The sequence below is a fragment of the Opisthocomus hoazin genome, chromosome 27, assembly GCF_030867145.1.
Source record: "Opisthocomus hoazin isolate bOpiHoa1 chromosome 27, bOpiHoa1.hap1, whole genome shotgun sequence".
Lineage (NCBI taxonomy): Eukaryota > Metazoa > Chordata > Aves > Opisthocomiformes > Opisthocomidae > Opisthocomus > Opisthocomus hoazin.
In genome coordinates, this window is record NC_134440.1 from 1,876,850 (window position 1) to 2,014,942 (window position 138,093).

Sequence of the window (138,093 nt, forward strand, 5' to 3'; positions counted from 1 at the left end):
GAGCAGGGCTGCCGGATGCGTCCGGCACGGACCCCAAAATTTACGATTGAAGTTTGAGGTGGTGAGACAAGCAAGCAGCCCCAGTCTCTGTGCCTCTGTGTGAGCAGTGCCATGGGCAGATGAGGCTGAGCAACAGCTTTCCAGGCTAGCTCTTTCTGGCTGTGAGCTATCTGCAGACGTTCGCAATTTGGGAGCAAGGCTGCCGGGGGCGCCCAGTACAAATCCCGAAAGCTACGTTTGAAGTTTGAGGTGGCAAGAGAAGCAAGCAGCCCCAGTCTCTGTGCCTCTGTGCGAGCAGTGCCATGGGCAGATGAGGCTGAGCAACAGCTTTCCAGGCTAGCTCTTTCTGGCTGCGAACTATCTGCAAACGTTCGCATTTTGGGAGTAGGGCTGCCGGAGGCGCCCAGCACGGATCCCCAAATATACGTTTGAAGTTTTAAGTAGCAAGAGAAGCAACCAGCCCCAGTCTCTGTACCTCTGTGCGAGCAGTGCCATGGGCAGATGAGGCTGAGCAACAACTTTCGAGGCTAGCTCTTTCTGGCTGCGAGCTATCTGCAGACATTCGCATTTTGGGAGCAGGGCTGCCGAAGGCGCCCGGCACGGACACCCAGAGATATATTTGAAATTTGAGGTGGCAAGACAAGCAAGCAGCTCCAGTCTCTGTGCCTCTGTGCGAGCAGTGCCATGGGCAGATGAGGCTGAGCAACAGCTTTCCAGGCTAGCTCTTTCTGGCTGCGAGCTATCTGCAGACGTTCGCATTTTGGGAGCAGGGCTGCCGGAGACGCCCGGCACGGATCCCCAAAGCTACTTTTGAAGTTTTAAGTGGCAAGAGAAGCGACCAGCCCCAGTCTCTGTACCTCTGTGCGAGCAGTGCCATGGGCAGATGAGGCTGAGCAACAACTTTCGAGGCTAGCTCTTTCTGGCTGCGAGCTATCTGCAGACGTTCGCATTTTGGGAGCAGGGCTGCCGGATGCGTCCGGCACGGACCCCAAAATCTACGATTGAAGTTTGAGGTGGTGAGACAAGCAAGCAGCCCCAGTCTCTGTGCCTCTGTGCGAGCAGTGCCATGGGCAGATGAGGCTGAGCAACAACTTTCGAGACTAGCTCTTTCTGGCTGCGAGCTATCTGCAGACGTTCGCATTTTGGGAGCAGGGCTGCCGGGGGCGCCCAGTACAAATCCCGAAAGCTATGTTTGACGTTTGAGGTGTCAAGACAAGCAAGCAGCCCCAGTCTCTGTGCCTCTGTGCGAGCAGTGCCATGGGCAGATGAGGCTGAGCAACAGCTTTCCAGGCTAGCTCTTTCTGGCTGCGAGCTATCTGCAGACGTTCGCATTTTGGGAGCAGGGCTGCCGGAGACGCCCGGCACGGACACCCAGAGATACATTTGAAGTTTGAGGTGGGAAAACAAGCAAGCAGCCCCAGTCTCTGTGCCTCTGTGCGAGCAGTGCCATGGGCAGATGAGGCTGAGCAACAGCTTTCCAGGTTAGCTCTTTCTGGCTGCGAGCTATCTGCAGACGTTCGCATTTTGGGAGCAGGGCTGCCCCAGACGCCCGGCACGGATCCCCAAAGATACGTTTGAAGTTTTAAGTGGCAAGAGAAGCAACCAGCCCCAGTTTCTGTACCTCTGTGCGAGCAGTGCCATGGGCAGATGAGGCTGAGCAACAGCTTTCCAGGCTAGCTCTTTCTGGCTGCGAGTTATCTGCAGACGTTCGCATTTTGGGAGTAGGGCTGCCGGAGGCGCCCGGCACGGACCACCAGAGATACATTTGAAGTTTGAGGTGGCAAGAGAAGCAAGCAGCCCCAGTCTCTGTGCCTCTGTGCGAGCAGTGCCATGGGCAGATGAGGCTGAGCAACAGCTTTCCAGGCTAGCTCTTTCTGGCTGCGAGCTATCTGCAGACGTTCGCATTTTGGGAGCAGGGCTGCCGGATGCGCCCGGCACGGATCCCCAAAGATACGTTTGAAGTTTTAAGTGGCAAGAGAAGCAACCAGCCCCAGTCTCTGTACCTCTGTGCGAGCAGTGCCATGGGCAGACGAGGCTGAGCAACAACTTTCGAGACTAGCTCTTTCTGGCTGCGAGCTATCTGCAGATGTTCGCAATTTGGGAGCAGGGCTGCCGGGGGCGCCCAGTACAAATCCCGAAAGCTATGTTTGACGTTTGAGGTGTCAAGAGAAGCAAGCAGCCCCAGTCTCTGTGCCTCTGTGCGAGCAGTGCCATGGGCAGATGAGGCTGAGCAACAGCTTTCCAGGCTAGCTCTTTCTGGCTGCGAGCTATCTGCAGACGTTCGCATTTTGGGAGCAGGGCTGCCGGAGGCGCCAGGCATGGACACCCAAAGAGACGTTTGACGTTTGAGGTGGCAAGACAAGCAAGCAGCCCCAGTCTCTGTGCCTCTGTGCGAGCAGTGCCATGGGCAGATGAGGCTGAGCAACAGCTTTCCAGGCTAGCTCTTTCTGGCTGCGAGCTATCTGCAGACGTTCGCATTTTGGGAGCAGGGCTGCCGGAGACGCCCGGCACGGATCCCGAAAGATACGTTTGAAGTTTTAAGTGGCAAGAGAAGCAACCAGCCCCAGTCTCTGTACCTCTGTGCGAGCAGTGCCATGGGCAGATGAGGCTGAGCAACAGCTTTCCAGGCTAGCTCTTTCTGGCTGCGAACTATCTGCAAACGTTCGCATTTTGGGAGTAGGGCTGCCGGAGGCGCCCGGCACGGATCCCCAAATATACGTTTGAAGTTTTAAGTAGCAAGAGAAGCAAGCAGCCCCAGTCTCTGTGCCTCTGTGCGAGCAGTGCCATGGGCAGATGAGGCTGAGGAACAGCTTTCCAGGCTAGCTCTTTCTGGCTGCGAGCTATCTGCAGACGTTCGCATTTTGGGAGCAGGGCTGCCGGAGACGCCCGGCACGGATCCCGAAAGATACGTTTGAAGTTTTAAGTGGCAAGAGAAGCAACCAGCCCCAGTCTCTGTACCTCTGTGCGAGCAGTGCCATGGGCAGATGAGGCTGAGCAACAACTTTCGAGGCTAGCTCTTTCTGGCTGCGAGCTATCTGCAGACGTTCGCATTTTGGGAGCAGGGCTGCCGAAGGCGCCCGGCACGGACACCCAGAGATATATTTGAAATTTGAGGTGGCAAGACAAGCAAGCAGCTCCAGTCTGTGTGCCTCTGTGCGAGCAGTGCCATGGGCAGATGAGGCTGAGCAACAGCTTTCCAGGCTAGCTCTTTCTGGCTGCGAGCTATCTGCAGACGTTCGCATTTTGGGAGCAGGGCTGCCGGAGACGCCCGGCACGGATCCCCAAAGCTACGTTTGAAGTTTTAAGTGGCAAGAGAAGCGACCAGCCCCAGTCTCTGTACCTCTGTGCGAGCAGTGCCATGGGCAGATGAGGCTGAGCAACAACTTTCCAGGCTAGCTCTTTCTGGCTGCGAGCTATCTGCAGACGTTCGCATTTTGGGAGCAGGGCTGCCGGATGCGTCCGGCACGGACCCCAAAATCTACGATTGAAGTTTGAGGTGGTGAGACAAGCAAGCAGCCCCAGTCTCTGTGCCTCTGTGCGAGCAGTGCCATGGGCAGATGAGGCTGAGCAACAGCTTTCCAGGCTAGCTCTTTCTGGCTGCGAGCTATCTGCAAACGTTCGCATTTTGGGAGTAGGGCTGCCGGAGGCGCCCGCACGGATCCCCAAATATACGTTTGAAGTTTTAAGTGGCAAGAGAAGCAAGCAGCCCCAGTCTCTGTGCCTCTGTGCGAGCAGTGCCATGGGCAGATGAGGCTGAGCAACAGCTTTCCAGGCTAGCTCTTTCTGGCTGCGAGCTATCTGCAGACGTTCGCACTTTGGGAGCAGGGCTGCCGGAGACGCGCGGCACGGATCCCCAAATATACGTTTGAAGTTTTAAGTAGCAAGAGAAGCAAGCAGCCCCAGTCTCTGTGCCTCTGTGCGAGCAGTGCCATGGGCAGATGAGGCTGAGCAACAGCTTTCCAGGCTAGCTCTTTCTGGCTGCGAGCTATCTGCAGACGTTCGCAATTTGGGAGCAGGGCTGCCGGGGGCGCCCAGTACAAATCCCGAAAGCTATGTTTGACGTTTGAGGTGTCAAGAGAAGCAAGCAGCCCCAGTCTCTGTGCCTCTGTGCGAGCAGTGCCATGGGCAGATGAGGCTGAGCAACAGCTTTCCAGGCTAGCTCTTTCTGGCTGCGAGCTATCTGCAGACGTTCGCATTTTGGGAGCAGGGCTGCCGGAGGCGCCAGGCACGGACACCCAAAGCTACGTTTGACGTTTGAGGTGGCAAGAGAAGCAAGCAGCCCCAGTCTCTGTGCCTCTGTGCGAGCAGTGCCATGGGCAGATGAGGCTGAGCAACAGCTTTCCAGGCTAGCTCTTTCTGGCTGCGAGCTATCTGCAGACGTTCGCATTTTGGGAGCAGGGCTGCCAGAGACGCCCGGCACGGATCCCGAAAGATACGTTTGAAGTTTTAAGTGGCAAGAGAAGCAACCAGCCCCAGTCTCTGTACCTCTGTGCGAGCAGTGCCATGGGCAGATGAGGCTGAGCAACAGCTTTCCAGGCTAGCTCTTTCTGGCTGCGAACTATCTGCAGACGTTCGCATTTTGGGAGTAGGGCTGCCGGAGGCGCCCGGCACGGATCCCCAAATATACGTTTGAAGTTTTAAGTAGCAAGAGAAGCAAGCAGCCCCAGTCTCTGTGCCTCTGTGCGAGCAGTGCCATGGGCAGATGAGGCTGAGCAACAGCTTTCCAGGCTAGCTCTTTCTGGCTGCGAGCTATCTGCAGACGTTCGCATTTTGGGAGTAGGGCTGCCGGAGGCGCCCGGCACGGACCACCAGAGATACATTTGAAGTTTGAGGTGACAAGAGAAGCAAGCAGCCCCAGTCTCTGTGCCTCTGTGCGAGCAGTGCCATGGGCAGATGAGGCTGAGCAACAGCTTTCCAGGCTAGCTCTTTCTGGCTGCGAGCTATCTGCAGACGTTCGCATTTTGGGAGCAGGGCTGCCGGAGGCGCCCGGCACGGACCACCAGAGATACATTTGAAGTTTGAGGTGGCAAGAGAAGCAAGCAGCCCCAGTCTCTGTGCCTCTGTGCGAGCAGTGCCATGGGCAGATGAGGCTGAGCAACAGCTTTCCAGGCTAGCTCTTTCTGGCTGCGAGCTATCTGCAGACGTTCGCATTTTGGGAGCAGGGCTGCCGGAGACGCCCGGCACGGATCCCCAAAGATACGTTTGAAGTTTTAAGTGGCAAGAGAAGCAACCAGCCCCAGTCTCTGTACCTCTGTGCGAGCAGTGCCATGGGCAGATGAGGCTGAGCAACAACTTTCGAGACTAGCTCTTTCTGGCTGCGAGCTATCTGCAGACGTTCGCAATTTGGGAGCAGGGCTGCCGGGGGTGCCCAGTACAAATCCCGAAAGCTATGTTTGACGTTTGAGGTGGCAAGAGAAGCAAGCAGCCCCAGTCTCTGTGCCTCTGTGCGAGCAGTGCCATGGGCAGATGAGGCTGAGCAACAGCTTTCCAGGCTAGCTCTTTCTGGCTGCGAGCTATCTGCAGACGTTCGCATTTTGGGAGCAGGGATGCCGGAGGCGCCAGGCACGGATCCCGAAATATACGTTTGAAGTTTTAAGTGGCAAGAGAAGCAACCAGCCCCAGTCTCTGTACCTCTGTGCGAGCAGTGCCATGGGCAGATGAGGCTGAGCAACAGCTTTCCAGGCTAGCTCTTTCTGGCTGCGAACTATCTGCAAACGTTCGCATTTTGGGAGTAGGGCTGCCGGAGGCGCCCGGCACGGATCCCCAAATATACGTTTGAAGTTTTAAGTAGCAAGAGAAGCAAGCAGCCCCAGTCTCTGTGCCTCTGTGCGAGCAGTGCCATGGGCAGATGAGGCTGAGCAACAGCTTTCCAGGCTAGCTCTTTCTGGCTGCGAGCTATCTGCAGACGTTCGCATTTTGGGAGCAGGGCTGCCGGAGATGCCCGGTACGGATCCCGAAAGATACGTTTGAAGTTTTAAGTAGCAAGAGAAGCAAGCAGCCCCAGTCTCTGTACCTCTGTGCGAGCAGTGCCATGGGCAGATGAGGCTGAGCAACAACTTTCGAGGCTAGCTCTTTCTGACTGCGAGCTATCTGCAGACGTTCGCATTTTGGGAGCAGGGCTGCCGAAGGCGCCCGGCACGGACACCCAGAGATATATTTGAAATTTGAGGTGGCAAGACAAGCAAGCAGCTCCAGTCTCTGTGCCTCTGTGCGAGCAGTGCCATGGGCAGATGAGGCTGAGCAACAGCTTTCCAGGCTAGCTCTTTCTGGCTGCGAGCTATCTGCAGACGTTCGCATTTTGGGAGCAGGGCTGTTGGAGACGCCCGGCACGGATCCCCAAAGATACGTTTGAAGTTTTAAGTGGCAAGAGAAGCGACCAGCCCCAGTCTCTGTACCTCTGTGCGAGCAGTGCCATGGGCAGATGAGGCTGAGCAACAACTTTCCAGGCTAGCTCTTTCTGGCTGCGAGCTATCTGCAGACGTTCGCATTTTGGGAGCAGGGCTGCCGGATGCGTCCGGCACAGACCCCCAAAGCTACGATTGAAGTTTGAGGTGGTGAGACAAGCAAGCAGCCCCAGTCTCTGTGCCTCTGTGGGAGCAGTGCCATGGGCAGATGAGGCTGAGCAACAGCTTTCCAGGCTAGCTCTTTCTGGCTGTGAGCTATCTGCAGACGTTCGCAATTTGGGAGCAAGGCTGCCGGGGGCGCCCAGTACAAATCCCGAAAGCTACGTTTGAAGTTTGAGGTGGCAAGAGAAGCAAGGAGCCCCAGTCTCTGTGCCTCTGTGCGAGCAGTGCCATGGGCAGATGAGGCTGAGCAACAGCTTTCCAGGCTAGCTCTTTCTGGCTGCGAACTATCTGCAAACGTTCGCATTTTGGGAGTAGGGCTGCCGGAGGCGCCCAGCACGGATCCCCAAATATACGTTTGAAGTTTTAAGTAGCAAGAGAAGCAACCAGCCCCAGTCTCTGTACCTCTGTGCGAGCAGTGCCATGGGCAGATGAGGCTGAGCAACAACTTTCGAGGCTAGCTCTTTCTGGCTGCGAGCTATCTGCAGACATTCGCATTTTGGGAGCAGGGCTGCCGAAGGCGCCCGGCACGGACACCCAGAGATATATTTGAAATTTGAGGTGGCAAGACAAGCAAGCAGCTCCAGTCTCTGTGCCTCTGTGCGAGCAGTGCCATGGGCAGATGAGGCTGAGCAACAGCTTTCCAGGCTAGCTCTTTCTGGCTGCGAGCTATCTGCAGACGTTCGCATTTTGGGAGCAGGGCTGCCGGAGACGCCCGGCACGGATCCCCAAAGCTACGTTTGAAGTTTTAAGTGGCAAGAGAAGCGACCAGCCCCAGTCTCTGTACCTCTGTGCGAGCAGTGCCATGGGCAGATGAGGCTGAGCAACAACTTTCGAGGCTAGCTCTTTCTGGCTGCGAGCTATCTGCAGACGTTCGCATTTTGGGAGCAGGGCTGGCGGATGCGTCCGGCACGGACCCCAAAATCTACGGTTGAAGTTTGAGGTGGTGAGACAAGCAAGCAGCCCCAGTCTCTGTGCCTCTGTGCGAGCAGTGCCATGGGCAGATGAGGCTGAGCAACAGCTTTCCAGGCTAGCTCTTTCTGGCTGCGAGCTATCTGCAGACGTTCGCATTTTGGGAGCAGGGCTGCCGGAGACGCCCGGCACGGACACCCAGAGATACATTTGAAGTTTGAGGTGGGAAAACAAGCAAGCAGCCCCAGTCTCTGTGCCTCTGTGCGAGCAGTGCCATGGGCAGATGAGGCTGAGCAACAGCTTTCCAGGTTAGCTCTTTCTGGCTGCGAGCTATCTGCAGACGTTCGCATTTTGGGAGTAGGGCTGCCCCAGACGCCCGGCACGGATCCCCAAAGATACGTTTGAAGTTTTAAGTGGCAAGAGAAGCAACCAGCCCCAGTTTCTGTACCTCTGTGCGAGCAGTGCCATGGGCAGATGAGGCTGAGCAACAGCTTTCCAGGCTAGCTCTTTCTGGCTGCGAGCTATCTGCAGACGTTCGCATTTTGGGAGTAGGGCTGCCGGAGGCGCCCGGCACGGACCACCAGAGATACATTTGAAGTTTGAGGTGGCAAGAGAAGCAAGCAGCCCCAGTCTCTGTACCTCTGTGCGAGCAGTGCCATGGGCAGATGAGGCTGAGCAACAACTTTCGAGACTAGCTCTTTCTGGCTGCGAGCTATCTGCAGACGTTCGCAATTTGGGAGCAGGGCTGCCGGGGGTGCCCAGTACAAATCCCGAAAGCTATGTTTGACGTTTGAGGTGGCAAGAGAAGCAAGCAGCCCCAGTCTCTGTGCCTCTGTGCGAGCAGTGCCATGGGCAGATGAGGCTGAGCAACAGCTTTCCAGGCTAGCTCTTTCTGGCTGCGAGCTATCTGCAGACGTTCGCATTTTGGGAGCAGGGCTGCCGGAGATGCCCGGCACGGATCCCGAAAGATACGTTTGAAGTTTTAAGTGGCAAGAGAAACAACCAGCCCCAGTCTCTGTACCTCTGTGCGAGCAGTGCCATGGGCAGATGAGGCTGAGCAACAACTTTCGAGGCTAGCTCTTTCTGGCTGCGAGCTATCTGCAGACGTTCGCATTTTGGGAGCAGGGCTGCCGAAGGCGCCCGGCACGGACACCCAGAGATATATTTGAAATTTGAGGTGGCAAGACAAGCAAGCAGCTCCAGTCTCTGTGCCTCTGTGCGAGCAGTGCCATGGGCAGATGAGGCTGAGCAACAGCTTTCCAGGCTAGCTCTTTCTGGCTGCGAGCTATCTGCAGACGTTCACATTTTGGGAGCAGGGCTGCCGGAGACGCCCGGCACGGATCCCCAAAGATACGTTTGAAGTTTTAAGTGGCAAGAGAAGCGACCAGCCCCAGTCTCTGTACCTCTGTGCGAGCAGTGCCATGGGCAGATGAGGCTGAGCAACAACTTTCCAGGCTAGCTCTTTCTGGCTGCGAGCTATCTGCAGACGTTCGCATTTTGGGAGCAGGGCTGCCGGATGCGTCCGGCACGGACCCCAAAATTTACGATTGAAGTTTGAGGTGGTGAGACAAGCAAGCAGCCCCAGTCTCTGTGCCTCTGTGGGAGCAGTGCCATGGGCAGATGAGGCTGAGCAACAGCTTTCCAGGCTAGCTCTTTCTGGCTGTGAGCTATCTGCAGACGTTCGCAATTTGGGAGCAAGGCTGCCGGGGGCGCCCAGTACAAATCCCGAAAGCTACGTTTGAAGTTTGAGGTGGCAAGAGAAGCAAGCAGCCCCAGTCTCTGTGCCTCTGTGCGAGCAGTGCCATGGGCAGATGAGGCTGAGCAACAGCTTTCCAGGCTAGCTCTTTCTGGCTGCGAACTATCTGCAAACGTTCGCATTTTGGGAGTAGGGCTGCCGGAGGCGCCCAGCACGGATCCCCAAATATACGTTTGAAGTTTTAAGTAGCAAGAGAAGCAACCAGCCCCAGTCTCTGTACCTCTGTGCGAGCAGTGCCATGGGCAGATGAGGCTGAGCAACAACTTTCGAGGCTAGCTCTTTCTGGCTGCGAGCTATCTGCAGACATTCGCATTTTGGGAGCAGGGCTGCCGAAGGCGCCCGGCACGGACACCCAGAGATATATTTGAAATTTGAGGTGGCAAGACAAGCAAGCAGCTCCAGTCTCTGTGCCTCTGTGCGAGCAGTGCCATGGGCAGATGAGGCTGAGCAACAGCTTTCCAGGCTAGCTCTTTCTGGCTGCGAGCTATCTGCAGACGTTCGCATTTTGGGAGCAGGGCTGCCGGAGACGCCCGGCACGGATCCCCAAAGCTACTTTTGAAGTTTTAAGTGGCAAGAGAAGCGACCAGCCCCAGTCTCTGTACCTCTGTGCGAGCAGTGCCATGGGCAGATGAGGCTGAGCAACAACTTTCCAGGCTAGCTCTTTCTGGCTGCGAGCTATCTGCAGACGTTCGCATTTTGGGAGCAGGGCTGCCGGATGCGTCCGGCACGGACCCCAAAATCTACGATTGAAGTTTGAGGTGGTGAGACAAGCAAGCAGCCCCAGTCTCTGTGCCTCTGTGCGAGCAGTGCCATGGGCAGATGAGGCTGAGCAACAACTTTCGAGACTAGCTCTTTCTGGCTGCGAGCTATCTGCAGACGTTCGCATTTTGGGAGCAGGGCTGCCGGGGGCGCCCAGTACAAATCCCGAAAGCTATGTTTGACGTTTGAGGTGTCAAGACAAGCAAGCAGCCCCAGTCTCTGTGCCTCTGTGCGAGCAGTGCCATGGGCAGATGAGGCTGAGCAACAGCTTTCCAGGCTAGCTCTTTCTGGCTGCGAGCTATCTGCAGACGTTCGCATTTTGGGAGCAGGGCTGCCGGAGACGCCCGGCACGGACACCCAGAGATACATTTGAAGTTTGAGGTGGGAAAACAAGCAAGCAGCCCCAGTCTCTGTGCCTCTGTGCGAGCAGTGCCATGGGCAGATGAGGCTGAGCAACAGCTTTCCAGGTTAGCTCTTTCTGGCTGCGAGCTATCTGCAGACGTTCGCATTTTGGGAGCAGGGCTGCCCCAGACGCCCGGCACGGATCCCCAAAGATACGTTTGAAGTTTTAAGTGGCAAGAGAAGCAACCAGCCCCAGTTTCTGTACCTCTGTGCGAGCAGTGCCATGGGCAGATGAGGCTGAGCAACAGCTTTCCAGGCTAGCTCTTTCTGGCTGCGAGCTATCTGCAGACGTTCGCATTTTGGGAGTAGGGCTGCCGGAGGCGCCCGGCACGGACCACCAGAGATACATTTGAAGTTTGAGGTGGCAAGAGAAGCAAGCAGCCCCAGTCTCTGTGCCTCTGTGCGAGCAGTGCCATGGGCAGATGAGGCTGAGCAACAGCTTTCCAGGCTAGCTCTTTCTGGCTGCGAGCTATCTGCAGACGTTCGCATTTTGGGAGCAGGGCTGCCGGATGCGCCCGGCACGGATCCCCAAAGATACGTTTGAAGTTTTAAGTGGCAAGAGAAGCAACCAGCCCCAGTCTCTGTACCTCTGTGCGAGCAGTGCCATGGGCAGACGAGGCTGAGCAACAACTTTCGAGACTAGCTCTTTCTGGCTGCGAGCTATCTGCAGATGTTCGCAATTTGGGAGCAGGGCTGCCGGGGGCGCCCAGTACAAATCCCGAAAGCTATGTTTGACGTTTGAGGTGTCAAGAGAAGCAAGCAGCCCCAGTGTCTGTGCCTCTGTGCGAGCAGTGCCATGGGCAGATGAGGCTGAGCAACAGCTTTCCAGGCTAGCTCTTTCTGGCTGCGAGCTATCTGCAGACGTTCGCATTTTGGGAGCAGGGCTGCCGGAGGCGCCAGGCATGGACACCCAAAGCGACGTTTGACGTTTGAGGTGGCAAGACAAGCAAGCAGCCCCAGTCTCTGTGCCTCTGTGCGAGCAGTGCCATGGGCAGATGAGGCTGAGCAACAGCTTTCCAGGCTAGCTCTTTCTGGCTGCGAGCTATCTGCAGACGTTCGCATTTTGGGAGCAGGGCTGCCAGAGACGCCCGGCACGGATCCCGAAATATACGTTTGAAGTTTTAAGTGGCAAGAGAAGCAACCAGCCCCAGTCTCTGTACCTCTGTGCGAGCAGTGCCATGGGCAGATGAGGCTGAGCAACAGCTTTCCAGGCTAGCTCTTTCTGGCTGCGAACTATCTGCAAACGTTCGCATTTTGGGAGTAGGGCTGCCGGAGGCGCCCGGCACGGATCCCCAAATATACGTTTGAAGTTTTAAGTAGCAAGAGAAGCAAGCAGCCCCAGTCTCTGTGCCTCTGTGCGAGCAGTGCCATGGGCAGATGAGGCTGAGGAACAGCTTTCCAGGCTAGCTCTTTCTGGCTGCGAGCTATCTGCAGACGTTCGCATTTTGGGAGCAGGGCTGCCGGAGACGCCCGGCACGGATCCCGAAAGATACGTTTGAAGTTTTAAGTGGCAAGAGAAGCAACCAGCCCCAGTCTCTGTACCTCTGTGCGAGCAGTGCCATGGGCAGATGAGGCTGAGCAACAACTTTCGAGGCTAGCTCTTTCTGGCTGCGAGCTATCTGCAGACGTTCGCATTTTGGGAGCAGGGCTGCCGAAGGCGCCCGGCACGGACACCCAGAGATATATTTGAAATTTGAGGTGGCAAGACAAGCAAGCAGCTCCAGTCTCTGTGCCTCTGTGCGAGCAGTGCCATGGGCAGATGAGGCTGAGCAACAGCTTTCCAGGCTAGCTCTTTCTGGCTGCGAGCTATCTGCAAACGTTCGCATTTTGGGAGTAGGGCTGCCGGAGGCGCCCAGCACGGATCCCCAAATATACGTTTGAAGTTTTAAGTGGCAAGAGAAGCAAGCAGCCCCAGTCTCTGTGCCTCTGTGCGAGCAGTGCCATGGGCAGATGAGGCTGAGCAACAGCTTTCCAGGCTAGCTCTTTCTGGCTGCGAGCTATCTGCAGACGTTCGCACTTTGGGAGCAGGGCTGCCGAAGGCGCCCGGCACGGACACCCAGAGATATATTTGAAATTTGAGGTGGCAAGACAAGGAAGCAGCTCCAGTCTCTGTGCCTCTGTGCGAGCAGTGCCATGGGCAGATGAGGCTGAGCAACAGCTTTCCAGGCTAGCTCTTTCTGGCTGCGAGCTATCTGCAGACGTTCGCAATTTGGGAGCAGGGCTGCCGGGGGCGCCCAGTACAAATCCCGAAAGCTATGTTTGACGTTTGAGGTGTCAAGAGAAGCAAGCAGCCCCAGTCTCTGTGCCTCTGTGCGAGCAGTGCCATGGGCAGATGAGGCTGAGCAACAGCTTTCCAGGCTAGCTCTTTCTGGCTGCGAGCTATCTGCAGACGTTCGCATTTTGGGAGCAGGGCTGCCGGAGGCGCCAGGCACGGACACCCAAAGCTACGTTTGACGTTTGAGGTGGCAAGAGAAGCAAGCAGCCCCAGTCTCTGTGCCTCTGTGCGAGCAGTGCCATGGGCAGATGAGGCTGAGCAACAGCTTTCCAGGCTAGCTCTTTCTGGCTGCGAGCTATCTGCAGACGTTCGCATTTTGGGAGCAGGGCTGCCAGAGACGCCCGGCACGGATCCCGAAAGATACGTTTGAAGTTTTAAGTGGCAAGAGAAGCAACCAGCCCCAGTCTCTGTACCTCTGTGCGAGCAGTGCCATGGGCAGATGAGGCTGAGCAACAGCTTTCCAGGCTAGCTCTTTCTGGCTGCGAACTATCTGCAGACGTTCGCATTTTGGGAGTAGGGCTGCCGGAGGCGCCCGGCACGGATCCCCAAATATACGTTTGAAGTTTTAAGTAGCAAGAGAAGCAAGCAGCCCCAGTCTCTGTGCCTCTGTGCGAGCAGTGCCATGGGCAGATGAGGCTGAGCAACAGCTTTCCAGGCTAGCTCTTTCTGGCTGCGAGCTATCTGCAGACGTTCGCATTTTGGGAGTAGGGCTGCCGGAGGCGCCCGGCACGGACCACCAGAGATACATTTGAAGTTTGAGGTGACAAGAGAAGCAAGCAGCCCCAGTCTCTGTGCCTCTGTGCGAGCAGTGCCATGGGCAGATGAGGCTGAGCAACAGCTTTCCAGGCTAGCTCTTTCTGGCTGCGAGCTATCTGCAGACGTTCGCATTTTGGGAGTAGGGCTGCCGGAGGCGCCCGGCACGGACCACCAGAGATACATTTGAAGTTTGAGGTGGCAAGAGAAGCAAGCAGCCCCAGTCTCTGTGCCTCTGTGCGAGCAGTGCCATGGGCAGATGAGGCTGAGCAACAGCTTTCCAGGCTAGCTCTTTCTGGCTGCGAGCTATCTGCAGACGTTCGCATTTTGGGAGCAGGGCTGCCGGAGACGCCCGGCACGGATCCCCAAAGATACGTTTGAAGTTTTAAGTGGCAAGAGAAGCAACCAGCCCCAGTCTCTGTACCTCTGTGCGAGCAGTGCCATGGGCAGATGAGGCTGAGCAACAACTTTCGAGACTAGCTCTTTCTGGCTGCGAGCTATCTGCAGACGTTCGCATTTTGGGAGCAGGGCTGCCGGATGCGTCCGGCACGGACCCCAAAATCTACGATTGAAGTTTGAGGTGGTGAGACAAGCAAGCAGCCCCAGTCTCTGTGTTTCTGTGCGAGCAGTGCCATGGGCAGATGAGGCTGAGCAACAGCTTTCCAGGCTAGCTCTTTCTGGCTGCGAGCTATCTGCAAACGTTCGCATTTTGGGAGTAGGGCTGCCGGAGGCGCCCAGCACGGATCCCCAAATATACGTTTGAAGTTTTAAGTGGCAAGAGAAGCAAGCAGCCCCAGTCTCTGTGCCTCTGTGCGAGCAGTGCCATGGGCAGATGAGGCTGAGCAACAGCTTTCCAGGCTAGCTCTTTCTGGCTGCGAGCTATCTGCAGACGTTCGCACTTTGGGAGCAGGGCTGCCGAAGGCGCCCGGCACGGACACCCAGAGATATATTTGAAATTTGAGGTGGCAAGACAAGGAAGCAGCTCCAGTCTCTGTGCCTTTGTGCGAGCAGTGCCATGGGCAGATGAGGCTGAGCAACAGCTTTCCAGGCTAGCTCTTTCTGGCTGCGAGCTATCTGCAGACGTTCGCAATTTGGGAGCAGGGCTGCCGGGGGCGCCCAGTACAAATCCCGAAAGCTATGTTTGACGTTTGAGGTGTAAAGAGAAGCAAGCAGCCCCAGTCTCTGTGCCTCTGTGCGAGCACTGCCATGGGCAGATGAGGCTGAGCAACAGCTTTCCAGGCTAGCTCTTTCTGGCTGCGAGCTATCTGCAGACGTTCGCATTTTGGGAGCAGGGCTGCCGGAGGCGCCAGGCACGGACACCCAAAGCTACGTTTGACGTTTGAGGTGGCAAGAGAAGCAAGCAGCCCCAGTCTCTGTGCCTCTGTGCGAGCAGTGCCATGGGCAGATGAGGCTGAGCAACAGCTTTCCAGGCTAGCTCTTTCTGGCTGCGAGCTATCTGCAGACGTTCGCATTTTGGGAGCAGGGCTGCCAGAGACGCCCGGCACGGATCCCGAAAGATACGTTTGAAGTTTTAAGTGGCAAGAGAAGCAACCAGCCCCAGTCTCTGTACCTCTGTGCGAGCAGTGCCATGGGCAGATGAGGCTGAGCAACAGCTTTCCAGGCTAGCTCTTTCTGGCTGCGAACTATCTGCAGACGTTCGCATTTTGGGAGTAGGGCTGCCGGAGGCGCCCGGCACGGATCCCCAAATATACGTTTGAAGTTTTAAGTAGCAAGAGAAGCAAGCAGCCCCAGTCTCTGTGCCTCTGTGCGAGCAGTGCCATGGGCAGATGAGGCTGAGCAACAGCTTTCCAGGCTAGCTCTTTCTGGCTGCGAGCTATCTGCAGACGTTCGCATTTTGGGAGTAGGGCTGCCGGAGGTGCCCGGCACGACCACCAGAGATACATTTGAAGTTTGAGGTGACAAGAGAAGCAAGCAGCCCCAGTCTCTGTGCCTCTGTGCGAGCAGTGCCATGGGCAGATGAGGCTGAGCAACAGCTTTCCAGGCTAGCTCTTTCTGGCTGCGAGCTATCTGCAGACGTTCGCATTTTGGGAGTAGGGCTGCCGGAGGCACCCGGCACGGACCACCAGAGATACATTTGAAGTTTGAGGTGGCAAGAGAAGCAAGCAGCCCCAGTCTCTGTGCCTCTGTGCGAGCAGTGCCATGGGCAGATGAGGCTGAGCAACAGCTTTCCAGGCTAGCTCTTTCTGGCTGCGAGCTATCTGCAGACGTTCGCATTTTGGGAGCAGGGCTGCCGGAGACGCCCGGCACGGATCCCCAAAGATACGTTTGAAGTTTTAAGTGGCAAGAGAAGCAACCAGCCCCAGTCTCTGTACCTCTGTGCGAGCAGTGCCATGGGCAGATGAGGCTGAGCAACAACTTTCGAGACTAGCTCTTTCTGGCTGCGAGCTATCTGCAGACGTTCACAATTTGGGAGCAGGGCTGCCGGGGGTGCCCAGTACAAATCCCGAAAGCTATGTTTGACGTTTGAGGTGGCAAGAGAAGCAAGCAGCCCCAGTCTCTGTGCCTCTGTGCGAGCAGTGCCATGGGCAGATGAGGCTGAGCAACAGCTTTCCAGGCTAGCTCTTTCTGGCTGCGAGCTATCTGCAGACGTTCGCATTTTGGGAGCAGGGATGCTGGAGGCGCCAGGCACGGACACCCAAAGCTACGTTTGACGTTTGAGGTGGCAAGAGAAGCAAGCAGCCACAGTCTCTGTGCCTCTGTGCGAGCAGTGCCATGGGCAGATGAGGCTGAGCAACAGCTTTCCAGGCTAGCTCTTTCTGGCTGCGAGCTATCTGCAGACGTTCGCATTTTGGGAGCAGGGCTGCCAGACACGCCCGGCACGGATCCCCAAAGATACGTTTGAAGTTTTAAGTGGCAAGAGAAGCAACCAGCCCCAGTCTCTGTACCTCTGTGCGAGCAGTGCCATGGGCAGATGAGGCTGAGCAACAGCTTTCCAGGCTAGCTCTTTCTGGCTGCGAACTACCTGCAAACGTTCGCATTTTGGGAGTAGGGCTGCCGGAGGCGCCCGGCACGGATCCCCAAATATACGTTTGAAGTTTTAAGTGGCAAGAGAAGCAAGCAGCCCCAGTCTCTGTGCCTCTGTGCGAGCAGTGCCATGGGCAGATGAGGCTGAGCAACAGCTTTCCAGGCTAGCTCTTTCTGGCTGCGAGCTATCTGCAGACGTTCGCATTTTGGGAGCAGGGCTGCCGGAGATGCCCGGCACGGATCCCGAAAGATACGTTTGAAGTTTTAAGTAGCAAGAGAAGCAAGCAGCCCCAGTCTCTGTACCTCTGTGCGAGCAGTGCCATGGGCAGATGAGGCTGAGCAACAACTTTCGAGGCTAGCTCTTTCTGACTGCGAGCTATCTGCAGACGTTCGCATTTTGGGAGCAGGGCTGCCGAAGGCGCCCGGCACGGACACCCAGAGATATATTTGAAATTTGAGGTGGCAAGACAAGCAAGCAGCTCCAGTCTCTGTGCCTCTGTGCGAGCAGTGCCATGGGCAGATGAGGCTGAGCAACAGCTTTCCAGGCTAGCTCTTTCTGGCTGCGAGCTATCTGCAGACGTTCGCATTTTGGGAGCAGGGCTGTTGGAGACGCCCGGCACGGATCCCCAAAGATACGTTTGAAGTTTTAAGTGGCAAGAGAAGCGACCAGCCCCAGTCTCTGTACCTCTGTGCGAGCAGTGCCATGGGCAGATGAGGCTGAGCAACAACTTTCCAGGCTAGCGCTTTCTGGCTGCGAGCTATCTGCAGACGTTCGCATTTTGGGAGCAGGGCTGCCGGATGCGTCCGGCACGGACCCCAAAATCTACGATTGAAGTTTGAGGTGGTGAGACAAGCAAGCAGCCCCAGTCTCTGTGCCTCTGTGGGAGCAGTGCCATGGGCAGATGAGGCTGAGCAACAGCTTTCCAGGCTAGCTCTTTCTGGCTGTGAGCTATCTGCAGACGTTCGCAATTTGGGAGCAAGGCTGCCGGGGGCGCCCAGTACAAATCCCGAAAGCTATGTTTGAAGTTTGAGGTGGCAAGAGAAGCAAGGAGCCCCAGTCTCTGTGCCTCTGTGCGAGCAGTGCCATGGGCAGATGAGGCTGAGCAACAGCTTTCCAGGCTAGCTCTTTCTGGCTGCGAACTATCTGCAAACGTTCGCATTTTGGGAGTAGGGCTGCCGGAGGCGCCCAGCACGGATCCCCAAATATACGTTTGAAGTTTTAAGTAGCAAGAGAAGCAACCAGCCCCAGTCTCTGTACCTCTGTGCGAGCAGTGCCATGGGCAGATGAGGCTGAGCAACAACTTTCGAGGCTAGCTCTTTCTGGCTGCGAGCTATCTGCAGACATTCGCATTTTGGGAGCAGGGCTGCCGAAGGCGCCCGGCACGGACACCCAGAGATATATTTGAAATTTGAGGTGGCAAGACAAGCAAGCAGCTCCAGTCTCTGTGCCTCTGTGCGAGCAGTGCCATGGGCAGATGAGGCTGAGCAACAGCTTTCCAGGCTAGCTCTTTCTGGCTGCGAGCTATCTGCAGACGTTCGCATTTTGGGAGCAGGGCTGCCGGAGACGCCCGGCACGGATCCCCAAAGTTACGTTTGAAGTTTTAAGTGGCAAGAGAAGCGACCAGCCCCAGTCTCTGTACCTCTGTGCGAGCAGTGCCATGGGCAGATGAGGCTGAGCAACAACTTTCGAGGCTAGCTCTTTCTGGCTGCGAGCTATCTGCAGACGTTCGCATTTTGGGAGCAGGGCTGGCGGATGCGTCCGGCACGGACCCCAAAATCTACGGTTGAAGTTTGAGGTGGTGAGACAAGCAAGCAGCCCCAGTCTCTGTGCCTCTGTGCGAGCAGTGCCATGGGCAGATGAGGCTGAGCAACAGCTTTCCAGGCTAGCTCTTTCTGGCTGTGAGCTATCTGCAGACGTTCGCATTTTGGGAGCAGGGCTGCCGGAGACGCCCGGCACGGATCCCCAAAGATACGTTTGAAGTTTTAAGTGGCAAGAGAAGCAAGCAGCCCCAGTCTCTGTACCTCTGTGCGAGCAGTGCCATGGGCAGATGAGGCTGAGCAACAACTTTCGAGGCTAGCTCTTTCTGGCTGCGAGCTATCTGCAGATGTTCGCAATTTGGGAGCAGGGCTGCCGGGGGCGCCCAGTACAAATCCCGAAAGCTATGTTTGACGTTTGAGGTGTCAAGAGAAGCAAGCAGCTCCAGTCTCTGTGCCTCTGTGCGAGCAGTGCCATGGGCAGATGAGGCTGAGCAACAGCTTTCGAGGCTAGCTCTTTCTGGCTGCGAGCTATCTGCAGACGTTCGCATTTTGGGAGCAGGGCTGCCGGAGGCGCCAGGCACGGACACCCAAAGCGACGTTTGACGTTTGAGGTGGCAAGACAAGCAAGCAGCCCCAGTCTCTGTGCCTCTGTGCGAGCAGTGCCATGGGCAGATGAGGCTGAGCAACAGCTTTCCAGGCTAGCTCTTTCTGGCTGCGAGCTATCTGCAGACGTTCGCATTTTGGGAGCAGGGCTGCCAGAGACGCCCGGCACGGATCCCGAAAGATACGTTTGAAGTTTTAAGTGGCAAGAGAAGCAACCAGCCCCAGTCTCTGTACCTCTGTGCGAGCAGTGCCATGGGCAGATGAGGCTGAGCAACAGCTTTCCAGGCTAGCTCTTTCTGGCTGCGAACTATCTGCAAACGTTCGCATTTTGGGAGTAGGGCTGCCGGAGGCGCCCGGCACGGATCCCCAAATATACGTTTGAAGTTTTAAGTAGCAAGAGAAGCAAGCAGCCCCAGTCTCTGTGCCTCTGTGCGAGCAGTGCCATGGGCAGATGAGGCTGAGGAACAGCTTTCCAGGCTAGCTCTTTCTGGCTGCGAGCTATCTGCAGACGTTCGCATTTTGGGAGCAGGGCTGCCGGAGACGCCCGGCACGGATCCCGAAAGATACGTTTGAAGTTTTAAGTGGCAAGAGAAGCAACCAGCCCCAGTCTCTGTGCCTCTGTGCGAGCAGTGCCATGGGCAGATGAGGCTGAGCAACAACTTTCGAGGCTAGCTCTTTCTGGCTGCGAGCTATCTGCAGACGTTCGCATTTTGGGAGCAGGGCTGCCGAAGGCGCCCGGCACGGACACCCAGAGATATATTTGAAATTTGAGGTGGCAAGACAAGCAAGCAGCTCCAGTCTCTGTGCCTCTGTGCGAGCAGTGCCATGGGCAGATGAGGCTGAGCAACAGCTTTCCAGGCTAGCTCTTTCTGGCTGCGAGCTATCTGCAGACGTTCGCATTTTGGGAGCAGGGCTGCCGGAGACGCCCGGCACGGATCCCCAAAGCTACGTTTGAAGTTTTAAGTGGCAAGAGAAGCGACCAGCCCCAGTCTCTGTACCTCTGTGCGAGCAGTGCCATGGGCAGATGAGACTGAGCAACAACTTTCCAGGCTAGCTCTTTCTGGCTGCGAGCTATCTGCAGACGTTCGCATTTTGGGAGCAGGGCTGCCGGATGCGTCTGGCACGGACCCCAAAATCTACGATTGAAGTTTGAGGTGGTGAGACAAGCAAGCAGCCCCAGTCTCTGTGCCTCTGTGCGAGCAGTGCCATGGGCAGATGAGGCTGAGCAACAGCTTTCCAGGCTAGCTCTTTCTGGCTGCGAACTATCTGCAAACGTTCGCATTTTGGGAGTAGGGCTGCCGGAGGCACCCAGCACGGATCCCCAAATATACGTTTGAAGTTTTAAGTGGCAAGAGAAGCAAGCAGCCCCAGTCTCTGTACCTCTGTGCGAGCAGTGCCATGGGCAGATGAGGCTGAGCAACAGCTTTCCAGGCTAGCTCTTTCTGGCTGCGAGCTATCTGCAGACGTTCGCATTTTGGGAGCAGGGCTGCCGGAGACGCGCGGCACAGATCCCGAAAGATACGTTTGAAGTTTTAAGTGGCAAGAGAAGCAACCAGCCCCAGTCTCTGTACCTCTGTGCGAGCAGTGCCATGGGCAGATGAGGCTGAGCAACAACTTTCCAGGCTAGCTCTTTCTGGCTGCGAGCTATCTGCAGACGTTCGCATTTTGGGAGTAGGGCTGCCGAAGGCGCCCGGCACGGACACCCAGAGATATATTTGAAATTTGAGGTGGCAAGAGAAGCAAGCAGCTCCAGTCTCTGTGCCTCTGTGCGAGCAGTGCCATGGGCAGATGAGGCTGAGCAACAGCTTTCCAGGCTAGCTCTTTCTGGCTGCGAGCTATCTGCAGACGTTCGCAATTTGGGAGCAGGGCTGCCGGGGGCGCCCAGTACAAATCCCGAAAGCTATGTTTGACGTTTGAGGTGTCAAGAGAAGCAAGCAGCCCCAGTCTCTGTGCCTCTGTGCGAGCAGTGCCATGGGCAGATGAGGCTGAGCAACAGCTTTCCAGGCTAGCTCTTTCTGGCTGCGAGCTATCTGCAGACGTTCGCATTTTGGGAGCAGGGCTGCCGAATGCGTCCGGCACGGACACCCAAAGCTACGTTTGACGTTTGAGGTGGCAAGAGAAGCAAGCAGCCCCAGTCTCTGTGCCTCTGTGCGAGCAGTGCCATGGGCAGATGAGGCTGAGCAACAGCTTTCCAGGCTAGCTCTTTCTGGCTGCGAGCTATCTGCAGACGTTCGCATTTTGGGAGCAGGGCTGCCAGAGACGCCCGGCACGGATCCCGAAAGCTACGTTTGAAGTTTTAAGTGGCAAGAGAAGCAACCAGCCCCAGTCTCTGTACCTCTGTGCGAGCAGTGCCATGGGCAGATGAGGCTGAGGAACAGCTTTCCAGGCTAGCTCTTTCTGGCTGCGAACTATCTGCAGACGTTCGCATTTTGGGAGTAGGGCTGCCGGAGGCGCCCGGCACGGATCCCCAAATATACGTTTGAAGTTTTAAGTAGCAAGAGAAGCAAGCAGCCCCAGTCTCTGTGCCTCTGTGCGAGCAGTGCCATGGGCAGATGAGGCTGAGCAACAGCTTTCCAGGCTAGCTCTTTCTGGCTGCGAGCTATCTGCAGACGTTCGCAATTTGGGAGCAGGGCTGCCGGGGGCGCCCAGTACAAATCCCGAAAGCTACGTTTGACGTTTGAGGTGGCAAGAGAAGCAAGCAGCCCCAGTCTCTGTGCCTCTGTGCGAGCAGTGCCATGGGCAGATGAGGCTGAGCAACAGCTTTCCAGGCTAGCTCTTTCTGGCTGCGAGCTATCTGCAGACGTTCGCATTTTGGGAGCAGGGCTGCCGGAGACGCCCGGCACGGACACCCAGAGATACATTTGACGTTTGAGGTGGGAAAACAAGCAAGCAGCCCCAGTCTCTGTGCCTCTGTGCGAGCAGTGCCATGGGCAGATGAGGCTGAGCAACAGCTTTCCAGGCTAGCTCTTTCTGGCTGCGAGCTATCTGCAGACGTTCGCATTTTGGGAGCAGGGCTGCCGGATGCGCCCGGCACGGATCCCCAAAGATACGTTTGAAGTTTTAAGTGGCAAGAGAAGCAAGCAGCCCCAGTCTCTGTACCTCTGTGCGAGCAGTGCCATGGGCAGATGAGGCTGAGCAACAACTTTCGAGACTAGCTCTTTCTGGCTGCGAGCTATCTGCAGACGTTCGCAATTTGGGAGCAGGGCTGCCGGGGGCGCCCAGTACAAATCCCGAAAGCTACGTTTGACGTTTGAGGTGTCAAGAGAAGCAAGCAGCCCCAGTCTCTGTGCCTCTGTGCGAGCAGTGCCATGGGCAGATGAGGCTGAGCAACAGCTTTCCAGGCTAGCTCTTTCTGGCTGCGAGCTATCTGCAGACGTTCGCATTTTGGGAGCAGGGCTGCCGGAGGTGCCAGGCACGGACACCCAAAGCGACGTTTGACGTTTGAGGTGGCAAGAGAAGCAAGCAGCCCCAGTCTCTGTGCCTCTGTGGGAGCAGTGCCATGGGCAGATGAGGCTGAGCAACAGCTTTCCAGGCTAGCTCTTTCTGGCTGCGAGCTATCTGCAGACGTTCGCATTTTGGGAGCAGGGCTGCCAGAGACACCCGGCACGGATCCCCAAAGATACGTTTGAAGTTTTAAGTGGCAAGAGAAGCAACCAGCCCCAGTCTCTGTACCTCTGTGCGAGCAGTGCCATGGGCAGATGAGGCTGAGCAACAGCTTTCCAGGCTAGCTCTTTCTGGCTGCGAACTATCTGCAAACGTTCGCATTTTGGGAGTAGGGCTGCCGGAGGCGCCCAGCACGGATCCCCAAATATACGTTTGAAGTTTTAAGTAGCAAGAGAAGCAAGCAGCCCCAGTCTCTGTGCCTCTGTGCGAGCAGTGCCATGGGCAGATGAGGCTGAGCAACAGCTTTCCAGGCTAGCTCTTTCTGGCTGCGAGCTATCTGCAGACGTTCGCATTTTGGGAGCAGGGCTGCCGGAGACGCCCGGCACGGATCCCGAAAGCTACGTTTGAAGTTTTAAGTGGCAAGAGAAGCAACCAGCCCCAGTCTCTGTACCTCTGTGCGAGCAGTGCCATGGGCAGATGAGGCTGAGCAACAGCTTTCCAGGCTAGCTCTTTCTGGCTGCGAGCTATCTGCAGACGTTCGCATTTTGGGAGCAGGGCTGCCGAAGGCGCCCGGCACGGACACCCAGAGATATATTTGAAATTTGAGGTGGCAAGACAAGCAAACAGCTCCAGTCTCTGTGCCTCTGTGCGAGCAGTGCCATGGGCAGATGAGGCTGAGCAACAGCTTTCCAGGCTAGCTCTTTCTGGCTGCGAGCTATCTGTAGACGTTCGCAATTTGGGAGCAGGGCTGCCGGGGGCGCCCAGTACAAATCCCGAAAGCTACGTTTGACGTTTGAGGTGGCAAGAGAAGCAAGCAGCCCCAGTCTCTGTGCCTCTGTGCGAGCAGTGCCATGGGCAGATGAGGCTGAGCAACAGCTTTCCAGGCTAGCTCTTTCTGGCTGCGAGCTATCTGCAGACGTTCGCATTTTGGGAGCAGGGCTGCCGGAGACGCCCGGCACGGACACCCAGAGATACATTTGAAGTTTGAGGTGGGAAAACAAGCAAGCAGCCCCAGTCTCTGTGCCTCTGTGCGAGCAGTGCCATGGGCAGATGAGGCTGAGCAACAGCTTTCCAGGCTAGCTCTTTCTGGCTGCGAGCTATCTGCAGACGTTCGCATTTTGGGAGCAGGGCTGCCGGATGCGCCCGGCACGGATCCCGAAAGATACGTTTGAAGTTTTAAGTGGCAAGAGAAGCAAGCAGCCCCAGTCTCTGTACCTCTGTGCGAGCAGTGCCATGGGCAGATGAGGCTGAGCAACAACTTTCGAGACTAGCTCTTTCTGGCTGCGAGCTATCTGCAGACGTTCGCAATTTGGGAGCAGGGCTGCCGGGGGCGCCCAGTACAAATCCCGAAAGCTATGTTTGACGTTTGAGGTGTCAAGAGAAGCAAGCAGCCCCAGTCTCTGTGCCTCTGTGCGAGCAGTGCCATGGGCAGATGAGGCTGAGCAACAGCTTTCCAGGCTAGCTCTTTCTGGCTGCGAGCTATCTGCAGACGTTCGCATTTTGGGAGCAGGGCTGCCGGAGGCGCCAGGCACGGACACCCAAAGCGACGTTTGACGTTTGAGGTGGCAAGAGAAGCAAGCAGCCCCAGTCTCTGTGCCTCTGTGGGAGCAGTGCCATGGGCAGATGAGGCTGAGCAACAGCTTTCCAGGCTAGCTCTTTCTGGCTGCGAGCTATCTGCAGACGTTCGCATTTTGGGAGCAGGGCTGCCAGAGACACCCGGCACGGATCCCGAAAGATACGTTTGAAGTTTTAAGTGGCAAGAGAAGCAAGCAGCCCCAGTCTCTGTACCTCTGTGCGAGCAGTGCCATGGGCAGATGAGGCTGAGCAACAGCTTTCCAGGCTAGCTCTTTCTGGCTGCGAACTATCTGCAAACGTTCGCATTTTGGGAGTAGGGCTGCCGGAGGCGCCCAGCACGGATCCCCAAATATACGTTTGAAGTTTGAGGTGGCAAGACAAGCAAGCAGCCCCAGTCTCTGTGCCTCTGTGCGAGCAGTGCCATGGGCAGATGAGGCTGAGCAACAGCTTTCCAGGCTAGCTCTTTCTGGCTGCGAGCTATCTGCAGACGTTCGCATTTTGGGAGCAGGGCTGCCGGAGACGCCCGGCACGGACACCCAGAGATATATTTGAAATTTGAGGTGGCAAGACAAGCAAGCAGCTCCAGTCTCTGTGCCTCTGTGCGAGCAGTGCCATGGGCAGATGAGGCTGAGCAACAGCTTTCCAGGCTAGCTCTTTCTGGCTGCGAGCTATCTGCAGACGTTCGCATTTTGGGAGCAGGGCTGCCGGAGGTGCCAGGCACGGACACCCAAAGCGACGTTTGACGTTTGAGGTGGCAAGAGAAGCAAGCAGCCCCAGTCTCTGTGCCTCTGTGGGAGCAGTGCCATGGGCAGATGAGGCTGAGCAACAGCTTTCCAGGCTAGCTCTTTCTGGCTGCGAGCTATCTGCAGACGTTCGCATTTTGGGAGCAGGGCTGCCAGAGACACCCGGCACGGATCCCCAAAGATACGTTTGAAGTTTTAAGTGGCAAGAGAAGCAACCAGCCCCAGTCTCTGTACCTCTGTGCGAGCAGTGCCATGGGCAGATGAGGCTGAGCAACAGCTTTCCAGGCTAGCTCTTTCTGGCTGCGAACTATCTGCAAACGTTCGCATTTTGGGAGTAGGGCTGCCGGAGGCGCCCAGCACGGATCCCCAAATATACGTTTGAAGTTTTAAGTAGCAAGAGAAGCAAGCAGCCCCAGTCTCTGTGCCTCTGTGCGAGCAGTGCCATGGGCAGATGAGGCTGAGCAACAGCTTTCCAGGCTAGCTCTTTCTGGCTGCGAGCTATCTGCAGACGTTCGCATTTTGGGAGCAGGGCTGCCGGAGACGCCCGGCACGGATCCCGAAAGCTACGTTTGAAGTTTTAAGTGGCAAGAGAAGCAACCAGCCCCAGTCTCTGTACCTCTGTGCGAGCAGTGCCATGGGCAGATGAGGCTGAGCAACAACTTTCGAGGCTAGCGGTTTCTGGCTGCGAGCTATCTGCAGACGTTCGCATTTTGGGAGCAGGGCTGCCGAAGGCGCCCGGCACGGACACCCAGAGATATATTTGAAATTTGAGGTGGCAAGACAAGCAAGCAGCTCCAGTCTCTGTGCCTCTGTGCGAGCAGTGCCATGGGCAGATGAGGCTGAGCAACAGCTTTCCAGGCTAGCTCTTTCTGGCTGCGAGCTATCTGTAGACGTTCGCAATTTGGGAGCAGGGCTGCCGGGGGCGCCCAGTACAAATCCCGAAAGCTACGTTTGACGTTTGAGGTGTCAAGAGAAGCAAGCAGCCCCAGTCTCTGTGCCTCTGTGCGAGCAGTGCCATGGGCAGATGAGGCTGAGCAACAGCTTTCCAGGCTAGCTCTTTCTGGCTGCGAGCTATCTGCAGACGTTCGCATTTTGGGAGCAGGGCTGCCGGATGCGCCCGGCACTGATCCCCAAAGATACGTTTGAAGTTTTAAGTGGCAAGAGAAGCAAGCAGCCCCAGTCTCTGTACCTCTGTGCGAGCAGTGCCATGGGCAGATGAGGCTGAGCAACAACTTTCGAGACTAGCTCTTTCTGGCTGCGAGCTATCTGCAGACGTTCGCAATTTGGGAGCAGGGCTGCCGGGGGCGCCCAGTACAAATCCCGAAAGCTATGTTTGACGTTTGAGGTGTCAAGAGAAGCAAGCAGCCCCAGTCTCTGTGCCTCTGTGCGAGCAGTGCCATGGGCAGATGAGGCTGAGCAACAGCTTTCCAGGCTAGCTCTTTCTGGCTGCGAGCTATCTGCAGACGTTCGCATTTTGGGAGCAGGGCTGCCGGAGGCGCCAGGCACGGACACCCAAAGCGACGTTTGACGTTTGAGGTGGCAAGAGAAGCAAGCAGCCCCAGTCTCTGTGCCTCTGTGGGAGCAGTGCCATGGGCAGATGAGGCTGAGCAACAGCTTTCCAGGCTAGCTCTTTCTGGCTGCGAGCTATCTGCAGACGTTCGCATTTTGGGAGCAGGGCTGCCAGAGACACCCGGCACGGATCCCGAAAGATACGTTTGAAGTTTTAAGTGGCAAGAGAAGCAACCAGCCCCAGTCTCTGTACCTCTGTGCGAGCAGTGCCATGGGCAGATGAGGCTGAGCAACAGCTTTCCAGGCTAGCTCTTTCTGGCTGCGAACTATCTGCAAACGTTCGCATTTTGGGAGTAGGGCTGCCGGAGGCGCCCAGCACGGATCCCCAAATATACGTTTGAAGTTTGAGGTGGCAAGACAAGCAAGCAGCCCCAGTCTCTGTGCCTCTGTGCGAGCAGTGCCATGGGCAGATGAGGCTGAGCAACAGCTTTCCAGGCTAGCTCTTTCTGGCTGCGAGCTATCTGCAGACGTTCGCATTTTGGGAGCAGGGCTGCCGGAGACGCCCGGCACGGACACCCAGAGATATATTTGAAATTTGAGGTGGCAAGACAAGCAAGCAGCTCCAGTCTCTGTGCCTCTGTGCGAGCAGTGCCATGGGCAGATGAGGCTGAGCAACAGCTTTCCAGGCTAGCTCTTTCTGGCTGCGAGCTATCTGCAGACGTTCGCATTTTGGGAGCAGGGCTGCCGGAGGTGCCAGGCACGGACACCCAAAGCGACGTTTGACGTTTGAGGTGGCAAGAGAAGCAAGCAGCCCCAGTCTCTGTGCCTCTGTGGGAGCAGTGCCATGGGCAGATGAGGCTGAGCAACAGCTTTCCAGGCTAGCTCTTTCTGGCTGCGAGCTATCTGCAGACGTTCGCATTTTGGGAGCAGGGCTGCCAGAGACACCCGGCACGGATCCCCAAAGATACGTTTGAAGTTTTAAGTGGCAAGAGAAGCAACCAGCCCCAGTCTCTGTACCTCTGTGCGAGCAGTGCCATGGGCAGATGAGGCTGAGCAACAGCTTTCCAGGCTAGCTCTTTCTGGCTGCGAACTATCTGCAAACGTTCGCATTTTGGGAGTAGGGCTGCCGGAGGCGCCCGGCACGGATCCCCAAATATACGTTTGAAGTTTTAAGTAGCAAGAGAAGCAAGCAGCCCCAGTCTCTGTGCCTCTGTGCGAGCAGTGCCATGGGCAGATGAGGCTGAGCAACAGCTTTCCAGGCTAGCTCTTTCTGGCTGCGAGCTATCTGCAGACGTTCGCATTTTGGGAGCAGGGCTGCCGGAGACGCCCGGCACGGATCCCGAAAGCTACGTTTGAAGTTTTAAGTGGCAAGAGAAGCAACCAGCCCCAGTCTCTGTACCTCTGTGCGAGCAGTGCCATGGGCAGATGAGGCTGAGCAACAACTTTCGAGGCTAGCGCTTTCTGGCTGCGAGCTATCTGCAGACGTTCGCATTTTGGGAGCAGGGCTGCCGAAGGCGCCCGGCACGGACACCCAGAGATATATTTGAAATTTGAGGTGGCAAGACAAGCAAGCAGCTCCAGTCTCTGTGCCTCTGTGCGAGCAGTGCCATGGGCAGATGAGGCTGAGCAACAGCTTTCCAGGCTAGCTCTTTCTGGCTGCGAGCTATCTGTAGACGTTCGCAATTTGGGAGCAGGGCTGCCGGGGGCGCCCAGTACAAATCCCGAAAGCTACGTTTGACGTTTGAGGTGTCAAGAGAAGCAAGCAGCCCCAGTCTCTGTGCCTCTGTGCGAGCAGTGCCATGGGCAGATGAGGCTGAGCAACAGCTTTCCAGGCTAGCTCTTTCTGGCTGCGAGCTATCTGCAGACGTTCGCATTTTGGGAGCAGGGCTGCCGGAGGCGCCAGGCACGGACACCCAAAGCGACGTTTGACGTTTGAGGTGGCAAGAGAAGCAAGCAGCCCCAGTCTCTGTGCCTCTGTGGGAGCAGTGCCATGGGCAGATGAGGCTGAGCAACAGCTTTCCAGGCTAGCTCTTTCTGGCTGCGAGCTATCTGCAGACGTTCGCATTTTGGGAGCAGGGCTGCCAGAGACACCCGGCACGGATCCCGAAAGATACGTTTGAAGTTTTAAGTGGCAAGAGAAGCAACCAGCCCCAGTCTCTGTACCTCTGTGCGAGCAGTGCCATGGGCAGATGAGGCTGAGCAACAGCTTTCCAGGCTAGCTCTTTCTGGCTGCGAACTATCTGCAAACGTTCGCATTTTGGGAGTAGGGCTGCCGGGGGCGCCCAGCACGGATCCCCAAATATACGTTTGAAGTTTGAGGTGGCAAGACAAGCAAGCAGCCCCAGTCTCTGTGCCTCTGTGCGAGCAGTGCCATGGGCAGATGAGGCTGAGCAACAGCTTTCCAGGCTAGCTCTTTCTGGCTGCGAGCTATCTGCAGACGTTCGCATTTTGGGAGCAGGGCTGCCGGAGACGCCCGGCACGGACACCCAGAGATATATTTGAAATTTGAGGTGGCAAGACAAGCAAGCAGCTCCAGTCTCTGTGCCTCTGTGCGAGCAGTGCCATGGGCAGATGAGGCTGAGCAACAGCTTTCCAGGCTAGCTCTTTCTGGCTGCGAGCTATCTGCAGACGTTCGCATTTTGGGAGCAGGGCTGCCGGAGACGCCCGGCACGGATCCTCAAAGCTACGTTTGAAGTTTTAAGTGGCAAGAGAAGCAACCAGCCCCAGTCTCTGTACCTCTGTGCGAGCAGTGCCATGGGCAGATGAGGCTGAGCAACAACTTTCCAGGCTAGCTCTTTCTGGCTGCGAGCTATCTGCAGACGTTCGCATTTTGGGAGCAGGGCTGCCGGATGCGTCCGGCACGGACCCCAAAATCTACGATTGAAGTTTCAGGTGGTGAGACAAGCAAGCAGCCCCAGTCTCTGTGCCTCTGTGCGAGCAGTGCCATGGGCAGATGAGGCTGAGCAACAGCTTTCCAGGCTAGCTCTTTCTGGCTGTGAGCTATCTGCAGACGTTCGCAATTTGGGAGCAAGGCTGCCGGGGGCGCCCAGTACAAATCCCGAAAGCTACGTTTGAAGTTTGAGGTGTCAAGAGAAGCAAGCAGCCCCAGTCTCTGTGCCTCTGTGCGAGCAGTGCCATGGGCAGATGAGGCTGAGCAACAGCTTTCCAGGCTAGCTCTTTCTGGCTGCGAGCTATCTGCAGACGTTCGCATTTTGGGAGCAGGGCTGCCGGAGACGCGCGGCACAGATCCCGAAAGATACGTTTGAAGTTTTAAGTGGCAAGAGAAGCAACCAGCCCCAGTCTCTGTACCTCTGTGCGAGCAGTGCCATGGGCAGATGAGGCTGAGCAACAACTTTCGAGGCTAGCTCTTTCTGGCTGCGAGCTATCTGCAGACGTTCGCATTTTGGGAGTAGGGCTGCCGAAGGCGCCCGGCACGGACACCCAGAGATATATTTGAAATTTGAGGTGGCAAGACAAGGAAGCAGCTCTAGTCTCTGTGCCTCTGTGCGAGCAGTGCCATGGGCAGATGAGGCTGAGCAACAGCTTTCCAGGCTAGCTCTTTCTGGCTGCGAGCTATCTGCAGACGTTCGCAATTTGGGAGCAGGGCTGCCGGGGGCGCCCAGTACAAATCCTGAAAGCTATGTTTGACGTTTGAGGTGTCAAGAGAAGCAAGCAGCCCCAGTCTCTGTGCCTCTGTGCGAGCAGTGCCATGGGCAGATGAGGCTGAGCAACAGCTTTCCAGGCTAGCTCTTTCTGGCTGCGAGCTATCTGCAGACGTTCGCATTTTGGGAGCAGGGCTGCCGGAGGCGCCAGGCACGGACACCCAAAGCTACGTTTGACGTTTGAGGTGGCAAGAGAAGCAAGCAGCCCCAGTCTCTGTGCCTCTGTGCGAGCAGTGCCATGGGCAGATGAGGCTGAGCAACAGCTTTCCAGGCTAGCTCTTTCTGGCTGCGAGCTATCTGCAGACGTTCGCATTTTGGGAGCAGGGCTGCCAGAGACGCCCGGCACGGATCCCGAAAGATACGTTTGAAGTTTTAAGTGGCAAGAGAAGCAACCAGCCCCAGTCTCTGTACCTCTGTGCGAGCAGTGCCATGGGCAGATGAGGCTGAGCAACAGCTTTCCAGGCTAGCTCTTTCTGGCTGCGAACTATCTGCAGACGTTCGCATTTTGGGAGTAGGGCTGCCGGAGGCGCCCGGCACGGATCCCCAAATATACGTTTGAAGTTTTAAGTAGCAAGAGAAGCAAGCAGCCCCAGTCTCTGTGCCTCTGTGCGAGCAGTGCCATGGGCAGATGAGGCTGAGCAACAGCTTTCCAGGCTAGCTCTTTCTGGCTGCGAGCTATCTGCAGACGTTCGCATTTTGGGAGCAGGGCTGCCGGAGGCGCCCGGCACGGACCACCAGAGATACATTTGAAGTTTGAGGTGACAAGAGAAGCAAGCAGCCCCAGTCTCTGTGCCTCTGTGCGAGCAGTGCCATGGGCAGATGAGGCTGAGCAACAGCTTTCCAGGCTAGCTCTTTCTGGCTGCGAGCTATCTGCAGACGTTCGCATTTTGGGAGTAGGGCTGCCGGAGGCGCCCGGCACGGACCACCAGAGATACATTTGAAGTTTGAGGTGGCAAGAGAAGCAAGCAGCCCCAGTCTCTGTGCCTCTGTGCGAGCAGTGCCATGGGCAGATGAGGCTGAGCAACAGCTTTCCAGGCTAGCTCTTTCTGGCTGCGAGCTATCTGCAGACGTTCGCATTTTGGGAGCAGTGCTGCCGGATACGCCCGGTATGTAAACCCAAAGCTACGTTTGACGTTTGAGGTGGCAAGAGAAGCAAGCAGCCCCAGTCTCTGTGCCTCTGTGCGAGCAGTGCCATGGGCAGATGAGGCTGAGCAACAGCTTTCCAGGCTAGCTCTTTCTGGCTGCGAGCTATCTGCAGACGTTCGCATTTTGGGAGCAGGGCTGCCAGAGACGCCCGGCACGGATCCCGAAAGATACGTTTGAAGTTTTAAGTGGCAAGAGAAGCAAGCAGCCCCAGTCTCTGTACCTCTGTGCGAGCAGTGCCATGGGCAGATGAGGCTGAGCAACAGCTTTCCAGGCTAGCTCTTTCTGGCTGCGAACTATCTGCAAACGTTCGCATTTTGGGAGTAGGGCTGCCGGAGGCGCCCGGCACGGATCCCCAAATATACGTTTGAAGTTTTAAGTAGCAAGAGAAGCAAGCAGCCCCAGTCTCTGTGCCTCTGTGCGAGCAGTGCCATGGGCAGATGAGGCTGAGCAACAGCTTTCCAGGCTAGCTCTTTCTGGCTGCGAGCTATCTGCAGACGTTCGCAATTTGGGAGCAGGGCTGCCGGGGGCGCCCAGTACAAATCCCGAAAGCTACGTTTGACGTTTGAGGTGGCAAGAGAAGCAAGCAGCCCCAGTCTCTGTGCCTCTGTGCGAGCAGTGCCATGGGCAGATGAGGCTGAGCAACAGCTTTCCAGGCTAGCTCTTTCTGGCTGCGAGCTATCTGCAGACGTTCGCATTTTGGGAGCAGGGCTGCCGGAGACGCCCGGCACGGACACCCAGAGATACATTTGAAGTTTGAGGTGGGAAAACAAGCAAGCAGCCCCAGTCTCTGTGCCTCTGTGCGAGCAGTGCCATGGGCAGATGAGGCTGAGCAACAGCTTTCCAGGCTAGCTCTTTCTGGCTGCGAGCTATCTGCAGACGTTCGCATTTTGGGAGCAGGGCTGCCGGATGCGCCCGGCACGGATCCCCAAAGATACGTTTGAAGTTTTAAGTGGCAAGAGAAGCAAGCAGCCCCAGTCTCTGTACCTCTGTGCGAGCAGTGCCATGGGCAGATGAGGCTGAGCAACAACTTTCGAGACTAGCTCTTTCTGGCTGCGAGCTATCTGCAGACGTTCGCAATTTGGGAGCAGGGCTGCCGGGGGCGCCCAGTACAAATCCCGAAAGCTATGTTTGACGTTTGAGGTGTCAAGAGAAGCAAGCAGCCCCAGTCTCTGTGCCTCTGTGCGAGCAGTGCCATGGGCAGATGAGGCTGAGCAACAGCTTTCCAGGCTAGCTCTTTCTGGCTGCGAGCTATCTGCAGACGTTCGCATTTTGGGAGCAGGGCTGCCGGAGGCGCCAGGCACGGACACCCAAAGCGACGTTTGACGTTTGAGGTGGCAAGAGAAGCAAGCAGCCCCAGTCTCTGTGCCTCTGTGCGAGCAGTGCCATGGGCAGATGAGGCTGAGCAACAGCTTTCCAGGCTAGCTCTTTCTGGCTGCGAGCTATCTGCAGACGTTCGCATTTTGGGAGCAGGGCTTCCAGAGACACCCGGCACGGATTCCGAAAGATACGTTTGAAGTTTTAAGTGGCAAGAGAAGCAAGCAGCCCCAGTCTCTGTACCTCTGTGCGAGCAGTGCCATGGGCAGATGAGGCTGAGCAACAGCTTTCCAGGCTAGCTCTTTCTGGCTGCGAACTATCTGCAAACGTTCGCATTTTGGGAGTAGGGCTGCCGGAGGCGCCCAGCACGGATCCCCAAATATACGTTTGAAGTTTTAAGTAGCAAGAGAAGCAAGCAGCCCCAGTCTCTGTGCCTCTGTGCGAGCAGTGCCATGGGCAGATGAGGCTGAGCAACAGCTTTCCAGGCTAGCTCTTTCTGGCTGCGAGCTATCTGCAGACGTTCGCATTTTGGGAGCAGGGCTACCGGAGACGCCCGGCACGGATCCCGAAAGCTACGTTTGAAGTTTTAAGTGGCAAGAGAAGCAACCAGCCCCAGTCTCTGTACCTCTGTGCGAGCAGTGCCATGGGCAGATGAGGCTGAGCAACAACTTTCGAGGCTAGCTCTTTCTGGCTGCGAGCTATCTGCAGACGTTCGCATTTTGGGAGCAGGGCTGCCGAAGGCGCCCGGCACGGACACCCAGAGATATATTTGAAATTTGAGGTGTCAAGACAAGCAAGCAGCTCCAGTCTCTGTGCCTCTGTGCGAGCAGTGCCATGGGCAGATGAGGCTGAGCAACAGCTTTCCAGGCTAGCTCTTTCTGGCTGCGAGCTATCTGCAGACGTTCGCATTTTGGGAGCAGGGCTGCCGGAGACGCCCGGCACGGATCGTCAAAGCTACGTTTGAAGTTTTAAGTGGCAAGAGAAGCGACCAGCCCCAGTTTCTGTACCTCTGTGCGAGCAGTGCCATGGGCAGATGAGGCTGAGCAACAACTTTCCAGGCTAGCTCTTTCTGGCTGCGAGCTATCTGCAGACGTTCGCATTTTGGGAGCAGGGCTGCCGGATGCGTCCGGCACGGACCCCAAAATCTACGATTGAAGTTTGAGGTGGTGAGACAAGCAAGCAGCCCCAGTCTCTGTGCCTCTGTGCGAGCAGTGCCATGGGCAGATGAGGCTGAGCAACAGCTTTCCAGGCTAGCTCTTTCTGGCTGTGAGCTATCTGCAGACGTTCGCAATTTGGGAGCAAGGCTGCCGGGGGCGCCCAGTACAAATCCCGAAAGCTACGTTTGAAGTTTGAGGTGTCAAGAGAAGCAAGCAGCCCCAGTCTCTGTGCCTCTGTGCGAGCAGTGCCATGGGCAGATGAGGCTGAGCAACAGCTTTCCAGGCTAGCTCTTTCTGGCTGCGAACTATCTGCAAACGTTCGCATTTTGGGAGTAGGGCCGCCGGAGGCGCCCGGCACGGATCCCCAAATCTACGTTTGAAGTTTTAAGTAGCAAGAGAAGCAAGCAGCCCCAGTCTCTGTGCCTCTGTGCGAGCAGTGCCATGGGCAGATGAGGCTGAGCAACAGCTTTCCAGGTTAGCTCTTTCTGGCTGCGAGCTATCTGCAGACGTTCGCATTTTGGGAGCAGGGCTGCCGGAGACGCCCGGCACAGATCCCGTAAGATACGTTTGAAGTTTTAATTGGCAAGAGAAGCAACCAGCCCCAGTCTCTGTACCTCTGTGCGAGCAGTGCCATGGGCAGATGAGGCTGCGCAACAACTTTCGAGGCTAGCTCTTTCTGGCTGCGAGCTATCTGCAGACGTTCGCATTTTGGGAGCAGGGCTGCCGAAGGCGCCCGGCACGGACACCCAGAGATATATTTGAAATTTGAGGTGGCAAGACAAGGAAGCAGCTCCAGTCTCTGTGCCTCTGTGCGAGCAGTGCCATTGGCAGATGAGGCTGAGCAACAGCTTTCCAGGCTAGCTCTTTCTGGCTGCGAGCTATCTGCAGACGTTCGCAATTTGGGAGCAGGGCTGCCGGGCGCGCCCAGTACAAATCCCGAAAGCTATGTTTGACGTTTGAGGTGGCAAGAGAAGCAAGCAGCCCCAGTCTCTGTGCCTCTGTGCGAGCAGTGCCATGGGCAGATGAGGCTGAGCAACAGCTTTCCAGGCTAGCTCTTTCTGGCTGCGAGCTATCTGCAGACGTTCGCATTTTGGGAGCAGGGCTGCCGGAGACGCCAGGCACGAACACCCAAAGCTACGTTTGACGTTTGAGGTGGCAAGAGAAGCAAGCAGCCCCAGTCTCTGTGCCTCTGTGCGAGCAGTGCCATGGGCAGATGAGGCTGAGCAACAGCTTTCCAGGCTAGCTCTTTCTGGCTGCGAGCTATCTGCAGACGTTCGCATTTTGGGAGCAGGGCTGCCAGAGACGCCCGGCACGGATCCCGAAAGATACGTTTGAAGTTTTAAGTGGCAAGAGAAGCAAGCAGCCCCAGTCTCTGTGCCTCTGTGCGAGCAGTGCCATGGGCAGATGAGGCTGAGCAACAGCTTTCCAGGCTAGCTCTTTCTGGCTGCGAGCTATCTGCAGACGTTCGCATTTTGGGAGCAGGGCTGCCGGAGGTGCCCGGCACGGACCACCAGAGATACATTTGAAGTTTGAGGTGGCAAGAGAAGCAAGCAGCCCCAGTCTCTGTGCCTCTGTGCGAGCAGTGCCATGGGCAGATGGGGCTGAGCAACAGCTTTCCAGGCTAGCTCTTTCTGGCTGCGAGCTATCTGCAGACGTTCGCATTTTGGGAGTAGGGCTGCCGGAGGCGCCCGGCACGGACCCCCAGATATACATTTGAAGTTTGAGGTGGCAAGAGAAGCAAGCAGCCCCAGTCTCTGTGCCTCTGTGCGAGCAGTGCCATGGGCAGATGAGGCTGAGCAACAGCTTTCCAGGCTAGCTCTTTCTGGCTGCGAGCTATCTGCAGACGTTCGCATTTTGGGAGCAGGGCTGCCGGGGGCGCCCAGTACAAATCCCGAAAGCTATGTTTGACGTTTGAGGTGTCAAGACAAGCAAGCAGCCCCAGTCTCTGTGCCTCTGTGCGAGCAGTGCCATGGGCAGATGAGGCTGAGCAACAGCTTTCCAGGCTAGCTCTTTCTGGCTGCGAGCTATCTGCAGACGTTCGCATTTTGGGAGTAGGGCTGCCGGAGACGCCCGGCACGGACCACCAGAGATACATTTGAAGTTTGAGGTGGCAAGAGAAGCAAGCAGCCCCAGTCTCTGTGCCTCTGTGCGAGCAGTGCCATGGGCAGATGAGGCTGAGCAACAGCTTTCCAGGCTAGCTCTTTCTGGCTGCGAGCTATCTGCAGACGTTCGCATTTTGGGAGCAGGGCTTCCAGAGACACCCGGCACGGATCCCGAAAGATACGTTTGAAGTTTTAAGTGGCAAGAGAAGCAAGCAGCCCCAGTCTCTGTACCTCTGTGCGAGCAGTGCCATGGGCAGATGAGGCTGAGCAACAGCTTTCCAGGCTAGCTCTTTCTGGCTGCGAACTATCTGCAAACGTTCGCATTTTGGGAGTAGGGCTGCCGGAGGCGCCCAGCACGGATCCCCAAATATACGTTTGAAGTTTTAAGTAGCAAGAGAAGCAAGCAGCCCCAGTCTCTGTGCCTCTGTGCGAGCAGTGCCATGGGCAGATGAGGCTGAGCAACAGCTTTCCAGGCTAGCTCTTTCTGGCTGCGAGCTATCTGCAGACGTTCGCATTTTGGGAGCAGGGCTACCGGAGACGCCCGGCACGGATCCCGAAAGCTACGTTTGAAGTTTTAAGTGGCAAGAGAAGCAACCAGCCCCAGTCTCTGTACCTCTGTGCGAGCAGTGCCATGGGCAGATGAGGCTGAGCAACAACTTTCGAGGCTAGCTCTTTCTGGCTGCGAGCTATCTGCAGACGTTCGCATTTTGGGAGCAGGGCTGCCGAAGGCGCCCGGCACGGACACCCAGAGATATATTTGAAATTTGAGGTGTCAAGACAAGCAAGCAGCTCCAGTCTCTGTGCCTCTGTGCGAGCAGTGCCATGGGCAGATGAGGCTGAGCAACAGCTTTCCAGGCTAGCTCTTTCTGGCTGCGAGCTATCTGCAGACGTTCGCATTTTGGGAGCAGGGCTGCCGGAGACGCCCGGCACGGATCCTCAAAGCTACGTTTGAAGTTTTAAGTGGCAAGAGAAGCGACCAGCCCCAGTTTCTGTACCTCTGTGCGAGCAGTGCCATGGGCAGATGAGGCTGAGCAACAACTTTCCAGGCTAGCTCTTTCTGGCTGCGAGCTATCTGCAGACGTTCGCATTTTGGGAGCAGGGCTGCCGGATGCGTCCGGCACGGACCCCAAAATCTACGATTGAAGTTTGAGGTGGTGAGACAAGCAAGCAGCCCCAGTCTCTGTGCCTCTGTGCGAGCAGTGCCATGGGCAGATGAGGCTGAGCAACAGCTTTCCAGGCTAGCTCTTTCTGGCTGTGAGCTATCTGCAGACGTTCGCAATTTGGGAGCAAGGCTGCCGGGGGCGCCCAGTACAAATCCCGAAAGCTACGTTTGAAGTTTGAGGTGTCAAGAGAAGCAAGCAGCCCCAGTCTCTGTGCCTCTGTGCGAGCAGTGCCATGGGCAGATGAGGCTGAGCAACAGCTTTCCAGGCTAGCTCTTTCTGGCTGCGAACTATCTGCAAACGTTCGCATTTTGGGAGTAGGGCCGCCGGAGGCGCCCGGCACGGATCCCCAAATCTACGTTTGAAGTTTTAAGTAGCAAGAGAAGCAAGCAGCCCCAGTCTCTGTGCCTCTGTGCGAGCAGTGCCATGGGCAGATGAGGCTGAGCAACAGCTTTCCAGGTTAGCTCTTTCTGGCTGCGAGCTATCTGCAGACGTTCGCATTTTGGGAGCAGGGCTGCCGGAGACGCCCGGCACAGATCCCGTAAGATACGTTTGAAGTTTTAATTGGCAAGAGAAGCAACCAGCCCCAGTCTCTGTACCTCTGTGCGAGCAGTGCCATGGGCAGATGAGGCTGCGCAACAACTTTCGAGGCTAGCTCTTTCTGGCTGCGAGCTATCTGCAGACGTTCGCATTTTGGGAGCAGGGCTGCCGAAGGCGCCCGGCACGGACACCCAGAGATATATTTGAAATTTGAGGTGGCAAGACAAGGAAGCAGCTCCAGTCTCTGTGCCTCTGTGCGAGCAGTGCCATTGGCAGATGAGGCTGAGCAACAGCTTTCCAGGCTAGCTCTTTCTGGCTGCGAGCTATCTGCAGACGTTCGCAATTTGGGAGCAGGGCTGCCGGGCGCGCCCAGTACAAATCCCGAAAGCTATGTTTGACGTTTGAGGTGGCAAGAGAAGCAAGCAGCCCCAGTCTCTGTGCCTCTGTGCGAGCAGTGCCATGGGCAGATGAGGCTGAGCAACAGCTTTCCAGGCTAGCTCTTTCTGGCTGCGAGCTATCTGCAGACGTTCGCATTTTGGGAGCAGGGCTGCCGGAGACGCCAGGCACGAACACCCAAAGCTACGTTTGACGTTTGAGGTGGCAAGAGAAGCAAGCAGCCCCAGTCTCTGTGCCTCTGTGCGAGCAGTGCCATGGGCAGATGAGGCTGAGCAACAGCTTTCCAGGCTAGCTCTTTCTGGCTGCGAGCTATCTGCAGACGTTCGCATTTTGGGAGCAGGGCTGCCAGAGACGCCCGGCACGGATCCCGAAAGATACGTTTGAAGTTTTAAGTGGCAAGAGAAGCAAGCAGCCCCAGTCTCTGTGCCTCTGTGCGAGCAGTGCCATGGGCAGATGAGGCTGAGCAACAGCTTTCCAGGCTAGCTCTTTCTGGCTGCGAGCTATCTGCAGACGTTCGCATTTTGGGAGCAGGGCTGCCGGAGGTGCCCGGCACGGACCACCAGAGATACATTTGAAGTTTGAGGTGGCAAGAGAAGCAAGCAGCCCCAGTCTCTGTGCCTCTGTGCGAGCAGTGCCATGGGCAGATGGGGCTGAGCAACAGCTTTCCAGGCTAGCTCTTTCTGGCTGCGAGCTATCTGCAGACGTTCGCATTTTGGGAGTAGGGCTGCCGGAGGCGCCCGGCACGGACCCCCAGATATACATTTGAAGTTTGAGGTGGCAAGAGAAGCAAGCAGCCCCAGTCTCTGTGCCTCTGTGCGAGCAGTGCCATGGGCAGATGAGGCTGAGCAACAGCTTTCCAGGCTAGCTCTTTCTGGCTGCGAGCTATCTGCAGACGTTCGCATTTTGGGAGCAGGGCTGCCGGGGGCGCCCAGTACAAATCCCGAAAGCTATGTTTGACGTTTGAGGTGTCAAGACAAGCAAGCAGCCCCAGTCTCTGTGCCTCTGTGCGAGCAGTGCCATGGGCAGATGAGGCTGAGCAACAGCTTTCCAGGCTAGCTCTTTCTGGCTGCGAGCTATCTGCAGACGTTCGCATTTTGGGAGTAGGGCTGCCGGAGGCGCCCGGCACGGACCACCAGAGATACATTTGAAGTTTGAGGTGGCAAGAGAAGCAAGCAGCCCCAGTCTCTGTGCCTCTGTGCGAGCAGTGCCATGGGCAGATGAGGCTGAGCAACAGCTTTCCAGGCTAGCTCTTTCTGGCTGCGAGCTATCTGCAGACGTTCGCATTTTGGGAGCAGGGCTGCCGGGGGCGCCCTGTACAAATCCCGAAAGCTATGTTTGACGTTTGAGGTGTCAAGACAAGCAAGCAGCCCCAGTCTCTGTGCCTCTGTGCGAGCAGTGCCATGGGCAGATGAGGCTGAGCAACAGCTTTCCAGGATAGCTCTTTCTGGCTGCGAGCTATCTGCAGACGTTCGAAATTTGGGAGCAGGGCTGCCGGGGGCGCCCAGTACAAATCCCGAAAGATACGTTTGACGTTTGAGGTGGCAAGAGAAGCAAGCAGCCCCAGTCTCTGTGCCTCTGTGCGAGCAGTGCCATGGGCAGATGAGGCTGAGCAACAGCTTTCCAGGCTAGCTCTTTCTGGCTGCGAGCTATCTGCAGACGTTCGCATTTTGGGAGCAGGGCTGCCGGAGACGCCCGGCACGGAGCACCAGAGATACATTTGAAGTTTGAGGTGGGAAAACAAGCAAGCAGCCCCAGTCTCTGTGCCTCTGTGCGAGCAGTGCCATGGGCAGATGAGGCTGAGCAACAGCTTTCCAGGCTAGCTCTTTCTGGCTGCGAGCTATCTGCAGACGTTCGCATTTTGGGAGCAGGGCTGCCGGATGCGCCCGGCACGGATCCCCAAAGATACGTTTGAAGTTTTAAGTGGCAAGAGAAGCAACCAGCCCCAGTCTCTGTGCCTCTGTGCGAGCAGTGCCATGGGCAGATGAGGCTGAGCAACAGCTTTCCAGGCTAGCTCTTTCTGGCTGCGAGCTATCTGCAGACGTTCGCATTTTGGGAGCAGGGCTGCCGGAGGCGCCAGGCACGGACACCCAAAGCGACGTTTGACGTTTGAGGTGGCAAGAGAAGCAAGCAGCCCCAGTCTCTGTGCCTCTGTGCGAGCAGTGCCATGGGCAGATGAGGCTGAGCAACAGCTTTCCAGGCTAGCTCTTTCTGGCTGCGAGCTATCTGCAGACGTTCGCATTTTGGGAGCAGGGCTGCCAGAGACGCCCGGCACGGATCCCGAAACATACGTTTGAAGTTTTAAGTGGCAAGAGAAGCAAGCAGCCCCAGTCTCTGTACCTCTGTGCGAGCAGTGCCATGGGCAGATGAGGCTGAGCAACAGCTTTCCAGGCTAGCTCTTTCTGGCTGCGAACTATCTGCAAACGTTCGCATTTTGGGAGTAGGGCTGCCGGAGGCGCCCGGCACGGATCCCCAAATATACGTTTGAAGTTTTAAGTAGCAAGAGAAGCAAGCAGCCCCAGTCTCTGTGCCTCTGTGCGAGCAGTGCCATGGGCAGATGAGGCTGAGCAACAGCTTTCCAGGCTAGCTCTTTCTGGCTGCGAGCTATCTGCAGACGTTCGCATTTTGGGAGCAGGGCTGCCGGAGACGCCCGGCACGGATCCCGAAAGATACGTTTGAAGTTTTAAGTGGCAAGAGAAGCAACCAGCCCCAGTCTCTGTACCTCTGTGCGAGCAGTGCCATGGGCAGATGAGGCTGAGCAACAGCTTTCCAGGCTAGCTCTTTCTGGCTGCGAGCTATCTGCAGACGTTCGCATTTTGGGAGTAGGGCTGCCGAAGGCGCCCGGCACGGACACCCAGAGATATATTTGAAATTTGAGGTGGCAAGACAAGCAAGCAGCCCCAGTCTCTGTGCCTCTGAGCGAGCAGTGCCATGGGCAGATGAGGCTGAGCAACAGCTTTCCAGGCTAGCCCTTTCTGGCTGCGAGCTATCTGCAGACGTTCGCATTTTGGGAGCAGGGCTGCCGGATGCGCCCGGCACGGATCCCGAAAGATACGTTTGAAGTTTTAAGTGGCAAGAGAAGCAAGCAGCCCCAGTCTCTGTGCCTCTGTGCGAGCAGTGCCATGGGCAGATGAGGCTGAGCAACAACTTTCCAGGCTAGCTCTTTCTGGCTGCTAGCTATCTGCAGACGTTCGCATTTTGGGAGCAGGGCTGCCGGATGCGTCCGGCACGGACCCCAAAATCTAAGATTGAAGTTTGAGGTGGTGAGACAAGCAAGCAGCCCCAGTCTCTGTGCCTCTGTGCGAGCAGTGCCATGGGCAGATGAGGCTGAGCAACAGCTTTCCAGGCTAGCTCTTTCTGGCTGCGAGCTATCTGCAGACGTTCGCATTTTGGGAGCAGGGCTGCCAGAGACGCCCGGCACGGATCCCGAAAGATACGTTTGAAGTTTTAAGTGGCAAGAGAATCAACCAGCCCCAGTCTCTGTACCTCTGTGCGAGCAGTGCCATGGGCAGATGAGGCTGAGCAACAGCTTTCCAGGCTAGCTCTTTCTGGCTGCGAACTATCTGCAAACGTTCGCATTTTGGGAGTAGGGCTGCCGGAGGCGCCCGGCACGGATCCCCAAATATACGTTTGAAGTTTTAAGTAGCAAGAGAAGCAAGCAGCCCCAGTCTCTGTGCCTCTGTGCGAGCAGTGCCATGGGCAGATGAGGCTGAGCAACAGCTTTCCAGGCTAGCTCTTTCTGGCTGCGAGCTATCTGCAGACGTTCGCATTTTGGGAGCAGGGCTGCCGGAGACGCCCGGCACGGATCCCGAAAGATACGTTTGAAGTTTTAAGTGGCAAGAGAAGCAACCAGCCCCAGTCTCTGTACCTCTGTGCGAGCAGTGCCATGGGCAGATGAGGCTGAGCAACAACTTTCGAGGCTAGCTCTTTCTGGCTGCGAGCTATCTGCAGACGTTCGCATTTTGGGAGCAGGGCTGCCGAAGGCGCCCGGCACGGACACCCAGAGATATATTTGAAATTTGAGGTGGCAAGACAAGCAAGCAGCTCCAGTCTCTGTGCCTCTGTGCGAGCAGTGCCATGGGCAGATGAGGCTGAGCAACAGCTTTCCAGGCTAGCTCTTTCTGGCTGCGAGCTATCTGCAGACGTTCGCATTTTGGGAGCAGGGCTGCCGGAGACGCCCGGCACGGATCCCCAAAGCTACGTTTGAAGTTTTAAGTGGCAAGAGAAGCGACCAGCCCCAGTCTCTATACCTCTGTGCGAGCAGTGCCATGGGCAGATGAGGCTGAGCAACAGCTTTCCAGGCTAGCTCTTTCTGGCTGCGAGCTATCTGCAGACGTTCGCAATTTGGGAGCAGGGCTGCCGGATGCGTCCGGCACGGACCCCAAAATCTACGATTGAAGTTTGAGGTGGTGAGACAAGCAAGCAGCCCCAGTCTCTGTGCCTCTGTGCGAGCAGTGCCATGGGCAGATGAGGCTGAGCAACAGCTTTCCAGGCTAGCTCTTTCTGGCTGCGAGCTATCTGCAGACGTTCGCAATTTGGGAGCAGGGCTGCCGGGGGCGCCCAGTACAAATCCCGAAAGCTACGTTTGAAGTTTGAGGTGGCAAGAGAAGCAAGCAGCCCCAGTCTCTGTGCCTCTGTGCGAGCAGTGCCATGGGCAGATGAGGCTGAGCAACAGCTTTCCAGGCTAGCTCTTTCTGGCTGCGAGCTATCTGCAGACGTTCGCATTTTGGGAGCAGGGCTGCCGGAGACGCCCGGCACGGATCCCCAAAGATACGTTTGAAGTTTTAAGTGGCAAGAGAAGCAAGCAGCCCCAGTCTCTGTACCTCTGTGCGAGCAGTGCCATGGGCAGATGAGGCTGAGCAACAACTTTCGAGACTAGCTCTTTCTGGCTGCGAGCTATCTGCAGACGTTCGCAATTTGGGAGCAGGGCTGCTGAGGGCGCCCAGTACAAATCCCGAAAGCTATGTTTGACGTTTGAGGTGTCAAGAGAAGCAAGCAGCCCCAGTCTCTGTGCCTCTGTGCGAGCAGTGCCATGGGCAGATGAGGCTGAGCAACAGCTTTCCAGGCTAGCTCTTTCTGGCTGCGAGCTATCTGCAGACGTTCGCATTTTGGGAGCAGGGCTGCCGGAGGCGCCAGGCACGGACACCCAAAGCTACGTTTGACGTTTGAGGTGGCAAGACAAGCAAGCAGCTCCAGTCTCTGTGTCTCTGTTCGAGCAGTGCCATGGGCAGATGAGGCTGAGCAACAGCTTTCCAGGCTAGCTCTTTCTGGCTGCGAGCTATCTGCAGACGTTCGCATTTTGGGAGCAGGGCTGCCGGAGACGCCCGGCACGGATCCCGAAAGATACGTTTGAAGTTTTAAGTGGCAAGAGAAGCAACCAGCCCCAGTCTCTGTACCTCTGTGCGAGCAGTGCCATGGGCAGATGAGGCTGAGCAACAACTTTCGAGGCTAGCTCTTTCTGGCTGCGAGCTATCTGCAGACGTTCGCATTTTGGGAGCAGGGCTGCCGGATGCGTCCGGCACAGACCCCCAAAGCTACGATTGAAGTTTGCGGTGGTGAGACAAGCAAGCAGCCCCAGTCTCTGTGCCTCTGTGCGAGCAGTGCCATGGGCAGATGAGGCTGAGCAACAGCTTTCCAGGCTAGCTCTTTCTCGCTGCGAGCTATCTGCAGACGTTCGCAATTTGGGAGCAGGGCTGCCGGAGACGCCCAGTACAAATCCCGAAAGCTACGTTTGAAGTTTGAGGTGGCAAGAGAAGCAAGCAGCCCCAGTCTCTGTGCCTCTGTGCGAGCAGTGCCATGGGCAGATGAGGCTGAGCAACAGCTTTCCAGGCTAGCTCTTTCTGGCTGCGAGCTATCTGCAGACGTTCGCATTTTGGGAGCAGGGCTGCCGGAGACGCCCGGCACGGATCCCGAAAGATACGTTTGACGTTTGAGGTGGCAAGAGAAGCAAGCAGCCCCAGTCTCTGTACCTCTGTGCGAGCAGTGCCATGGGCAGATGAGGCTGAGCAACAACTTTCGAGAGTAGCTCTTTCTGGCTGCGAGCTATCTGCAGACGTTCGCAATTTGGGAGCAGGGCTGCCGGGGGCGCCCAGTACAAATCCCGAAAGCTATGTTTGACGTTTGAGGTGTTAAGAGAAGCAAGCAGCCCCAGTCTCTGTGCCTCTGTGCGAGCAGTGCCATGGGCAGATGAGGCTGAGCAACAGCTTTCCAGGCTAGCTCTTTCTGGCTGCGAGCTATCTGCAGACGTTCGCATTTTGGGAGCAGGGCTGCCGGAGGCGCCAGGCACAGACACCCAAAGCTACGTTTGACGTTTGAGGTGGCAAGAGAAGCAAGCAGCCCCAGTCTCTGTGCCTCTGTGCGAGCAGTGCCATGGGCAGATGAGGCTGAGCAACAGCTTTCCAGGCTAGCTCTTTCTGGCTGCGAGCTATCTGCAGACGTTCGCATTTTGGGAGCAGGGCTGCCAGAGACGCCCGGCACGGATCCCCAAAGATACGTTTGAAGTTTTAAGTGGCAAGAGAACCAACCAGCCCCAGTCTCTGTACCTCTGTGCGAGCAGTGCCATGGGCAGATGAGGCTGAGCAACAGCTTTCCAGGCTAGCTCTTTCTGGCTGCGAACTATCTGCAAACGTTCGCATTTTGGGAGTAGGGCTGCCGGAGGCGCCTGGCACGGATCCCCAAATATACGTTTGAAGTTTTAAGTAGCAAGAGAAGCAAGCAGCCCCAGTCTCTGTGCCTCTGTGCGAGCAGTGCCATGGGCAGATGAGGCTGAGCAACAGCTTTCCAGGCTAGCTCTTTCTGGCTGCGAGCTATCTGCAGACGTTCGCATTTTGGGAGCAGGGCTGCCGGAGGCGCCCGGCACGGACCACCAGAGATACATTTGAAGTTTGAGGTGGCAAGAGAAGCAAGCAGCCCCAGTCCCTGTGCCTCTGTGCGAGCAGTGCCATGGGCAGATGAGGCTGAGCAACAGCTTTCCAGGCTAGCTCTTTCTGGCTGCGAGCTATCTGCAGACGTTCGCATTTTGGGAGCAGGGCTGCCGGAGACGCCCGGCACGGATCCCCAAAGCTACGTTTGAAGTTTTAAGTGGCAAGAGAAGCGACCAGCCCCAGTCTCTGTACCTCTGTGCGAGCAGTGCCATGGGCAGATGAGGCTGAGCAACAACTTTCCAGGCTAGCTCTTTCTGGCTGCGAGCTATCTGCAGATGTTCGCATTTTGGGAGCAGGGCTGCCGGATGCGTCCGGCACGGACCCCAAAATCTACGATTGAAGTTTGAGGTGGTGAGACAAGCAAGCAGCCCCAGTCTCTGTACCTCTGTGCGAGCAGTGCCATGGGCAGATGAGGCTGAGCAACAGCTTTCCAGGCTAGCTCTTTCTGGCTGCGAGCTATCTGCAGACGTTCGCATTTTGGGAGCAGGGCTGCCGGAGACGCCCGGCACGGATCCCCAAATATACGTTTGAAGTTTTAAGTGGCAAGAGAAGCAAGCAGCCCCAGTCTCTGTGCCTCTGTGCGAGCAGTGCCATGGGCAGATGAGGCTGAGCAACAACTTTCGAGACTAGCTCTTTCTGGCTGCGAGCTATCTGCAGACGTTCGCAATTTGGGAGCAGGGCTGCCGGGGGCGCCCAGTACAAATCCCGAAAGCTATGTTTGACGTTTGAGGTGTCAAGAGAAGCAACCAGCCCCAGTCTCTGTGCCTCTGTGCGAGCAGTGCCATGGGCAGATGAGGCTGAGCAACAGCTTTCCAGGCTAGCTCTTTCTGGCTGCGAGCTATCTGCAGACGTTCGCATTTTGGGAGCAGGGCTGCCGGAGGCGCCAGGCACGGACACCCAAAGCTACGTTTGACGTTTGAGGTGGCAAGAGAAGCAAGCAGCCACAGTCTCTGTGCCTCTGTGCGAGCAGTGCCATGGGCAGATGAGGCTGAGCAACAGCTTTCCAGGCTAGCTCTTTCTGGCTGCGAGCTATCTGCAGACGTTCGCATTTTGGGAGCAGGGCTGCCTAAGACGCCCGGCACGGATCCCGAAAGATACGTTTGAAGTTTTAAGTGGCAAGAGAAGCAACCAGCCCCAGTCTCTGTACCTCTGTGCGAGCAGTGCCATGGGCAGATGAGGCTGAGCAACAGCTTTCCAGGCTAGCTCTTTCTGGCTGCGAACTATCTGCAAACGTTTGCATTTTGGGAGTAGGGCTGCCGGAGGCGCCCGGCACGGATCCCCAAATATACGTTTGAAGTTTTAAGTAGCAAGAGAAGCAAGCAGCCCCAGTCTCTGTGCCTCTGTGCGAGCAGTGCCATGGGCAGATGAGGCTGAGCAACAGCTTTCCAGGCTAGCTCTTTCTGGCTGCGAGCTATCTGCAGACGTTCGCATTTTGGGAGCAGGGCTGCCGGAGATGCCAGGCACGGATCCCGAAAGATACGTTTGAAGTTTTAAGTGGCAAGAGAGCAACCAGCCCCAGTCTCTGTGCCTCTGTGCGAGCAGTGCCATGGGCAGATGAGGCTGAGCAACAACTTTCCAGGCTAGCTCTTTCTGGCTGCGAGCTATCTGCAGACGTTCGCATTTTGGGAGCAGGGCTGCCGAAGGCGCCCGGCACGGACACCCAGAGATATATTTGAAATTTGAGGTGGCAAGACAAGCAAGCAGCTCCAGTCTCTGTGCCTCTGTGCGAGCAGTGCCATGGGCAGATGAGGCTGAGCAACAGCTTTCCAGGCTAGCTCTTTCTGGCTGCGAGCTATCTGCAGACGTTCGCATTTTGGGAGCAGGGCTGCCGGAGACGCCCGGCACGGATCCCCAAAGCTACGTTTGAAGTTTTAAGTGTCAAGAGAAGCAAGCAGCCCCAGTCTCTGTGCCTCTGTGCGAGCAGTGCCATGGGCAGATGAGGCTGAGCAACAACTTTCCAGGCTAGCTCTTTCTGGCTGCGAGCTATCTGCAGACGTTCGCATTTTGGGAGCAGGGCTGCCGGATGCGTCCGGCACGGACCCCAAAATCTACGATTGAAGTTTGAGGTGGTGAGACAAGCAAGCAGCCCCAGTCTCTGTGCCTCTGTGCGAGCAGTGCCATGGGCAGATGAGGCTGAGCAACAGCTTTCCAGGCTAGCTCTTTCTGGCTGCGAACTATCTGCAAACGTTCGCATTTTGGGAGTAGGGCTGCCGGAGGCGCCCAGCACGGATCCCCAAATATACGTTTGAAGTTTTAAGTGGCAAGAGAAGCAAGCAGCCCCAGTCTCTGTACCTCTGTGCGAGCAGTGCCATGGGCAGATGAGGCTGAGCAACAGCTTTCCAGGCTAGCTCTTTCTGGCTGCGAGCTATCTGCAGACGTTCGCATTTTGGGAGCAGGGCTGCCGGAGACGCGCGGCAGAGATCCCGAAAGATACGTTTGAAGTTTGAAGTGGCAAGAGAAGCAACCAGCCCCAGTCTCTGTACCTCTGTGCGAGCAGTGCCATGGGCAGATGAGGCTGAGCAACAACTTTCGAGGCTAGCTCTTTCTGGCTGCGAGCTATCTGCAGACGTTCGCATTTTGGGAGTAGGGCTGCCGAAGGCGCCCGGCACGGACACCCAGAGATATATTTGAAATTTGAGGTGGCAAGACAAGGAAGCAGCTCCAGTCTCTGTGCCTCTGTGCGAGCAGTGCCATGGGCAGATGAGGCTGAGCAACAGCTTTCCAGGCTAGCTCTTTCTGGCTGCGAGCTATCTGCAGACGTTCGCAATTTGGGAGCAGGGCTGCCGGGGGCGCCCAGTACAAATCCCGAAAGCTATGTTTGACGTTTGAGGTGTCAAGAGAAGCAAGCAGCCCCAGTCTCTGTGCCTCTGTGCGAGCAGTGCCATGGGCAGATGAGGCTGAGCAACAGCTTTCCAGGCTAGCTCTTTCTGGCTGCGAACTATCTGCAGACGTTCGCATTTTGGGAGCAGGGCTGCCGGAGGCGCCAGGCACGGACACCCAAAGCGACGTTTGACGTTTGAGGTGGCAAGAGAAGCAAGCAGCCCCAGTCTCTGTGCCTCTGTGCGAGCAGTGCCATGGGCAGATGAGGCTGAGCAACAGCTTTCCAGGCTAGCTCTTTCTGGCTGCGAGCTATCTGCAGACGTTCGCATTTTGGGAGTAGGGCTGCCGGAGGCGCCCGGCACGGACCACCAGAGATACATTTGAAGTTTGAGGTGACAAGAGAAGCAAGCAGCCCCAGTCTCTGTGCCTCTGTGCGAGCAGTGCCATGGGCAGATGAGGCTGAGCAACAGCTTTCCAGGCTAGCTCTTTCTGGCTGCGAGCTATCTGCAGACGTTCGCATTTTGGGAGTAGGGCTGCCGGAGGCGCCCGGCACGGACCACCAGAGATACATTTGAAGTTTGAGGTGGCAAGAGAAGCAAGCAGCCCCAGTCTCTGTGCCTCTGTGCGAGCAGTGCCATGGGCAGATGAGGCTGAGCAACAGCTTTCCAGGCTAGCTCTTTCTGCCTGCGAGCTATCTGCAGACGTTCGCATTTTGGGAGCAGTGCTGCCGCATACGCCCGGTATGTAAACCCAAAGCTACGTTTGACGTTTGAGGTGGCAAGAGAAGCAAGCAGCCCCAGTCTCTGTGCCTCTGTGCGAGCAGTGCCATGGGCAGATGAGGCTGAGCAACAGCTTTCCAGGCTAGCTCTTTCTGGCTGCGAGCTATCTGCAGACGTTCGCATTTTGGGAGCAGGGCTGCCAGAGACGCCCGGCACGGATCCCGAAAGATACGTTTGAAGTTTTAAGTGGCAAGAGAAGCAACCAGCCCCAGTCTCTGTACCTCTGTGCGAGCAGTGCCATGGGCAGATGAGGCTGATCAACAGCTTTCCAGGCTAGCTCTTTCTGGCTGCGAACTATCTGCAAACGTTCGCATTTTGGGAGTAGGGCTGCCGGAGGCGCCCGGCACGGATCCCCAAATATACGTTTGAAGTTTTAAGTAGCAAGAGAAGCAAGCAGCCCCAGTCTCTGTGCCTCTGTGCGAGCAGTGCCATGGGCAGATGAGGCTGAGCAACAGCTTTCCAGGCTAGCTCTTTCTGGCTGCGAGCTATCTGCAGACGTTCGCAATTTGGGAGCAAGGCTGCCGGGGGCGCCCAGTACAAATCCCGAAAGCTACGTTTGACGTTTGAGGTGGCAAGAGAAGCAAGCAGCCCCAGTCTCTGTGCCTCTGTGCGAGCAGTGCCATGGGCAGATGAGGCTGAGCAACAGCTTTCCAGGCTAGCTCTTTCTGGCTGCGAGCTATCTGCAGACGTTCGCATTTTGGGAGCAGGGCTGCCGGAGACGCCCGGCACGGACACCCAGAGATACATTTGAAGTTTGAGGTGGGAAAACAAGCAAGCAGCCCCAGTCTCTGTGCCTCTGTGCGAGCAGTGCCATGGGCAGATGAGGCTGAGCAACAGCTTTCCAGGCTAGCTCTTTCTGGCTGCGAGCTATCTGCAGACGTTCGCATTTTGGGAGCAGGGCTGCCGGATGCGCCCGGCACGGATCCCCAAAGATACGTTTGAAGTTTTAAGTGGCAAGAGAAGCAAGCAGCCCCAGTCTCTGTACCTCTGTGCGAGCAGTGCCATGGGCAGATGAGGCTGAGCAACAACTTTCGAGACTAGCTCTTTCTGGCTGCGAGCTATCTGCAGACGTTCGCAATTTGGGAGCAGGGCTGCCGGGGGCGCCCAGTACAAATCCCGAAAGCTATGTTTGACGTTTGAGGTGTCAAGAGAAGCAAGCAGCCCCAGTCTCTGTGCCTCTGTGCGAGCAGTGCCATGGGCAGATGAGGCTGAGCAACAGCTTTCCAGGCTAGCTCTTTCTGGCTGCGAGCTATCTGCAGACGTTCGCATTTTGGGAGCAGGGCTGCCAGAGGCGCCAGGCACGGACACCCAAAGCGACGTTTGACGTTTGAGGTGGCAAGAGAAGCAAGCAGCCCCAGTCTCTGTGCCTCTGTGCGAGCAGTGCCATGGGCAGATGAGGCTGAGCAACAGCTTTCCAGGATAGCTCTTTCTGGCTGAGAGCTATCTGCAGACGTTCGCATTTTGGGAGCAGGGCTGCCAGAGACACCCGGCACGGATCCCGAAAGATACGTTTGAAGTTTTAAGTGGCAAGAGAAGCAACCAGCCCCAGTCTCTGTACCTCTGTGCGAGCAGTGCCATGGGCAGATGAGGCTGAGCAACAGCTTTCCAGGCTAGCTCTTTCTGGCTGCGAACTATCTGCAAACGTTCGCATTTTGGGAGCAGGGCTGCCGGAGGCGCCCAGCACGGATCCCCAAATATACGTTTGAAGTTTTAAGTAGCAAGAGAAGCAAGCAGCCCCAGTCTCTGTGCCTCTGTGCGAGCAGTGCCATGGGCAGATGAGGCTGAGCAACAGCTTTCCAGGCTAGCTCTTTCTGGCTGCGAGCTATCTGCAGACGTTCGCATTTTGGGAGCAGGGCTGCCGGAGACGCCCGGCACGGATCCCGAAAGCTACGTTTGAAGTTTTAAGTGGCAAGAGAAGCAACCAGCCCCAGTCTCTGTACCTCTGTGCGAGCAGTGCCATGGGCAGATGAGGCTGAGCAACAACTTTCGAGGCTAGCTCTTTCTGGCTGCGAGCTATCTGCAGACGTTCGCATTTTGGGAGCAGGGCTGCCGAAGGCGCCCGGCACGGACACCCAGAGATATATTTGAAATTTGAGGTGGCAAGACAAGCAAGCAGCTCCAGTCTCTGTGCCTCTGTGCGAGCAGTGCCATGGGCAGATGAGGCTGAGCAACAGCTTTCCAGGCTAGCTCTTTCTGGCTGCGAGCTATCTGCAGACGTTCGCATTTTGGGAGCAGGGCTGCCGGAGACGCCCGGCACGGATCCTCAAAGCTACGTTTGAAGTTTTAAGTGGCAAGAGAAGCGACCAGCCCCAGTCTCTGTACCTCTGTGCGAGCAGTGCCATGGGCAGATGAGGCTGAGCAACAACTTTCCAGGCTAGCTCTTTCTGGCTGCGAGCTATCTGCAGACGTTCGCATTTTGGGAGCAGGGCTGCCGGATGCGTCCGGCACGGACCCCAAAATCTACGATTGAAGTTTGAGGTGGTGAGACAAGCAAGCAGCCCCAGTCTCTGTGCCTCTGTGCGAGCAGTGCCATGGGCAGATGAGGCTGAGCAACAGCTTTCCAGGCTAGCTCTTTCTGGCTGTGAGCTATCTGCAGACGTTCGCAATTTGGGAGCAAGGCTGCCGGGGGCGCCCAGTACAAATCCCGAAAGCTACGTTTGAAGTTTGAGGTGTCAAGAGAAGCAAGCAGCCCCAGTCTCTGTGCCTCTGTGCGAGCAGTGCCATGGGCAGATGAGGCTGAGCAACAGCTTTCCAGGCTAGCTCTTTCTGGCTGCGAGCTATCTGCAGACGTTCGCATTTTGGGAGCAGGGCTGCCGGAGACGCGCGGCACAGATCCCGAAAGATACGTTTGAAGTTTTAAGTGGCAAGAGAAGCAACCAGCCCCAGTCTCTGTACCTCTGTGCGAGCAGTGCCATGGGCAGATGAGGCTGAGCAACAACTTTCGAGGCTAGCTCTTTCTGGCTGCGAGCTATCTGCAGACGTTCGCATTTTGGGAGTAGGGCTGCCGAAGGCGCCCGGCACGGACACCCAGAGATATATTTGAAATTTGAGGTGGCAAGACAAGGAAGCAGCTCCAGTCTCTGTGCCTCTGTGCGAGCAGTGCCATGGGCAGATGAGGCTGAGCAACAGCTTTCCAGGCTAGCTCTTTCTGGCTGCGAGCTATCTGCAGACGTTCGCATTTTGGGAGCAGGGCTGCCGGAGGCGCCAGGCACGGTCACCCAAAGCTACGTTTGACGTTTGAGGTGGCAAGAGTAGCAAGCAGCCCCAGTCTCTGTGCCTCTGTGCGAGCAGTGCCATGGGCAGATGAGGCTGAGCAACAGCTTTCCAGGCTAGCACTTTCTGGCTGCGAGCTATCTGCAGACGTTCGCATTTTGGGAGCAGGGCTGCCAGAGACGCCCGGCACGGATCCCGAAAGATACGTTTGAAGTTTTAAGTGGCAAGAGAAGCAACCAGCCCCAGTCTCTGTACCTCTGTGCGAGCAGTGCCATGGGCAGATGAGGCTGAGCAACAGCTTTCCAGGCTAGCTCTTTCTGGCTGCGAACTATCTGCAGACGTTCGCATTTTGGGAGTAGGGCTGCCGGAGGCGCCCGGCACGGATCCCCAAATATACGTTTGAAGTTTTAAGTAGCAAGAGAAGCAAGCAGCCCCAGTCTCTGTGCCTCTGTGCGAGCAGTGCCATGGGCAGATGAGGCTGAGCAACAGCTTTCCAGGCTAGCTCTTTCTGGCTGCGAGCTATCTGCAGACGTTCGCATTTTGGGAGTAGGGCTGCCGGAGGCGCCCGGCACGGACCACCAGAGATACATTTGAAGTTTGAGGTGACAAGAGAAGCGACCAGCCCCAGTCTCTGTGCCTCTGTGCGAGCAGTGCCATGGGCAGATGAGGCTGAGCAACAGCTTTCGAGGCTAGCTCTTTCTGGCTGCGAGCTATCTGCAGACGTTCGCATTTTGGGAGTAGGGCTGCCGGAGGTGCCCGGCACGGACCACCAGAGATACATTTGAAGTTTGAGGTGGCAAGAGAAGCAAGCAGCCCCAGTCTCTGTGCCTCTGTGCGAGCAGTGCCATGGGCAGATGAGGCTGAGCCACAGCTTTCCAGGCTAGCTCTTTCTGGCTGCGAGCTATCTGCAGACGTTCGCATTTTGGGAGCAGGGCTGCCGGATACGCCCGGTATGTAAACCCAAAGCTACGTTTGACGTTTGAGGTGGCAAGAGAAGCAAGCAGCTCCAGTCTCTGTGCCTCTGTGCGAGCAGTGCCATGGGCAGATGAGGCTGAGCAACAACTTTCGAGACTAGCTCTTTCTGGCTGCGAGCTATCTGCAGACGTTCGCAATTTGGGAGCAGGGCTGCCGGGGGCGCCCAGTACAAATCCCGAAAGCTATGTTTGACGTTTGAGGTGTCAAGAGAAGCAAGCAGCCCCAGTCTCTGTGCCTCTGTGCGAGCAGTGCCATGGGCAGATGAGGCTGAGCAACAGCTTTCCAGGCTAGCTCTTTCTGGCTGCGAGCTATCTGCAGACGTTCGCATTTTGGGAGCAGGGCTGCCAGAGGCGCCAGGCACGGACACCCAAAGCGACGTTTGACGTTTGAGGTGGCAAGAGAAGCAAGCAGCCCCAGTCTCTGTGCCTCTGTGCGAGCAGTGCCATGGGCAGATGAGGCTGAGCAACAGCTTTCCAGGATAGCTCTTTCTGGCTGAGAGCTATCTGCAGACGTTCGCATTTTGGGAGCAGGGCTGCCAGAGACACCCGGCACGGATCCCGAAAGATACGTTTGAAGTTTTAAGTGGCAAGAGAAGCAACCAGCCCCAGTCTCTGTACCTCTGTGCGAGCAGTGCCATGGGCAGATGAGGCTGAGCAACAGCTTTCCAGGCTAGCTCTTTCTGGCTGCGAACTATCTGCAAACGTTCGCATTTTGGGAGCAGGGCTGCCGGAGGCGCCCAGCACGGATCCCCAAATATACGTTTGAAGTTTTAAGTAGCAAGAGAAGCAAGCAGCCCCAGTCTCTGTGCCTCTGTGCGAGCAGTGCCATGGGCAGATGAGGCTGAGCAACAGCTTTCCAGGCTAGCTCTTTCTGGCTGCGAGCTATCTGCAGACGTTCGCATTTTGGGAGCAGGGCTGCCGGAGACGCCCGGCACGGATCCCGAAAGCTACGTTTGAAGTTTTAAGTGGCAAGAGAAGCAACCAGCCCCAGTCTCTGTACCTCTGTGCGAGCAGTGCCATGGGCAGATGAGGCTGAGCAACAACTTTCGAGGCTAGCTCTTTCTGGCTGCGAGCTATCTGCAGACGTTCGCATTTTGGGAGCAGGGCTGCCGAAGGCGCCCGGCACGGACACCCAGAGATATATTTGAAATTTGAGGTGGCAAGACAAGCAAGCAGCTCCAGTCTCTGTGCCTCTGTGCGAGCAGTGCCATGGGCAGATGAGGCTGAGCAACAGCTTTCCAGGCTAGCTCTTTCTGGCTGCGAGCTATCTGCAGACGTTCGCATTTTGGGAGCAGGGCTGCCGGAGACGCCCGGCACGGATCCTCAAAGCTACGTTTGAAGTTTTAAGTGGCAAGAGAAGCGACCAGCCCCAGTCTCTGTACCTCTGTGCGAGCAGTGCCATGGGCAGATGAGGCTGAGCAACAACTTTCCAGGCTAGCTCTTTCTGGCTGCGAGCTATCTGCAGACGTTCGCATTTTGGGAGCAGGGCTGCCGGATGCGTCCGGCACGGACCCCAAAATCTACGATTGAAGTTTGAGGTGGTGAGACAAGCAAGCAGCCCCAGTCTCTGTGCCTCTGTGCGAGCAGTGCCATGGGCAGATGAGGCTGAGCAACAGCTTTCCAGGCTAGCTCTTTCTGGCTGTGAGCTATCTGCAGACGTTCGCAATTTGGGAGCAAGGCTGCCGGGGGCGCCCAGTACAAATCCCGAAAGCTACGTTTGAAGTTTGAGGTGTCAAGAGAAGCAAGCAGCCCCAGTCTCTGTGCCTCTGTGCGAGCAGTGCCATGGGCAGATGAGGCTGAGCAACAGCTTTCCAGGCTAGCTCTTTCTGGCTGCGAGCTATCTGCAGACGTTCGCATTTTGGGAGCAGGGCTGCCGGAGACGCGCGGCACAGATCCCGAAAGATACGTTTGAAGTTTTAAGTGGCAAGAGAAGCAACCAGCCCCAGTCTCTGTACCTCTGTGCGAGCAGTGCCATGGGCAGATGAGGCTGAGCAACAACTTTCGAGGCTAGCTCTTTCTGGCTGCGAGCTATCTGCAGACGTTCGCATTTTGGGAGTAGGGCTGCCGAAGGCGCCCGGCACGGACACCCAGAGATATATTTGAAATTTGAGGTGGCAAGACAAGGAAGCAGCTCCAGTCTCTGTGCCTCTGTGCGAGCAGTGCCATGGGCAGATGAGGCTGAGCAACAGCTTTCCAGGCTAGCTCTTTCTGGCTGCGAGCTATCTGCAGACGTTCGCAATTTGGGAGCAGGGCTGCCGGGGGCGCCCAGTACAAATCCCGAAAGCTATGTTTGACGTTTGAGGTGTCAAGAGAAGCAAGCAGCCCCAGTCTCTGTGCCTCTGTGCGAGCAGTGCCATGGGCAGATGAGGCTGAGCAACAGCTTTCCAGGCTAGCTCTTTCTGGCTGCGAGCTATCTGCAGACGTTCGCATTTTGGGAGCAGGGCTGCCGGAGGCGCCAGGCACGGTCACCCAAAGCTACGTTTGACGTTTGAGGTGGCAAGAGTAGCAAGCAGCCCCAGTCTCTGTGCCTCTGTGCGAGCAGTGCCATGGGCAGATGAGGCTGAGCAACAGCTTTCCAGGCTAGCACTTTCTGGCTGCGAGCTATCTGCAGACGTTCGCATTTTGGGAGCAGGGCTGCCAGAGACGCCCGGCACGGATCCCGAAAGATACGTTTGAAGTTTTAAGTGGCAAGAGAAGCAACCAGCCCCAGTCTCTGTACCTCTGTGCGAGCAGTGCCATGGGCAGATGAGGCTGAGCAACAGCTTTCCAGGCTAGCTCTTTCTGGCTGCGAACTATCTGCAGACGTTCGCATTTTGGGAGTAGGGCTGCCGGAGGCGCCCGGCACGGATCCCCAAATATACGTTTGAAGTTTTAAGTAGCAAGAGAAGCAAGCAGCCCCAGTCTCTGTGCCTCTGTGCGAGCAGTGCCATGGGCAGATGAGGCTGAGCAACAGCTTTCCAGGCTAGCTCTTTCTGGCTGCGAGCTATCTGCAGACGTTCGCATTTTGGGAGTAGGGCTGCCGGAGGCGCCCGGCACGGACCACCAGAGATACATTTGAAGTTTGAGGTGACAAGAGAAGTGACCAGCCCCAGTCTCTGTGCCTCTGTGCGAGCAGTGCCATGGGCAGATGAGGCTGAGCAACAGCTTTCCAGGCTAGCTCTTTCTGGCTGCGAGCTATCTGCAGACGTTCGCATTTTGGGAGTAGGGCTGCCGGAGGTGCCCGGCACGGACCACCAGAGATACATTTGAAGTTTGAGGTGGCAAGAGAAGCAAGCAGCCCCAGTCTCTGTGCCTCTGTGCGAGCAGTGCCATGGGCAGATGAGGCTGAGCAACAGCTTTCCAGGCTAGCTCTTTCTGGCTGCGAGCTATCTGCAGACGTTCGCATTTTGGGAGCAGGGCTGCCGGATACGCCCGGTATGTAAACCCAAAGCTACGTTTGACGTTTGAGGTGGCAAGAGAAGCAAGCAGCTCCAGTCTCTGTGCCTCTGTGCGAGCAGTGCCATGGGCAGATGAGGCTGAGCAACAGCTTTCCAGGCTAGCTCTTTCTGGCTGCGAGCTATCTGCAGACGTTCGCATTTTGGGAGCAGGGCTGCCAGAGACACCCGGCACGGATCCCGAAAGATACGTTTGAAGTTTTAAGTGGCAAGAGAAGCAACCAGCCCCAGTCTCTGTACCTCTGTGCGAGCAGTGCCATGGGCAGATGAGGCTGATCAACAGCTTTCCAGGCTAGCTCTTTCTGGCTGCGAGCTATCTGCAGACGTTCGCATTTTGGGAGCAGGGCTGCCGGAGACGCCCGGCACGGACACCCAGAGATACATTTGAAGTTTGAGGTGGGAAAACAAGCAAGCAGCCCCAGTCTCTGTGCCTCTGTGCGAGCAGTGCCATGGGCAGATGAGGCTGAGCAACAGCTTTCCAGGCTAGCTCTTTCTGGCTGCGAGCTATCTGCAGACGTTCGCATTTTGGGAGCAGGGCTGCCGGATGCGCCCGGCACGGATCCCCAAAGATACGTTTGAAGTTTTAAGTGGCAAGAGAAGCAAGCAGCCCCAGTCTCTGTACCTCTGTGCGAGCAGTGCCATGGGCAGATGAGGCTGAGCAACAACTTTCGAGACTAGCTCTTTCTGGCTGCGAGCTATCTGCAGACGTTCGCAATTTGGGAGCAGGGCTGCCGGGGGCGCCCAGTACAAATCCCGAAAGCTATGTTTGACGTTTGAGGTGTCAAGAGAAGCAAGCAGCCCCAGTCTCTGTGCCTCTGTGCGAGCAGTGCCATGGGCAGATGAGGCTGAGCAACAGCTTTCCAGGCTAGCTCTTTCTGGCTGCGAGCTATCTGCAGACGTTCGCATTTTGGGAGCAGGGCTGCCGGAGACGCCAGGCACGGACACCCAAAGCGACGTTTGACGTTTGAGGTGGCAAGAGAAGCAAGCAGCCCCAGTCTCTGTGCCTCTGTGCGAGCAGTGCCATGGGCAGATGAGGCTGAGCAACAGCTTTCCAGGCTAGCTCTTTCTGGCTGCGAGCTATCTGCAGACGTTCGCATTTTGGGAGCAGGGCTGCCAGAGACACCCGGCACTGATCCCGAAAGATACGTTTGAAGTTTTAAGTGGCAAGAGAAGCAACCAGCTCCAGTCTCTGTGCCTCTGTGCGAGCAGTGCCATGGGCAGATGAGGCTGAGCAACAGCTTTCCAGGCTAGCTCTTTCTGGCTGCGAACTATCTGCAAACGTTCGCATTTTGGGAGTAGGGCTGCCGGAGGCGCCCAGCACGGATCCCCAAATATACGTTTGAAGTTTTAAGTAGCAAGAGAAGCAAGCAGCCCCAGTCTCTGTGCCTCTGTGCGAGCAGTGCCATGGGCAGATGAGGCTGAGCAACAGCTTTCCAGGCTAGCTCTTTCTGGCTGCGAGCTATCTGCAGACGTTCGCATTTTGGGAGCAGGGCTGTTGGAGACGCCCGGCACGGATCCCGAAAGCTACGTTTGAAGTTTTAAGTGGCAAGAGAAGCAACCAGCCCCAGTCTCTGTACCTCTGTGCGAGCAGTGCCATGGGCAGATGAGGCTGAGCAACAACTTTCGAGGCTAGCTCTTTCTGGCTGCGAGCTATCTGCAGACGTTCGCATTTTGGGAGCAGGGCTGCCGAAGGCGCCCGGCACGGACACCCAGAGATATATTTGAAATTTGAGGTGGCAAGACAAGCAAGCAGCTCCAGTCTCTGTGCCTCTGTGCGAGCAGTGCCATGGGCAGATGAGGCTGAGCAACAGCTTTCCAGGCTAGCTCTTTCTGGCTGCGAGCTATCTGCAGACGTTCGCATTTTGGGAGCAGGGCTGCCGGAGACGCCCGGCACGGATCCTCAAAGCTACGTTTGAAGTTTTAAGTGGCAAGAGAAGCGACCAGCCCCAGTCTCTGTACCTCTGTGCGAGCAGTGCCATGGGCAGATGAGGCTGAGCAACAACTTTCCAGGCTAGCTCTTTCTGGCTGCGAGCTATCTGCAGACGTTCGCATTTTGGGAGCAGGGCTGCCGGATGCGTCCGGCACGGACCCCAAAATCTACGATTGAAGTTTGAGGTGGTGAGACAAGCAAGCAGCCCCAGTCTCTGTGCCTCTGTGCGAGCAGTGCCATGGGCAGATGAGGCTGAGCAACAGCTTTCCAGGCTAGCTCTTTCTGGCTGTGAGCTATCTGCAGACGTTCGCAATTTGGGAGCAAGGCTGCCGGGGGCGCCCAGTACAAATCCCGAAAGCTACGTTTGAAGTTTGAGGTGTCAAGAGAAGCAAGCAGCCCCAGTCTCTGTGCCTCTGTGCGAGCAGTGCCATGGGCAGATGAGGCTGATCAACAGCTTTCCAGGCTAGCTCTTTCTGGCTGCGAGCTATCTGCAGACGTTCGCATTTTGGGAGCAGGGCTGCCGGAGACGCCCGGCACGGACACCCAGAGATACATTTGAAGTTTGAGGTGGGAAAACAAGCAAGCAGCCCCAGTCTCTGTGCCTCTGTGCGAGCAGTGCCATGGGCAGATGAGGCTGAGCAACAGCTTTCCAGGCTAGCTCTTTCTGGCTGCGAGCTATCTGCAGACGTTCGCATTTTGGGAGCAGGGCTGCCGGATGCGCCCGGCACGGATCCCCAAAGATACGTTTGAAGTTTTAAGTGGCAAGAGAAGCAAGCAGCCCCAGTCTCTGTACCTCTGTGCGAGCAGTGCCATGGGCAGATGAGGCTGAGCAACAACTTTCGAGACTAGCTCTTTCTGGCTGCGAGCTATCTGCAGACGTTCGCAATTTGGGAGCAGGGCTGCCGGGGGCGCCCAGTACAAATCCCGAAAGCTATGTTTGACGTTTGAGGTGTCAAGAGAAGCAAGCAGCCCCAGTCTCTGTGCCTCTGTGCGAGCAGTGCCATGGGCAGATGAGGCTGAGCAACAGCTTTCCAGGCTAGCTCTTTCTGGCTGCGAGCTATCTGCAGACGTTCGCATTTTGGGAGCAGGGCTGCCGGAGACGCCAGGCACGGACACCCAAAGCGACGTTTGACGTTTGAGGTGGCAAGAGAAGCAAGCAGCCCCAGTCTCTGTGCCTCTGTGCGAGCAGTGCCATGGGCAGATGAGGCTGAGCAACAGCTTTCCAGGCTAGCTCTTTCTGGCTGCGAGCTATCTGCAGACGTTCGCATTTTGGGAGCAGGGCTGCCAGAGACACCCGGCACTGATCCCGAAAGATACGTTTGAAGTTTTAAGTGGCAAGAGAAGCAACCAGCCCCAGTCTCTGTGCCTCTGTGCGAGCAGTGCCATGGGCAGATGAGGCTGAGCAACAGCTTTCCAGGCTAGCTCTTTCTGGCTGCGAACTATCTGCAAACGTTCGCATTTTGGGAGTAGGGCTGCCGGAGGCGCCCAGCACGGATCCCCAAATATACGTTTGAAGTTTTAAGTAGCAAGAGAAGCAAGCAGCCCCAGTCTCTGTGCCTCTGTGCGAGCAGTGCCATGGGCAGATGAGGCTGAGCAACAGCTTTCCAGGCTAGCTCTTTCTGGCTGCGAGCTATCTGCAGACGTTCGCATTTTGGGAGCAGGGCTGTTGGAGACGCCCGGCACGGATCCCGAAAGCTACGTTTGAAGTTTTAAGTGGCAAGAGAAGCAACCAGCCCCAGTCTCTGTACCTCTGTGCGAGCAGTGCCATGGGCAGATGAGGCTGAGCAACAACTTTCGAGGCTAGCTCTTTCTGGCTGCGAGCTATCTGCAGACGTTCGCATTTTGGGAGCAGGGCTGCCGAAGGCGCCCGGCACGGACACCCAGAGATATATTTGAAATTTGAGGTGGCAAGACAAGCAAGCAGCTCCAGTCTCTGTGCCTCTGTGCGAGCAGTGCCATGGGCAGATGAGGCTGAGCAACAGCTTTCCAGGCTAGCTCTTTCTGGCTGCGAGCTATCTGCAGACGTTCGCATTTTGGGAGCAGGGCTGCCGGAGACGCCCGGCACGGATCCTCAAAGCTACGTTTGAAGTTTTAAGTGGCAAGAGAAGCGACCAGCCCCAGTCTCTGTACCTCTGTGCGAGCAGTGCCATGGGCAGATGAGGCTGAGCAACAACTTTCCAGGCTAGCTCTTTCTGGCTGCGAGCTATCTGCAGACGTTCGCATTTTGGGAGCAGGGCTGCCGGATGCGTCCGGCACGGACCCCAAAATCTACGATTGAAGTTTGAGGTGGTGAGACAAGCAAGCAGCCCCAGTCTCTGTGCCTCTGTGCGAGCAGTGCCATGGGCAGATGAGGCTGAGCAACAGCTTTCCAGGCTAGCTCTTTCTGGCTGTGAGCTATCTGCAGACGTTCGCAATTTGGGAGCAAGGCTGCCGGGGGCGCCCAGTACAAATCCCGAAAGCTACGTTTGAAGTTTGAGGTGTCAAGAGAAGCAAGCAGCCCCAGTCTCTGTGCCTCTGTGCGAGCAGTGCCATGGGCAGATGAGGCTGAGCAACAGCTTTCCAGGCTAGCTCTTTCTGGCTGCGAGCTATCTGCAGACGTTCGCATTTTGGGAGCAGGGCTGCCGGAGACGCGCGGCACAGATCCCGAAAGATACGTTTGAAGTTTTAAGTGGCAAAAGAAGCAACCAGCCCCAGTCTCTGTACCTCTGTGCGAGCAGTGCCATGGGCAGATGAGGCTGAGCAACAACTTCCGAGGCTAGCTCTTTCTGGCTGCGAGCTATCTGCAGACGTTCGCATTTTGGGAGTAGGGCTGCCGTAGGCGCCCGGCACGGACACCCAGAGATATATTTGAAATTTGAGGTGGCAAGACAAGGAAGCAGCTCCAGTCTCTGTGCCTCTGTGCGAGCAGTGCCATGGGCAGATGAGGCTGAGCAACAGCTTTCCAGGATAGCTCTTTCTGGCTGCGAGCTATCTGCAGACGTTCGCAATTTGGGAGCAGGGCTGCCGGGGGCGCCCAGTACAAATCCCGAAAGCTATGTTTGACGTTTGAGGTGTCAAGAGAAGCAAGCAGCCCCAGTCTCTGTGCCTCTGTGCGAGCAGTGCCATGGGCAGATGAGGCTGAGCAACAGCTTTCCAGGCTAGCTCTTTCTGGCTGCGAGCTATCTGCAGACGTTCGCATTTTGGGAGCAGGGCTGCCGGAGGCGCCAGGCACGGTCACCCAAAGCTACGTTTGACGTTTGAGGTGGCAAGAGAAGCAAGCAGCCCCAGTCTCTGTGCCTCTGTGCGAGCAGTGCCATGGGCAGATGAGGCTGAGCAACAGCTTTCCAGGCTAGCTCTTTCTGGCTGCGAGCTATCTGCAGACGTTCGCATTTTGGGAGCAGGGCTGCCAGAGACGCCCGGCACGGATCCCGAAAGATACGTTTGAAGTTTTAAGTGGCAAGAGAAGCAACCAGCCCCAGTCTCTGTACCTCTGTGCGAGCAGTGCCATGGGCAGATGAGGCTGAGCAACAACTTTCGAGACTAGCTCTTTCTGGCTGCGAGCTATCTGCAGACGTTCGCATTTTGGGAGTAGGGCTGCCGGAGGCGCCCGGCACGGATCCCCAAATATACGTTTGAAGTTTTAAGTAGCAAGAGAAGCAAGCAGCCCCAGTCTCTGTGCCTCTGTGCGAGCAGTGCCATGGGCAGATGAGGCTGAGCAACAGCTTTCCAGGCTAGCTCTTTCTGGCTGCGAGCTATCTGCAGACGTTCGCATTTTGGGAGTAGGGCTGCCGGAGGCGCCCGGCACGGACCACCAGAGATACATTTGAAGTTTGAGGTGACAAGAGAAGCAAGCAGCCCCAGTCTCTGTGCCTCTGTGCGAGCAGTGCCATGGGCAGATGAGGCTGAGCAACAGCTTTCCAGGCTAGCTCTTTCTGGCTGCGAGCTATCTGCAGACGTTCGCATTTTGGGAGTAGGGCTGCCGGAGGCGCCCGGCACGGACCACCAGAGATACATTTGAAGTTTGAGGTGGCAAGAGAAGCAAGCAGCCCCAGTCTCTGTGCCTCTGTGCGAGCAGTGCCATGGGCAGATGAGGCTGAGCAACAGCTTTCCAGGCTAGCTCTTTCTGGCTGCGAGCTATCTGCAGACGTTCGCATTTTGGGAGCAGGGCTGCCAGAGACGCCCGGCACGGATCCCGAAAGATACGTTTGAAGTTTTAAGTGGCAAGAGAAGCAAGCAGCCCCAGTCTCTGTGCCTCTGTGCGAGCAGTGCCATGGGCAGATGAGGCTGATCAACAGCTTTCCAGGCTAGCTCTTTCTGGCTGCGAACTATCTGCAAACGTTCGCATTTTGGGAGTAGGGCTGCCGGAGGCGCCCGGCACGGATCCCCAAATATACGTTTGAAGTTTTAAGTAGCAAGAGAAGCAAGCAGCCCCAGTCTCTGTGCCTCTGTGCGAGCAGTGCCATGGGCAGATGAGGCTGAGCAACAGCTTTCCAGGCTAGCTCTTTCTGGCTGCGAGCTATCTGCAGACGTTCGCAATTTGGGAGCAGGGCTGCCGGGGGCGCCCAGTACAAATCCCGAAAGCTACGTTTGACGTTTGAGGTGGCAAGAGAAGCAAGCAGCCCCAGTCTCTGTGCCTCTGTGCGAGCAGTGCCATGGGCAGATGAGGCTGAGCAACAGCTTTCCAGGCTAGCTCTTTCTGGCTGCGAGCTATCTGCAGACGTTCGCATTTTGGGAGCAGGGCTGCCGGAGACGCCCGGCACGGATCCTCAAAGCTACGTTTGAAGTTTTAAGTGGCAAGAGAAGCGACCAGCCCCAGTCTCTGTACCTCTGTGCGAGCAGTGCCATGGGCAGATGAGGCTGAGCAACAACTTTCCAGGCTAGCTCTTTCTGGCTGCGAGCTATCTGCAGACGTTCGCATTTTGGGAGCAGGGCGGCCGGATGCGTCCGGCACGGACCCCAAAATCTACGATTGAAGTTTGAGGTGGTGAGACAAGCAAGCAGCCCCAGTCTCTGTGCCTCTGTGCGAGCAGTGCCATGGGCAGATGAGGCTGAGCAACAACTTTCGAGACTAGCTCTTTCTGGCTGCGAGCTATCTGCAGACGTTCGCAATTTGGGAGCAAGGCTGCCGGGGGCGCCCAGTACAAATCCCGAAAGCTACGTTTGAAGTTTGAGGTGTCAAGAGAAGCAAGCAGCCCCAGTCTCTGTGCTCTGTGCGAGCAGTGCCATGGGCAGATGAGGCTGAGCAACAGCTTTCCAGGCTAGCTCTTTCTGGCTGCGAGCTATCTGCAGACGTTCGCATTTTGGGAGTAGGGCTGCCGGAGGCGCCCGGCACGGACCACCAGAGATACATTTGAAGTTTGAGGTGACAAGAGAAGCAAGCAGCCCCAGTCTCTGTGCCTCTGTGCGAGCAGTGCCATGGGCAGATGAGGCTGAGCAACAGCTTTCCAGGCTAGCTCTTTCTGGCTGCGAGCTATCTGCAGACGTTCGCATTTTGGGAGTAGGGCTGCCGGAGGCGCCCGGCACGGACCACCAGAGATACATTTGAAGTTTGAGGTGGCAAGAGAAGCAAGCAGCCCCAGTCTCTGTGCCTCTGTGCGAGCAGTGCCATGGGCAGATGAGGCTGAGCAACAGCTTTCCAGGCTAGCTCTTTCTGGCTGCGAGCTATCTGCAGACGTTCGCATTTTGGGAGCAGTGCTGCCGGATACGCCCGGTATGTAAACCCAAAGCTACGTTTGACGTTTGAGGTGGCAAGAGAAGCAAGCAGCCCCAGTCTCTGTGCCTCTGTGCGAGCAGTGCCATGGGCAGATGAGGCTGAGCAACAGCTTTCCAGGCTAGCTCTTTCTGGCTGCGAGCTATCTGCAGACGTTCGCATTTTGGGAGCAGGGCTGCCAGAGACGCCCGGCACGGATCCCGAAAGATACGTTTGAAGTTTTAAGTGGCAAGAGAAGCAACCAGCCCCAGTCTCTGTACCTCTGTGCGAGCAGTGCCATGGGCAGATGAGGCTGATCAACAGCTTTCCAGGCTAGCTCTTTCTGGCTGCGAACTATCTGCAAACGTTCGCATTTTGGGAGCAGGGCTGCCGGAGGCGCCCAGCACGGATCCCCAAATATACGTTTGAAGTTTTAAGTAGCAAGAGAAGCAAGCAGCCCCAGTCTCTGTGCCTCTGTGCGAGCAGTGCCATGGGCAGATGAGGCTGAGCAACAGCTTTCCAGGCTAGCTCTTTCTGGCTGCGAGCTATCTGCAGACGTTCGCAATTTGGGAGCAGGGCTGCCGGGGGCGCCCAGTACAAATCCCGAAAGCTACGTTTGACGTTTGAGGTGGCAAGAGAAGCAAGCAGCCCCAGTCTCTGTGCCTCTGTGCGAGCAGTGCCATGGGCACATGAGGCTGAGCAACAGCTTTCCAGGCTAGCTCTTTCTGGCTGCGAGCTATCTGCAGACGTTCGCATTTTGGGAGCAGGGCTGCCGGAGACGCCCGGCACGGACACCCAGAGATACATTTGAAGTTTGAGGTGGGAAAACAAGCAAGCAGCCCCAGTCTCTGTGCCTCTGTGCGAGCAGTGCCTTGGGCAGATGAGGCTGAGCAACAGCTTTCCAGGCTAGCTCTTTCTGGCTGCGAGCTATCTGCAGATGTTCGCATTTTGGGAGCAGGGCTGCCGGATGCGCCCGGCACGGATCCCCAAAGATACATTTGAAGTTTTAAGTGGCAAGAGAAGCAAGCAGCCCCAGTCTCTGTACCTCTGTGCGAGCAGTGCCATGGGCAGATGAGGCTGAGCAACAACTTTCGAGACTAGCTCTTTCTGGCTGCGAGCTATCTGCAGACGTTCGCAATTTGGGAGCAGGGCTGCCGGGGGCGCCCAGTACAAATCCCGAAAGCTATGTTTGACGTTTGAGGTGTCAAGAGAAGCAAGCAGCCCCAGTCTCTGTGCCTCTGTGCGAGCAGTGCCATGGGCACATGAGGCTGAGCAACAGCTTTCCAGGCTAGCTCTTTCTGGCTGCGAGCTATCTGCAGACGTTCGCATTTTGGGAGCAGGGCTGCCAGAGACACCCGGCACGGATCCCGAAAGATACGTTTGAAGTTTTAAGTGGCAAGAGAAGCAACCAGCCCCAGTCTCTGTACCTCTGTGCGAGCAGTGCCATGGGCAGATGAGGCTGAGCAACAGCTTTCCAGGCTAGCTCTTTCTGGCTGCGAACTATCTGCAAACGTTCGCAGTTTGGGAGTAGGGCTGCCGGAGGCGCCCAGCACGGATCCCCAAATATACGTTTGAAGTTTTAAGTAGCAAGAGAAGCAAGCAGCCCCAGTCTCTGTGCCTCTGTGCGAGCAGTGCCATGGGCAGATGAGGCTGAGCAACAGCTTTCGAGGCTAGCTCTTTCTGGCTGCGAGCTATCTGCAGACGTTCGCATTTTGGGAGCAGGGCTGTTGGAGACGCCCGGCACGGATCCCGAAAGCTACGTTTGAAGTTTTAAGTGGCAAGAGAAGCAACCAGCCCCAGTCTCTGTACCTCTGTGCGAGCAGTGCCATGGGCAGATGAGGCTGAGCAACAACTTTCGAGGCTAGCTCTTTCTGGCTGCGAGCTATCTGCAGACGTTCGCATTTTGGGAGCAGGGCTGCCGGAGACGCCCGGCACGGATCCTCAAAGCTACGTTTGAAGTTTTAAGTGGCAAGAGAAGCGACCAGCCCCAGTCTCTGTACCTCTGTGCGAGCAGTGCCATGGGCAGATGAGGCTGAGCAACAACTTTCCAGGCTAGCTCTTTCTGGCTGCGAGCTATCTGCAGACGTTCGCATTTTGGGAGCAGGGCTGCCGGATGCGTCCGGCACGGACCCCAAAATCTACGATTGAAGTTTGAGGTGGTGAGACAAGCAAGCAGCCCCAGTCTCTGTGCCTCTGTGCGAGCAGTGCCATGGGCAGATGAGGCTGAGCAACAGCTTTCCAGGCTAGCTCTTTCTGGCTGCGAGCTATCTGCAGACGTTCGCATTTTGGGAGCAGGGCTGCCAGAGACGCCCGGCACGGATCCCGAAAGATACGTTTGAAGTTTTAAGTGGCAAGAGAAGCAACCAGCCCCAGTCTCTGTACCTCTGTGCGAGCAGTGCCATGGGCAGATGAGGCTGAGCAACAGCTTTCCAGGCTAGCTCTTTCTGGCTGCGAACTATCTGCAGACGTTCGCATTTTGGGAGTAGGGCTGCCGGAGGCGCCCGGCACGGATCCCCAAATATACGTTTGAAGTTTTAAGTAGCAAGAGAAGCAAGCAGCCCCAGTCTCTGTGCCTCTGTGCGAGCAGTGCCATGGGCAGATGAGGCTGAGCAACAGCTTTCCAGGCTAGCTCTTTCTGGCTGCGAGCTATCTGCAGACGTTCGCATTTTGGGAGCAGGGCTGCCGGAGGCGCCCGGCACGGACCACCAGAGATACATTTGAAGTTTGAGGTGACAAGAGAAGCAAGCAGCCCCAGTCTCTGTGCCTCTGTGCGAGCAGTGCCATGGGCAGATGAGGCTGAGCAACAGCTTTCCAGGCTAGCTCTTTCTGGCTGCGAGCTATCTGCAGACGTTCGCATTTTGGGAGTAGGGCTGCCGGAGGCGCCCGGCACGGACCACCAGAGATACATTTGAAATTTGAGGTGGCAAGAGAAGCAAGCAGCCCCAGTCTCTGTGCCTCTGTGCGAGCAGTGCCATGGGCAGATGAGGCTGAGCAACAGCTTTCCAGGCTAGCTCTTTCTGGCTGCGAGCTATCTGCAGACGTTCGCATTTTGGGAGCAGGGCTGCCAGAGACGCCCGGCACGGATCCCGAAAGATACGTTTGAAGTTTTAAGTGGCAAGAGAAGCAACCAGCCCCAGTCTCTGTACCTCTGTGCGAGCAGTGCCATGGGCAGATGAGGCTGATCAACAGCTTTCCAGGCTAGCTCTTTCTGGCTGCGAACTATCTGCAAACGTTCGCATTTTGGGAGTAGGGCTGCCGGAGGCGCCCGGCACGGATCCCCAAATATACGTTTGAAGTTTTAAGTAGCAAGAGAAGCAAGCAGCCCCAGTCTCTGTGCCTCTGTGCGAGCAGTGCCATGGGCAGATGAGGCTGAGCAACAGCTTTCCAGGCTAGCTCTTTCTGGCTGCGAGCTATCTGCAGACGTTCGCAATTTGGGAGCAGGGCTGCCGGATGCGCCCAGTACAAATCCCGAAAGCTACGTTTGACGTTTGAGGTGGCAAGAGAAGCAAGCAGCCCCAGTCTCTGTGCCTCTGTGCGAGCAGTGCCATGGGCAGATGAGGCTGAGCAACAGCTTTCCAGGCTAGCTCTTTCTGGCTGTGAGCTATCTCCAGACGTTCGCAATTTGGGAGCAAGGCTGCCGGGGACGCCCAGTACAAATCCCGAAAGCTACGTTTGAAGTTTGAGGTGTCAAGAGAAGCAAGCAGCCCCAGTCTCTGTTCCTCTGTGCGAGCAGTGCCATGGGCAGATGAGGCTGAGCAACAGCTTTCCAGGCTAGCTCTTTCTGGCTGCGAGCTATCTGCAGACGTTCGCATTTTGGGAGCAGGGCTGCCGGAGACGCGCGGCACAGATCCCGAAAGATACGTTTGAAGTTTTAAGTGGCAAGAGAAGCAACCAGCCCCAGTCTCTGTACCTCTGTGCGAGCAGTGCCATGGGCAGATGAGGCTGAGCAACAACTTTCGAGGCTAGCTCTTTCTGGCTGCGAGCTATCTGCAGACGTTCGCATTTTGGGAGTAGGGCTGCCGAAGGCGCCCGGCACGGACACCCAGAGATATATTTGAAATTTGAGGTGGCAATACAAGGAAGCAGCTCCAGTCTCTGTGCCTCTGTGCGAGCAGTGCCATGGGCAGATGAGGCTGAGCAACAGCTTTCCAGGATAGCTCTTTCTGGCTGCGAGCTATCTGCAGACGTTCGCAATTTGGGAGCAGGGCTGCCGGGGGCGCCCAGTACAAATCCCGAAAGCTATGTTTGACGTTTGAGGTGTCAAGAGAAGCAAGCAGCCCCAGTCTCTGTGCCTCTGTGCGAGCAGTGCCATGGGCAGATGAGGCTGAGCAACAGCTTTCCAGGCTAGCTCTTTCTGGCTGCGAGCTATCTGCAGACGTTCGCATTTTGGGAACAGGGCTGCCAGAGACGCCCGGCACGGATCCCGAAAGATACGTTTGAAGTTTTAAGTGGCAAGAGAAGCAACCAGCCCCAGTCTCTGTACCTCTGTGCGAGCAGTGCCATGGGCAGATGAGGCTGAGCAACAGCTTTCCAGGCTAGCTCTTTCTGGCTGCGAACTATCTGCAGACGTTCGCATTTTGGGAGTAGGGCTGCCGGAGGCGCCCGGCACGGATCCCCAAATATACGTTTGAAGTTTTAAGTAGCAAGAGAAGCAAGCAGCCCCAGTCTCTGTGCCTCTGTGCGAGCAGTGCCATGGGCAGATGAGGCTGAGCAACAGCTTTCCAGGCTAGCTCTTTCTGGCTGCGAGCTATCTGCAGACGTTCGCATTTTGGGAGTAGGGCTGCCGGAGGCGCCCGGCACGGACCACCAGAGATACATTTGAAGTTTGAGGTGACAAGAGAAGCAAGCAGCCCCAGTCTCTGTGCCTCTGTGCGAGCAGTGCCATGGGCAGATGAGGCTGAGCAACAGCTTTCCAGGCTAGCTCTTTCTGGCTGCGAGCTATCTGCAGACGTTCGCATTTTGGGAGTAGGGCTGCCGGAGGCGCCCGGCACGGACCACCAGAGATACATTTGAAATTTGAGGTGGCAAGAGAAGCAAGCAGCCCCAGTCTCTGTGCCTCTGTGCGAGCAGTGCCATGGGCAGATGAGGCTGAGCAACAGCTTTCCAGGCTAGCTCTTTCTGGCTGCGAGCTATCTGCAGACGTTCGCATTTTGGGAGCAGGGCTGCCAGAGACGCCCGGCACGGATCCCGAAAGATACGTTTGAAGTTTTAAGTGGCAAGAGAAGCAAGCAGCCCCAGTCTCTGTGCCTCTGTGCGAGCAGTGCCATGGGCAGATGAGGCTGAGCAACAGCTTTCCAGGCTAGCTCTTTCTGGCTGCGAGCTATCTGCAGACGTTCGCATTTTGGGAGCAGGGCTGCCGGAGACGCCCGGCACGGATCCTCAAAGCTACGTTTGAAGTTTTAAGTGGCAAGAGAAGCGACCAGCCCCAGTCTCTGTACCTCTGTGCGAGCAGTGCCATGGGCAGATGAGGCTGAGCAACAACTTTCCAGGCTAGCTCTTTCTGGCTGCGAGCTATCTGCAGACGTTCGCATTTTGGGAGCAGGGCTGCCGAATGCGTCCGGCACGGACCCCAAAATCTACGATTGAAGTTTGAGGTGGTGAGACAAGCAAGCAGCCCCAGTCTCTGTGCCTCTGTGCGAGCAGTGCCATGGGCAGATGAGGCTGAGCAACAGCTTTCCAGGCTAGCTCTTTCTGGCTGTGAGCTATCTGCAGACGTTCGCAATTTGGGAGCAAGGCTGCCGGGGGCGCCCAGTACAAATCCCGAAAGCTACGTTTGAAGTTTGAGGTGTCAAGAGAAGCAAGCAGCCCCAGTCTCTGTGCCTCTGTGCGAGCAGTGCCATGGGCAGATGAGGCTGAGCAACAGCTTTCCAGGCTAGCTCTTTCTGGCTGCGAGCTATCTGCAGACGTTCGCATTTTGGGAGCAGGGCTGCCGGAGACGCGCGGCACAGATCCCGAAAGATACGTTTGAAGTTTTAAGTGGCAAGAGAAGCAACCAGCCCCAGTCTCTGTACCTCTGTGCGAGCAGTGCCATGGGCAGATGAGGCTGAGCAACAACTTTCGAGGCTAGCTCTTTCTGGCTGCGAGCTATCTGCAGACGTTCGCATTTTGGGAGTAGGGCTGCCGAAGGCGCCCGGCACGGACACCCAGAGATATATTTGAAATTTGAGGTGGCAAGACAAGGAAGCAGCTCCAGTCTCTGTGCCTCTGTGCGAGCAGTGCCATGGGCAGATGAGGCTGAGCAACAGCTTTCCAGGATAGCTCTTTCTGGCTGCGAGCTATCTGCAGACGTTCGCAATTTGGGAGCAGGGCTGCCGGGGGCGCCCAGTACAAATCCCGAAAGCTACGTTTGACGTTTGAGGTGTCAAGAGAAGCAAGCAGCCCCAGTCTCTGTGCCTCTGTGCGAGCACTGCCATGGGCAGATGAGGCTGAGCAACAGCTTTCCAGGCTAGCTCTTTCTGGCTGCGAGCTATCTGCAGACGTTCGCATTTTGGGAGCAGGGCTGCCGGAGGCGCCAGGCACGGTCACCCAAAGCTACGTTTGACGTTTGAGGTGGCAAGAGAAGCAAGCAGCCCCAGTCTCTGTGCCTCTGTGCGAGCAGTGCCATGGGCAGATGAGGCTGAGCAACAGCTTTCCAGGCTAGCTCTTTCTGGCTGCGAGCTATCTGCAGACGTTCGCATTTTGGGAGTAGGGCTGCCGGAGGCGCCCGGCACGGACCACCAGAGATACATTTGAAGTTTGAGGTGACAAGAGAAGCAAGCAGCCCCAGTCTCTGTGCCTCTGTGCGAGCAGTGCCATGGGCAGATGAGGCTGAGCAACAGCTTTCCAGGCTAGCTCTTTCTGGCTGCGAACTATCTGCAAACGTTCGCATTTTGGGAGTAGGGCTGCCGGAGGCGCCCGGCACGGATCCCCAAATATACGTTTGAAGTTTTAAGTAGCAAGAGAAGCAAGCAGCCCCAGTCTCTGTGCCTCTGTGCGAGCAGTGCCATGGGCAGATGAGGCTGAGCAACAGCTTTCCAGGTTAGCTCTTTCTGGCTGCGAGCTATCTGCAGACGTTCGCAATTTGGGAGCAGGGCTGCCGGGGGCGCCCAGTACAAATCCCGAAAGCTACGTTTGACGTTTGAGGTGGCAAGAGAAGCAAGCAGCCCCAGTCTCTGTGCCTCTGTGCGAGCAGTGCCATGGGCAGATGAGGCTGAGCAACAGCTTTCCAGGCTAGCTCTTTCTGGCTGCGAGCTATCTGCAGACGTTCGCATTTTGGGAGCAGGGCTGCCGGAGGCGCCAGGCACGGACACCCAAAGCTACGATTGAAGTTTGCGGTGGTGAGACAAGCAAGCAGCCCCAGTCTCTGTGCCTCTGTGCGAGCAGTGCCATGGGCAGATGAGGCTGAGCAACAGCTTTCCAGGCTAGCTCTTTCTGGCTGCGAGCTATCTGCAGACGTTCGCATTTTGGGAGCAGGGCTGCCGGAGACGCCCGGCACGGATCCCCAAAGCTACGTTTGAAGTTTTAAGTGGCAAGAGAAGCGACCAGCCCCAGTCTCTGTACCTCTGTGCGAGCAGTGCCATGGGCAGATGAGGCTGAGGAACAACTTTCCAGGCTAGCTCTTTCTGGCTGCGAGCTATCTGCAGACGTTCGCATTTTGGGAGCAGGGCTGCCGGATGCGTCCGGCACGGACCCCAAAATCTACGATTGAAGTTTGAGGTGGTGAGACAAGCAAGCAGCCCCAGTCTCTGTACCTCTGTGCGAGCAGTGCCATGGGCAGATGAGGCTGAGCAACAGCTTTCCAGGCTAGCTCTTTCTGGCTGCGAGCTATCTGCAGACGTTCGCATTTTGGGAGCAGGGCTGCCGGAGGCGCCCAGTACAAATCCCGAAAGCTACGTTTGAAGTTTGAGGTGGCAAGACAAGCAAGCAGCCCCAGTCTCTGTGCCTCTGTGCGAGCAGTGCCATGGGCAGATGAGGCTGAGCAACAGCTTTCCAGGCTAGCTCTTTCTGGCTGCGAGCTATCTGCAGACGTTCGCATTTTGAGAGCAGGGCTGCCGGAGACGCCCGGCACGGATCCCCAAAGATACGTTTGAAGTTTTAAGTGGCAAGAGAAGCAAGCAGCCCCAGTCTCTGTGCCTCTGTGCGAGCAGTGCCATGGGCAGATGAGGCTGAGCAACAACTTTCGAGACTAGCTCTTTCTGGCTGCGAGCTATCTGCAGACGTTCGCAATTTGGGAGCAGGGCTGCCGGGGGCGCCCAGTACAAATCCCGAAAGCTATGTTTGACGTTTGAGGTGTCAAGAGAAGCAAGCAGCCCCAGTCTCTGTGCCTCTGTGCGAGCAGTGCCATGGGCAGATGAGGCTGAGCAACAGCTTTCCAGGCTAGCTCTTTCTGGCTGCGAGCTATCTGCAGACGTTCGCATTTTGGGAGCAGGGCTGCCAGAGGCGCCAGGCACGGACACCCAAAGCTACGTTTGACGTTTGAGGTGGCAAGAGAAGCAAGCAGCCCCAGTCTCTGTGCCTCTGTGCGAGCAGTGCCATGGGCAGATGAGGCTGAGCAACAGCTTTCCAGGCTAGCTCTTTCTGGCTGCGAGCTATCTGCAGACGTTCGCATTTTGGGAGCAGGGCTGCCAGAGACGCCCGGCACGGATCCCGAAAGATACGTTTGAAGTTTTAAGTGGCAAGAGAAGCAACCAGCCCCAGTCTCTGTACCTCTGTGCGAGCAGTGCCATGGGCAGATGAGGCTGAGCAACAGCTTTCCAGGCTAGCTCTTTCTGGCTGCGAACTATCTGCAAACGTTCGCATTTTGGGAGTAGGGCTGCCGGAGGCGCCCGGCACGGATCCCCAAATATACGTTTGAAGTTTTAAGTAGAAAGAGAAGCAAGCAGCCCCAGTCTCTGTGCCTCTGTGCGAGCAGTGCCATGGGCAGATGAGGCTGAGCAACAGCTTTCCAGGCTAGCTCTTTCTGGCTGCGAGCTATCTGCAGACGTTCGCATTTTGGGAGCAGGGCTGCCGGAGGCGCCCGGCACGGATCCCGAAAGATACGTTTGAAGTTTTAAGTGGCAAGAGAAGCAACCAGCCCCAGTCTCTGTGCCTCTGTGCGAGCAGTGCCATGGGCAGATGAGGCTGAGCAACAACTTTCGAGGCTAGCTCTTTCTGGCTGCGAGCTATCTGCAGACGTTCGCATTTTGGGAGCAGGGCTGCCGAAGGAGCCCGGCACGGACACCCAGAGATATATTTGAAATTTGAGGTGTCAAGAGAAGCAAGCAGCTCCAGTCTCTGTGCCTCTGTGCGAGCAGTGCCATGGGCAGATGAGGCTGAGCAACAGCTTTCCAGGCTAGCTCTTTCTGGCTGCGAGCTATCTGTAGACGTTCGCATTTTGGGAGCAGGGCTGCCGGAGACGCCCGGCACGGATCCCCAAAGCTACGTTTGAAGTTTTAAGTGGCAAGAGAAGCGACCAGCCCCAGTCTCTGTACCTCTGTGCGAGCAGTGCCATGGGCAGATGAGGCTGAGCAACAACTTTCCAGGCTAGCTCTTTCTGGCTGCGAGCTATCTGCAGACGTTCGCATTTTGGGAGCAGGGCTGCCGGATGCGTCCGGCACGGACCCCAAAATCTACGATTGAAGTTTGAGGTGGTGAGACAAGCAAGCAGCCCCAGTCTCTGTGCCTCTGTGCGAGCAGTGCCATGGGCAGATGAGGCTGAGCAACAGCTTTCCAGGCTAGCTCTTTCTGGCTGCGAACTATCTGCAAACGTTCGCATTTTGGGAGTAGGGCTGCCGGAGGCGCCTGGCACGGATCCCCAAATATACGTTTGAAGTTTTAAGTGGCAAGAGAAGCAAGCAGCCCCAGTCTCTGTACCTCTGTGCGAGCAGTGCCATGGGCAGATGAGGCTGAGCAACAGCTTTCCAGGCTAGCTCTTTCTGGCTGCGAGCTATCTGCAGACGTTCGCATTTTGGGAGCAGGGCTGCCGGAGACGCGCGGCACAGATCCCGAAAGATACGTTTGAAGTTTTAAGTGGCAAGAGAAGCAACCAGCCCCAGTCTCTGTACCTCTGTGCGAGCAGTGCCATGGGCAGATGAGGCTGAGCAACAACTTTCGAGGCTAGCTCTTTCTGGCTGCGAGCTATCTGCAGACGTTCGCATTTTGGGAGTAGGGCTGCCGAAGGCGCCCGGCACGGACACCCAGAGATATATTTGAAATTTGAGGTGGCAAGACAAGGAAGCAGCTCCAGTCTCTGTGCCTCTGTGCGAGCAGTGCCATGGGCAGATGAGGCTGAGCAACAGCTTTCCAGGCTAGCTCTTTCTGGCTGCGAGCTATCTGCAGACGTTCGCAATTTGGGAGCAGGGCTGCCGGGGGCGCCCAGTACAAATCCCGAAAGCTATGTTTGACGTTTGAGGTGTCAAGAGAAGCATGCAGCCCCAGTCTCTGTGCCTCTGTGCGAGCAGTGCCATGGGCAGATGAGGCTGAGCAACAGCTTTCCAGGCTAGCTCTTTCTGGCTGCGAGCTATCTGCAGACGTTCGCATTTTGGGAGCAGGGCTGCCAGAGACGCCCGGCACGGATCCCGAAAGCTACGTTTGAAGTTTTAAGTGGCAAGAGAAGCAACCAGCCCCAGTCTCTGTACCTCTGTGCGAGCAGTGCCATGGGCAGATGAGGCTGAGCAACAGCTTTCCAGGCTAGCTCTTTCTGGCTGCGAACTATCTGCAGACGTTCGCATTTTGGGAGTAGGGCTGCCGGAGGCGCCCGGCACGGATCCCCAAATATACGTTTGAAGTTTTAAGTAGCAAGAGAAGCAAGCAGCCCCAGTCTCTGTGCCTCTGTGCGAGCAGTGCCATGGGCAGATGAGGCTGAGCAACAGCTTTCCAGGCTAGCTCTTTCTGGCTGCGAGCTATCTGCAGACGTTCGCATTTTGGGAGTAGGGCTGCCGGAGGCGCCCGGCACGGACCACCAGAGATACATTTGAAGTTTGAGGTGACAAGAGAAGCAAGCAGCCCCAGTCTCTGTGCCTCTGTGCGAGCAGTGCCATGGGCAGATGAGGCTGAGCAACAGCTTTCCAGGCTAGCTCTTTCTGGCTGCGAGCTATCTGCAGACGTTCGCATTTTGGGAGCAGGGCTGCCAGAGACGCCCGGCACGGATCCCGAAAGATACGTTTGAAGTTTTAAGTGGCAAGAGAAGCAACCAGCCCCAGTCTCTGTACCTCTGTGCGAGCAGTGCCATGGGCAGATGAGGCTGAGCAACAGCTTTCCAGGCTAGCTCTTTCTGGCTGCGAACTATCTGCAAACGTTCGCATTTTGGGAGTAGGGCTGCCGGAGGCGCCCGGCACGGATCCCCAAATATACGTTTGAAGTTTTAAGTAGCAAGAGAAGCAAGCAGCCCCAGTCTCTGTGCCTCTGTGCGAGCAGTGCCATGGGCAGATGAGGCTGAGCAACAGCTTTCCAGGCTAGCTCTTTCTGGCTGCGAGCTATCTGCAGACGTTCGCAATTTGGGAGCAGGGCTGCCGGGGGCGCCCAGTACAAATCCCGAAAGCTACGTTTGACGTTTGAGGTGGCAAGAGAAGCAAGCAGCCCCAGTCTCTGTGCCTCTGTGCGAGCAGTGCCATGGGCAGATGAGGCTGAGCAACAGCTTTCCAGGCTAGCTCTTTCTGGCTGCGAGCTATCTGCAGACGTTCGCATTTTGGGAGCAGGGCTGCCGGAGACGCCCGGCACGGACACCCAGAGATACATTTGAAGTTTGAGGTGGGAAAACAAGCAAGCAGCCCCAGTCTCTGTGCCTCTGTGCGAGCAGTGCCATGGGCAGATGAGGCTGAGCAACAGCTTTCCAGGCTAGCTCTTTCTGGCTGCGAGCTATCTGCAGACGTTCGCATTTTGGGAGCAGGGCTGCCGGAGGCGCCCGGCACGGATCCCCAAAGATACGTTTGAAGTTTTAAGTGGCAAGAGAAGCAACCAACCCCAGTCTCTGTACCTCTGAGCGAGCAGTGCCATGGGCAGATGAGGCTGAGCAACAACTTTCGAGACTAGCTCTTTCTGGCTGCGAGCTATCTGCAGACGTTCGCAATTTGGGAGCAGGGCTGCCGGGGGCGCCCAGTACAAATCCCGAAAGCTATGTTTGACGTTTGAGGTGTCAAGAGAAGCAAGCAGCCCCAGTCTCTGTGCCTCTGTGCGAGCAGTGCCATGGGCAGATGAGGCTGAGCAACAGCTTTCCAGGCTAGCTCTTTCTGGCTGCGAGCTATCTGCAGACGTTCGCATTTTGGGAGCAGGGCTGCCGGAGGCGCCCGGCACGGACACCCAAAGCGACGTTTGACGTTTGAGGTGGCAAGAGAAGCAAGCAGCCCCAGTCTCTGTGCCTCTGTGGGAGCAGTGCCATGGGCAGATGAGGCTGAGCAACAGCTTTCCAGGCTAGCTCTTTCTGGCTGCGAGCTATCTGCAGACGTTCGCATTTTGGGAGCAGGGCTGCCAGAGACACCCGGCACGGATCCCGAAAGATACGTTTGAAGTTTTAAGTGGCAAGAGAAGCAACCAGCCCCAGTCTCTGTACCTCTGTGCGAGCAGTGCCATGGGCAGATGAGGCTGAGCAACAGCTTTCCAGGCTAGCTCTTTCTGGCTGCGAACTATCTGCAAACGTTCGCATTTTGGGAGTAGGGCTGCCGGAGGCGCCCAGCACGGATCCCCAAATATACGTTTGAAGTTTTAAGTAGCAAGAGAAGCAAGCAGCCCCAGTCTCTGTGCCTCTGTGCGAGCAGTGCCATGGGCAGATGAGGCTGAGCAACAGCTTTCCAGGCTAGCTCTTTCTGGCTGCGAGCTATCTGCAGACGTTCGCATTTTGGGAGCAGGGCTGTCGGAGACGCCCGGCACGGATCCCGAAAGATACGTTTGAAGTTTTAAGTGGCAAGAGAAGCAACCAGCCCCAGTCTCTGTACCTCTGTGCGAGCAGTGCCATGGGCAGATGAGGCTGAGCAACAACTTTCGAGGCTAGCCCTTTCTGGCTGCGAGCTATCTGCAGACGTTCGCATTTTGGGAGCAGGGCTGCCGAAGGCGCCCGGCACGGACACCCAGAGATATATTTGAAATTTGAGGTGGCAAGACAAGCAAGCAGCTCCAGTCTCTGTGCCTCTGTGCGAGCAGTGCCATGGGCAGATGAGGCTGAGCAACAGCTTTCCAGGCTAGCTCTTTCTGGCTGCGAGCTATCTGCAGACGTTCGCATTTTGGGAGCAGGGCTGCCGGAGACGCCCGGCACGGATCCTCAAAGATACGTTTGAAGTTTTAAGTGGCAAGAGAAGCGACCAGCCCCAGTCTCTGTACCTCTGTGCGAGCAGTGCCATGGGCAGATGAGGCTGAGCAACAACTTTCCAGGCTAGCTCTTTCTGGCTGCGAGCTATCTGCAGACGTTCGCATTTTGGGAGCAGGGCTGCCGGATGCGTCCGGCACGGAGCCCAAAATCTACGATTGAAGTTTGAGGTGGTGAGACAAGCAAGCAGCCCCAGTCTCTGTGCCTCTGTGCGAGCAGTGCCATGGGCAGATGAGGCTGAGCAACAGCTTTCCAGGCTAGCTCTTTCTGGCTGTGAGCTATCTGCAGACGTTCGCAATTTGGGAGCAAGGCTGCCGGGGGCGCCCAGTACAAATCCCGAAAGCTACGTTTGAAGTTTGAGGTGTCAAGAGAAGCAAGCAGCCCCAGTCTCTGTGCCTCTGTGCGAGCAGTGCCATGGGCAGATGAGGCTGAGCAACAGCTTTCCAGGCTAGCTCTTTCTGGCTGCGAGCTATCTGCAGACGTTCGCATTTTGGGAGCAGGGCTGCCGGAGACGCGCGGCACAGATCCCGAAAGATACGTTTGAAGTTTTAAGTGGCAAGAGAAGCAAGCAGCCCCAGTCTCTGTACCTCTGTGCGAGCAGTGCCATGGGCAGATGAGGCTGAGCAACAACTTTCGAGGCTAGCTCTTTCTGGCTGCGAGCTATCTGCAGACGTTCGCATTTTGGGAGTAGGGCTGCCGAAGGCGCCCGGCACGGACACCCAGAGATATATTTGAAATTTGAGGTGGCAAGACAATGAAGCAGCTCCAGTCTCTGTGCCTCTGTGCGAGCAGTGCCATGGGCAGATGAGGCTGAGCAACAGCTTTCCAGGATAGCTCTTTCTGGCTGCGAGCTATCTGCAGACGTTCGCAATTTGGGAGCAGGGCTGCCGGGGGCGCCCAGTACAAATCCCGAAAGCTATGTTTGACGTTTGAGGTGTCAAGAGAAGCAAGCAGCCCCAGTCTCTGTGCCTCTGTGCGAGCAGTGCCATGGGCAGATGAGGCTGAGCAACAGCTTTCCAGGCTAGCTCTTTCTGGCTGCGAGCTATCTGTAGACGTTCGCATTTTGGGAGCAGGGCTGCCGGAGACGCCCGGCACGGATCCCCAAAGCTACGTTTGAAGTTTTAAGTGGCAAGAGAAGCGACCAGCCCCAGTCTCTGTACCTCTGTGCGAGCAGTGCCATGGGCAGATGAGGCTGAGCAACAACTTTCCAGGCTAGCTCTTTCTGGCTGCGAGCTATCTGCAGACGTTCGCATTTTGGGAGCAGGGCTGCCGGATGCGTCCGGCACGGACCCCAAAATCTACGATTGAAGTTTGAGGTGGTGAGACAAGCAAGCAGCCCCAGTCTCTGTGCCTCTGTGCGAGCAGTGCCATGGGCAGATGAGGCTGAGCAACAGCTTTCCAGGCTAGCTCTTTCTGGCTGCGAACTATCTGCAAACGTTCGCATTTTGGGAGTAGGGCTGCCGGAGGCGCCTGGCACGGATCCCCAAATATACGTTTGAAGTTTTAAGTGGCAAGAGAAGCAAGCAGCCCCAGTCTCTGTACCTCTGTGCGAGCAGTGCCATGGGCAGATGAGGCTGAGCAACAGCTTTCCAGGCTAGCTCTTTCTGGCTGCGAGCTATCTGCAGACGTTCGCATTTTGGGAGCAGGGCTGCCGGAGACGCGCGGCACAGATCCCGAAAGATACGTTTGAAGTTTTAAGTGGCAAGAGAAGCAACCAGCCCCAGTCTCTGTACCTCTGTGCGAGCAGTGCCATGGGCAGATGAGGCTGAGCAACAACTTTCGAGGCTAGCTCTTTCTGGCTGCGAGCTATCTGCAGACGTTCGCATTTTGGGAGTAGGGCTGCCGAAGGCGCCCGGCACGGACACCCAGAGATATATTTGAAATTTGAGGTGGCAAGACAAGGAAGCAGCTCCAGTCTCTGTGCCTCTGTGCGAGCAGTGCCATGGGCAGATGAGGCTGAGCAACAGCTTTCCAGGCTAGCTCTTTCTGGCTGCGAGCTATCTGCAGACGTTCGCAATTTGGGAGCAGGGCTGCCGGGGGCGCCCAGTACAAATCCCGAAAGCTATGTTTGACGTTTGAGGTGTCAAGAGAAGCATGCAGCCCCAGTCTCTGTGCCTCTGTGCGAGCAGTGCCATGGGCAGATGAGGCTGAGCAACAGCTTTCCAGGCTAGCTCTTTCTGGCTGCGAGCTATCTGCAGACGTTCGCATTTTGGGAGCAGGGCTGCCAGAGACGCCCGGCACGGATCCCCAAAGCTACGTTTGAAGTTTTAAGTGGCAAGAGAAGCAACCAGCCCCAGTCTCTGTACCTCTGTGCGAGCAGTGCCATGGGCAGATGAGGCTGAGCAACAGCTTTCCAGGCTAGCTCTTTCTGGCTGCGAACTATCTGCAGACGTTCGCATTTTGGGAGTAGGGCTGCCGGAGGCGCCCGGCACGGATCCCCAAATATACGTTTGAAGTTTTAAGTAGCAAGAGAAGCAAGCAGCCCCAGTCTCTGTGCCTCTGTGCGAGCAGTGCCATGGGCAGATGAGGCTGAGCAACAGCTTTCCAGGCTAGCTCTTTCTGGCTGCGAGCTATCTGCAGACGTTCGCATTTTGGGAGTAGGGCTGCCGGAGGCGCCCGGCACGGACCACCAGAGATACATTTGAAGTTTGAGGTGACAAGAGAAGCAAGCAGCCCCAGTCTCTGTGCCTCTGTGCGAGCAGTGCCATGGGCAGATGAGGCTGAGCAACAGCTTTCCAGGCTAGCTCTTTCTGGCTGCGAGCTATCTGCAGACGTTCGCATTTTGGGAGCAGGGCTGCCAGAGACGCCCGGCACGGATCCCGAAAGATACGTTTGAAGTTTTAAGTGGCAAGAGAAGCAACCAGCCCCAGTCTCTGTACCTCTGTGCGAGCAGTGCCATGGGCAGATGAGGCTGAGCAACAGCTTTCCAGGCTAGCTCTTTCTGGCTGCGAACTATCTGCAAACGTTCGCATTTTGGGAGTAGGGCTGCCGGAGGCGCCCGGCACGGATCCCCAAATATACGTTTGAAGTTTTAAGTAGCAAGAGAAGCAAGCAGCCCCAGTCTCTGTGCCTCTGTGCGAGCAGTGCCATGGGCAGATGAGGCTGAGCAACAGCTTTCCAGGCTAGCTCTTTCTGGCTGCGAGCTATCTGCAGACGTTCGCAATTTGGGAGCAGGGCTGCCGGGGGCGCCCAGTACAAATCCCGAAAGCTACGTTTGACGTTTGAGGTGGCAAGAGAAGCAAGCAGCCCCAGTCTCTGTGCCTCTGTGCGAGCAGTGCCATGGGCAGATGAGGCTGAGCAACAGCTTTCCAGGCTAGCTCTTTCTGGCTGCGAGCTATCTGCAGACGTTCGCATTTTGGGAGCAGGGCTGCCGGAGACGCCCGGCACGGACACCCAGAGATACATTTGAAGTTTGAGGTGGGAAAACAAGCAAGCAGCCCCAGTCTCTGTGCCTCTGTGCGAGCAGTGCCATGGGCAGATGAGGCTGAGCAACAGCTTTCCAGGCTAGCTCTTTCTGGCTGCGAGCTATCTGCAGACGTTCGCATTTTGGGAGCAGGGCTGCCGGAGGCGCCCGGCACGGATCCCCAAAGATACGTTTGAAGTTTTAAGTGGCAAGAGAAGCAACCAACCCCAGTCTCTGTACCTCTGAGCGAGCAGTGCCATGGGCAGATGAGGCTGAGCAACAACTTTCGAGACTAGCTCTTTCTGGCTGCGAGCTATCTGCAGACGTTCGCAATTTGGGAGCAGGGCTGCCGGGGGCGCCCAGTACAAATCCCGAAAGCTATGTTTGACGTTTGAGGTGTCAAGAGAAGCAAGCAGCCCCAGTCTCTGTGCCTCTGTGCGAGCAGTGCCATGGGCAGATGAGGCTGAGCAACAGCTTTCCAGGCTAGCTCTTTCTGGCTGCGAGCTATCTGCAGACGTTCGCATTTTGGGAGCAGGGCTGCCGGAGGCGCCCGGCACGGACACCCAAAGCGACGTTTGACGTTTGAGGTGGCAAGAGAAGCAAGCAGCCCCAGTCTCTGTGCCTCTGTGGGAGCAGTGCCATGGGCAGATGAGGCTGAGCAACAGCTTTCCAGGCTAGCTCTTTCTGGCTGCGAGCTATCTGCAGACGTTCGCATTTTGGGAGCAGGGCTGCCAGAGACACCCGGCACGGATCCCGAAAGATACGTTTGAAGTTTTAAGTGGCAAGAGAAGCAACCAGCCCCAGTCTCTGTACCTCTGTGCGAGCAGTGCCATGGGCAGATGAGGCTGAGCAACAGCTTTCCAGGCTAGCTCTTTCTGGCTGCGAACTATCTGCAAACGTTCGCATTTTGGGAGTAGGGCTGCCGGAGGCGCCCAGCACGGATCCCCAAATATACGTTTGAAGTTTTAAGTAGCAAGAGAAGCAAGCAGCCCCAGTCTCTGTGCCTCTGTGCGAGCAGTGCCATGGGCAGATGAGGCTGAGCAACAGCTTTCCAGGCTAGCTCTTTCTGGCTGCGAGCTATCTGCAGACGTTCGCATTTTGGGAGCAGGGCTGTCGGAGACGCCCGGCACGGATCCCGAAAGATACGTTTGAAGTTTTAAGTGGCAAGAGAAGCAACCAGCCCCAGTCTCTGTACCTCTGTGCGAGCAGTGCCATGGGCAGATGAGGCTGAGCAACAACTTTCGAGGCTAGCCCTTTCTGGCTGCGAGCTATCTGCAGACGTTCGCATTTTGGGAGCAGGGCTGCCGAAGGCGCCCGGCACGGACACCCAGAGATATATTTGAAATTTGAGGTGGCAAGACAAGCAAGCAGCTCCAGTCTCTGTGCCTCTGTGCGAGCAGTGCCATGGGCAGATGAGGCTGAGCAACAGCTTTCCAGGCTAGCTCTTTCTGGCTGCGAGCTATCTGCAGACGTTCGCATTTTGGGAGCAGGGCTGCCGGAGACGCCCGGCACGGATCCTCAAAGCTACGTTTGAAGTTTTAAGTGGCAAGAGAAGCGACCAGCCCCAGTCTCTGTACCTCTGTGCGAGCAGTGCCATGGGCAGATGAGGCTGAGCAACAACTTTCCAGGCTAGCTCTTTCTGGCTGCGAGCTATCTGCAGACGTTCGCATTTTGGGAGCAGGGCTGCCGGATGCGTCCGGCACGGAGCCCAAAATCTACGATTGAAGTTTGAGGTGGTGAGACAAGCAAGCAGCCCCAGTCTCTGTGCCTCTGTGCGAGCAGTGCCATGGGCAGATGAGGCTGAGCAACAGCTTTCCAGGCTAGCTCTTTCTGGCTGTGAGCTATCTGCAGACGTTCGCAATTTGGGAGCAAGGCTGCCGGGGGCGCCCAGTACAAATCCCGAAAGCTACGTTTGAAGTTTGAGGTGTCAAGAGAAGCAAGCAGCCCCAGTCTCTGTGCCTCTGTGCGAGCAGTGCCATGGGCAGATGAGGCTGAGCAACAGCTTTCCAGGCTAGCTCTTTCTGGCTGCGAGCTATCTGCAGACGTTCGCATTTTGGGAGCAGGGCTGCCGGAGACGCGCGGCACAGATCCCGAAAGATACGTTTGAAGTTTTAAGTGGCAAGAGAAGCAAGCAGCCCCAGTCTCTGTACCTCTGTGCGAGCAGTGCCATGGGCAGATGAGGCTGAGCAACAACTTTCGAGGCTAGCTCTTTCTGGCTGCGAGCTATCTGCAGACGTTCGCATTTTGGGAGTAGGGCTGCCGAAGGCGCCCGGCACGGACACCCAGAGATATATTTGAAATTTGAGGTGGCAAGACAATGAAGCAGCTCCAGTCTCTGTGCCTCTGTGCGAGCAGTGCCATGGGCAGATGAGGCTGAGCAACAGCTTTCCAGGATAGCTCTTTCTGGCTGCGAGCTATCTGCAGACGTTCGCAATTTGGGAGCAGGGCTGCCGGGGGCGCCCAGTACAAATCCCGAAAGCTATGTTTGACGTTTGAGGTGTCAAGAGAAGCAAGCAGCCCCAGTCTCTGTGCCTCTGTGCGAGCAGTGCCATGGGCAGATGAGGCTGAGCAACAGCTTTCCAGGCTAGCTCTTTCTGGCTGCGAGCTATCTGCAGACGTTCGCATTTTGGGAGCAGGGCTGCCGGAGGCGCCAGGCACGGTCACCCAAAGCTACGTTTGACGTTTGAGGTGGCAAGAGAAGCAAGCAGCCCCAGTCTCTGTGCCTCTGTGCGAGCAGTGCCATGGGCAGATGAGGCTGAGCAACAGCTTTCCAGGCTAGCTCTTTCTGGCTGCGAGCTATCTGCAGACGTTCGCATTTTGGGAGCAGGGCTGCCAGAGACGCCCGGCACGGATCCCGAAAGATACGTTTGAAGTTTTAAGTGGCAAGAGAAGCAACCAGCCCCAGTCTCTGTACCTCTGTGCGTGCAGTGCCATGGGCAGATGAGGCTGAGCAACAGCTTTCCAGGCTAGCTCTTTCTGGCTGCGAACTATCTGCAGACGTTCGCATTTTGGGAGTAGGGCTGCCGGAGGCGCCCGGCACGGATCCCCAAATATACGTTTGAAGTTTTAAGTAGCAAGAGAAGCAAGCAGCCTCAGTCTCTGTGCCTCTGTGCGAGCAGTGCCATGGGCAGATGAGGCTGAGCAACAGCTTTCCAGGCTAGCTCTTTCTGGCTGCGAGCTATCTGCAGACGTTCGCATTTTGGGAGTAGGGCTGCCGGAGGCGCCCGGCACGGACCACCAGAGATACATTTGAAGTTTGAGGTGACAAGAGAAGCAAGCAGCCCCAGTCTCTGTGCCTCTGTGCGAGCAGTGCCATGGGCAGATGAGGCTGAGCAACAGCTTTCCAGGCTAGCTCTTTCTGGCTGCGAGCTATCTGCAGACGTTCGCATTTTGGGAGTAGGGCTGCCGGAGGCGCCAGGCACGGACCACCAGAGATACATTTGAAGTTTGAGGTGGCAAGAGAAGCAAGCAGCCCCAGTCTCTGTGCCTCTGTGCGAGCAGTGCCATGGGCAGATGAGGCTGAGCAACAGCTTTCCAGGCTAGCTCTTTCTGGCTGCGAGCTATCTGCAGACGTTCGCATTTTGGGAGCAGTGCTGCCGGATACGCCCGGTATGTAAACCCAAAGCTACGTTTGATGTTTGAGGTGGCAAGAGAAGCAAGCAGCCCCAGTCTCTGTGCCTCTGTGCGAGCAGTGCCATGGGCAGATGAGGCTGAGCAACAGCTTTCCAGGCTAGCTCTTTCTGGCTGCGAGCTATCTGCAGACGTTCGCATTTTGGGAGCAGGGCTGCCAGAGACGCCCGGCACGGATCCCGAAAGATACGTTTGAAGTTTTAAGTGGCAAGAGAAGCAAGCAGCCCCAGTCTCTGTACCTCTGTGCGAGCAGTGCCATGGGCAGATGAGGCTGATCAACAGCTTTCCAGGCTAGCTCTTTCTGGCTGCGAACTATCTGCAAACGTTCGCATTTTGGGAGTAGGGCTGCCGGAGGCGCCCGGCACGGATCCCCAAATATACGTTTGAAGTTTTAAGTAGCAAGAGAAGCAAGCAGCCCCAGTCTCTGTGCCTCTGTGCGAGCAGTGCCATTGGCAGATGAGGCTGAGCAACAGCTTTCCAGGCTAGCTCTTTCTGGCTGCGAGCTATCTGCAGACGTTCGCAATTTGGGAGCAGGGCTGCCGGGGGCGCCCAGTACAAATCCCGAAAGCTACGTTTGACGTTTGAGGTGGCAAGAGAAGCAAGCAGCCCCAGTCTCTGTGCCTCTGTGCGAGCAGTGCCATGGGCAGATGAGGCTGAGCAACAGCTTTCCAGGCTAGCTCTTTCTGGCTGCGAGCTATCTGCAGACGTTCGCATTTTGGGAGCAGGGCTGCCGGAGACGCCCGGCACGGACACCCAGAGATACATTTGAAGTTTGAGGTGGGAAAACAAGCAAGCAGCCCCAGTCTCTGTGCCTCTGTGCGAGCAGTGCCATGGGCAGATGAGGCTGAGCAACAGCTTTCCAGGCTAGCTCTTTCTGGCTGCGAGCTATCTGCAGACGTTCGCATTTTGGGAGCAGGGCTGCCGGATGCGCCCGGCACGGATCCCCAAAGATACGTTTGAAGTTTTAAGTGGCAAGAGAAGCAAGCAGCCCCAGTCTCTGTACCTCTGTGCGAGCAGTGCCATGGGCAGATGAGGCTGAGCAACAACTTTCGAGACTAGCTCTTTCTGGCTGCGAGCTATCTGCAGACGTTCGCAATTTGGGAGCAGGGCTGCCGGGGGCGCCCAGTACAAATCCCGAAAGCTATGTTTGACGTTTGAGGTGTCAAGAGAAGCAAGCAGCCCCAGTCTCTGTGCCTCTGTGCGAGCAGTGCCATGGGCAGATGAGGCTGAGCAACAGCTTTCCAGGCTAGCTCTTTCTGGCTGCGAGCTATCTGCAGACGTTCGCATTTTGGGAGCAGGGCTGCCGGAGGCGCCAGGCACGGACACCCAAAGCGACGTTTGACGTTTGAGGTGGCAAGAGAAGCAAGCAGCCCCAGTCTCTGTGCCTCTGTGCGAGCAGTGCCATGGGCAGATGAGGCTGAGCAACAGCTTTCCAGGCTAGCTCTTTCTGGCTGCGAGCTATCTGCAGACGTTCGCATTTTGGGAGCAGGGCTGCCGGAGACGCCCGGCACGGATCCCCAAAGCTACGTTTGAAGTTTTAAGTGGCAAGAGAAGCAACCAGCCCCAGTCTCTGTACCTCTGTGCGAGCAGTGCCATGGGCAGATGAGGCTGAGCAACAACTTTCGAGGCTAGCTCTTTCTGGCTGCGAGCTATCTGCAGACGTTCGCATTTTGGGAGCAGGGCTGCCGAAGGCGCCCGGCACGGACACCCAGAGATATATTTGAAATTTGAGGTGGCAAGACAAGCAAGCAGCTCCAGTCTCTGTGCCTCTGTGCGAGCAGTGCCATGGGCAGATGAGGCTGAGCAACAGCTTTCCAGGCTAGCTCTTTCTGGCTGCGAGCTATCTGCAGACGTTCGCATTTTGGGAGCAGGGCTGCCGGAGACGCCCGGCACGGATCCTCAAAGCTACGTTTGAAGTTTTAAGTGGCAAGAGAAGCGACCAGCCCCAGTCTCTGTACCTCTGTGCGAGCAGTGCCATGGGCAGATGAGGCTGAGCAACAACTTTCCAGGCTAGCTCTTTCTGGCTGCGAGCTATCTGCAGACGTTCGCATTTTGGGAGCAGGGCTGCCGGATGCGTCCGGCACGGACCCCAAAATCTACGATTGAAGTTTGAGGTGGTGAGACAAGCAAGCAGCCCCAGTCTCTGTGCCTCTGTGCGAGCAGTGCCATGGGCAGATGAGGCTGAGCAACAGCTTTCCAGGCTAGCTCTTTCTGGCTGTGAGCTATCTGCAGACGTTCGCAATTTGGGAGCAAGGCTGCCGGGGGCGCCCAGTACAAATCCCGAAAGCTATGTTTGACGTTTGAGGTGTCAAGAGAAGCAAGCAGCCCCAGTCTCTGTGCCTCTGTGCGAGCAGTGCCATGGGCAGATGAGGCTGAGCAACAGCTTTCCAGGCTAGCTCTTTCTGGCTGCGAGCTATCTGCAGACGTTCGCATTTTGGGAGCAGGGCTGCCGGAGACGCGCGGCACAGATCCCGAAAGATACGTTTGAAGTTTTAAGTGGCAAGAGAAGCAACCAGCCCCAGTCTCTGTACCTCTGTGCGAGCAGTGCCATGGGCAGATGAGGCTGAGCAACAACTTTCGAGGCTAGCTCTTTCTGGCTGCGAGCTATCTGCAGACGTTCGCATTTTGGGAGTAGGGCTGCCGAAGGCGCCCGGCACGGACACCCAGAGATATATTTGAAATTTGAGGTGGCAAGACAAGGAAGCAGCTCCAGTCTCTGTGCCTCTGTGCGAGCAGTGCCATGGGCAGATGAGGCTGAGCAACAGCTTTCCAGGCTAGCTCTTTCTGGCTGCGAGCTATCTGCAGACGTTCGCAATTTGGGAGCAGGGCTGCCGGGGGCGCCCAGTACAAATCCCGAAAGCTATGTTTGACGTTTGAGGTGTCAAGAGAAGCAAGCAGCCCCAGTCTCTGTGCCTCTGTGCGAGCAGTGCCATGGGCAGATGAGGCTGAGCAACAGCTTTCCAGGCTAGCTCTTTCTGGCTGCGAGCTATCTGCAGACGTTCGCATTTTGGGAGCAGGGCTGCCGGAGGCGCCAGGCACGGTCACCCAAAGCTACGTTTGACGTTTGAGGTGGCAAGAGAAGCAAGCAGCCCCAGTCTCTGTGCCTCTGTGCGAGCAGTGCCATGGGCAGATGAGGCTGATCAACAGCTTTCCAGGCTAGCTCTTTCTGGCTGCGAACTATCTGCAGACGTTCGCATTTTGGGAGCAGGGCTGCCAGAGACGCCCGGCACGGATCCCGAAAGATACGTTTGAAGTTTTAAGTGGCAAGAGAAGCAACCAGCCCCAGTCTCTGTACCTCTGTGCGAGCAGTGCCATGGGCAGATGAGGCTGAGCAACAGCTTTCCAGGCTAGCTCTTTCTGGCTGCGAACTATCTGCAGACGTTCGCATTTTGGGAGTAGGGCTGCCGGAGGCGCCCGGCACGGATCCCCAAATATACGTTTGAAGTTTTAAGTAGCAAGAGAAGCAAGCAGCCCCAGTCTCTGTGCCTCTGTGCGAGCAGTGCCATGGGCAGATGAGGCTGAGCAACAGCTTTTCAGGCTAGCTCTTTCTGGCTGCGAGCTATCTGCAGACGTTCGCATTTTGGGAGCAGGGCTGCCAGAGACGCCCGGCACGGATCCCGAAAGATACGTTTGAAGTTTTAAGTGGCAAGAGAAGCAAGCAGCCCCAGTCTCTGTGCCTCTGTGCGAGCAGTGCCATGGGCAGATGAGGCTGAGCAACAGCTTTCCAGGCTAGCTCTTTCTGGCTGCGAACTATCTGCAGACGTTCGCATTTTGGGAGTAGGGCTGCCGGAGGCGCCCGGCACGGACCACCAGAGATACATTTGAAGTTTGAGGTGGCAAGAGAAGCAAGCAGCCCCAGTCTCTGTGCCTCTGTGCGAGCAGTGCCATGGGCAGATGAGGCTGAGCAACAGCTTTCCAGGCTAGCTCTTTCTGGCTGCGAGCTATCTGCAGACGTTCGCATTTTGGGAGCAGTGCTGCCGGATACGCCCGGTATGTAAACCCAAAGCTACGTTTGATGTTTGAGGTGGCAAGAGAAGCAAGCAGCCCCAGTCTCTGTGCCTCTGTGCGAGCAGTGCCATGGGCAGATGAGGCTGAGCAACAGCTTTCCAGGCTAGCTCTTTCTGGCTGCGAGCTATCTGCAGACGTTCGCATTTTGGGAGCAGGGCTGCCAGAGACGCCCGGCACGGATCCCGAAAGATACGTTTGAAGTTTTAAGTGGCAAGAGAAGCAAGCAGCCCCAGTCTCTGTACCTCTGTGCGAGCAGTGCCATGGGCAGATGAGGCTGATCAACAGCTTTCCAGGCTAGCTCTTTCTGGCTGCGAACTATCTGCAAACGTTCGCATTTTGGGAGTAGGGCTGCCGGAGGCGCCCGGCACGGATCCCCAAATATACGTTTGAAGTTTTAAGTAGCAAGAGAAGCAAGCAGCCCCAGTCTCTGTGCCTCTGTGCGAGCAGTGCCATGGGCAGATGAGGCTGAGCAACAGCTTTCCAGGCTAGCTCTTTCTGGCTGCGAGCTATCTGCAGACGTTCGCAATTTGGGAGCAGGGCTGCCGGGGGCGCCCAGTACAAATCCCGAAAGCTACGTTTGACGTTTGAGGTGGCAAGAGAAGCAAGCAGCCCCAGTCTCTGTGCCTCTGTGCGAGCAGTGCCATGGGCAGATGAGGCTGAGCAACAGCTTTCCAGGCTAGCTCTTTCTGGCTGCGAGCTATCTGCAGACGTTCGCATTTTGGGAGCAGGGCTGCCGGAGACGCCCGGCACGGACACCCAGAGATACATTTGAAGTTTGAGGTGGGAAAACAAGCAAGCAGCCCCAGTCTCTGTGCCTCTGTGCGAGCAGTGCCATGGGCAGATGAGGCTGAGCAACAGCTTTCCAGGCTAGCTCTTTCTGGCTGCGAGCTATCTGCAGACGTTCGCATTTTGGGAGCAGGGCTGCCGGATGCGCCCGGCACGGATCCCCAAAGATACGTTTGAAGTTTTAAGTGGCAAGAGAAGCAAGCAGCCCCAGTCTCTGTACCTCTGTGCGAGCAGTGCCATGGGCAGATGAGGCTGAGCAACAACTTTCGAGACTAGCTCTTTCTGGCTGCGAGCTATCTGCAGACGTTCGCAATTTGGGAGCAGGGCTGCCGGGGGCGCCCAGTACAAATCCCGAAAGCTATGTTTGACGTTTGAGGTGTCAAGAGAAGCAAGCAGCCCCAGTCTCTGTGCCTCTGTGCGAGCAGTGCCATGGGCAGATGAGGCTGAGCAACAGCTTTCCAGGCTAGCTCTTTCTGGCTGCGAGCTATCTGCAGACGTTCGCATTTTGGGAGCAGGGCTGCCGGAGGCGCCAGGCACGGACACCCAAAGCGACGTTTGACGTTTGAGGTGTCAAGAGAAGCAAGCAGCCCCAGTCTCTGTGCCTCTGTGCGAGCAGTGCCATGGGCAGATGAGGCTGAGCAACAGCTTTCCAGGCTAGCTCTTTCTGGCTGCGAGCTATCTGCAGACGTTCGCATTTTGGGAGCAGGGCTGCCGGAGACGCCCGGCACGGATCCCGAAAGCTACGTTTGAAGTTTTAAGTGGCAAGAGAAGCAACCAGCCCCAGTCTCTGTACCTCTGTGCGAGCAGTGCCATGGGCAGATGAGGCTGAGCAACAACTTTCGAGGCTAGCTCTTTCTGGCTGCGAGCTATCTGCGGACGTTCGCATTTTGGGAGCAGGGCTGCCGAAGGCGCCCGGCACGGACACCCAGAGATATATTTGAAATTTGAGGTGGCAAGACAAGCAAGCAGCTCCAGTCTCTGTGCCTCTGTGCGAGCAGTGCCATGGGCAGATGAGGCTGAGCAACAGCTTTCCAGGCTAGCTCTTTCTGGCTGCGAGCTATCTGCAGACGTTCGCATTTTGGGAGCAGGGCTGCCGGAGACGCCCGGCACGGATCTTCAAAGCTACGTTTGAAGTTTTAAGTGGCAAGAGAAGCGACCAGCCCCAGTCTCTGTACCTCTGTGCGAGCAGTGCCATGGGCAGATGAGGCTGAGCAACAACTTTCCAGGCTAGCTCTTTCTGGCTGCGAGCTATCTGCAGACGTTCGCATTTTGGGAGCAGGGCTGCCGGATGCGTCCGGCACGGACCCCAGAATCTACGATTGAAGTTTTAAGTAGCAAGAGAAGCAAGCATCCCCAGTCTCTGTGCCTCTGTGCGAGCAGTGCCATGGGCAGATGAGGCTGAGCAACAGCTTTCCAGGCTAGCTCTTTCTGGCTGCGAGCTATCTGCAGACGTTCGCAATTTGGGAGCAGGGCTGCCGGGGGCGCCCAGTACAAATCCCGAAAGCTACGTTTGACGTTTGAGGTGGCAAGAGAAGCAAGCAGCCCCAGTCTCTGTGCCTCTGTGCGAGCAGTGCCATGGGCAGATGAGGCTGAGCAACAGCTTTCCAGGCTAGCTCTTTCTGGCTGCGAGCTATCTGCAGACGTTCGCATTTTGGGAGCAGGGCTGCCGGAGACGCCCGGCACGGACACCCAGAGATACATTTGAAGTTTGAGGTGGGAAAACAAGCAAGCAGCCCCAGTCTCTGTGCCTCTGTGCGAGCAGTGCCATGGGCAGATGAGGCTGAGCAACAGCTTTCCAGGCTAGCTCTTTCTGGCTGCGAGCTATCTGCAGACGTTCGCATTTTGGGAGCAGGGCTGCCGGATGCGCCCGGCACGGATCCCCAAAGATACGTTTGAAGTTTTAAGTGGCAAGAGAAGCAAGCAGCCCCAGTCTCTGTACCTCTGTGCGAGCAGTGCCATGGGCAGATGAGGCTGAGCAACAACTTTCGAGACTAGCTCTTTCTGGCTGCGAGCTATCTGCAGACGTTCGCAATTTGGGAGCAGGGCTGCCGGGGGCGCCCAGTACAAATCCCGAAAGCTATGTTTGACGTTTGAGGTGTCAAGAGAAGCAAGCAGCCCCAGTCTCTGTGCCTCTGTGCGAGCAGTGCCATGGGCAGATGAGGCTGAGCAACAGCTTTCCAGGCTAGCTCTTTCTGGCTGCGAGCTATCTGCAGACGTTCGCATTTTGGGAGCAGGGCTGCCAGAGACACCCGGCACGGATCCCGAAAGATACGTTTGAAGTTTTAAGTGGCAAGAGAAGCAAGCAGCCCCAGTCTCTGTGCCTCTGTGCGAGCAGTGCCATGGGCAGATGAGTCTGAGCAACAGCTTTCCAGGCTAGCTCTTTCTGGCTGCGAGCTATCTGCAGACGTTCGCATTTTGGGAGCAGGGCTGCCGGAGACGCCCGGCACGGATCCCGAAAGCTACGTTTGAAGTTTTAAGTGGCAAGAGAAGCAACCAGCCCCAGTCTCTGTACCTCTGTGCGAGCAGTGCCATGGGCAGATGAGGCTGAGCAACAACTTTCGAGGCTAGCTCTTTCTGGCTGCGAGCTATCTGCAGACGTTCGCATTTTGGGAGCAGGGCTGCCGAAGGCGCCCGGCACGGACACCCAGAGATATATTTGAAATTTGAGGTGGCAAGACAAGCAAGCAGCTCCAGTCTCTGTGCCTCTGTGCGAGCAGTGCCATGGGCAGATGAGGCTGAGCAACAGCTTTCCAGGCTAGCTCTTTCTGGCTGCGAGCTATCTGCAGACGTTCGCATTTTGGGAGCAGGGCTGCCGGAGACGCCCGGCACGGATCTTCAAAGCTACGTTTGAAGTTTTAAGTGGCAAGAGAAGCGACCAGCCCCAGTCTCTGTACCTCTGTGCGAGCAGTGCCATGGGCAGATGAGGCTGAGCAACAACTTTCCAGGCTAGCTCTTTCTGGCTGCGAGCTATCTGCAGACGTTCGCATTTTGGGAGCAGGGCTGCCGGATGCGTCCGGCACGGACCCCAAAATCTACGATTGAAGTTTGAGGTGGTGAGACAAGCAAGCAGCCCCAGTCTCTGTGCCTCTGTGCGAGCAGTGCCATGGGCAGATGAGGCTGAGCAACAGCTTTCCAGGCTAGCTCTTTCTGGCTGTGAGCTATCTGCAGACGTTCGCAATTTGGGAGCAAGGCTGCCGGGGGCGCCCAGTACAAATCCCGAAAGCTACGTTTGAAGTTTGAGGTGTCAAGAGAAGCAAGCAGCCCCAGTCTCTGTGCCTCTGTGCGAGCAGTGCCATGGGCAGATGAGGCTGAGCAACAGCTTTCCAGGCTAGCTCTTTCTGGCTGCGAGCTATCTGCAGACGTTCGCATTTTGGGAGCAGGGCTGCCGGAGACGCGCGGCACAGATCCCGAAAGATACGTTTGAAGTTTTAAGTGGCAAGAGAAGCAACCAGCCCCAGTCTCTGTACCTCTGCGAGCAGTGCCATGGGCAGATGAGGCTGAGCAACAACTTTCGAGGCTAGCTCTTTCTGGCTGCGAGCTATCTGCAGACGTTCGCATTTTGGGAGTAGGGCTGCCGAAGGCGCCCGGCACGGACACCCAGAGATATATTTGAAATTTGAGGTGGCAAGACAAGGAAGCAGCTCCAGTCTCTGTGCCTCTGTGCGAGCAGAGCCATGGGCAGATGAGGCTGAGCAACAGCTTTCCAGGCTAGCTCTTTCTGGCTGCGAGCTATCTGCAGACGTTCGCAATTTGGGAGCAGGGCTGCCGGGGGCGCCCAGTACAAATCCCGAAAGCTATGTTTGACGTTTGAGGTGTCAAGAGAAGCAAGCAGCCCCAGTCTCTGTGCCTCTGTGCGAGCAGTGCCATGGGCAGATGAGGCTGAGCAACAGCTTTCCAGGCTAGCTCTTTCTGGCTGCGAGCTATCTGCAGACGTTCGCATTTTGGGAGCAGGGCTGCCGGAGGCGCCAGGCACGGTCACCCAAAGCTACGTTTGACGTTTGAGGTGGCAAGAGAAGCAAGCAGCCCCAGTCTCTGTGCCTCTGTGCGAGCAGTGCCATGGGCAGATGAGGCTGAGCAACAGCTTTCCAGGCTAGCTCTTTCTGGCTGCGAGCTATCTGCAGACGTTCGCATTTTGGGAGCAGGGCTGCCAGAGACGCCCGGCACGGATCCCGAAAGATACGTTTGAAGTTTTAAGTGGCAAGAGAAGCAACCAGCCCCAGTCTCTGTACCTCTGTGCGAGCAGTGCCATGGGCAGATGAGGCTGAGCAACAGCTTTCCAGGCTAGCTCTTTCTGGCTGCGAACTATCTGCAAACGTTCGCATTTTGGGAGTAGGGCTGCCGGAGGCGCCCGGCACGGATCCCCAAATATACGTTTGAAGTTTTAAGTAGCAAGAGAAGCAAGCAGCCCCAGTCTCTGTGCCTCTGTGCGAGCAGTGCCATGGGCAGATGAGGCTGAGCAACAGCTTTCCAGGCTAGCTCTTTCTGGCTGCGAGCTATCTGCAGACGTTCGCATTTTGGGAGTAGGGCTGCCGGAGGCGCCCGGCACGGACCCCCAGAGATACATTTGAAGTTTGAGGTGACAAGAGAAGCAAGCAGCCCCAGTCTCTGTGCCTCTGTGCGAGCAGTGCCATGGGCAGATGAGGCTGAGCAACAGCTTTCCAGGCTAGCTCTTTCTGGCTGCGAGCTATCTGCAGACGTTCGCATTTTGGGAGTAGGGCTGCCGGAGGCGCCCGGCACGGACCACCAGAGATACATTTGAAGTTTGAGGTGGCAAGAGAAGCAAGCAGCCCCAGTCTCTGTGCCTCTGTGCGAGCAGTGCCATGGGCAGATGAGGCTGAGCAACAGCTTTCCAGGCTAGCTCTTTCTGGCTGCGAGCTATCTGCAGACGTTCGCATTTTGGGAGCAGTGCTGCCGGATACGCCCGGTATGTAAACCCAAAGCTACGTTTGACGTTTGAGGTGGCAAGAGAAGCAAGCAGCCCCAGTCTCTGTGCCTCTGTGCGAGCAGTGCCATGGGCAGATGAGGCTGAGCAACAGCTTTCCAGGCTAGCTCTTTCTGGCTGCGAGCTATCTGCAGACGTTCGCATTTTGGGAGCAGGGCTGCCAGAGACGCCCGGCACGGATCCCGAAAGATACGTTTGAAGTTTTAAGTGGCAAGAGAAGCAACCAGCCCCAGTCTCTGTGCCTCTGTGCGAGCAGTGCCATGGGCAGATGAGGCTGAGCAACAGCTTTCCAGGCTAGCTCTTTCTGGCTGCGAGCTATCTGCAGACGTTCGCATTTTGGGAGTAGGGCTGCCGGATGCGCCCGGCACGGATCCCCAAAGATACGTTTGAAGTTTTAAGTGGCAAGAGAAGCAAGCAGCCCCAGTCTCTGTACCTCTGTGCGAGCAGTGCCATGGGCAGATGAGGCTGAGCAACAACTTTCGAGACTAGCTCTTTCTGGCTGCGAGCTATCTGCAGACGTTCGCAATTTGGGAGCAGGGCTGCCGGGGGCGCCCAGTACAAATCCCGAAAGCTATGTTTGACGTTTGAGGTGTCAAGAGAAGCAAGCAGCCCCAGTCTCTGTGCCTCTGTGCGAGCAGTGCCATGGGCAGATGAGGCTGAGCAACAGCTTTCCAGGCTAGCTCTTTCTGGCTGCGAGCTATCTGCAGACGTTCGCATTTTGGGAGCAGGGCTGCCGGAGGCGCCAGGCACGGACACCCAAAGCGACGTTTGACGTTTGAGGTGGCAAGAGAAGCAAGCAGCCCCAGTCTCTGTGCCTCTGTGCGAGCAGTGCCATGGGCAGATGAGGCTGAGCAACAGCTTTCCAGGCTAGCTCTTTCTGGCTGCGAGCTATCTGCAGACGTTCGCATTTTGGGAGCAGGGCTGCCAGAGACACCCGGCACGGATCCCGAAAGATACGTTTGAAGTTTTAAGTGGCAAGAGAAGCAAGCAGCCCCAGTCTCTGTACCTCTGTGCGAGCAGTGCCATGGGCAGATGAGGCTGAGCAACAGCTTTCCAGGCTAGCTCTTTCTGGCTGCGAACTATCTGCAAACGTTCGCATTTTGGGAGTAGGGCTGCCGGAGGCGCCCAGCACGGATCCCCAAATATACGTTTGAAGTTTTAAGTAGCAAGAGAAGCAAGCAGCCCCAGTCTCTGTGCCTCTGTGCGAGCAGTGCCATGGGCAGATGAGGCTGAGCAACAGCTTTCCAGGCTAGCTCTTTCTGGCTGCGAGCTATCTGCAGACGTTCGCATTTTGGGAGCAGGGCTGCCGGAGACGCCCGGCACAGATCCCGTAAGATACGTTTGAAGTTTTAATTGGCAAGAGAAGCAACCAGCCCCAGTCTCTGTACCTCTGTGCGAGCAGTGCCATGGGCAGATGAGGCTGCGCAACAACTTTCGAGGCTAGCTCTTTCTGGCTGCGAGCTATCTGCAGACGTTCGCATTTTGGGAGCAGGGCTGCCGAAGGCGCCCGGCACGGACCCCCAGAGATATATTTGAAATTTGAGGTGCAAGACAAGGAAGCAGCTCCAGTCTCTGTGCCTCTGTGCGAGCAGTGCCATTGGCAGATGAGGCTGAGCAACAGCTTTCCAGGCTAGCTCTTTCTGGCTGCGAGCTATCTGCAGACGTTCGCAATTTGGGAGCAGGGCTGCCGGGCGCGCCCAGTACAAATCCCGAAAGCTATGTTTGACGTTTGAGGTGGCAAGAGAAGCAAGCAGCCCCAGTCTCTGTGCCTCTGTGCAAGCAGTGCCATGGGCAGATGAGGCTGAGCAACAGCTTTCCAGGCTAGCTCTTTCTGGCTGCGAGCTATCTGCAGACGTTCGCATTTTGGGAGCAGGGCTGCCGGAGGCGCCAGGCACGGACACCCAAAGCTACGTTTGACGTTTGAGGTGGCAAGAGAAGCAAGCAGCCCCAGTCTCTGTGCCTCTGTGCGAGCAGTGCCATGGGCAGATGAGGCTGAGCAACAGCTTTCCAGGCTAGCTCTTTCTGGCTGCGAGCTATCTGCAGACGTTCGCATTTTGGGAGCAGGGCTGCCAGAGACGCCCGGCACGGATCCCGAAAGATACGTTTGAAGTTTTAAGTGGCAAGAGAAGCAAGCAGCCCCAGTCTCTGTACCTCTGTGCGAGCAGTGCCATGGGCAGATGAGGCTGAGCAACAGCTTTCCAGGCTAGCTCTTTCTGGCTGCGAACTATCTGCAGACGTTCGCATTTTGGGAGTAGGGCTGCCGGAGGCGCCCGGCACGGATCCCCAAATATACGTTTGAAGTTTTAAGTAGCAAGAGAAGCAAGCAGCCCCAGTCTCTGTGCCTCTGTGCGAGCAGTGCCATGGGCAGATGAGGCTGAGCAACAGCTTTCCAGGCTAGCTCTTTCTGGCTGCGAGCTATCTGCAGACGTTCGCATTTTGGGAGTAGGGCTGCCGGAGGCGCCCGGCACGGACCACCAGAGATACATTTGAAGTTTGAGGTGACAAGAGAAGCAAGCAGCCCCAGTCTCTGTGCCTCTGTGCGAGCAGTGCCATGGGCAGATGAGGCTGAGCAACAGCTTTCCAGGCTAGCTCTTTCTGGCTGCGAGCTATCTGCAGACGTTCGCATTTTGGGAGTAGGGCTGCCGGAGGCGCCCGGCACGGAGCACCAGAGATACATTTGAAGTTTGAGGTGGCAAGAGAAGCAAGCAGCCCCAGTCTCTGTGCCTCTGTGCGAGCAGTGCCATGGGCAGATGAGGCTGAGCAACAGCTTTCCAGGCTAGCTCTTTCTGGCTGCGAGCTATCTGCAGACGTTCGCATTTTGGGAGCAGTGCTGCCGGATACGCCCGGTATGTAAACCCAAAGCTACGTTTGACGTTTGAGGTGGCAAGAGAAGCAAGCAGCCCCAGTCTCTGTGCCTCTGTGCGAGCAGTGCCATGGGCAGATGAGGCTGAGCAACAGCTTTCCAGGCTAGCTCTTTCTGGCTGCGAGCTATCTGCAGACGTTCGCATTTTGGGAGCAGGGCTGCCAGAGACGCCCGGCACGGATCCCGAAAGATACGTTTGAAGTTTTAAGTGGCAAGAGAAGCAACCAGCCCCAGTCTCTGTGCCTCTGTGCGAGCAGTGCCATGGGCAGATGAGGCTGAGCAACAGCTTTCCAGGCTAGCTCTTTCTGGCTGCGAGCTATCTGCAGACGTTCGCATTTTGGGAGCAGGGCTGCCGGATGCGCCCGGCACGGATCCCCAAAGATACGTTTGAAGTTTTAAGTGGCAAGAGAAGCAAGCAGCCCCAGTCTCTGTACCTCTGTGCGAGCAGTGCCATGGGCAGATGAGGCTGAGCAACAACTTTCGAGACTAGCTCTTTCTGGCTGCGAGCTATCTGCAGACGTTCGCAATTTGGGAGCAGGGCTGCCGGGGGCGCCCAGTACAAATCCCGAAAGCTATGTTTGACGTTTGAGGTGTCAAGAGAAGCAAGCAGCCCCAGTCTCTGTGCCTCTGTGCGAGCAGTGCCATGGGCAGATGAGGCTGAGCAACAGCTTTCCAGGCTAGCTCTTTCTGGCTGCGAGCTATCTGCAGACGTTCGCATTTTGGGAGCAGGGCTGCCGGAGGCGCCAGGCACGGACACCCAAAGCGACGTTTGACGTTTGAGGTGGCAAGAGAAGCAAGCAGCCCCAGTCTCTGTGCCTCTGTGCGAGCAGTGCCATGGGCAGATGAGGCTGAGCAACAGCTTTCCAGGCTAGCTCTTTCTGGCTGCGAGCTATCTGCAGACGTTCGCATTTTGGGAGCAGGGCTGCCAGAGACACCCGGCACGGATCCCGAAAGATACGTTTGAAGTTTTAAGTGGCAAGAGAAGCAAGCAGCCCCAGTCTCTGTACCTCTGTGCGAGCAGTGCCATGGGCAGATGAGGCTGAGCAACAGCTTTCCAGGCTAGCTCTTTCTGGCTGCGAACTATCTGCAAACGTTCGCATTTTGGGAGTAGGGCTGCCGGAGGCGCCCAGCACGGATCCCCAAATATACGTTTGAAGTTTTAAGTAGCAAGAGAAGCAAGCAGCCCCAGTCTCTGTGCCTCTGTGCGAGCAGTGCCATGGGCAGATGAGGCTGAGCAACAGCTTTCCAGGCTAGCTCTTTCTGGCTGCGAGCTATCTGCAGACGTTCGCATTTTGGGAGCAGGGCTGCCGGAGACGCCCGGCACAGATCCCGTAAGATACGTTTGAAGTTTTAATTGGCAAGAGAAGCAACCAGCCCCAGTCTCTGTACCTCTGTGCGAGCAGTGCCATGGGCAGATGAGGCTGCGCAACAACTTTCGAGGCTAGCTCTTTCTGGCTGCGAGCTATCTGCAGACGTTCGCATTTTGGGAGCAGGGCTGCCGAAGGCGCCCGGCACGGACCCCCAGAGATATATTTGAAATTTGAGGTGGCAAGACAAGGAAGCAGCTCCAGTCTCTGTGCCTCTGTGCAAGCAGTGCCATTGGCAGATGAGGCTGAGCAACAGCTTTCCAGGCTAGCTCTTTCTGGCTGCGAGCTATCTGCAGACGTTCGCATTTTGGGAGCAGGGCTGCCGGAGGCGCCAGGCACGGACACCCAAAGCTACGTTTGACGTTTGAGGTGGCAAGAGAAGCAAGCAGCCCCAGTCTCTGTGCCTCTGTGCGAGCAGTGCCATGGGCAGATGAGTCTGAGCAACAGCTTTCCAGGCTAGCTCTTTCTGGCTGCGAGCTATCTGCAGACGTTCGCATTTTGGGAGCAGGGCTGCCAGAGACGCCCGGCACGGATCCCGAAAGATACGTTTGAAGTTTTAAGTGGCAAGAGAAGCAACCAGCCCCAGTCTCTGTACCTCTGTGCGAGCAGTGCCATGGGCAGATGAGGCTGAGCAACAGCTTTCCAGGCTAGCTCTTTCTGGCTGCGAACTATCTGCAGACGTTCGCATTTTGGGAGTAGGGCTGCCGGAGGCGCCCGGCACGGATCCCCAAATATACGTTTGAAGTTTTAAGTAGCAAGAGAAGCAAGCAGCCCCAGTCTCTGTGCCTCTGTGCGAGCAGTGCCATGGGCAGATGAGGCTGAGCAACAGCTTTCCAGGCTAGCTCTTTCTGGCTGCGAGCTATCTGCAGACGTTCGCATTTTGGGAGCAGGGCTGCCGGAGGTGCCCGGCACGGACCACCAGAGATACATTTGAAGTTTGAGGTGGCAAGAGAAGCAAGCAGCCCCAGTCTCTGTGCCTCTGTGCGAGCAGTGCCATGGGCAGATGGGGCTGAGCAACAGCTTTCCAGGCTAGCTCTTTCTGGCTGCGAGCTATCTGCAGACGTTCGCATTTTGGGAGTAGGGCTGCCGGAGGCGCCCGGCACGGACCCCCAGATATACATTTGAAGTTTGAGGTGGCAAGAGAAGCAAGCAGCCCCAGTCTCTGTGCCTCTGTGCGAGCAGTGCCATGGGCAGATGAGGCTGAGCAACAGCTTTCCAGGCTAGCTCTTTCTGGCTGCGAGCTATCTGCAGACGTTCGCATTTTGGGAGCAGGGTGCCGGGGGCGCCCAGTACAAATCCCGAAAGCTATGTTTGACGTTTGAGATGTCAAGACAAGCAAGCAGCCCCAGTCTCTGTGCCTCTGTGCGAGCAGTGCCATGGGCAGATGAGGCTGAGCAACAGCTTTCCAGGCTAGCTCTTTCTGGCTGCGAGCTATCTGCAGACGTTCGCATTTTGGGAGTAGGGCTGCCGGAGGCGCCCGGCACTGACCACCAGAGATACATTTGAAGTTTGAGGTGGCAAGAGAAGCAAGCAGCCCCAGTCTCTGTGCCTCTGTGCGAGCAGTGCCATGGGCAGATGAGGCTGAGCAACAGCTTTCCAGGCTAGCTCTTTCTGGCTGCGAGCTATCTGCAGACGTTCGAAATTTGGGAGCAGGGCTGCCGGGGGCGCCCAGTACAAATCCCGAAAGCTACGTCTGACGTTTGAGGTGGCAAGAGAAGCAAGCAGCCCCAGTCTCTGTGCCTCTGTGCGAGCAGTGCCATGGGCAGATGAGGCTGAGCAACAGCTTTCCAGGCTAGCTCTTTCTGGCTGCGAGCTATCTGCAGACGTTCGCATTTTGGGAGCAGGGCTGCCGGAGACGCCCGGCACGGAGCACCAGAGATACATTTGAAGTTTGAGGTGGCAAGAGAAGCAAGCAGCCCCAGTCTCTGTGCCTCTGTGCGAGCAGTGCCATGGGCAGATGAGGCTGAGCAACAGCTTTCCAGGCTAGCTCTTTCTGGCTGCGAGCTATCTGCAGACGTTCGCATTTTGGGAGCAGGGCTGCCGGATGCGCCCGGCACGGATCCCCAAAGATACGTTTGAAGTTCTAAGTGGCAAGAGAAGCAAGCAGCCCCAGTCTCTGTGCCTCTGTGCGAGCAGTGCCATGGGCAGATGAGGCTGAGCAACAGCTTTCCAGGCTAGCTCTTTCTGGCTGCGAGCTATCTGCAGACGTTCGCATTTTGGGAGCAGGGCTGCCGGAGGCGCCAGGTACGGACACCCAAAGCGACGTTTGACGTTTGAGGTGGCAAGAGAAGCAAGCAGCCCCAGTCTCTGTGCCTCTGTGCGAGCAGTGCCATGGGCAGATGAGGCTGAGCAACAGCTTTCCAGGCTAGCTCTTTCTGGCTGCGAGCTATCTGCAGACGTTCACATTTTGGGAGCAGGGCTGCCAGAGACGCCCGGCACGGATCCCGAAAGATACGTTTGAAGTTTTAAGTGGCAAGAGAAGCAAGCAGCCCCAGTCTCTGTACCTCTGTGCGAGCAGTGCCATGGGCAGATGAGGCTGAGCAACAGCTTTCCAGGCTAGCTCTTTCTGGCTGCGAACTATCTGCAAACGTTCGCATTTTGGGAGTAGGGCTGCCGGAGGCGCCCGGCACGGATCCCCAAATATACGTTTGAAGTTTTAAGTAGCAAGAGAAGCAAGCAGCCCCAGTCTCTGTGCCTCTGTGCGAGCAGTGCCATGGGCAGATGAGGCTGAGCAACAGCTTTCCAGGCTAGCTCTTTCTGGCTGCGAGCTATCTGCAGACGTTCGCATTTTGGGAGCAGGGCTGCCGGAGACGCCCGGCACGGATCCCGAAAGATACGTTTGAAGTTTTAAGTGGCAAGAGAAGCAACCAGCCCCAGTCTCTGTACCTCTGTGCGAGCAGTGCCATGGGCAGATGAGGCTGAGCAACAACTTTCGAGGCTAGCTCTTTCTGGCTGCGAGCTATCTGCAGACGTTCGCATTTTGGGAGTAGGGCTGCCGAAGGCGCCCGGCACGGACACCCAGAGATATATTTGAAATTTGAGGTGGCAAGACAAGCAAGCAGCTCCAGTCTCTGTGCCTCTGTGCGAGCAGTGCCATGGGCAGATGAGGCTGAGCAACAGCTTTCCAGGCTATCTCTTTCTGGCTGCGAGCTATCTGCAGACGTTCGCATTTTGGGAGCAGGGCTGCCGGAGACGCCCGGCACGGATCCCCAAAGCTACGTTTGAAGTTATAAGTGGCAAGAGAAGCGACCAGCCCCAGTCTCTGTACCTCTGTGCGAGCAGTGCCATGGGCAGATGAGGCTGAGCAACAACTTTCCAGGCTAGCTCTTTCTGGCTGCGAGCTATCTGCAGACGTTCGCATTTTGGGAGCAGGGCTGCCGGATGCGTCCGGCACGGACCCCAAAATCTACGATTGAAGTTTGAGGTGGTGAGACAAGCAAGCAGCCCCAGTCTCTGTGCCTCTGTGCGAGCAGTGCCATGGGCAGATGAGGCTGAGCAACAGCTTTCCAGGCTAGCTCTTTCTGGCTGCGAGCTATCTGCAGACGTTCGCATTTTGGGAGCAGGGCTGCCAGAGACGCCCGGCACGGATCCCGAAAGATACGTTTGAAGTTTTAAGTGGCAAGAGAATCAACCAGCCCCAGTCTCTGTACCTCTGTGCGAGCAGTGCCATGGGCAGATGAGGCTGAGCAACAGCTTTCCAGGCTAGCTCTTTCTGGCTGCGAACTATCTGCAAACGTTCGCATTTTGGGAGTAGGGCTGCCGGAGGCGCCCGGCACGGATCCCCAAATATACGTTTGAAGTTTTAAGTAGCAAGAGAAGCAAGCAGCCCCAGTCTCTGTGCCTCTGTGCGAGCAGTGCCATGGGCAGATGAGGCTGAGCAACAGCTTTCCAGGCTAGCTCTTTCTGGCTGCGAGCTATCTGCAGACGTTCGCATTTTGGGAGCAGGGCTGCCGGAGACGCCCGGCACGGATCCCGAAAGATACGTTTGAAGTTTTAAGTGGCAAGAGAAGCAAGCAGCCCCAGTCTCTGTACCTCTGTGCGAGCAGTGCCATGGGCAGATGAGGCTGAGCAACAACTTTCGAGGCTAGCTCTTTCTGGCTGCGAGCTATCTGCAGACGTTCGCATTTTGGGAGCAGGGCTGCCGGATGCGTCCGGCACAGACCCCCAAAGCTACGATTGAAGTTTGCGGTGGTGAGACAAGCAAGCAGCCCCAGTCTCTGTGCCTCTGTGCGAGCAGTGCCATGGGCAGATGAGGCTGAGCAACAGCTTTCCAGGCTAGCTCTTTCTGGCTGCGAGCTATCTGCAGACGTTCGCAATTTGGGAGCAGGGCTGCCGGAGACGCCCAGTACAAATCCCGAAAGCTACGTTTGAAGTTTGAGGTGGCAAGAGAAGCAAGCAGCCCCAGTCTCTGTGCCTCTGTGCGAGCAGTGCCATGGGCAGATGAGGCTGAGCAACAGCTTTCCAGGCTAGCTCTTTCTGGCTGCGAGCTATCTGCAGACGTTTGCATTTTGGGAGCAGGGCTGCCGGAGACGCCCAGCACGGATCCCCAAAGATACGTTTGAAGTTTTAAGTGGCAAGAGAAGCAAGCAGCCCCAGTCTCTGTACCTCTGTGAGAGCAGTGCCATGGGCAGATGAGGCTGAGCAACAACTTTCGAGACTAGCTCTTTCTGGCTGCGAGCTATCTGCAGACGTTCGCAATTTGGGAGCAGGGCTGCCGGGGGCGCCCAGTACAAATCCCGAAAGCTATGTTTGACGTTTGAGGTGTCAAGAGAAGCAAGCAGCCCCAGTCTCTGTGCCTCTGTGCGAGCAGTGCCATGGGCAGATGAGGCTGAGCAACAGCTTTCCAGGCTAGCTCTTTCTGGCTGCGAGCTATCTGCAGACGTTCGCATTTTGGGAGCAGGGCTGCCGGAGGCGCCAGGCACAGACACCCAAAGCTACGTTTGACGTTTGAGGTGGCAAGAGAAGCAAGCAGCCCCAGTCTCTGTGCCTCTGTGCGAGCAGTGCCATGGGCAGATGAGGCTGAGCAACAGCTTTCCAGGCTAGCTCTTTCTGGCTGCGAGCTATCTGCAGACGTTCGCATTTTGGGAGCAGGGCTGCCGGAGACGCCCGGCACGGATCCCCAAAGATACGTTTGAAGTTTTAAGTGGCAAGAGAAGCAAGCAGCCCCAGTCTCTGTACCTCTGTGCGAGCAGTGCCATGGGCAGATGAGGCTGAGCAACAGCTTTCCAGGCTAGCTCTTTCTGGCTGCGAGCTATCTGCAAACGTTCGCATTTTGGGAGTAGGGCTGCCGGAGGCGCCTGGCACGGATCCCCAAATATACGTTTGAAGTTTTAAGTAGCAAGAGAAGCAAGCAGCCCCAGTCTCTGTGCCTCTGTGCGAGCAGTGCCATGGGCAGATGAGGCTGAGCAACAGCTTTCCAGGCTAGCTCTTTCTGGCTGCGAGCTATCTGCAGACGTTCGCATTTTGGGAGCAGGGCTGCCGGAGGCGCCCGGCACGGACCACCAGAGATACATTTGAAGTTTGAGGTGGCAAGAGAAGCAAGCAGCCCCAGTCCCTGTGCCTCTGTGCGAGCAGTGCCATGGGCAGATGAGGCTGAGCAACAGCTTTCCAGGCTAGCTCTTTCTGGCTGCGAGCTATCTGCAGACGTTCGCATTTTGGGAGCAGGGCTGCCGGAGACGCCCGGCACGGATCCCCAAAGCTACGTTTGAAGTTTTAAGTGGCAAGAGAAGCGACCAGCCCCAGTCTCTGTACCTCTGTGCGAGCAGTGCCATGGGCAGATGAGGCTGAGCAACAACTTTCCAGGCTAGCTCTTTCTGGCTGCGAGCTATCTGCAGACGTTCGCATTTTGGGAGCAGGGCTGCCGGATGCGTCCGGCACGGACCCCAAAATCTACGATTGAAGTTTGAGGTGGTGAGACAAGCAAGCAGCCCCAGTCTCTGTACCTCTGTGCGAGCAGTGCCATGGGCAGATGAGGCTGAGCAACAGCTTTCCAGGCTAGCTCTTTCTGGCTGCGAGCTATCTGCAGACGTTCGCATTTTGGGAGCAGGGCTGCCGGAGGCGCCCAGTACAAATCCCGAAAGCTACGTTTGAAGTTTGAGGTGACAAGACAAGCAAGCAGCCCCAGTCTCTGTGCCTCTGTGCGAGCAGTGCCATGGGCAGATGAGGCTGAGCAACAGCTTTCCAGGCTAGCTCTTTCTGGCTGCGAGCTATCTGCAGACGTTCGCATTTTGGGAGCAGGGCTGCCGGAGACGCCCGGCACGGATCCCCAAAGATACGTTTGAAGTTTTAAGTGGCAAGAGAAGCAAGCAGCCCCAGTCTCTGTGCCTCTGTGCGAGCAGTGCCATGGGCAGATGAGGCTGAGCAACAGCTTTCCAGGCTAGCTCTTTCTGGCTGTGAGCTATCTGCAGACGTTCGCAATTTGGGAGCAGGGCTGCCGGGGGCGCCCAGTACAAATCCCGAAAGCTATGTTTGACGTTTGAGGTGTCAAGACAAGCAAGCAGCCCCAGTCTCTGTGCCTCTGTGCGAGCAGTGCCATGGGCAGATGAGGCTGAGCAACAGCTTTCCAGGCTAGCTCTTTCTGGCTGCGAGCTATCTGCAGACGTTCGCATTTTGGGAGCAGGGCTGCCGGAGGCGCCAGGCACGGACACCCAAAGCTACGTTTGACGTTTGAGGTGGCAAGAGAAGCAAGCAGCCACAGTCTCTGTGCCTCTGTGCGAGCAGTGCCATGGGCAGATGAGGCTGAGCAACAGCTTTCCAGGCTAGCTCTTTCTGGCTGCGAGCTATCTGCAGACGTTCGCATTTTGGGAGCAGGGCTGCCAGAGACGCCCGGCACGGATCCCGAAAGATACGTTTGAAGTTTTAAGTGGCAAGAGAAGCAAGCAGCCCCAGTCTCTGTACCTCTGTGCGAGCAGTGCCATGGGCAGATGAGGCTGAGCAACAGCTTTCCAGGCTAGCTCTTTCTGGCTGCGAACTATCTGCAAACGTTCGCATTTTGGGAGTAGGGCTGCCGGAGGCGCCCGTCACGGATCCCCAAATATACGTTTGAAGTTTTAAGTAGAAAGAGAAGCAAGCAGCCCCAGTCTCTGTGCCTCTGTGCGAGCAGTGCCATGGGCAGATGAGGCTGAGCAACAGCTTTCCAGGCTAGCTCTTTCTGGCTGCGAGCTATCTGCAGACGTTCGCATTTTGGGAGCAGGGCTGCCGGAGACGCCCGGCACGGACCACCAGAGATACATTTGAAGTTTGAGGTGTCAAGAGAAGCAAGCAGCCCCAGTCTCTGTGCCTCTGTGCGAGCAGTGCCATGGGCAGATGAGGCTGAGCAACAGCTTTCGAGGCTAGCTCTTTCTGGCTGCGAGCTATCTGCAGACGTTCGCATTTTGGGAGTAGGTCTGCCAGAGGCGCCCGGCACGGACCACCAGAGATACATTTGAAGTTTGAGGTGGCAAGAGAAGCAACCAGCCCCAGTCTCTGTGCCTCTGTGCGAGCAGTGCCATGGGCAGATGAGGCTGAGCAACAGCTTTCCAGGCTAGCTCTTTCTGGCTGCGAGCTATCTGCAGACGTTCGCAATTTGGGAGCAGGGCGGCCGGAGACGCCCGGCACGGATCCCCAAATCTACGTTTGACGTTTGAGGTGGCAAGAGAAGCAAGCAGCCCCAGTCTCTGTGCCTCTGTGCGAGCAGTGCCATGGGCAGATGAGGCTGAGCAACAGCTTTCCAGGCTAGCTCTTTCTGGCTGCGAGCTATCTGCAGACGTTCGCATTTTGGGAGCAGGGCTGCCGGAGGTGCCAGGCACGGACACCCAAAGCTACGTTTGACGTTTGAGGTGGCAAGAGAAGCAAGCAGCCACAGTCTCTGTGCCTCTGTGCGAGCAGTGCCATGGGCAGATGAGGCTGAGCAACAGCTTTCCAGGCTAGCTCTTTCTGGCTGCGAGCTATCTGCAGACGTTCGCATTTTGTGAGCAGGGCTGCCAGAGACGCCCAGCACGGATCCCGAAAGATACGTTTGAAGTTTTAAGTGGCAAGAGAAGCAACCAGCCCCAGTCTCTGTACCTCTGTGCGAGCAGTGCCATGGGCAGATGAGGCTGAGCAACAGCTTTCCAGGCTAGCTCTTTCTGGCTGCGAACTATCTGGAAACGTTCGCATTTTGGGAGCAGGGCTGCCGGAGGCGCCCGGCACGGATCCCCAAATATACGTTTGAAGTTTTAAGTAGCAAGAGAAGCAAGCAGCCCCAGTCTCTGTGCCTCTGTGCGAGCAGTGCCATGGGCAGATGAGGCTGAGCAACAGCTTTCCAGGCTAGCTCTTTCTGGCTGCGAGCTATCTGCAGACGTTCGCATTTTGGGAGCAGGGCTGCCGGAGGCGCCAGGCACGGACACCCAAAGCTACGTTTGACGTTTGAGGTGGCAAGAGAAGCAAGCAGCCCCAGTCTCTGTGCCTCTGTGCGAGCAGTGCCATGGGCAGATGAGGCTGAGCAACAGCTTTCCAGGCTAGCTCTTTCTGGCTGCGAGCTATCTGCAGATGTTCGCATTTTGGGAGCAGGGCTGCCAGAGACACCCGGCACGGATCCCGAAAGATACGTTTGAAGTTTTAAGTGGCAAGAGAAGCAACCAGCCCCAGTCTCTGTACCTCTGTGCGAGCAGTGCCATGGGCAGATGAGGCTGAGCAACAGCTTTCCAGGCTAGCTCTTTCTGGCTGCGAGCTATCTGCAGACGTTCGCATTTTGGGAGTAGGGCTGCCGGAGGCGCCCGGCAAGGATCCCCAAATATGCGTTTGAAGTTTTAAGTAGAAAGAGAAGCAAGCAGCCCCAGTCTCTGTGCCTCTGTGCGAGCAGTGCCATGGGCAGATGAGGCTGAGCAACAGCTTTCCAGGCTAGCTCTTTCTGGCTGCGAGCTATCTGCAGACGTTCGCATTTTGGGAGCAGGGCTGCCGGAGGCGCCCGGCACGGACCACCAGAGATACATTTGAAGTTTGAGGTGTCAAGAGAAGCAAGCAACCCCAGTCTCTGTGCCTCTGTGCGAGCAGTGCCATGGGCAGATGAGGCTGAGCAACAGCTTTCCAGGCTAGCTCTTTCTGGCTGCGAGCTATCTGCAGACGTTCGCATTTTGGGAGCAGGGCTGCCAGAGGCGCCCGGCACGGACCACCAGAGATACATTTGAAGTTTGAGGTGGCAAGAGAAGCAAGCAGCCCCAGTCTCTGTGCCTCTGTGCGAGCAGTGCCATGGGCAGATGAGGCTGAGCAACAGCTTTCCAGGCTAGCTCTTTCTGGCTGCGAGCTATCTGCAGACGTTCGCAATTTGGGAGCAGGGCTGCCGGAGACGCCCGGCACGGATCCCCAAATCTACGTTTGACGTTTGAGGTGGCAAGACAAGCAAGCAGCCCCAGTCTCTGTGCCTCTGTGCGAGCAGTGCCATGGGCAGATGAGGCTGAGCAACAGCTTTCCAGGCTAGCTCTTTCTGGCTGCGAGCTATCTGCAGACGTTCGCATTTTGGGAGCAGGGCTGCCGGAGGTGCCAGGCACGGACACCCAAAGCTACGTTTGACGTTTGAGGTGGCAAGAGAAGCAAGCAGCCCCAGTCTCTGTGCCTCTGTGCGAGCAGTGCCATGGGCAGATGAGGCTGAGCAACAGCTTTCCAGGCTAGCTCTTTCTGGCTGCGAGCTATCTGCAGACGTTCGCATTTTGGGAGCAGGGCTGCCAGAGACGCACGGCACGGATCCCGAAAGATACGTTTGAAGTTTTAAGTGGCAAGAGAAGCAACCAGCCCCAGTCTCTGTACCTCTGTGCGAGCAGTGCCATGGGCAGATGAGGCTGAGCAACAGCTTTCCAGGCTAGCTCTTTCTGGCTGCGAACTATCTGCAAACGTTCGCATTTTGGGAGTAGGGCTGCCGGATGCGTCCGGCACGGATCCCCAAATATACGTTTGAAGTTTTAAGTAGCAAGAGAAGCAAGCAGCCCCAGTCTCTGTGCCTCTGTGCGAGCAGTGCCATGGGCAGATGAGGCTGAGCAACAGCTTTCCAGGCTAGCTCTTTCTGGCTGCGAGCTATCTGCAGACGTTCGCATTTTGGGAGCAGGGCTGCCGGAGACGCCCGGTACGGATCCCGAAAGATACGTTTGAAGTTTTAAGTGGCAAGAGAAGCAACCAGCCCCAGTCTCTGTACCTCTGTGCGAGCAGTGCCATGGGCAGATGAGGCTGAGCAACAACTTTCGAGGCTAGCTCTTTCTGGCTGCGAGCTATCTGCAGACGTTCGCATTTTGGGAGCAGGGCTGCCGAAGGCGCCCGGCACGGACCCCAAAATCTATGATTGAAGTTTGAGGTGGTGAGACAAGCAAGCAGCCCCAGTCTCTGTGCCTCTGTGCGAGCAGTGCCATGGGCAGATGAGGCTGAGCAACAGCTTTCCAGGCTAGCTCTTTCTGGCTGCGAGCTATCTGCAGACGTTCGCAATTTGGGAGGAGGGCTGCCGGAGACGCCCAGTACAAATCCCGAAAGCTACGTTTGAAGTTTGAGGTGGCAAGAGAAGCAAGCAGCCCCAGTCTCTGTGCCTCTGTGCGAGCAGTGCCATGGGCAGATGAGGCTGAGCAACAGCTTTCCAGGCTAGCTCTTTCTGGCTGCGAGCTATCTGCAGACGTTCGCATTTTGGGAGCAGGGCTGCCGGAGACGCCCGGCACGGATCCCTAAAGCTACGTTTGAAGTTTGAAGTGGCAAGAGAAGCAAGCAGCCCCAGTCTCTGTGCCTCTGTGCGAGCAGTGCCATGGGCAGATGAGGCTGAGCAACAACTTTCGAGGCTAGCTCTTTCTGGCTGCGAGCTATCTGCAGACGTTCGCATTTTGGGAGCAGGGCTGCCGAAGGCGCCCGGCACGGACACCCAGAGATATATTTAAAATTTGAGGTGGCAAGACAAGCAAGCAGCTCCAGTCTCTGTGCCTCTGTGCGAGCAGTGCCATGGGCAGATGAGGCTGAGCAACAGCTTTCCAGGCTAGCTCTTTCTGGCTGCGAGCTATCTGCAGACGTTCGCATTTTGGGAGCAGGGCTGCCGGAGACGCCCGGCACGGATCCCCAAAGCTACGTTTGAAGTTTTAAGTGGCAAGAGAAGCGACCAGCCCCAGTCTCTGTACCTCTGTGCGAGCAGTGCCATGGGCAGATGAGGCTGAGCAACAACTTTCCAGGCTAGCGCTTTCTGGCTGCGAGCTATCTGCAGACGTTCGCATTTTGGGAGCAGGGCTGCCGGATGCGTCCGGCACGGACCCCAAAATCTACGATTGAAGTTTGAGGTGGTGAGACAAGCAAGCAGCCCCAGTCTCTGTGCCTCTGTGCGAGCAGTGCCATGGGCAGATGAGGCTGAGCAACAGCTTTCCAGGCTAGCTCTTTCTGGCTGTGAGCTATCTGCAGACGTTCGCAATTTGGGAGTAAGGCTGCCGGGGGCGCCCAGTACAAATCCCGAAAGCTACGTTTGAAGTTTGAGGTGGTGAGAAGCAAGCAGCCCCAGTCTCTGTGCCTCTGTGCGAGCAGTGCCATGGGCAGATGAGGCTGAGCAACAGCTTTCCAGGCTAGCTCTTTCTGGCTGCGAGCTATCTGCAGACGTTCTTATTTTGGGAGCAGGGGTGCCGGAGACGCCCGGCACAGATCCCGAAAGATAAGTTTGAAGTTTTAAGTGGCAAGAGAAGCAACCAGCCCCAGTCTCTGTACCTCTGTGCGAGCAGTGCCATGGGCAGATGAGGCTGAGCAACAACTTTCGAGGCTAGCTCTTTCTGGCTGCGAGCTATCTGCAGACGTTCGCATTTTGGGAGCAGGGCTGCCGAAGGCGCCCGGCACGGACACCCAGAGATATATTTGAAATTTGAGGTGGCAAGACAAGCAAGCAACTCCAGTCTCTGTGCCTCTGTGCGAGCAGTGCCATGGGCAGATGAGGCTGAGCAACAGCTTTCCAGGCTAGCTCTTTCTGGCTGCGAGCTATCTGCAGACGTTCGCATTTTGGGAGCAGGGCTGCCGGAGGCGCCAGGCACGGACACCCAAAGCTACGTTTGACGTTTGAGGTGGCAAGAGAAGCAAGCAGCCCCAGTCTCTGTGCCTCTGTGCGAGCAGTGCCATGGGCAGATGAGGCTGAGCAACAGCTTTCCAGGCTAGCTCTTTCTGGCTGCGAGCTATCTGCAGACGTTCGCATTTTGGGAGCAGGGCTGCCAGAGACGTCCGGCACGGATCCCGAAAGATACGTTTGAAGTTTTAAGTGGCAAGAGAAGCAACCAGCCCCAGTCTCTGTACCTCTGTGCGAGCAGTGCCATGGGCAGATGAGGCTGAGCAACAGCTTTCCAGGCTAGCTCTTTCTGGCTGCGAACTATCTGGAAACGTTCGCATTTTGGGAGCAGGGCTGCCGGAGGCGCCCGGCACGGATCCCCAAATATACGTTTGAAGTTTTAAGTAGCAAGAGAAGCAAGCAGCCCCAGTCTCTGTGCCTCTGTGCGAGCAGTGCCATGGGCAGATGAGGCTGAGCAACAGCTTTCCAGGCTAGCTCTTTCTGGCTGCGAGCTATCTGCAGACGTTCGCATTTTGGGAGCAGGGCTGCCGGAGGCGCCAGGCACGGACACCCAAAGCTACGTTTGACGTTTGAGGTGGCAAGAGAAGCAAGCAGCCCCAGTCTCTGTGCCTCTGTGCGAGCAGTGCCATGGGCAGATGAGGCTGAGCAACAGCTTTCCAGGCTAGCTCTTTCTGGCTGCGAGCTATCTGCAGATGTTCGCATTTTGGGAGCAGGGCTGCCAGAGACACCCGGCACGGATCCCGAAAGATACGTTTGAAGTTTTAAGTGGCAAGAGAAGCAACCAGCCCCAGTCTCTGTACCTCTGTGCGAGCAGTGCCATGGGCAGATGAGGCTGAGCAACAGCTTTCCAGGCTAGCTCTTTCTGGCTGCGAGCTATCTGCAGACGTTCGCATTTTGGGAGTAGGGCTGCCGGAGGCGCCCGGCAAGGATCCCCAAATATGCGTTTGAAGTTTTAAGTAGAAAGAGAAGCAAGCAGCCCCAGTCTCTGTGCCTCTGTGCGAGCAGTGCCATGGGCAGATGAGGCTGAGCAACAGCTTTCCAGGCTAGCTCTTTCTGGCTGCGAGCTATCTGCAGACGTTCGCATTTTGGGAGCAGGGCTGCCGGAGGCGCCCGGCACGGACCACCAGAGATACATTTGAAGTTTGAGGTGTCAAGAGAAGCAAGCAACCCCAGTCTCTGTGCCTCTGTGCGAGCAGTGCCATGGGCAGATGAGGCTGAGCAACAGCTTTCCAGGCTAGCTCTTTCTGGCTGCGAGCTATCTGCAGACGTTCGCATTTTGGGAGCAGGGCTGCCAGAGGCGCCCGGCACGGACCACCAGAGATACATTTGAAGTTTGAGGTGGCAAGAGAAGCAAGCAGCCCCAGTCTCTGTGCCTCTGTGCGAGCAGTGCCATGGGCAGATGAGGCTGAGCAACAGCTTTCCAGGCTAGCTCTTTCTGGCTGCGAGCTATCTGCAGACGTTCGCAATTTGGGAGCAGGGCTGCCGGAGACGCCCGGCACGGATCCCCAAATCTACGTTTGACGTTTGAGGTGGCAAGACAAGCAAGCAGCCCCAGTCTCTGTGCCTCTGTGCGAGCAGTGCCATGGGCAGATGAGGCTGAGCAACAGCTTTCCAGGCTAGCTCTTTCTGGCTGCGAGCTATCTGCAGACGTTCGCATTTTGGGAGCAGGGCTGCCGGAGGTGCCAGGCACGGACACCCAAAGCTACGTTTGACGTTTGAGGTGGCAAGAGAAGCAAGCAGCCCCAGTCTCTGTGCCTCTGTGCGAGCAGTGCCATGGGCAGATGAGGCTGAGCAACAGCTTTCCAGGCTAGCTCTTTCTGGCTGCGAGCTATCTGCAGACGTTCGCATTTTGGGAGCAGGGCTGCCAGAGACGCACGGCACGGATCCCGAAAGATACGTTTGAAGTTTTAAGTGGCAAGAGAAGCAACCAGCCCCAGTCTCTGTACCTCTGTGCGAGCAGTGCCATGGGCAGATGAGGCTGAGCAACAGCTTTCCAGGCTAGCTCTTTCTGGCTGCGAACTATCTGCAAACGTTCGCATTTTGGGAGTAGGGCTGCCGGATGCGTCCGGCACGGATCCCCAAATATACGTTTGAAGTTTTAAGTAGCAAGAGAAGCAAGCAGCCCCAGTCTCTGTGCCTCTGTGCGAGCAGTGCCATGGGCAGATGAGGCTGAGCAACAGCTTTCCAGGCTAGCTCTTTCTGGCTGCGAGCTATCTGCAGACGTTCGCATTTTGGGAGCAGGGCTGCCGGAGACGCCCGGTACGGATCCCGAAAGATACGTTTGAAGTTTTAAGTGGCAAGAGAAGCAACCAGCCCCAGTCTCTGTACCTCTGTGCGAGCAGTGCCATGGGCAGATGAGGCTGAGCAACAACTTTCGAGGCTAGCTCTTTCTGGCTGCGAGCTATCTGCAGACGTTCGCATTTTGGGAGCAGGGCTGCCGAAGGCGCCCGGCACGGACCCCAAAATCTATGATTGAAGTTTGAGGTGGTGAGACAAGCAAGCAGCCCCAGTCTCTGTGCCTCTGTGCGAGCAGTGCCATGGGCAGATGAGGCTGAGCAACAGCTTTCCAGGCTAGCTCTTTCTGGCTGCGAGCTATCTGCAGACGTTCGCAATTTGGGAGGAGGGCTGCCGGAGACGCCCAGTACAAATCCCGAAAGCTACGTTTGAAGTTTGAGGTGGCAAGAGAAGCAAGCAGCCCCAGTCTCTGTGCCTCTGTGCGAGCAGTGCCATGGGCAGATGAGGCTGAGCAACAGCTTTCCAGGCTAGCTCTTTCTGGCTGCGAGCTATCTGCAGACGTTCGCATTTTGGGAGCAGGGCTGCCGGAGACGCCCGGCACGGATCCCTAAAGCTACGTTTGAAGTTTGAAGTGGCAAGAGAAGCAAGCAGCCCCAGTCTCTGTGCCTCTGTGCGAGCAGTGCCATGGGCAGATGAGGCTGAGCAACAACTTTCGAGGCTAGCTCTTTCTGGCTGCGAGCTATCTGCAGACGTTCGCATTTTGGGAGCAGGGCTGCCGAAGGCGCCCGGCACGGACACCCAGAGATATATTTAAAATTTGAGGTGGCAAGACAAGCAAGCAGCTCCAGTCTCTGTGCCTCTGTGCGAGCAGTGCCATGGGCAGATGAGGCTGAGCAACAGCTTTCCAGGCTAGCTCTTTCTGGCTGCGAGCTATCTGCAGACGTTCGCATTTTGGGAGCAGGGCTGCCGGAGACGCCCGGCACGGATCCCCAAAGCTACGTTTGAAGTTTTAAGTGGCAAGAGAAGCGACCAGCCCCAGTCTCTGTACCTCTGTGCGAGCAGTGCCATGGGCAGATGAGGCTGAGCAACAACTTTCCAGGCTAGCGCTTTCTGGCTGCGAGCTATCTGCAGACGTTCGCATTTTGGGAGCAGGGCTGCCGGATGCGTCCGGCACGGACCCCAAAATCTACGATTGAAGTTTGAGGTGGTGAGACAAGCAAGCAGCCCCAGTCTCTGTGCCTCTGTGCGAGCAGTGCCATGGGCAGATGAGGCTGAGCAACAGCTTTCCAGGCTAGCTCTTTCTGGCTGTGAGCTATCTGCAGACGTTCGCATTTTGGGAGCAGGGCTGCCGGAGGCGCCAGGCACGGACACCCTAAGCTACGGTTGACGTTTGAGGTGGCAAGAGAAGCAAGCAGCTCCAGTCTCTGTGCCTCTGTGCGAGCAGTGCCATGGGCAGATGAGGCTGAGCAACAGCTTTCCAGGCTAGCTCTTTCTGGCTGCGAACTATCTGCAAACGTTCGCATTTTGGGAGTAGGGCTGCCGGAGGCGCCCGGCACGGATCCCCAAATATACGTTTGAAGTTTTAAGTAGCAAGAGAAGCAAGCAGCCCCAGTCTCTGTGCCTCTGTGCGAGCAGTGCCATGGGCAGATGAGGCTGAGCAACAGCTTTCCAGGCTAGCTCTTTCTGGCTGCGAGCTATCTGCAGACGTTCGCATTTTGGGAGCAGGGCTGCCGGAGGCGCCCGGCACGGACCACCAGAGATACATTTGAAGTTTGAGGTGGCAAGAGAAGCAAGCAGCCCCAGTCTCTGTGCCTCTGTGCGAGCAGTGCCATGGGCAGATGAGGCTGAGCAACAGCTTTCCAGGCTAGCTCTTTCTGGCTGCGAGCTATCTGCAGACGTTCGCATTTTGGGAGTAGGGCTGCCGGAGGCGCCCGGCACGGACCACCAGAGATACATTTGAAGTTTGAGGTGGCAAGAGAAGCAAGCAGCCCCAGTCCCTGTGCCTCTGTGCGAGCAGTGCCATGGGCAGATGAGGCTGAGCAACAGCTTTCCAGGCTAGCTCTTTCTGGCTGCGAGCTATCTGCAGACGTTCGCATTTTGGGAGCAGGGCTGCCGGAGGCGCCAGGCACGGACACCCAAAGCTACGTTTGACGTTTGAGGTGGCAAGAGAAGCAAGCAGCCACAGTCTCTGTGCCTCTGTGCGAGCAGTGCCATGGGCAGATGAGGCTGAGCAACAGCTTTCCAGGCTAGCTCTTTCTGGCTGCGAGCTATCTGCAGACGTTCGCATTTTGGGAGCAGGGCTGCCGGAGACGCCCGGCACGGATCCCGAAAGATACGTATGAAGTTTTAAGTGGCAAGAGAAGCAACCAGCCCCAGTCTCTGTACCTCTGTGCGAGCAGTGCCATGGGCAGATGAGGCTGAGCAACAACTTTCGAGGCTAGCTCTTTCTGGCTGCGAGCTATCTGCAGACGTTCGCATTTTGGGAGCAGGGCTGCCGAAGGCGCCCGGCACGGACACCCAGAGATATATTTGAAATTTGAGGTGGCAAGACAAGCAAACAGCTCCAGTCTCTGTGCCTCTGTGCGAGCAGTGCCATGGGCAGATGAGGCTGAGCAACAGCTTTCCAGGCTAGCTCTTTCTGGCTGCGAGCTATCTGCAGACGTTCGCCTTTTGGGAGCAGGGCTGCCGGAGACGCCCGACACGGATCCCGAAAGATACGTTTGAAGTTTTAAGTGGCAAGAAAAGCGACCAGCCCCAGTCTCTGTACCTCTGTGCGAGCAGTGCCATGGGCAGATGAGGCTGAGCAACAACTTTCCAGGCTAGCTCTTTCTGGCTGCGAGCTATCTGCAGACGTTCGCATTTTGGGAGCAGGGCTGCCGGATGCGTCCGGCACGGACCCCAAAATCTACGATTGAAGTTTGAGGTGGTGAGACAAGCAAGCAGCCCCAGTCTCTGTGCCTCTGTGCGAGCAGTGCCATGGGCAGATGAGGCTGAGCAACAGCTTTCCAGGCTAGCTCTTTCTGGCTGCGAGCTATCTGCAGACGTTCGCAATTTGGGAGCAGGGCTGCCGGAGACGCCCCGTACAAATCCCGAAAGCTACGTTTGAAGTTTGAGGTGGCAAGAGAAGCAAGCAGCCCCAGTCTCTGTGCCTCTGTGCGAGCAGTGCCATGGGCAGATGAGGCTGAGCAACAGCTTTCCAGGCTAGCTCTTTCTGGCTGCGAGCTAACTGCAGACGTTCGCATTTTGGGAGCAGGGCTGCCGGAGACGCCCGGCACGGATCCCCAAAGATACGTTTGAAGTTTTAAGTGGCAAGAGAAGCAAGCAGCCCCAGTCTCTGTACCTCTGTGCGAGCAGTGCCATGGGCAGATGAGGCTGAGCAACAACTTTCGAGATTAGCTCTTTCTGGCTGCGAGCTATCTGCAGACGTTCGCAATTTGGGAGCAGGGCTGCCGGGGGCGCCCAGTACAAATCCCGAAAGCTATGTTTGACGTTTGAGGTGTCAAGAGAAGCAAGCAGCCCCAGTCTCTGTGCCTCTGTGCGAGCAGTGCCATGGGCAGATGAGGCTGAGCAACAGCTTTCCAGGCTAGCTCTTTCTGGCTGCGAGCTATCTGCAGACGTTCGCATTTTGGGAGCAGGGCTGCCGGAGGCGCCAGGCACGGACACCCAAAGCTACGTTTGACGTTTGAGGTGGCAAGAGAAGCAAGCAGCCACAGTCTCTGTGCCTCTGTGCGAGCAGTGCCATGGGCAGATGAGGCTGAGCAACAGCTTTCCAGGCTAGCTCTTTCTGGCTGCGAGCTATCTGCAGACGTTCGCAATTTGGGAGCAGGGCTGCCGGAGACGCCCCGTACAAATCCCGAAAGCTACGTTTGAAGTTTGAGGTGGCAAGAGAAGCAAGCAGCCCCAGTCTCTGTGCCTCTGTGCGAGCAGTGCCATGGGCAGATGAGGCTGAGCAACAGCTTTCCAGGCTAGCTCTTTCTGGCTGCGAGCTAACTTCAGACGTTCGCATTTTGGGAGCAGGGCTGCCGGAGACGCCCGGCACGGATCCCCAAAGATACATTTGAAGTTTTAAGTGGCAAGAGAAGCAAGCAGCCCCAGTCTCTGTACCTCTGTGCGAGCAGTGCCATGGGCAGATGAGGCTGAGCAACAACTTTCGAGATTAGCTCTTTCTGGCTGCGAGCTATCTGCAGACGTTCGCAATTTGGGAGCAGGGCTGCCGGGGGCGCCCAGTACAAATCCCGAAAGCTATGTTTGACGTTTGAGGTGTCAAGAGAAGCAAGCAGCCCCAGTCTCTGTGCCTCTGTGCGAGCAGTGCCATGGGCAGATGAGGCTGAGCAACAGCTTTCCAGGCTAGCTCTTTCTGGCTGCGAGCTATCTGCAGACGTTCGCATTTTGGGAGCAGGGCTGCCGGAGGCGCCAGGCACGGACACCCAAAGCTACGTTTGACGTTTGAGGTGGCAAGAGAAGCAAGCAGCCACAGTCTCTGTGCCTCTGTGCGAGCAGTGCCATGGGCAGATGAGGCTGAGCAACAGCTTTCCAGGCTAGCTCTTTCTGGCTGCGAGCTATCTGCAGACGTTCGCATTTTGGGAGCAGGGCTGCCAGAGACGCCCGGCACGGATCCCGAAAGATACGTTTCAAGTTTTAAGTGGCAAGAGAAGCAACCAGCCCCAGTCTCGGTACCTCTGTGCGAGCAGTGCCATGGGCAGATGAGGCTGAGCAACAGCTTTCCAGGCTAGCTCTTTCTGGCTGCGAGCTATCTGCAGACGTTCGCATTTTGGGAGCAGGGCTGCCGGAGGCGCCCAGTACAAATCCCGAAAGCTATGTTTGACGTTTGAGGTGTCAAGAGAAGCAAGCAGCCCCAGTCTCTGTGCCTCTGTGCGAGCAGTGCCATGGGCAGATGAGGCTGAGCAACAGCTTTCCAGGCTAGCTCTTTCTGGCTGCGAGCTATCTGCAGACGTTAGCATTTTGGGAGCAGGGCTGCCGGAGGCGCCAGGCACGGACACCCAAAGCTACGTTTGACGTTTGAGGTGGCAAGAGAAGCAAGCAGCCACAGTCTCTGTGCCTCTGTGCGAGCAGTGCCATGGGCAGATGAGGCTGAGCAACAGCTTTCCAGGCTAGCTCTTTCTGGCTGCGAGCTATCTGCAGACGTTCGCATTTTGGGAGCAGGGCTGCCAGAGACGCCCGGCACGGATCCCGAAAGATACGTTTGAAGTTTTAAGTGGCAAGAGAAGCAACCAGCCTCAGTCTCTGTACCTCTGTGCGAGCAGTGCCATGGGCAGATGAGGCTGAGCAACAGCTTTCCAGGCTAGCTCTTTCTGGCTGCGAACTATCTGCAAACGTTCGCATTTTGGGAGTATGGCTGCCGGAGGTGCCCGGCACGGATCCCCAAATATACGTTTGAAGTTTTAAGTAGCAAGAGAAGCAAGCAGCCCCAGTCTCTGTGCCTCTGTGCGAGCAGTGCCATGGGCAGATGAGGCTGAGCAACAGCTTTCCAGGCTAGCTCTTTCTGGCTGCGAGCTATCTGCGGACGTTCGCATTTTGGGAGTAGGGCTGCCGGAGGCGCCCGGCACGGACCACCAGAGATACATTTGAAGTTTGAGGTGGCAAGAGAAGCAAGCAGCCCCAGTCTCTGTGCCTCTGTGCGAGCAGTGCCATGGGCAGATGAGGCTGAGCAACAGCTTTCCAGGCTAGCTCTTTCTGGCTGCGAGCTATCTGCAGACGTTCGCATTTTGGGAGCAGGGCTGCCGGAGATGCCCGGCACGGATCCCCCAAGATACGTTTGAAGTTTTAAGTGGCAAGAGAAGCAAGCAGCCCCAGTCTCTGTACCTCTGTGCGAGCAGTGCCATGGGCAGATGAGGCTGAGCAACAACTTTCGAGACTAGCTCTTTCTGGCTGCGAGCTATCTGCAGACGTTCGCAATTTGGGAGCAGGGCTGCCGGAGACGCCCGGCACGGATCCCCAAATCTACGTTTGACGTTTGAGGTGGCAAGAGAAGCAAGCAGCCCCAGTCTCTGTGCCTCTGTGCGAGCAGTGCCATGGGCAGATGAGGCTGAGCAACAGCTTTCCAGGTTAGCTCTTTCTGGCTGCGAGCTATCTGCAGACGTTCGCATTTTGGGAGCAGGGCTGCCGGAGGCGCCAGGCACGGACACCCTAAGCTACGGTTGACGTTTGAGGTGGCAAGAGAAGCAAGCAGCCCCAGTCTCTGTGCCTCTGTGCGAGCAGTGCCATGGGCAGATGAGGCTGAGCAACAGCTTTCCAGGCTAGCTCTTTCTGGCTGCGAGCTATCTGCAGACGTTCGCATTTTGGGAGCAGGGCTGCCAGAGACGCCCGGCACGGATCCCCAGAGATACGTTTGAAGTTTTAAGTGGCAAGAGAAGCAACCAGCCCCAGTCTCTGTACCTCTGTGCGAGCAGTGCCATGGGCAGATGAGGCTGAGCAACAGCTTTCCAGGCTAGCTCTTTCTGGCTGCGAACTATCTGCAAACGTTCGCATTTTGGGAGCAGGGCTGCCGGAGGCGCCAGGCACGGACACCCTAAGCTACGGTTGACGTTTGAGGTGGCAAGAGAAGCAAGCAGCCCCAGTCTCTGTGCCTCTGTGCGAGCAGTGCCATGGGCAGATGAGGCTGAGCAACAGCTTTCCAGGCTAGCTCTTTCTGGCTGCGAGCTATCTGCAGACGTTCGCATTTTGGGAGCAGGGCTGCCGGAGACGCCCGGCACGGATCCCGAAAGATACGTTTGAAGTTTTAAGTGGCAAGAGAAGCAAGCAGCCCCAGTCTCTGTGCCTCTGTGCGAGCAGTGCCATGGGCAGATGAGGCTGAGCAACAACTTTCGAGACTAGCTCTTTCTGGCTGCGAGCTATCTGCAGACGTTCGCAATTTGGGAGCAGGGCTGCCGGGGGCGCCCAGTACAAATCCCGAAAGCTATGTTTGACGTTTGAGGTGGCAAGAGAAGCAAGCAGCCCCAGTCTCTGTGCCTCTGTGCGAGCAGTGCCATGGGCAGATGAGGCTGAGCAACAGCTTTCCAGGCTAGCTCTTTCTGGCTGCGAGCTATCTGCAGACGTTCGCATTTTGGGAGCAGGGCTGCCGGAGGCGCCAGGCACGGACACCCAAAGCTACATTTGACGTTTGAGGTGGCAAGAGAAGCAAGCAGCCACAGTCTCTGTGCCTCTGTGCGAGCAGTGCCATGGGCAGATGAGGCTGAGCAACAGCTTTCCAGGCTAGCTCTTTCTGGCTGCGAGCTATCTGCAGACGTTCGCATTTTGGGAGCAGGGATGCCAGAGACGCCCGGCACGGATCCCGAAAGATACGTTTCAAGTTTTAAGTGGCAAGAGAAGCAACCAGCCTCAGTCTCTGTACCTCTGTGCGAGCAGTGCCATGGGCAGATGAGGCTGAGCAACAGCTTTCCAGGCTAGCTCTTTCTGGCTGCGAACTATCTGCAGACGTTCGCATTTTGGGAGTAGGGCTGCCGGAGGCGCCTGGCACGGATCCCCAAATATACGTTTGAAGTTTTAAGTAGCAAGAGAAGCAAGCAGCCCCAGTCTCTGTGCCTCTGTGCGAGCAGTGCCATGGGCAGATGAGGCTGAGCAACAGCTTTCCAGGCTAGATCTTTCTGGCTGCGAGCTATCTGCAGACGTTCGCATTTTGGGAGTAGGGCTGCCGGAGGCGCCAGGCACGGACCACCAGAGATACATTTGAAGTTGGAGGTGGCAAGAGAAGCAAGCAGCCACAGTCTCTGTGCCTCTGTGCGAGCAGTGCCATGGGCAGATGAGGCTGAGCAACAGCTTTCCAGGCTAGCTCTTTCTGGCTGCGAGCTATCTGCAGACGTTCGCATTTGGGGAGCAGGGCTGCCGGAGACGCCCGGCACGGATCCCCAAAGATACGTTTGAAGTTTTAAGTGGCAAGAGAAGCAAGCAGCCCCAGTCTCTGTACCTCTGTGCGAGCAGTGCCATGGGCAGATGAGGCTGAGCAACAACTTTCGAGACTAGCTCTTTCTGGCTGCGAGCTATCTGCAGACGTTCGCAATTTGGGAGCAGGGCTGCCGGGGGCGCCCAGTACAAATCCCGAAAGCTATGTTTGATGTTTGAGGTGGCAAGAGAAGCAAGCAGCCCCAGTCTCTGTGCCTCTGTGCGAGCAGTGCCATGGGCAGATGAGGCTGAGCAACAGCTTTCCAGGCTAGCTCTTTCTGGCTGCGAGCTATCTGCAGACGTTCGCATTTTGGGAGCAGGGCTGCCGGAGACGCCCGGCACGGATCCCCAAAGATACGTTTGAAGTTTTAAGTGGCAAGAGAAGCAAGCAGCCCCAGTCTCTGTACCTCTGTGCGAGCAGTGCCATGGGCAGATGAGGCTGAGCAACAACTTTCGAGGCTAGCTCTTTCTGGCTGCGAGCTATCTGCAGACGTTCGCATTTTGGGAGCAGGGCTGCCGGATGCGTCCGGCACGGACCCCAAAATCTACGATTGAAGTTTGAGGTGGTGAGACAAGCAAGCAGCCCCAGTCTCTGTGCCTCTGTGCGAGCAGTGCCATGGGCAGATGAGGCTGAGCAACAACTTTCGAGACTAGCTCTTTCTGGCTGCGAGCTATCTGCAGACGTTCGCATTTTGGGAGCAGGGCTGCCGGGGGCGCCCATTACAAATCCCGAAAGCTATGTTTGACGTTTGAGGTGTCAAGACAAGGAAGCAGCCCCAGTCTCTGTGCCTCTGTGCGAGCAGTGCCATGGGCAGATGAGGCTGAGCAACAGCTTTCCAGGCTAGCTCTTTCTGGCTGCGAGCTATCTGCAGACGTTCGCATTTTGGGAGTAGGGCTGCCGGAGGCGCCCGGCACGGATCCCCAAATATACGTTTGAGGTTTTAAGTAGCAAGAGAAGCAAGCAGCCCCAGTCTCTGTGCCTCTGTGCGAGCAGTGCCATGGGCAGATGAGGCTGAGCAACAGCTTTCCAGGCTAGCTCTTTCTGGCTGCGAGCTATCTGCAGACGTTCGCATTTTGGGAGCAGGGCTGCCGGAGGCGCCAGGCACGGACACCCAGAGATACTTTTGAAGTTTGAGGTGGCAAGAGAAGCAAGCAGCCCCAGTCTCTGTGCCTCTGTGCGAGCAGTGCCATGGGCAGATGAGGCTGAGCAACAGCTTTCCAGGCTAGCTCTTTCTGGCTGCGAGCTATCTGCAGACGTTCGCATTTTGGGAGCAGGGCTGGCGGAGACGCCCGGCACGGATCCCCAAATCTACTTTTGACGTTTGAGGTGGCAAGACAAGCAAGCAGCCCCAGTCTCTGTGCCTCTGTGCGAGCAGTGCCATGGGCAGATGAGGCTGAGCAACAGCTTTCCAGGCTAGCTCTTTCTGGCTGCGAGCTATCTGCAGACGTTCGCATTTTGGGAACAGGGCTGCCGGATGCGCCCGGCACTCACCCCCAAATCTACGTTTGACGTTTGAGGTGGCAAGACAAGCAAGCAGCCCTAGTCTCTGTGCCTCTGTGCGAGCAGTGCCATGGGCAGATGGGGCTGAGCAACAGCTTTCCAGGCTAGCTCTTTCTGGCTGCGAGCTATCTGCAGACGTTCGCATTTTGGGAGCAGGGCTGACGGAGGCGCCCGGCACGGACACCCAAATCGACGTTTGACGTTTGAGGTGGCAAGAGAAGCAACCAGCCCCAGTCTCTGTACCTCTGTGCGAGCAGTGCCATGGGCAGATGAGGCTGAGCAACAACATTCGAGGCTAGCTCTTTCTGGCTGCGAGCTATCTGCAGACGTTCGCATTTTGGGAGCAGGGCTGCCGGATGCGCCCGGCACGGACACCCAAAGCTACGTTTGACGTTTGAGGTGGCAAGACAAGCAAGCAGCCCTAGTCTCTGTGCCTCTGTGCGAGCAGTGCCATGGGCAGATGAGGCTGAGCAACAGCTTTCCAGGCTAGCTCTTTCTGGCTGCGAGCTATCTGCAGACGTTCGCATTTTGGGAGCAGGGCTGCCGGGGGCGCCCGGCACGGATCCCCAAAGCTACGATTGAAGTTTGAGGTGGCAAGACAAGCAAGCAGCCCCAGTCTCTGTGCCTCTGTGCGAGCAGTGCCATGGGCAGATGAGGCTGAGCAACAGCTTTCCAGGCTAGCTCTTTCTGGCTGCGAGCTATCTGCAGACGTTCGCATTTTGGGAGCAGGGCTGCCGGAGACGCCCGGCACGGATCCCCAAACCTACGTTTGAAGTTTTAAGTGGCAAGAGAAGCAACCAGCCCCAGTCTCTGTACCTCTGTGCGAGCAGTGCCATGGGCAGATGAGGCTGAGCAACAGCTTTCGAGGCTAGCTCTTTCTGGCTGCGAGCTATCTGCAGACGTTCGCATTTTGGGAGCAGGGCTGCCAGAGGCGCCTGGCACGGATCCCCAAAGATACGTCTGAAGTTTTAAGTGGCAAGAGAAGCAACCATCCCCAGTCTCTGTACCTCTGTGCGAGCAGTGCCATGGGCAGATGAGGCTGAGCAACAGCTTTCCAGGCTAGCTCTTTCTGGCTGCGAGCTATCTGCAAACGTTCGCATTTTGGGAGTAGGGCTGCCGGAGGCGCCTGGCACGGATCCCCAAATATACGTTTGAGGTTTTAAGTAGCAAGAGAAGCAAGCAGCCCCAGTCTCTGTGCCTCTGTGCGAGCAGTGCCATGGGCAGATGAGGCTGAGCAACAGCTTTCCAGGCTAGCTCTTTCTGGCTGCGAGCTATCTGCAGACGTTCGCATTTTGGGAGCAGGGCTGCCGGAGACGCCCGGCACGGATCCCCAAAGGTACGTTTGAAGTTTTCAGTGGCAAGAGAAGCAACCAGCCCCAGTCTCTGTACCTCTGTGCGAGCAGTGCCATGGGCAGATGAGGCTGAGCAACAACTTTCCAGGCTAGCTCTTTCTGGCTGCGAGCTATCTGCAGACGTTCGCATTTTGGGAGCAGGGCTGCCGGAGGCGTCCGGCACGGACACCCAGACATACATTTGAAATTTGAGGTGGCAAGAGAAGCAAGCAGCTCCAGTCTGTGTGCCTCTGTGGGAGCAGTGCCATGGGCAGATGAGGCTTAGCAACAGCTTTGCAGGCTAGCTCTTTCTGGCTGCGAGCTATCTGCAGACGTTCGCATTTTGGGAGCAGGGCTGCCGGAGGCGCCAGGCACGGACACCCTAAGCTACGGTTGACGTTTGAGGTGGCAAGAGAAGCAAGCAGCCCCAGTCTCTGTGCCTCTGTGCGAGCAGTGCCATGGGCAGATGAGGCTGAGCAACAGCTTTCCAGGCTAGCTCTTTCTGGCTGCGAGCTATCTGCAGACGTTCGCATTTTGGGAGCAGGGCTGCCGGAGACGCCCGGCACGGATCCCGAAAGATACGTTTGAAGTTTTAAGTGGCAAGAGAAGCAAGCAGCCCCAGTCTCTGTGCCTCTGTGCGAGCAGTGCCATGGGCAGATGAGGCTGAGCAACAACTTTCGAGACTAGCTCTTTCTGGCTGCGAGCTATCTGCAGACGTTCGCAATTTGGGAGCAGGGCTGCCGGGGGCGCCCAGTACAAATCCCGAAAGCTATGTTTGACGTTTGAGGTGGCAAGAGAAGCAAGCAGCCCCAGTCTCTGTGCCTCTGTGCGAGCAGTGCCATGGGCAGATGAGGCTGAGCAACAGCTTTCCAGGCTAGCTCTTTCTGGCTGCGAGCTATCTGCAGACGTTCGCATTTTGGGAGCAGGGCTGCCGGAGGCGCCAGGCACGGACACCCAAAGCTACATTTGACGTTTGAGGTGGCAAGAGAAGCAAGCAGCCACAGTCTCTGTGCCTCTGTGCGAGCAGTGCCATGGGCAGATGAGGCTGAGCAACAGCTTTCCAGGCTAGCTCTTTCTGGCTGCGAGCTATCTGCAGACGTTCGCATTTTGGGAGCAGGGATGCCAGAGACGCCCGGCACGGATCCCGAAAGATACGTTTCAAGTTTTAAGTGGCAAGAGAAGCAACCAGCCTCAGTCTCTGTACCTCTGTGCGAGCAGTGCCATGGGCAGATGAGGCTGAGCAACAGCTTTCCAGGCTAGCTCTTTCTGGCTGCGAACTATCTGCAGACGTTCGCATTTTGGGAGTAGGGCTGCCGGAGGCGCCTGGCACGGATCCCCAAATATACGTTTGAAGTTTTAAGTAGCAAGAGAAGCAAGCAGCCCCAGTCTCTGTGCCTCTGTGCGAGCAGTGCCATGGGCAGATGAGGCTGAGCAACAGCTTTCCAGGCTAGATCTTTCTGGCTGCGAGCTATCTGCAGACGTTCGCATTTTGGGAGTAGGGCTGCCGGAGGCGCCAGGCACGGACCACCAGAGATACATTTGAAGTTTGAGGTGGCAAGAGAAGCAAGCAGCCACAGTCTCTGTGCCTCTGTGCGAGCAGTGCCATGGGCAGATGAGGCTGAGCAACAGCTTTCCAGGCTAGCTCTTTCTGGCTGCGAGCTATCTGCAGACGTTCGCATTTGGGGAGCAGGGCTGCCGGAGACGCCCGGCACGGATCCCCAAAGATACGTTTGAAGTTTTAAGTGGCAAGAGAAGCAAGCAGCCCCAGTCTCTGTACCTCTGTGCGAGCAGTGCCATGGGCAGATGAGGCTGAGCAACAACTTTCGAGACTAGCTCTTTCTGGCTGCGAGCTATCTGCAGACGTTCGCAATTTGGGAGCAGGGCTGCCGGGGGCGCCCAGTACAAATCCCGAAAGCTATGTTTGATGTTTGAGGTGGCAAGAGAAGCAAGCAGCCCCAGTCTCTGTGCCTCTGTGCGAGCAGTGCCATGGGCAGATGAGGCTGAGCAACAGCTTTCCAGGCTAGCTCTTTCTGGCTGCGAGCTATCTGCAGACGTTCGCATTTTGGGAGCAGGGCTGCCGGAGACGCCCGGCACGGATCCCCAAAGATACGTTTGAAGTTTTAAGTGGCAAGAGAAGCAAGCAGCCCCAGTCTCTGTACCTCTGTGCGAGCAGTGCCATGGGCAGATGAGGCTGAGCAACAACTTTCGAGGCTAGCTCTTTCTGGCTGCGAGCTATCTGCAGACGTTCGCATTTTGGGAGCAGGGCTGCCGGATGCGTCCGGCACGGACCCCAAAATCTACGATTGAAGTTTGAGGTGGTGAGACAAGCAAGCAGCCCCAGTCTCTGTGCCTCTGTGCGAGCAGTGCCATGGGCAGATGAGGCTGAGCAACAACTTTCGAGACTAGCTCTTTCTGGCTGCGAGCTATCTGCAGACGTTCGCATTTTGGGAGCAGGGCTGCCGGGGGCGCCCATTACAAATCCCGAAAGCTATGTTTGACGTTTGAGGTGTCAAGACAAGGAAGCAGCCCCAGTCTCTGTGCCTCTGTGCGAGCAGTGCCATGGGCAGATGAGGCTGAGCAACAGCTTTCCAGGCTAGCTCTTTCTGGCTGCGAGCTATCTGCAGACGTTCGCATTTTGGGAGTAGGGCTGCCGGAGGCGCCCGGCACGGATCCCCAAATATACGTTTGAGGTTTTAAGTAGCAAGAGAAGCAAGCAGCCCCAGTCTCTGTGCCTCTGTGCGAGCAGTGCCATGGGCAGATGAGGCTGAGCAACAGCTTTCCAGGCTAGCTCTTTCTGGCTGCGAGCTATCTGCAGACGTTCGCATTTTGGGAGCAGGGCTGCCGGAGGCGCCAGGCACGGACACCCAGAGATACTTTTGAAGTTTGAGGTGGCAAGAGAAGCAAGCAGCCCCAGTCTCTGTGCCTCTGTGCGAGCAGTGCCATGGGCAGATGAGGCTGAGCAACAGCTTTCCAGGCTAGCTCTTTCTGGCTGCGAGCTATCTGCAGACGTTCGCATTTTGGGAGCAGGGCTGGCGGAGACGCCCGGCACGGATCCCCAAATCTACTTTTGACGTTTGAGGTGGCAAGACAAGCAAGCAGCCCCAGTCTCTGTGCCTCTGTGCGAGCAGTGCCATGGGCAGATGAGGCTGAGCAACAGCTTTCCAGGCTAGCTCTTTCTGGCTGCGAGCTATCTGCAGACGTTCGCATTTTGGGAGCAGGGCTGCCGGATGCGCCCGGCACTCACCCCCAAATCTACGTTTGACGTTTGAGGTGGCAAGACAAGCAAGCAGCCCTAGTCTCTGTGCCTCTGTGCGAGCAGTGCCATGGGCAGATGGGGCTGAGCAACAGCTTTCCAGGCTAGCTCTTTCTGGCTGCGAGCTATCTGCAGACGTTCGCATTTTGGGAGCAGGGCTGACGGAGGCGCCCGGCACGGACACCCAAATCGACGTTTGACGTTTGAGGTGGCAAGAGAAGCAACCAGCCCCAGTCTCTGTACCTCTGTGCGAGCAGTGCCATGGGCAGATGAGGCTGAGCAACAACATTCGAGGCTAGCTCTTTCTGGCTGCGAGCTATCTGCAGACGTTCGCATTTTGGGAGCAGGGCTGCCGGATGCGCCCGGCACGGACACCCAAAGCTACGTTTGACGTTTGAGGTGGCAAGACAAGCAAGCAGCCCTAGTCTCTGTGCCTCTGTGCGAGCAGTGCCATGGGCAGATGAGGCTGAGCAACAGCTTTCCAGGCTAGCTCTTTCTGGCTGCGAGCTATCTGCAGACGTTCGCATTTTGGGAGCAGGGCTGCCGGGGGCGCCCGGCACGGATCCCCAAAGCTACGATTGAAGTTTGAGGTGGCAAGACAAGCAAGCAGCCCCAGTCTCTGTGCCTCTGTGCGAGCAGTGCCATGGGCAGATGAGGCTGAGCAACAGCTTTCCAGGCTAGCTCTTTCTGGCTGCGAGCTATCTGCAGACGTTCGCATTTTGGGAGCAGGGCTGCCGGAGACGCCCGGCACGGATCCCCAAACCTACGTTTGAAGTTTTAAGTGGCAAGAGAAGCAACCAGCCCCAGTCTCTGTACCTCTGTGCGAGCAGTGCCATGGGCAGATGAGGCTGAGCAACAGCTTTCGAGGCTAGCTCTTTCTGGCTGCGAGCTATCTGCAGACGTTCGCATTTTGGGAGCAGGGCTGCCAGAGGCGCCTGGCACGGATCCCCAAAGATACGTCTGAAGTTTTAAGTGGCAAGAGAAGCAACCATCCCCAGTCTCTGTACCTCTGTGCGAGCAGTGCCATGGGCAGATGAGGCTGAGCAACAGCTTTCCAGGCTAGCTCTTTCTGGCTGCGAGCTATCTGCAGACGTTCGCATTTTGGGAGTAGGGCTGCCGGAGGCGCCTGGCACGGATCCCCAAATATACGTTTGAGGTTTTAAGTAGCAAGAGAAGCAAGCAGCCCCAGTCTCTGTGCCTCTGTGCGAGCAGTGCCATGGGCAGATGAGGCTGAGCAACAGCTTTCCAGGCTAGCTCTTTCTGGCTGCGAGCTATCTGCAGACGTTCGCATTTTGGGAGCAGGGCTGCCGGAGACGCCCGGCACGGATCCCCAAAGGTACGTTTGAAGTTTTCAGTGACAAGAGAAGCAACCAGCCCCAGTCTCTGTACCTCTGTGCGAGCAGTGCCATGGGCAGATGAGGCTGAGCAACAACTTTCCAGGCTAGCTCTTTCTGGCTGCGAGCTATCTGCAGACGTTCGCATTTTGGGAGCAGGGCTGCCGGAGGCGTCCGGCACGGACACCCAGACATACATTTGAAATTTGAGGTGGCAAGAGAAGCAAGCAGCTCCAGTCTGTGTGCCTCTGTGGGAGCAGTGCCATGGGCAGATGAGGCTTAGCAACAGCTTTGCAGGCTAGCTCTTTCTGGCTGCGAGCTATCTGCAGACGTTCGCATTTTGGGAGCAGGGCTGCCGGAGGCGCCCGGCACGGACCACCAGAGATACATTTGAAGTTTGAGGTGGCAAGAGAAGCAAGCAGCCCCAGTCTCTGTGCCTCTGTGCGAGCAGTGCCATGGGAAGATGAGGCTGAGCAACAGCTTTCCAGGCTAGCTCTTTCTGGCTGCGAGCTATCTGCAGACGTTCGCAATTTGGGAGCAGGGCTGCCGGGGGCGCCCAGTACAAATCCCGAAAGCTACGTTTGAAGTTTGAGGTGGCAAGACAAGCAAGCAGCCCCAGTCTCTGTGCCTCTGTGCGAGCAGTGCCATGGGCAGATGAGGCTGAGCAACAGCTTTCCAGGCTAGCTCTTTCTGGCTGCGAGCTATCTGCAGACGTTCGCATTTTGGGAGCAGGGCTGCCGGAGGCGCCCGGCACGGACACCCAGAGATACATTTGAAGTTTGAGATGGGAAAACAAGCAAGCAGCCCCAGTGTCTGTGCCTCTGTGCGAGCAGTGCCATGGGCAGATGAGGCTGAGCAACAGCTTTCCAGGCTAGCTCTTTCTGGCTGCGAGCTATCTGCAGACGTTTGCATTTTGGGAGCAGGGCTGCCGGAGGCGCCAGGCACGGACACCCAGAGATACTTTTGAAGTTTGAGGTGGCAAGAGAAGCAAGCAGCCCCAGTCTCTGTGCCTCTGTGCGAGCAGTGCCATGGGCAGATGAGGCTGAGCAACAGCTTTCCAGGCTAGCTCTTTCTGGCTGCGAGCTATCTGCAGACGTTCGCATTTTGGGAGCAATGCTGGCGGAGACGCCCGGCACGGATCCCCAAATCTACTTTTGACGTTTGAGGTGGCAAGAGAAGCAAGCAGCCCCAGTCTCTGTGCCTCTGTGCGAGCAGTGCCATGGGCAGATGAGGCTGAGCAACAGCTTTCCAGGCTAGCTCTTTCTGGCTGCGAGCTATCTGCAGACGTTCGCATTTTGGGAGCAGGGCTGCCGGATGCGCCCGACACGGACCCCCAGAGATACATGTGACGTTTGAGGTGGCAAGACAAGCAAGCAGCCCCAGTCTCTGTGCCTCTGTGCGAGCAGTGCCATGGGAAGATGAGGCTGAGCAACAGCTTTCCAGGCTAGCTCTTTCTGGCTGCGAGCTATCTGCAGACGTTCGCATTTTGGGAGCAGGGCTGCCGGATGCGCCCGACACGGACCCCCAGAGATACATGTGACGTTTGAGGTGGCAAGACAAGCAAGCAGCCCCAGTCTCTGTGCCTCTGTGCGAGCAGTGCCATGGGAAGATGAGGCTGAGCAACAGCTTTCCAGGCTAGCTCTTTCTGGCTGCGAGCTATCTGCAGACGTTCGCAATTTGGGAGCAGGGCTGCCGGGGGCGCCCAGTACAAATCCCGAAAGCTATGTTTGATGTTTGAGGTGGCAAGAGAAGCAAGCAGCCCCAGTCTCTGTGCCTCTGTGCGAGCAGTGCCATGGGCAGATGAGGCTGAGCAACAGCTTTCCAGGCTAGCTCTTTCTGGCTGCGAGCTATCTTCAGACGTTCGCAATTTGGGAGCAGGGCTGCCGGGGGCGCCCAGTACAAATCCTAAAAGCTACGTTTGAAGTTTGAGGTGTCAAGACAAGCAAGCAGCCCCAGTCTCTGTGCCTCTGTGCGAGCAGTGCCATGGGCAGATGAGGCTGAGCAACAGCTTTCGAGACTAGCTCTTTCTGGCTGCGAGCTATCTGCAGACGTTCGCATTTTGGGAGCAGGGCTGCCGGGGGCGCCCGGCACGGACACCCAGAGATACATTTGAAGTTTGAGGTGGGAAAACAAGCAAGCAGCCCCAGTCTCTGTGCCTCTGTGCGAGCAGTGCCATGGGCAGATGAGGCTGAGCAACAGCTTTCCAGGCTAGCTCTTTCTGGCTGCGAGCTATCTGCACACGTTCGCATTTTGGGAGCAGGGCTGCCGGAGACGCCCGGCACGGATCCCCAAAGATACGTTTGAAGTTTTAAGCGGCATGAGAAGCAAGCAGCCCCAGCCTCTGTACCTCTGTGCGAGCAGTGCCATGGGCAGATGAGGCTGAGCAACAGCTTTCCAGGCTAGCTCTTTCTGGCTGCGAGCTATCTGCAGACGTTCGCATTTTGGGAGCAGGGCTGCCGGATGCGCCCAACACGGACCCCCAGAGATACATGTGACGTTTGAGGTGGCAAGACAAGCAAGCAGCCCCAGTCTCTGTGCCTCTGTGCGAGCAGTGCCATGGGAAGATGAGGCTGAGCAACAGCTTTCCAGGCTAGCTCTTTCTGGCTGCGAGCTATCTGCAGACGTTCGCATTTTGGGAACAGGGCTGCCGGACACGCCCGGGATGTACACCCAAAGCTACGTTTGACGTTTGAGGTGGCAAAACAAGCAAGCAGCCCCAGTCTCTGTACCTCTGTGCGAGCAGTGCCATGGGCAGATGAGGCTGAGCAACAGCTTTCCAGGCTAGCTCTTTCTGGCTGCGAGCTATCTGCAGACGTTCGCATTTTGGGAGCAGGGCTGACGGAGGCGCCCGACACGGATCCCGAAAGATACGTTTGAAGTTTTAAGTGGCAAGAGAAGCAAGCAGCCCCAGTCTCTGTACCTCTGTGCGAGCAGTGCCATGGGCAGATGAGGCTGAGCAACAGCTTTCCAGGCTAGCTCTTTCTGGCTGCGAGCTATCTGCAGACGTTCGCATTTTGGGAGCAGGGCTGCCGGATGCGCCCGGCAAGGACCCCCAAAGGTACGTTTGACGTTTGAGGTGGCAAGACAAGCAAGCAGCCCTAGTCTCTGTGCCTCTGTGCGAGCAGTGCCATGGGCAGATGGGGCTGAGCAACAGCTTTCCAGGCTAGCTCTTTCTGGCTGCGAGCTATCTTCAAACGTTCGCATTTTGGGAGCAGGGCTGCCGGAGGCGCCCAGCACGGACCCCCAGAGCTACGTTCGAAGTTTGAGGTGGCAAGACAAGCAAGCAGCTCCAGTCTCTGTGCCTCTGTGCGAGCAGTGCCATGGGCAGATGAGGCTGAGCAACAGCTTTCCAGGCTAGCTCTTTCTGGCTGCGAGCGATCTGCAGACGTTCGCATTTTGGGAGCAGTGCTGCCGGAGGCGCCAGGCACGGACCCCCAAAGGTACGTTTGACGTTTGAGGTGGCAAGAGAAGCAACCAGCCCCAGTCTCTGTACCTCTGTGCGAGCAGTGCCATGGGCAGATGAGGCTGAGCAACAACTTTCGAGGCTAGCTCTTTTTGGCTGCGAGCTATCTGCAGACGTTCGCATTTTGGGAGCAGGTCTGCCGGATGCGCCCGGCACGGACACCCAGAGATACTTTTGTCGTTTGAGGTGGCAAGACAAGCAAGCAGCCCTAGTCTCTGTGCCTCTGTGCGAGCAGTGCCATGGGCAGATGGGGCTGAGCAACAGCTTTCCAGGCTAGCTCTTTCTGGCTGCGAGCTATCTGCAGACGTTTGCATTTTGGGAGCAGGGCTGCCGGGGGCGCCCGGCACGGACACCCAAAGCTACGACTGAAGTTTGAGGTGGCAAGACAAGCAAGCAGCCCCAGTCTCTGTGCCTCTGTGCGAGCAGTGCCATGGGCAGATGAGGCTGAGCAACAACTTTCGAGGCTAGCTCTTTCTGGCTGCGAGCTATCTGCAGACGTTCGCATTTTGGGAGCAGGGCTGCCGGATGCGTCCGGCACGGACACCCAGAGATACATTTGAAATTTGAGGTGGCAAGAGAAGCAAGCAGCTCCAGTCTGTGTGCCTCTGTGCGAGCAGTGCCATGGGCAGATGAGGCTGAGCAACAGGTTTGCAGGCTAGCTCTTTCTGGCTGCGAGCTATCTGCAGACGTTTGCATTTTGGGAGCAGGGCTGCCGGAGACGTCCGGCACGGATCCCCAAATCTACGTTTGAATTTTGAGGTGGCAAGACAAGCAAGCAGCTCCAGTCTCTGTGCCTCTGTGCGAGCAGTGCCATGGGAAGATGAGACTGAGCAACAGCTTTCCAGGCTAGCTCTTTCTGGCTGCGAGCTATCTGCAGACGTTCGCAATTTGGGAGCAGGGCTGCCGGGGGCGCCCAGTACAAATCCCGAAAGCTACGATTGAAGTTTGAGGTGGCAAGACAAGCAAGCAGCCCCAGTCTCTGTGCCTCTGTGCGAGCAGTGCCATGGGCAGATGAGGCTGAGCAACAGCTTTCCAGGCTAGCTCTTTCTGGCTGCGAGCTATCTGCAGACGTTTGCATTTTGGGAGCAGGGCTGCCGGAGGCGCCAGGCACGGACACCCAGAGATACTTTTGAAGTTTGAGGTGGCAAGAGAAGCAAGCAGCCCCAGTCTCCGTACCTCTGTGCGAGCAGTGCCATGGGCAGATGAGGCTGAGCAACAGCTTTCCAGGCTAGCTCTTTCTGGCTGCGAGCTATCTGCAGACGTTCGCATTTTGGGAGCAGGGCTGCCGGAGACGCCCGGCACGGATCCCCAAATCTACTTTTGACGTTTGAGGTGGCAAGACAAGCAAGCAGCCCCAGTCTCTGTGCCTCTGTGCGAGCAGTGCCATGGGCAGATGGGGCTGAGCAACAGCTTTCCAGGCTAGCTCTTTCTGGCTGCGAGCTATCTGCAGACGTTCGCATTTTGGGAGCAGGGCTGCCGGATGCGCCCGGCACGGACCCCCAAAGGTACGTTTGATGTTTGAGGTGGCAAGACAAGCAAGCAGCCCTAGTCTCTGTGCCTCTGTGCGAGCAGTGCCATGGGCAGATGAGGCTGAGCAACAGCTTTCCAGGCTAGCTCTTTCTGACTGCGAGCTATCTGCAGACGTTCGCAATTTGGGAGCAGGGCTGCCGGGGGCGCCCAGTACAAATCCCGAAAGCTATGTTTGATGTTTGAGGTGGCAAGAGAAGCAAGCAGCCCCAGTCTCTGTGCCTCTGTGCGAGCAGTGCCATGGGAAGATGAGGCTGAGCAACAGCTTTCCAGGCTAGCTCTTTCTGGCTGCGAGCTATCTGCAGACGTTCGCAATTTGGGAGCAGGGCTGCCGGGGGCGCTCAGAACAAATCCTAAAAGCTACGTTTGAAGTTTGAGGTGTCAAGACAAGCAAGCAGCCCCAGTCTCTGTGCCTCTGTGCGAGCAATGCCATGGGCAGATGAGGCTGAGCAACAGCTTTCGAGGCTAGCTCTTTCTGGCTGCGAGCTATCTGCAAACGTTCGCATTTTGGGAGCAGGGCTGCCGGGGGCGCCCGGCACGGACACCCAGAGATACTTTTGAAGTTTGAGGTGGCAAGAGAAGCAAGCAGCCCCAGTCTCCGTACCTCTGTGCGAGCAGTGCCATGGGCAGATGAGGCTGAGCAACAGCTTTCCAGGCTAGCTCTTTCTGGCTGCGAGCTATCTGCAGACGTTCGCATTTTGGGAGCAGGGCTGCCGGAGACGCCCGGCACGGATCCCCAAATCTACTTTTGACGTTTGAGGTGGCAAGACAAGCAAGCAGCCCCAGTCTCTGTGCCTCTGTGCGAGCAGTGCCATGGGCAGATGGGGCTGAGCAACAGCTTTCCAGGCTAGCTCTTTCTGGCTGCGAGCTATCTGCAGACGTTCGCATTTTGGGAGCAGGGCTGCCGGATGCGCCCGGCACGGACCCCCAAAGGTACGTTTGATGTTTGAGGTGGCAAGACAAGCAAGCAGCCCTAGTCTCTGTGCCTCTGTGCGAGCAGTGCCATGGGCAGATGAGGCTGAGCAACAGCTTTCCAGGCTAGCTCTTTCTGACTGCGAGCTATCTGCAGACGTTCGCAATTTGGGAGCAGGGCTGCCGGGGGCGCCCAGTACAAATCCCGAAAGCTATGTTTGATGTTTGAGGTGGCAAGAGAAGCAAGCAGCCCCAGTCTCTGTGCCTCTGTGCGAGCAGTGCCATGGGAAGATGAGGCTGAGCAACAGCTTTCCAGGCTAGCTCTTTCTGGCTGCGAGCTATCTGCAGACGTTCGCAATTTGGGAGCAGGGCTGCCGGGGGCGCTCAGAACAAATCCTAAAAGCTACGTTTGAAGTTTGAGGTGTCAAGACAAGCAAGCAGCCCCAGTCTCTGTGCCTCTGTGCGAGCAGTGCCATGGGCAGATGAGGCTGAGCAACAGCTTTCGAGGCTAGCTCTTTCTGGCTGCGAGCTATCTGCAAACGTTCGCATTTTGGGAGCAGGGCTGCCGGGGGCGCCCGGCACGGACACCCAGAGATACATTTGAAGTTTGAGGTGGGAAAACAAGCAAGCAGCCCCAGTCTCTGTGCCTCTGTGCGAGCAGTGCCATGGGCAGATGAGGCTGAGCAACAGCTTTCGAGACTAGCTCTTTCTGGCTGCGAGCTATCTGCAGACGTTCGCATTTTGGGAGCAGGGCTGCCGGATGCGCCCGGCACGGACCCCCAGAGATACATGTGACGTTTGAGGTGGCAAGACAAGCAAGCAGCCCCAGTCTCTGTGCCTCTGTGCGAGCAGTGCCATGGGCAGATGAGGCTGAGCAACAGCTTTCCAGGCTAGCTCTTTCTGGCTGCGAGCTATCTGCAGACGTTCGCATTTTGGGAACAGGGCTGCCGGACACGCCCGGGATGTACACCCAAAGCTACGTTTGACGTTTGAGGTGGCAAGACAAGCAAGCAGCCCCAGTCTCTGTACCTCTGTGCGAGCAGTGCCATGGGCAGATGAGGCTGAGCAACAGCTTTCCAGGCTAGCTCTTTCTGGCTGCGAGCTATCTGCAGACGTTCGCATTTTGGGAGCAGGGCTGACGGAGGCGCCCGACACGGATCCCGAAAGATACGTTTGAAGTTTTAAGTGGCAAGAGAAGCAAGCAGCCCCAGTCTCTGTACCTCTGTGCGAGCAGTGCCATGGGCAGATGAGGCTGAGCAACAGCTTTCCAGGCTAGCTCTTTCTGGCTGCGAGCTATCTGCAGACGTTCGCATTTTGGGAGCAGGGCTGCCGGATGCGCCCGGCAAGGACCCCCAAAGGTACGTTTGACGTTTGAGGTGGCAAGACAAGCAAGCAGCCCTAGTGTCTGTGCCTCTGTGCGAGCAGTGCCATGGGCAGATGGGGCTGAGCAACAGCTTTCCAGGCTAGCTCTTTCTGGCTGCGAGCTATCTTCAAACGTTCGCATTTTGGGAGCAGGGCTGCCGGAGGCGCCCAGCACGGACCCCCAGAGCTACGTTCGAAGTTTGAGGTGGCAAGACAAGCAAGCAGCTCCAGTCTCTGTGCCTCTGTGCGAGCAGTGCCATGGGCAGATGAGGCTGAGCAACAGCTTTCCAGGCTAGCTCTTTCTGGCTGCGAGCGATCTGCAGACGTTCGCATTTTGGGAGCAGTGCTGCCGGAGGCGCCAGGCACGGACCCCCAAAGGTACGTTTGACGTTTGAGGTGGCAAGAGAAGCAACCAGCCCCAGTCTCTGTACCTCTGTGCGAGCAGTGCCATGGGCAGATGAGGCTGAGCAACAACTTTCGAGGCTAGCTCTTTTTGGCTGCGAGCTATCTGCAGACGTTCGCATTTTGGGAGCAGGTCTGCCGGATGCGCCCGGCACGGACCCCCAAAGCTACGTTTGTCGTTTGAGGTGGCAAGACAAGCAAGCAGCCCTAGTCTCTGTGCCTCTGTGCGAGCAGTGCCATGGGCAGATGGGGCTGAGCAACAGCTTTCCAGGCTAGCTCTTTCTGGCTGCGAGCTATCTGCAGACGTTTGCATTTTGGGAGCAGGGCTGCCGGGGGCGCCCGGCACGGACACCCAAAGCTACGACTGAAGTTTGAGGTGGCAAGACAAGCAAGCAGCCCCAGTCTCTGTGCCTCTGTGCGAGCAGTGCCATGGGCAGATGAGGCTGAGCAACAACTTTCGAGGCTAGCTCTTTCTGGCTGCGAGCTATCTGCAGACGTTCGCATTTTGGGAGCAGGGCTGCCGGATGCGTCCGGCACGGACACCCAGAGATACATTTGAAATTTGAGGTGGCAAGAGAAGCAAGCAGCTCCAGTCTGTGTGCCTCTGTGCGAGCAGTGCCATGGGCAGATGAGGCTGAGCAACAGGTTTGCAGGCTAGCTCTTTCTGGCTGCGAGCTATCTGCAGACGTTTGCATTTTGGGAGCAGGGCTGCCGGAGACGTCCGGCACGGATCCCCAAATCTACGTTTGAATTTTGAGGTGGCAAGACAAGCAAGCAGCCCCAGTCTCTGTGCCTCTGTGCGAGCAGTGCCATGGGAAGATGAGACTGAGCAACAGCTTTCCAGGCTAGCTCTTTCTGGCTGCGAGCTATCTGCAGACGTTCGCAATTTGGGAGCAGGGCTGCCGGGGGCGCCCAGTACAAATCCCGAAAGCTACGATTGAAGTTTGAGGTGGCAAGACAAGCAAGCAGCCCCAGTCTCTGTGCCTCTGTGCGAGCAGTGCCATGGGCAGATGAGGCTGAGCAACAGCTTTCCAGGCTAGCTCTTTCTGGCTGCGAGCTATCTGCAGACGTTTGCATTTTGGGAGCAGGGCTGCCGGAGGCGCCAGGCACGGACACCCAGAGATACTTTTGAAGTTTGAGGTGGCAAGAGAAGCAAGCAGCCCCAGTCTCTGTACCTCTGTGCGAGCAGTGCCATGGGCAGATGAGGCTGAGCAACAGCTTTCCAGGCTAGCTCTTTCTGGCTGCGAGCTATCTGCAGACGTTCGCATTTTGGGAGCAGGGCTGCCGGAGACGCCCGGCACGGATCCCCAAATCTACTTTTGACGTTTGAGGTGGCAAGACAAGCAAGCAGCCCCAGTCTCTGTGCCTCTGTGCGAGCAGTGCCATGGGCAGATGGGGCTGAGCAACAGCTTTCCAGGCTAGCTCTTTCTGGCTGCGAGCTATCTGCAGACGTTCGCATTTTGGGAGCAGGGCTGCCGGATGCGCCCGGCACGGACCCCCAAAGGTACGTTTGATGTTTGAGGTGGCAAGACAAGCAAGCAGCCCTAGTCTCTGTGCCTCTGTGCGAGCAGTGCCATGGGCAGATGAGGCTGAGCAACAGCTTTCCAGGCTAGCTCTTTCTGACTGCGAGCTATCTGCAGACGTTCGCAATTTGGGAGCAGGGCTGCCGGGGGCGCCCAGTACAAATCCCGAAAGCTATGTTTGATGTTTGAGGTGGCAAGAGAAGCAAGCAGCCCCAGTCTCTGTGCCTCTGTGCGAGCAGTGCCATGGGAAGATGAGGCTGAGCAACAGCTTTCCAGGCTAGCTCTTTCTGGCTGCGAGCTATCTGCAGACGTTCGCAATTTGGGAGCAGGGCTGCCGGGGGCGGTCAGTACAAATCCTAAAAGCTACGTTTGAAGTTTGAGGTGTCAAGACAAGCAAGCAGCCCCAGTCTCTGTGCCTCTGTGCGAGCAGTGCCATGGGCAGATGAGGCTGAGCAACAGCTTTCGAGGCTAGCTCTTTCTGGCTGCGAGCTATCTGCAAACGTTCGCATTTTGGGAGCAGGGCTGCCGGGGGCGCCCGGCACGGACACCCAGAGATACATTTGAAGTTTGAGGTGGGAAAACAAGCAAGCAGCCCCAGTCTCTGTGCCTCTGTGCGAGCAGTGCCATGGGCAGATGAGGCTGAGCAACAGCTTTCCAGGCTAGCTCTTTCTGGCTGCGAGCTATCTGCAGACGTTCGCATTTTGGGAGCAGGGCTGCCGGATGCGCCCGGCACGGACCCCCAGAGATACATGTGACGTTTGAGGTGGCAAGACAAGCAAGCAGCCCCAGTCTCTGTGCCTCTGTGCGAGCAGTGCCATGGGCAGATGAGGCTGAGCAACAGCTTTCCAGGCTAGCTCTTTCTGGCTGCGAGCTATCTGCAGACGTTCGCATTTTGGGAACAGGGCTGCCGGACACGCCCGGGATGTACACCCAAAGCTACGTTTGACGTTTGAGGTGGCAAGACAAGCAAGCAGCCCCAGTCTCTGTACCTCTGTGCGAGCAGTGCCATGGGCAGATGAGGCTGAGCAACAACTTTCGAGACTAGCTCTTTCTGGCTGCGAGCTATCTGCAGACGTTCGCATTTTGGGAGCAGGGCTGCCGGGGGCGCCCAGTACAAATCCCGAAAGCTATGTTTGACGTTTGAGGTGTCAAGACAAGCAAGCAGCCCCAGTCTCTGTGCCTCTGTGCGAGCAGTGCCATGGGCAGATGAGGCTGAGCAACAGCTTTCGAGGCAAGCACTTTCTGGCTGCGAGCTATCTGCAGACGTTCGCATTTTGGGAGCAGGGCTGCCGGAGACGCCCGGCACGGACCCCCAGAGATACATTTGAAGTTTGAGGTGGGAAAACAAGCAAGCAGCCCCAGTCTCTGTGCCTCTGTGCGAGCAGTGCCATGGGCAGATGAGGCTGAGCAACAGCTTTCCAGGTTAGCTCTTTCTGGCTGCGAGCTATCTGCAGACGTTCGCAATTTGGGAGCAGGGCTGCCGGGGGCGCCCAGTACAAATCCCGAAAGCTACGTTTGACGTTTGAGGTGGCAAGAGAAGCAACCAGCCCCAGTCTCTGTACCTCTGTGCGAGTAGTGCCATGGGCAGATGAGGCTGAGCAACAGCTTTCCAGGCTAGCTCTTTCTGGCTGCGAGCTATCTGCAGACGTTCGCATTTTGGGAGCAGGGCT